This window comes from Erinaceus europaeus, chromosome 11, assembly GCF_950295315.1.
Source record: "Erinaceus europaeus chromosome 11, mEriEur2.1, whole genome shotgun sequence".
Taxonomy (NCBI): domain Eukaryota; kingdom Metazoa; phylum Chordata; class Mammalia; order Eulipotyphla; family Erinaceidae; genus Erinaceus; species Erinaceus europaeus.
The window spans coordinates 118,785,573-118,917,553 of record NC_080172.1 but is presented as its reverse complement, the minus strand read 5'-3'; the positions used below and the strand labels follow the sequence as shown (position 1 = coordinate 118,917,553).

At 46.6% G+C, this 131,981-nt stretch overlaps 3 protein-coding genes across 7 annotated transcripts; all 3 read left to right on the top strand.

Annotated features, from left to right (window-relative positions):
• The first annotated feature begins 37,358 nt into the window (after positions 1 to 37,358).
• LOC132541158 (phospholipase A2, membrane associated-like) lies at positions 37,359 to 43,101 on the top strand. The gene is made up of 5 exons (XM_060200936.1): positions 37,359 to 37,404; positions 38,655 to 38,836; positions 39,769 to 39,913; positions 40,162 to 40,268; positions 42,763 to 43,101. The coding sequence occupies exons 2-5, from the start codon at positions 38,791 to 38,793 to the stop codon at positions 42,963 to 42,965; spliced, it is 501 nt and encodes a 166-aa protein (XP_060056919.1). The 5' UTR covers positions 37,359 to 37,404; positions 38,655 to 38,790; the 3' UTR covers positions 42,966 to 43,101.
• Positions 43,102 to 64,058: 20,957 nt separating this feature from the next.
• LOC107523241 (phospholipase A2, membrane associated-like) lies at positions 64,059 to 108,223 on the top strand. 5 transcript variants are annotated; one of them, XM_060200938.1, is made up of 5 exons: positions 64,059 to 64,088; positions 64,710 to 64,756; positions 105,258 to 105,402; positions 105,613 to 105,719; positions 107,796 to 108,223. In XM_060200938.1, the coding sequence occupies exons 2-5, from the start codon at positions 64,720 to 64,722 to the stop codon at positions 107,960 to 107,962; spliced, it is 456 nt and encodes a 151-aa protein (XP_060056921.1). In that variant the 5' UTR covers positions 64,059 to 64,088; positions 64,710 to 64,719; the 3' UTR covers positions 107,963 to 108,223. The 5 variants fall into 5 exon arrangements, with proteins under 5 accessions (XP_060056921.1, XP_060056922.1, XP_016048761.1 ...); XM_060200939.1 differs by lacking the exon at positions 105,258 to 105,402 and adding an exon at positions 64,955 to 65,099 and having other exon boundaries at positions 64,069 to 64,088; XM_016193275.2 differs by lacking the exons at positions 64,059 to 64,088; positions 64,710 to 64,756 and adding exons at positions 104,136 to 104,379; positions 105,016 to 105,059.
• An 11,532-nt stretch (positions 108,224 to 119,755) lies between these two features.
• On the top strand, positions 119,756 to 123,539 carry LOC132541161 (phospholipase A2, membrane associated-like). Its single transcript, XM_060200947.1, has 4 exons — positions 119,756 to 119,844; positions 120,045 to 120,189; positions 120,402 to 120,508; positions 123,345 to 123,539. Exons 1-4 carry the CDS (start codon positions 119,808 to 119,810, stop codon positions 123,485 to 123,487), a joined length of 432 nt encoding a protein of 143 aa, XP_060056930.1. The 5' UTR covers positions 119,756 to 119,807; the 3' UTR covers positions 123,488 to 123,539.
• Positions 123,540 to 131,981: the final 8,442 nt, after the last annotated feature.

Here is a 131,981-nt window from a genome sequence, read left to right as displayed (position 1 = left end):
TCCAAGTCTCCCCTCAGCTAAAGGGAAAACCACCAGGCTTACTGTCCAGGCAGAGTCAACGCTAAGTGAGTTTGGTTGCTGTGTGAGCCCAAGCCAGTCGCCACAGGAAAATGTTAGCGTGATGGCTGTCTGCAGGCCCGGAGGCTTGTGGTGAGTAAGGGTTGTGCAAAGCAGGACTGGCAGGGAGGCATGCCTCCTAGATTAGCATGAAGACTCCATCCAGCTCTGCTGTGAGTCCTGGGTTCAAGTCCTGGGTCGGAAAGATATCATCTCGAGGCTAACAGGAGTGAGGAATAAGTGAGTCCTGCCTGAGGCTTCCAAGTCCTAGACTCAGTCCCCTTCATCACCATAAGCAAGAGCTGAGCGGTGCTCTGGCAGAGACTAGGGAAAGAAACAACCGACATGGCCTTCCACAGAAGACTGGAGAAAAATGTTATGGGGCAGATACTCAGCAGAGTAGTATGCAGCAACAAAAAAGGTGAGCTTGTACCCACTTTGGGATAAAGTGGACGGAACTGGAAAAGTTGATGCTCAGTGACGCCAGTTAAGGAGCTGAAGGGCACTGTAGACCATTCATGTGGCATGTACGGAATCCAGTATACGAGTGTGAAAAACAAAAACAAAGCCTCAGCCTATATTAAGACTGGGAGAACTACAGTGGTTATATGTGGAGTGGGGGTGGGGACACAGAGCTTTGGTGATGGGAGTGGTGAGAAAATAAATTAAAATAAAAAAAAGAAAATAGGAAAGAAAAAGAAAGGACAATGGCCAAATAATGCAATGACAGGTAACTTTCTAGAAGGTTTTTTTTTTCTTTTCCCCAGGGTTATCACTGGGGTTTGGTGCCTGGCCCTGTGACCCCACTGCTCCTAGAGGCCATTTTTTCCATTTGATTGAATAGGACAGAAAGAAACTGAGAGAGGAGGGGGAGGTAGAGAGGGAGAGAGACAGAGATGCCCCGTCTCTGACCCCACAGGTACAATTTTCGGTGAGTTTCCTTGTCTTCTGCCTTCTGATCTCCCTCTCCTCTTCCTCCCTTTCCTGGGACAGCTAGAGAAGCCGCTCTTTCCAGCCCTCACAGGCCCTCATTTCATTAAACTTGGCCATTAAGTCCCCTGAGGAGTCCCAGAAATTGAAATTATTATAAAAAGGGGGGCCAGGGAGAGAGACCCCTGCAGCCCTGCTTCACTGCTCGTGAAGCTCCCCCTCTGCAGGTGTGACAGAGGCTTGAACCCAGGTCCTTGTGCACTGTGATGTGTGCACTCAACCAGGTGTGCCACCACCTGGCCCCTGTCACTGCTGTCCTTTGCCCCGCCTGCCATCCATCTATTTTCTCCCTCCACTGTTTATTATGAATGTACAACGCCATACAAAAACAAGACCAAGAGAAGATTCCCGCCTTCGAGCTTGAGTCCTCATTTCTCCACACCTTGACCCATGAGGGGACACTGAGGACTCTGAGCAGAAAGCTCATCTCTTTTGAAACCTTGTGTTTCCGGCGCTGAGCTCAGAGCCTAGTCCACAGCACTGGCTCAGAAACTCCTGTGGAAGCCCAACAGGGCAGCCACCCAGGATGAGATGCCGAGGGGTGTTCTGGAGTGTGGTGACCCCTGAGGGCACTGAGCCTAGGAATGGGTGGGGGAGGTGAAGCCGCACAGCAGAACGGGGTCCTGGCCCGCTACTACGTGGCCCGGGTTCAAGTCAGGCTCACTGCATCAGAGACACACTTTGGCATTGCGGTTTCTTTCCTTCTTTATTCCTTTTCCTTTTTGGGGGGAGGGGAGAGGGAGAGATTTGGAGAATGTACATTTTATCAATTTATGATTCTCTGTCTTCTCTCCCTCCTCCTCTCAAACTATCTGTCTCTATCTAAAAAGAAAAGGGAGGGGGCAGATGGTTGAGTACTCAACTCAGTGCACATGCTACAGGTTCAAGCCCCCAGCCCCTACTTTCGGGGGGAAGTTTCATGAGTGGTAAAGCCATGCTGCAGGTCCCTCCCTCTCCCTCTCCCCCCCCCTATCTATCTATCTATCTATCTATCTATCTATCTATCTATCTATCTATCTATATATATATATATGCTGGGCTAGCGTGGAGGTGCCTCTTCCCGGGTGTGTGCTCTCTGGGTTGGAGAGAATGTGACTGGAGCCAGCCTGGGCTGCTACTCACTCAGCGACGTGGGAGAGATGACTCGAACTCGTGGCGGAGTGGCAATGCAATGTCTTTATTGATCAGAGAGCAAGGCTTTTAAAGGCCAGACCCGGAAGTGACAAGTCGGAAATGGAAATGGCTAGGAAAGGGGTGGAGAAAGGCAAAAGGGCGCTGGAAAGGTAGAAACTTCCTTAGCAACTGTTGCAAAGGTTTTAACTGATGGGATTAATGATACCCTGGAGGCAGGGAGGGTCTTGAAAGAAAGATCAAAGGAATGGAATGGGTGGGGATCTTTCAGGCAAAACAATGATTATGTAGATAGGCCATAGTATCAGGAATACAGGGGGAGCTGGTTTAACAATTTCCTGACTGTATATGTATATGTATATGTATATGTATATGTATATGTATATGTATATGTATATGTATATGTATATGTATATGTATATGCCTTCTTGATTTCTCTCTATCTTTATATAAAAAGGAAAAGAATAAAAATAATGTAATGGAGATATTCAGACCCCTTCTTATGCATTGTTGGTAGGAATGTACAAAGTTATAGCCAGTGTGAAAACGGTATTGTGATTTCTCAAAAACATTAAAAGTAGAATTATCAAATGACCCAGTGATTCAAGGGAGTATACACTAAAAAAAAAAAAAAAAAAAGCAATGTCTTTAAGAGACATCTGCAAACCCATGCCCAAAACAGCATTGTTTAGAATAGGCAAAATGCAGAAGGTAGTCAACTATGCACCAGCTGGTGTTGGGATAAGCAAGAGGTAAAGACAGCAGCAGCCATCAGCCTGACCAGGAAGGGCCTTGCACAGTCTACTGCAGCCAGAGAACCGTCACAGCTGTGACCCTTAGGGAAGCAAGCCAGGCACCAAAAGACAACTGCTGTGTCATTCTGCGGGCAGTGGCTACTAAGAATAGTCAAAAATCACAGACAGAGACAGGAAGTGGGAGGTGGCTTGCCAGGTTCTGGAGGGAGAGGGAATGGAGAGAGATTCCCTGGTGAGTAGAGACCAGCAGGTCTGCAGTTAGAGTGACAGAGATGAGTGCACATTGCGAAAGGTGTTTAGTATCGAAGTGAAAACTCAAAGAGGGGGAAAGGTAGATGGGAGCCCACCAGGACATGAACACCAAGGAAGACATTCTTGTTAGAGGAGATAGTCCAGGCAGAAATGGCTACACCTTGCTCACTGTGGGAACCCCACACCAGCGAGGCAGCCAGGACGCCAGACGGTGGATGTGAAGCAGACACTGTGACCCTTCTGGGACGCGGGTAGCTCTAGTAAGGGACATTTGTCCCTTTGTGCGGGGTAAGGGCTCCCAACACAGGCAGTGTGATTCTGTTGACTATTGTCATCATGTTGCCAGGCGCCACCTGGGAGGAGACCCACCGATTACTGCAGGTGACATGGGGGCCGGGCAGCTGCACATGCGGTGAAGGGCTCATAGCTCCATGCCCAAGGATCTGGGTTTGGTGTTGGCAAGTGGGCTCTCCACTTTAGGCCTCTCACTCCAAATTCCTGAAAGACTTTGAGGAGAAAAGAGAAAAGGCTTCACAGCTGATCCAGCAGCTCTGAGAGACAGAAACCAGCACCAGGCACTGAGAAGTCATGTTCTGACTTGAACTGAGCAAGCTTTTCTTCTTCTTCTCCTTCTCCTTAACTCCTTCTCCTTCTCCTTCTCCTTCTTCTTCTTCTTCTTCTCCTCCTCCTCTTCCTCCTCCTCCTCCTTCTCCTCCTCCTCCTCCTCTTCTTCTATATTCTTCTTCTTCTTTTCTTCTTCTTCTCCTCCTCCTCCTCCTCTTCCTCTTCCTCCTCCTCTTTCTCCTCCTCTTCCTCCTCTTCTCCTCTTCCTCCTCCTCTTCTTCTTATTCTTCTCTACTTCTTCTTCTTCTCTTCTTCTTCTCCTCCTCCTCCTCCTCTTCTTCTTCTCCTCTTCCTCCTCTTCTCCTCCTCCTCCTCCTCTTCCTCTTCCTCTTCTTCTTCTTCTCCTCTTCCTCCTCCTCCTCTTCTTCTTATTCTTCTCTACTTCTTCTTCTTATAATTATTCTCCTCCTCCTCCTCTTCCTCTTCTTATTCTTCTTATTCTCCTCCACCTCTTCCTCTTCTTCTTCTTCTCCTCTTCCTCCTCCTCCTCTTCTTATTCTTCTCTACTTCTTCTTCTTCTCTTCTTCTTCTCCTCCTCCTCCTCTTCTTCTCCTCCTCCTCCTCTTCTTCTTCTCCTCCTCCTCCTCTTCTTCTTCTTCTCCTCCTCCTCTTCTTCTTCTCCTCCTCCTCCTCCTCTTCTTCTCTACTTCTTCTTCTCCTCCTCCTCTTCCTCCTCCTCCTCTTTCTCCTCCTCTTCCTCCTCCTCCTCTTCTTCTTCTTCTTCTCTTTCTCCTCCTCCTCTTCTTATTCTTCTCTACTTCTTCTTCTCTTCTTCTTCTCTTCTTCTCCTTCTCCTCCTCCTCCTCCTCTTCCTCCTCTTCTTCTTCTTCTCCTCTTCCTCCTCCTCCTCTTCTTATTCTTCTTCTCTTCTTCTTCTCCTCCTCCTCCTCCTTCTCCTCCTTCCCCTTCCTCTTCTTTTCCTTCTCCTTCCTCCTCCTCCTCTTCTTTTCCTCTTCCTTCTTCTTCTCCTTCCTCTTCCCCTTCTTCCTCTTCCTCTCCTTCTTCCTTTTCCTCTTCTTCCTCCTCCTCTTCTTCCTCTTCCCTTTTCTCTTCTTCCTCTTCTTCTCCTCCTCCTTCCTCCTCCTCCTCCTTCTCTTCTTCCTCTTCTCCTCCTCCTCCTCCTTTCTCCCAGAGTTGTCTCACAGTGGAGATTCCTGACCCTGGAGATACTTTTTATTTTCCACTTAAAAGTAAAAACAGGAGTAAAGTGTGAAAGTGGAGACTGATGGGTGGAGCATGACCCCCCTGGACATCCTGGGAGAAGGAGCTTCCTGTTCAGTGCAGGGAGTAGGCTGAAGTGCCGACTCACAGGCCTGGGGAGGCTCAGGAACAAGACAGCATCTTCTCAGATAAGGAACAAAAGCAGAGAACATTCAGGAACCTTTCAGGTGTCCTGTGGTGCAGAAAACTGCTGAACATTCTGTGAGCTAGGAAAGACATCTCAGCCTGTGAGAGCACAGACTTTACCTGCCGGAGGTCCCAGAAGTCACAGGTTCAAACCCAGCACCAGCTGTGGCGCATCTGAGCAGAGCTGGGCACTCAGGCTTATCTCAGAATAAACGCCTCTTGGGCCAGTGGTGTAGCCTGCTGGGGCACTGTGCCCCTTTGTCCTGTGCCCTACCAGGTCCAAGCGTGATGCCCACTTCACTGCCGTGCTGTGCTCCCTTCCACGCTCTCTGCCTCTGTATCTTTTCTCTATATTGTTATATTTTTATTTATTTATTTGCCTCAGGTTCATCGCTGGGGCTCAGTGCCAGAACTGTGAATTCACTACTCCATTTTATTGGACAGGGAAGATAGAAATGGAGAGAGGAGGGGGAGACAGAGAGAGAGAGAGAGAGAAACACTTGCAGACCTGCTTCACCACTTGTGAAGTGACACCCCCCCTGCAGGTGGGGAGCTGGGGACTTGAATTCTTAGTCTCTATTAAAAAATCATATGTCAGTAGAGCTTTGAGGAATATTCTTTTCTCTGTCTTCAGGGGTCCTCACCCATATCCCACCCCACTAACACTATCTCTTGTTCAGGGATGTTATAAAGAGTGGCATCAAGGGTGGGATAGATAGCTTAATGGTTATGCAAACAGACTCAAGCCTGAGGCTCCGCGGTCCCAGGTTCAATCCCCCACCACCATAAGCCAAAGCTGAGAAGTGCTTTAGGGAGAAAAATCAGTTTAGCAGTTCACAGAATCGCTTTGTCTACTGAGTGGGGTTACCTCCAGGGAGAGCCTCCAGTGAGGGAGACTGGGCCCGGAGACAAGTGGTGGAGAGCCCCAGGTCAGCATTCTGAGGGAGACCGTGGCACATACTGTGCGGCTGTCGGTGGCATCTCCTGCATCGTGCTCCATGAGCACGTGGTGCTGTGTGGGCTCAAACAGCTGAGGAAGTTCTCAGTGTGCTACGTGCTGAAGAGCCCACCGGTAGCTGCCCCTGACCTTCTCCCAGGCTAGATTAGAGTAAGAGACTGTCAGACCAATAAGACAAATAATTACATAATTGGAGGGAGGATGCAAATTCATGGGTAAGTTTGTCAGAAAATGCTGTATAAACATGCCCCAATAAATGTGTTTGGCTGTTTCATTCCATTGCCTGAGTGGTTCTAAGGCTCTTTTTTTTTTCCCCAGAGCTGTGCTGTGAACATGTAACCCTAGTAGCCATAGTAACCATAGTGCGTCTGCATAGTGTGATAAAGACAGAGACGTATGTACACGTAGGATAAGACGTCAACCTGAACCTGACTGGCCGATGGAGATGTGACCTTAAACCCAGAGGCAAGCTGGTGTCAGTAGAGGCTCAGAAACCAGCCGGATGAAGTGCCTTCACCGTTACTGACTGGGACGCTGCCGGTGCCGCTAGAGACTCCAGCACACGCGGCTAGTGGCCAGGCTAAGTAGCCGCTTCCCCAACTCCCAGAGACCCTCGCTCATCTGGTCCCGCCAGCGGTTGAAGGACCATCAGCTCAGCGACACAGCGGCTGGTGACCACGTCGTGAGCCTTTCCTATAAACGGCTACTGAGTAAGGAGAGGGATCGGGTTGACTGTGTGCTGTGTGAATGGTGTGGTCCTTCTCCGGCATCTGAATAGGTAAAGAATTACTGCTTAACCCGACACGCTCTCCGAGTGAGTCCTTGCTCTTATATCTTGCTCGCGACACCTGCTCAGCGCTGGCTTCTGGTGGTGCAGGTGACTGAACCTGGGACTTTGGAGCCTCAGGCATGAGAGTCTGTTTGCAAACCCCTTATGCTGTCTGCCCCACCCAGGGTGCCAAGGTCCCTTGCCTGGTTGCTCCATTTCCCTCCCCCTAGTTGAATCCGTGTGGAGCTGGATTCCTGAGCTGCAGGTCTGACGCCCCGACAGTGCACAGTCCTGCACCGCCAGGTGCTGGAACATTCCAGGCTTTTCCAATGGACCAAATTATCAAGCACCTCAGTGCTCCCAGGTCTCATCTTCAATGACACCTCTGCCCAGAGGCCTTTCCCAACCATTCTTCTCAGCCAGCTCCTTCTCTGGCAGCTAATTTTTAATTTATTTATTGGGGAATTAATGTTTTCCATTCAACAGTAGATACAATAGTTTGTACATGCATAACATTTCCCAGTTTTCCACATAACAGCACACCCCCCACTAGGTCTTCTGTTATCCTTCTTGGACCTGTATTCTCCCCACCACCCACCCCAGAGTCTTTTACTTTGGTGCGATACGCCAATTCCAGTTCAGGGTCTACTTGTGTTTTCTCCTCTGATCTTGTTTTTCAGCTTCTGCCTGAGAGTGAGATCATCCCATATTCATCCTGTTTCTGACTTGTTTCACTCAACGTGATTTTTTTCAAGGTCCATCCAAGCTGGGCTGAAGACGGTGAAGTCGCCATCTTTATATGGCAGCTAACTTCTTAGCGCCATTCTCTCCCTCACTGCCCCAGTCATCCTCTTCCTGTCTTTTTACTTACAACTTCTAATTTCCACATCTTCCTCTAGAGAGCAGGAAGCTTGCCAACATTGCTGTTTATAATCTCGGTGGCAAGCGCAGAGCCTGAGGCACCCTACTTAGCTGCCAGGCTCAGGCAAAAACGACCCAAGTCACAGCCCCTTGAAACACACCTACAATAGACTTACTAGCTTCTTTCCACATGAAGACCCCTAACATCATCTGCTCTAGTACTGCTTTTTGGTTCCTATTTATTAAACCATCTGTTCTGCTTTATATCTTACCACCTTTTAGCCACCAAGCTGCAGCGCTACCATGACGCCATCCTGACCTCCCTGGACAGACACCCTCACCCGTGTGTCCTGGAGCCTCCCCTCTCCAGAGCCCTGCCCCACTAGGGACAGACAGACACAGGCTGGGGGTGTGGGTCCACCTGCCAACACCCATGTCCAGCGGAGAAGCAATGACAGAAGCCACATTCTGCTCCCCATAAAGGATTTTGTCCATGGGGGTGGGCAGTGGCACACCAGGTTAAGTACTCACAGTGATAAGTGCAAGGACCTGTGCAAGGATCGGGTTCAAGTCCCCAGCTCCCCACGTGCAGGTTCCCTTCACAAGTGGTGAAGCAGGCCTGAAGGTGTCTCTCTTCCTCTTTCCCTTTCTATCTCCCCAAATAAAATAGAATAAAAAGCCTCCAGGAGCAGTGGATTCATAGTGAAGCACTGAGCCCCAGCAATAACCCTGGAAGCAAAAGAAGGAGGAGGAGGAGGAGGAGGGGGAGGGGGAGGGGGAGGAGGAGGGGGAGGAGGAGGGGGAGGAGGAAATTAACTCTAGTGGTGGGAATTGTATCTGTCATCTTACAATCTTGTTAACTGCTATTAAGTAACTAATAAAATCTTAAACTTAAATATTTTTTAAAAGAACCTGATACATATTTGGTGGCCAAGACTCAGATCTAACAGTAACAGAATGGCTGGCTGGATGTGCTGACTGGGCTGAGAGGAAGCAGCTGCCTCCCTGGCCTCCCTGTCAGCTTCACCACACACAGGCTTATCCCACCTGGGTCCTGGGCCGCTAGCCATTGTTCAGTACAGACTCAAGTCCAACTTTCATCCGTGTCTGAAGAATGCCAATCCACGCACAACTTGATGGCAAGGATATAGTTTGTCCCTGAAGAATCGATCAAACTGTCCACTTCGAAGACACATATCCTGCAGCTGGAGAGGTGTGGCAATGGCTATGCCCAAGATGCTCCTGCCTGACACTGGGCTTCCCAGGGTCCAGGCTCAGCAGCATGAACATCACCCACATTAGAGGCGAGCAGCCTGCTAGTCACCCCCCTCCTCACCTTTCCCCTCTCCCTCCCTCCTTCCCACTCTCCCTCTCTCCTATTAGATAAATAAAATATGAAGAGAGAGAGAGAAAGAAATTACCTGAGCCAGCCTTCCTTTCTGCCTTCATGTCCTCTCTTCCCTCTACACACTGGGGCCGGGTGGTGGCGCACCAGGTTAAGCACACATAGTGCGAAGCAAAAGGACTGTCACAGGGATCCCAGTTCAAGCCCCTGGCCCCCACCTGCAGGGGGCCACTTCACAAGTGGTGAGGCAAGGCTGCAGGTGTCTCTCTGTCTCTCTCCCTCTCTGTCTCCCCTCCTCTCTGTCCTGTCCAAGAACAAAGACAGCAGTGGAAAAGACATGGCAGCCAGGAGCAGAGGGCTAATGGTGCAGGCACCGAGCCCCAGCGATGACCCTGGCGGCAAAAACAAACAAACAAAAACCACTAGAGCCAGCTTCATTTTCAAGGAGGGAGAGGCCTTAGGGCAGGCAGTTGCTCTGACTGGGAAGGGCAAGGTGGCAGCTAGACGCCCACAGTTCCAGGCCATTCCACTCATCTGTGGCCTCAGTCTCAGCCAGAAGCCATTTGCTGAGGAAGTCCCATGGGAAGATATCTGGACCGGCACCACGGGAGGCAGCCGAGAATCTTAGGCAGCCTATGGTGGTGCTTCGTAACTAATGGGGTTTATTCTGTTTATCCTCACAGGGAGTCTGTGGAGTGACACGGCCACCACATGCCGTTTGTAGACTAAGACAGGGAGGCTCAAAGGGGAAAGCCGTCGGCCCTCACTGCACACAGAAGCACCAGAGCGCTCAGTCGAACCCTGGGCCTTGTGGGTTCAAGTCCCTTCCAGAAGGCAGCAGGCGAAGGAGCGGGGGGGGGGGGGGGGGGGGAGGCCAGGAGGCTGGGAGGGGAGAGCGGAGGAAGGTCTCCCTATCAGTCAGCTAGCTGTCATCTCCAGGTGTCTTTCCACAGGAAGCCTGCTTTGAGTGGGTTCTCAGAAAGTGGCAAACATTAAGTCATCCTGTGATGATTTCTGCTTTCAAAGACACATATTTTCTTGGGGCTTGAGTTTAAAGGGAATTCAGGCTGGAGAAATAGGATCTGACCTCTGGCCAGCTACACCCCAATTCTGAGCAGGGAGTTTAAAGGGAATTCAGGCTGGAGAAACAGGTTCTGACCTCTGGCCAGCTGCACCCCAATTCTGAGCAGGGAGTTTAAAGGGAATTCAGGCTGGAGAAACAGGATCTGACCTCTGGCCAGCTGCACCCCAATTCTGAGCAGGGAGTTTAAAGGGAATTCAGGCTGGAGAAACAGGATCCGACCTCTGGCCAGCTGCACCCCAATTCTGAGCAGGGTCTGGGTGACACTGCCTTCGCCTGAGATGTGGCCCTGCCTCTCAGGGTCCAACATGGTAGGGTAATGGACCTCACAGCCCAGGAGACTCCCTCCAGCCTGGTCTGTGCCTGGCTGGCTCTCCCAGGGGCCCCTCTTAGCCTGCAGGGTCCACCCTCTCCAGTTCCTCCTGCTTCTGCCCCTTGAGTTTGCAGAGTCCCCAGGGCATAACTAATGGATCCCCGGCCTGAACAGCTGCAGCCTGAGGTCTGTCCTGACAGAGTAGAGCCCGGAGCCCCAACTCCTGCTGGCTCCACACCTCTAGCCACAATGTGGAGACACTGGACCCTGGAACTTTGTCCTGAGAATCCTGAATTCACGCAGAGGAGTGAGCACTCACTAGGCACAGGCCTGGTCCAGGGAAGGGAACCAGCCGGGCACTCCCTCCCCCTCCCCAGCCCTGCAGCCTCCCACATACCTACAGGGGTGCAGTGTGGGGGGTCCAACAAGTGCCCAGAGCCCGGGGCTGGCTCTCTTGTCACAGGTCCAGATATTTGCCCAGAAAGCCCAGAGGGAGGGAGTAGAGTCCTAGATTATTCAGGTCACAGCCTGATCTGGCTTCACAAGGCCTCTGCTAATCCCCCAGCCCAGAATCCCCCCCACCCCCGCTGGAGGAATCATGCTGAGGCAGGCCCCCACTCTCACGGAAGAACACACCTTGCTGAGACAGACTGTAGGGAGGTGCTGAGAATAAAAAGACCTCAGCCACACGGGAAGATGTACTCCTGCCTGCAGGGACACCTCCGACCAGAAACATCTCTGAAAGGGTCATTAATCTGTGGCCCTTGCCACCAGCCTTTTATAGACCTGGGCTTCGCAGCTCCCCGGCTACTCCAACTGGCTTCTCAAGAGCTTCTCGGCTGCCTTCATGAAGACCCAAGCCCCTTGGAATAAACCCCAAATAGACTTCCTAGCGTCTTCTAACACAGAGACCCCAGATCTCATCTGCTCTGTTCTTACTTTTAGGTTCTTGATTATCAAAAAAAAAATTTTTTCTTTATATCTTGATGCTTTTCAGCCAACAAGTTGCAGATGTTACCATGACGCCAGCCTGACTTCCCTGGGCAGACAACCCCACCCATGTGTCCCAGAGCCCCACCTCTGCAGTGGGCCATCTCACTGAAGCAGGAGACTCAGTGAGGCGCTGTTCAGATGGGGCGTCCCAGGGGCAGCCAGTGTCAGCTGGCCAGAGGCCCCCATGGTCATCATTTCTCCTTTGGCTAGTTCTGCTTCTGTTTCTATCTGTGTCACACCAGGTTTCCCTGCATTGCTTGACTCTGTGGTCTATTTACATAATCATTGTTTTGTTTGAGACCCACGTTGGTTTAATCCCCACTGGTTCAAGCTCTTTTTCCACTCCGCCCCCTATCCTACGTACTTCCTCTTCCAAACTGACACTTCCGCCTCAGGAGATATAAAGGACAGAATTTTCTAATGAAGGGAGATTAGATAGATTGCACTGCATCCCTGCTCATCAATAAGACTGAACTGCATTCCCAGCTCAGCCATGAGTCCCTGGTCATCTCTCAGCTGCCCGCGAAGCTAGCCTGACCCCCAGTCACAGGACTCTGCTCACCCAGACACCAGGCGGGTGGCAGTCCTTGATACCATCAAGACTGGGCACCTGTCTTCTCTGAATGAGATGGAGAAGGAGATGTTGATAAGCCCCGGAGATGTGTACATTCCTCTGCAGACCTGCTTCATACCTCACCCGAGGCCGTAACTGAGAAGAATCACTTACATGCTGTTAGGAAGGAGACTGAAGGGGCTGGGGCTCACTCACGCAGTGCGGCACAAACCCACTGAAGCTCGTAGAACAGTGGGACAACATTGTGGTGTTTCTTCTTCCTGCCACTAGTGTCTGTATCTCTCTCTGTCTGAGAGTAAAAAAAAAGAGACTTTTCCTGGACTGGTGGATTTGTGATACATGGGGCCCCAAGGAGAGAGAAAGGGTGAGAGGGGGAGAGAGAGAGAGAGAGACAGAGAGAGGGAGACAGAGAGGGAGAGAGGGACAGGGAGAGGGAGACAGGGAGAGAGAGAGGGAGAGAGAGAGGGAAGGAGAGAGAGAAGGACAGGGAGAGAGAGGGAAAAAGAGAGAGAGATAGAGGGGAAGGGGGAGAGGGAGAGGGAGAGGGCAAGAGAGAGGAAGAGAGAGAGAGATGCCAGGCTAGCGTGAGGGTGTTTCTTCCTGGGCACATGTTCTCTGGTTTGGAGAGAACTCTACCGGAGCCAACGTGGACTGCTGCCAACTCAGCGATGTGGGAGATGGGGTTAGTTATAACATGTCCTTATGCGATATAACATATTCTTGTGCGCTGTAACATGCCCTTGTGCGCTGTAACATGTCCTTGTGTGCTGTAACATGACCTTGTGCGCTGTAACATGCCCTTGTGTGCTGTAACATGCCGTTGTGCGCTGTAACATGTCCTTGTGTGCTGTAACATGTCCTTGTGCGCTGTAACATGTCCTTGTGTGCTGTAACATGCTTTTGTGTGCTGTAACATGTCCTTGTGCGCTGTAACATGCCATTGTGTGCTGTAACATGCCTTTGTGCGCTGTAACATGTCCTTGTGCGCTGTAACATGTCCTTGTGTGCTGTAACATGCCCTTGTGTGCTGTAACATGCCCTTGTGTGCTGTAACATGTCCTTGTGTGCTGTAACATGTCCTTGTGCGCTGTAACATGCCCTTGTGTGCTGTAACATGTCTTTGTGTGCTGTAACATGTCCTTGTGTGCTGTAACATGTCCTTGTGAGCTGTAACATGTCCTTGTGCTCTGTAACATGTCCTTTCTTCTTCTAGCATTTGCCCTTCTTCCGTAGCCAGTCAACAGTGTCAGGTTAAGCCTGATGTAAAGTTTCGAGACCTCCTTTGAATCTGGAGAGGTGGCAGTCATTGACTATGTGGGTCATAGTCTGTCTGGATTGCAGGGGCAGTTCAGGCTGTCTCTGGCTCCCCAGCGATGGAACATAGCGGCGCACCGGCCACGGCCTGTTCGATACCGATTGAGGAGGGCCCGATCATAACGTGCTAGGTCAAAGCCGGGTTGACGCTTGCAGGGGTCTGTGATGAGGTGTTTGTTCTTGACCTCAGCTGACTGCCAACTCTGTTTCCAAGAGTCTGGACAGAGAAGTTCAGTGTAGGTGTAGGGGACCAGACTGGGTGACGAGACATCAAGCGTTGGACAGGGTGGGCGAAGATATCCGCGTATATTGGCAGGTCCGGTCGAGCGTAGACGTGGGAAATGAACTTAGATGATGCTGCATCCCGGCGAATATCTGGCGGGGCGATGTTGCTAAGAACTGGCAGCCATGGAACTGGGGTGGAACGGATGGTTCCAGAAATTATCCTCATGGAGGAATATAATTTGGAATCAACCTTCAGGATGCATTGGATCGACCTTCCCGTGGTGCATCTCGTGAGTACCCATTCATTGGGGAAACTGATGATCCTTCCTAGCTGACTGAATCCATATGGATCCCAGTCACTTTCAAAGCCAGCAACAAGCAGCTCCTGACAGCTTTCAAGCTGTTGGTCCTGCTCTTCAAGTCCTCCAACTTAATGTTGAGGGGCTGTCCTTTGCCAAACGTAACATGTCCTTGTGTGCTGTAACATGCCCTTGTGCGCTATAACATTCCCTTGTGCGCTGTAACATGTCCTTGTGCGCTGTAACATGCCCTTGTGTGTTGTAACATGCCATTGTGTGCTGTAACATGCCCTTGTGTGCTGTAACATGACCTTGTGTGCTGTAACATGCCCTTGCGTGCTCTAACATGTTCTTGTGTGCTGTAACATGCCCTTGTGTGCTGTAACATGTCCTTGTGTGCTGTAACATACCCTTGTGTGCTGTAACATGCCCTTGTGTGCTGTAACATGACCTTGTGTGCTGTAACATGCCCTTGCGTGCTCTAACATGTCCTTGTGTGCTGTAACATGCCCTTGTGTGCTGTAACATGTCCTTGTGTGCTGTAACATACCCTTGTGTGCTGTAAATGTCCTTGTGCACTGTAACATGTACTTGTGCACTGTAACATGTCCTTGTGTGCTGTAACATGCCTTTGTGTGTTGTAACATGCCATTGTGTGCTGTAACATGCCCTTGTGTGCTGTAACATGCCCTTGTGTGCTGTAACATGTCCTTGTGTGCTGTAACATGTCCTTGTGCGCTGTAACATGTCCTTGTGTGCTGTAACATGTCCTTGTGCGCTGTAACATGTCCTTGTGTACTGTAACATGTCTTTATGTGCTGTAACATGTCCTTGTGCACTGTAACATGTCCTTGTGTACTGTAACATGTCCTTGTGCACTGTAACATGTCTTTATGTGCTGTAACATGTCCTTGTGCACTGTAACATGTCCTTGTTGCTGTAACATGTCCTTGTGTGCTGTAGCATGTCCTTGTGCACTGTAACATGTCCTTGTGCACTGTAACATGTCCTTGTTGCTGTAACATGTCCTTGTGCACTGTAACATGCCCTTGTGTGCTGTAACATGTCCTTGTGTGCTGTAACATGCCCTTGTGTATCTATTGGCTTAATCTAATCATGCAGAATTAATTTTATACTTAAACTTGTTCTTATTTCACAAATACTAATTTGTTGTAAAAGTGCTTCAGTAATCAGAACTTGGTCTAATCTCTATTGAAAAATCACTTATGAAGGAGTTAGGTGGTAGCGCAGTGGGTTAAGCACAGGTGGCACAAAGCGCAAGGACCAGTTAAATGATCCCAGTTCGAGCCCCCGGCTCCCCAACTGCAGGGGAGTCACTTCACAGGCAGTGAAGCAGGTCTGCAGGTGTCTCTCTTTCTCTCCCCCTCTCTGTCTTCCCCTCCTCTCTGTCTTATCCAACAATGACATCAATAACAACAACAATAATAACTACAACAATAAAAAAGGGCAACAAAAGGGAATAAATAAATAAAAAGAAAGGAAAAAAAGAAAAATCACTTATAAATAAATAACATTGTAATAACTGAGACAAAATGTATTGTTTAGGTCTTAGACCCAGACTGTTAATGATCATAATTGTGTCTCTTATTTAAGCAAAGGAAATATGAAAGAAAAGAAGGAATGAATTGAATGAGTTAATCCATTCGTTTCTACATGAGCTCAATAGTGGGTTACAGGATTGTAAGATCACAGGGTATAAGAGGTAGTTAGGGGCAGGGCTAGATAGCATAATGGTTATGCCAAGAGACTCTCATGCCTAGGGCTCAAAAGTCCCAGGTTCAATCCCCTGGACCACCATAAGCCAGAGCTGAGCAGTGCTCTGGTTAAAAAGAAAGAAAGAAAGAAAGAAAGAAAGAAAGAAAGAAAGAAAGAAAGAAAGAAAGAAAGAAAGAAAGAAAGAAGAGGTAGTTAGGTCTTCTCTTCAAAGGAGCATGAATAGAACAATCGTTTAGTACAAACAAAATTGCGGCCGGTAGTTCTGCATTCTTTAGGCCAGACAGTATTTCCTCGCAGCGATAATCCTCCAACAGAGACCCTCAGACTCTCCTCCTTTCCTTACTTAGACCACGGGGAGGCTGTGGCCTATGAAGCCCTGAAGCCCGGCCCGGGGGTGGAGGAGACAGCTCAGCGTCAGGTATAAAGAAGGGAGAAGGCGGAGGGGCAGGCTGCTGCCTGAGGCCGCTGTTGGCAACACACCCTTTTGCAAAAGGATAAAGGCCTTGCTTCAACTGCTTCTGCCTGGACAAGTGGCCTTCCTGGGTCGTCATTTACAAGGCAGGCTACTGTCCCACACCCACCCACCTCCAAAGTTCTGTGTCTCTACCCTCCCGTCTCCCAGAAAGAACCGCCAGAGTTCCCAGGAAGTCTTAGAAACAAAACAGTTTGCTCCTGGGGTTTTTCTTTCCTTTTGTCTTTTTGGAAATTCCTGTGATCTGTTCTCTGGATTCCACAGAGGAGAGAAACCATCCAGCAGCTGTCTTTCCTCTCTTTACTTCCATAATTCTCTAGGCATCATCACCTCCACTTCCATCCATCTGTCCCAGAGGACATCACATTGTCTGCTTCTTTATTGAAGAATAGCTTTCCATGGAGTATATATCCCATGATTTCCATATCCAGGAAGACTAGTATTTTATCTGTGTTCTTAAAGCCAAACTTTATCTGCTCCACAAAATGTGATCAATAGCTTAGCAGTCAGCCCTGGTTGAAGTGACTCAGCAGATGAACATGAGGCACTAGTTCCTGGCACATGCGCCACAGCCAAGCCCTGTAGGAACACGCACACGCACATGCACAAGCACACTCACTCACACAGATGCACACGCACACGCACACTCACACACACTCACACACATGCACACACACACTCACATACACTCACATGCACACACATGCACACACATGCACACACACGCGCACACACATGCACACACACTCACACACATGCACACACACGCACACTCACACACACTCACACGCATATGCACACACACACTCGCACACACACTCACACACACTCTCACACACTCAGACACACGCACACTCACACGCACTCACACACACATACGCACACAAACATTTGTGCACACACTCACACACACATGCACACTTACACACACTCACACACACATATGCACACTCACACACACACACACACACACACTCACACACACACCTCCCCTCCAAAAATAACACTTCCCTGTCCGCCCACTGTGACTAAGAATTCACAGTGATAACAGGAGAATTCCTCCTGTGGAAATAAATCCAGCAGGATGTAAGGCTGGGCTTTATGAAAAAGTATGCACTTCTATCTTGACAGTCAGGCAAGAAGAAAAAACATAAATGCCTGATTATTGCTAATAAGCATCAGTGCAACTCTACACAACTTCTTCTTCTTTTTAAATTTATTTTAATTTTATTTATAAAAAGGAAACACTGACAAAACCATAGGATAAGAGGGTATGATTCCACACTGTTCCCACCACCAGAACTCCATATCCCATCCCCTCTCCTGACAGCTTCCCTATTCTTTATCCTTCTGGGAGTATGGACCCAGGGTCACTGTGGGATGCAGAAGGTGGAAGGTCTGGCTTCTGTCATTGCTTCCCCGCTGAACATGGGTGTTGGCAGGTGGATCCATACTCCCAGCCTGCCTCTCTCTCTCCCTAGTGGGGCGGGGCTCTGGGGAAGCGGGGCTCCAGGACACATTGGTGGGGTTGTCTGTCCAGGGAAGTCTGGTTGGCATCATGCTGGCATCTGGAACCTGGTGGCTGAAAAGAGAGTTAACATATAAAGCCAAACAAGGATTCTTAAAAAGCCGTCACTGTTGTCATAAGCACTTCTGATGCTTCCATATACTCCTGATCCCAACACGGCCATGGTACTATGTTTTCATTAAATATTTATTTATTTATTTATTTATTTATTTATTTATTTATTTATTACTGGATAGAAACTGACACAACTTGAGAGGGGAAGGGAGACAGAGAGGGAGAGAGACAGAGAGATGCCTGAGCTCAACCAGGTGCACCACTAGCTGGCCCCAATGATAGAGGTTTTTATTCTTTTCTTGTTCGGACCGTATTTTGGCTTCAAAGGCAGTACTTGTCGCATCCTGCTGTGGTTATAAGTTACCTGCTGATCTTCTTAAGGTACAGATTCTAAAGATTTTGACCTACCAGTTTGGGCTGAGCTCTGAGATTTCTTTATTTCTGGCAAGTTCCCTTCTGAATCCTAAGACATTGGCATATGGTTCACATTGGACAACAGGAAATGCAAAAGGGAAGCAACAGGGCCAGAGAGGCCTCTGTGGTGTGGGTCTCCAACCCAAGTCCTCTGTTTTCAAAGGAAGCAAAACTAACTAATTTTATAATTATAAGCAATGTTTTATTTGTGGCTGTTATTTTAAAATTCATCTTTAAAAAATTATTTTTATTTGTTAAGTGAGGTCAGCCAGAAAGATAAGGGTGGATCTGGGATGGTCCCACTCACAGACACAGTTGAAAACTAAGAACTAAAGGGGAAACACAGAGCAGACCCTGGGCTGGAGTTGGTGGCCTGCACCAAAGTCAAGTCTGGGGTGCGGGGAGGGTTCAGGTCCTGGAACAGGATGGCAGAGGAGGGCCTAGAGGGGGTAGAGTGTGATGAGGAAACAGAGAGATTTAACCACGGACTAATGACAGTGTTTCACTGGTGAGTGTAGACCATTAATCTGCCCAAGAATAAAAGAAAGAACTGTTGTATTAGCTTTTTCATTTTTTCCCTACTTCAGTGTCATTCTCTTTGGTAGTTTTCTGTACGATGTTATCTTCCTGTCCAGTTACAATTATGATGACATTTCTATGTAGGTGTGTTGGTCTGCTTCTAAATTCTGCTTCTGAGACCCCTTCTGTTGCATTGCTTGTGGTCTATTTACATAATCATTGTTTTGCCCGCACGGCACTGGTCTAATCCTCACTGTTTTGCACACTTTTTCCTTCTCCCCACCCCCTATCCTACGTGCATCCTCTTCTGACCTGACACTTCTGCCTCAGGAGATATATAGGACAAGATTGTGATTAGAGACAGCTAGATCACACTGCATTCCTCATCAATAAAGATTGAACTGCGTCCCACTCAGCCATGAGTCCCTGGTCGTCTGTGTCCTGCCTGTGAAACTAGACCGGCATGGGTGCCTGTTTGTTTTGTATGGTTCTTGTCCTACCAGATTAAAAACTCCAGGGTGTCAAAAAGGAAGAAAGAGAGAAAGAAAGAGAAAATAAAAAGTGTTGCTGTGTTCTTCAGATGGGTATCTAGTAGGAGTGAAGTTTCTGGCATGTCTGGGAAACACGTCTTCAGCATTCTGAGGACATGCCAAACAAACACACCTCCTCAGCCAAGCTTGCAGGTTCCCGCCTCCTTGCCTCTCTGGCTCTTGCTTCAGGCTGTTGTCATAGGTATGGGTGTGAGGAGATGCCTTTCCCTGCAGGTGGCCAGGAGCAACCTTGCCGCCTGCTGGGCGTCTGTGCCCCTTCCAACCTGCCTTCTGCTGGACTCTGCTCGACTCCTTGTTGGTCTAGGTGAGCTCTTTATAGGTTTTGGCTTTAGACCTTTGTTAGATCTCTGTTGTGGGAATGACTGTTCATCCCACCAGGTAGGATATTTCTTAATTTACTGATGATTTTCTCTGCGGTACAGAAGCTTTTGAGCTTGATGTAATCACCTTTGTTTATTCTGGCTTTTGTCCCTTTCCGCTTGCCTCAGGTCACTGGCTCCTTTCCTGGAGTCTAAAGGATGCCCTGTGGCTGTTCTTGGGGGTCACTAGCTGTGTCCTGACACTTGCCCCATCCAATTGTTCTGTTTTCTTTTGTAATTCCTTTTTTTTAGTTGACTGTTCCCAGCTGCAGTTGTTATTCCAATGACTCAGCCTCCAGTTTCTAGCATCGCAATTCTTTTTATCATGCCCCGAAAGCTTTTCCCTTCCCCACACAGCTATATTCACAGCTGCAGGGCTTAGAACCTCTGCACCACAGTGCAGCCCTGCTCAGCAGCTGAAGCACAACGAATAGGGCCTTGGGGCTTCTGGGGGCAACACTGCCAGGTGCACAGCCTGGGGGCCTCCAGCTTGCTGACAGCCATCATGACCACCAGCCCCTGGTCTGAGGAGTGTTGGCACATAGGCCCTCCCTTTCCTTTTCTTTTCTTTTTCTTAATTCTCTTTTCTCTTCTCTTCTCTCCTCTCCTCTCCTCTCCTCTCCTCTCCTCTCCTTTCCTCTCCTCTCCTCTCCTCTCCTCTTCTCTTCTCTTCTCTTCTCTTCTTTTCCTTTCTCTTCTTTCCCTTTCTTTCTTTTTTATTTGTAATGAACAGTAGGCTACAAGAGTGTAAGGTTACCCGGTGCCCAGAAGTGGGGGGGATGTCAGCACCAGACCAGGCCACTTACTCTCTACTGCCACCTCCTGTAGGAACTGGGGTATAGCTGCTCATCACAACACAAAAAGAAAAAAAAGTTTTTTAGATCATCTCAGCTTCAGTCCCCAGCACCACCACTAGCCAGAGCTGAGCTCTATTAAAAAAAGAAATAAAGGAAAGAAGACAGGAAGGAAGAAGGGTTGAAGGAAGGGAGGAGGAAAGAACTCACTCAGATCAGCAACAAAATCACTGAGACAAAAAACCGTGAGAAAGGTTGTTGGCAGTCATCAAACCCAGAAAGTCAGAGGGCGACACTGGGTGTAAGGAGACACAAGGCGGAGGGCAGACGGAAGCGCCCGGGACAGAGCAGACCTTAACATTTTTATTATTTTTATTTGTTGTCACTAGACCCACACCCACCACCAGAGTTCTGCGTCCCCTCCCTGGGCCGCCCATAGGGCCACCAGAGTCATCGCAGGTCTTACAGTTTGCTGGCTTCTGTTGTGTCTGAAATTTTCACAAGTTCATGAGACTCAGATCTCCAGATTCCACATAGGAGTGAAACCACCTGGTAGGTGTCTTTCTGATTTCACGGAACATCAACACCAGAGTAGGTTTTTTTTTTTTTCAATTTATAAAACGGAAATGTTGACAAGACTATAGAATAAGAGGGGTACGTTTCCACACAATTTCCACTCCCAGAGCTGCATGTCACATTTCTTCCCTGGAAAGCTCTCCTGTTCTTTATCCCCCTGGGAGGATGGAACAAACGTCTTTATGGGGAGCAACAGGTGGGAGTTCTGCTTCTGTAAGGGCTTCCCCGCTGGCTGTGGGTGCTGGAAGGTGGGTCCACACCCCCAGCCTGTCTCTGTTTTGTTGTTTTGTTTAGAGTGTTTGCTGTCCTTTGCTTGCCTTTGTTTTGCCTCAGGACTATCGCTGCAACAATAAACCCAGTGCTCCCAGGGACCATTTCTTCCTTTTCTTTCTCTCTCTCTTTTTTTTTTCTTATTTGACAGGACAGACAGAAACTGAGAGGGTAGAGTAGACAAAGAGAGAGAGAGCAAAAGGCACCGACAGACCTGCTTCCACCGTAGGTGGGGACTGAGGGCTCAACCCTGGGTCCCTGCACGTGGTCAGAGGTGAGCTCCACCCTGTGTGCCACAGCCCAGGCCTCTTGTGTTTAGCTTTGAAGCAACTTCCTTGTGATTTTTACTTCCACTGGACTCAATATATGCAATAGTTGCAAGGGGGAACAGCACCTACTTTGACTAGAATGAAAAAGAGTTTAATAGTAACCATGGGGTAACCCTTGGAAAGGTAACATTCCCTAGGGGGTAGCTAGTTCTTTTTTTAAATTTTTATTTATAAAAAGGAAACATTGACAAAACTGTAGGATAAGAGGGGACACAGTGTTTGGTGGTGGGGATGGTGTTTATGTACACTCCTATTAATTTGTAGTCATATAAATCACTGTTTAAGCAATATGAGAGGGAAAAACTGAATGTCTCAAGCTTTTTAAAGCACAGACTGAGTATTTTTAATACATAGGCTGAATCTTTGATATGTTGACTCTCTCAAAAGCTTAGGCCAGGGAGAACAGAAGCAACCAGTGGGATGGCTCTATGCAAACAATGCCAAAGGACATAAAATATGGTGAGGGTGTGTATGATACAGCAAATCCTAACAAAGGAATTTTTCAAAGTTAACCCAACTGCCAAACAATGTGAATATTGAAATAACTATCTATTGTCTTCTTAAACCCTAAGATAACAGGAATCTCATGTTTCCTCAATAGAGCCTATGTTTCTCCCAATCCTGGAACCTCTGGGGTGGGGCTCACTTCCCTGATGCTTCTCTCAAGTCCGGCCAAATGATATTGCATCCGCCGATCCCAACCTAATCAATGCAAAGAGTACCATCTGAGCATGCTTCACTTCAGACTGTGTCCAGAGATGACAGGCATAGACTACTAACCCTTCAGCCTCATTACTCAGGTGAGACCTTTCTTTCATAGTATTCTCTAATTCCATTCCAGGAGGTTCACTTCCTAACAAAGTCTCAAAACCTAGATATAGACCATGTCCCATAAGATAGAGCATATGTTCACAGGCATCCATAAACTAGGGCAAAATGTATACCTGAAAGCAAAAATACACAATAGTCTGCAGTGAGTCAGTATCAAGTTCATAATGAAACAGTGTCTACTTAGACTTAGATACCCTCCTCACCTACTTCCTATTACAGTTCTCTCACTCACTCCAAAGCTAACCTTGGCAAAGCAAGGACTGCAAAAGCTGAATAAGGGCAAGAGACTCGCAGACTTTAGCGATGACTTTTTAGTCACTATCAGGCCACCCCATCAGCTGGGGCCCTATTCAGGGAGTCCTGAGATTCCCAAAAAGACATGATGGGCCTAGAACTCGAATAAATCCCTCTCTCCATTGTTACCAGTCATCTCTATCAGGAACAACAAAACAGACCCCTTTGTGGGCCCCCATAGAACCTTGCCCCCAACTTGGATCAATAATGGTAGAGAATGTTCCATCCTCTGAAGGGAGGCTGGACAATATACTCTATGCTCCACCTGAGGAAGATGGGTCCTGATATTGGGGCAGCTTGGAACGTTCCTACTCATGACCACAGGATGTGAGCTCAGATCTACAGGGATGCAGAGGCTACACAGGCTCCTAAGCTGAGTATGGGCCCCAGATCACATCAAATCAATGGGGTTTACAGTCAACAATATTTATATACCGTTCCCGTATTTGGGAGCTACTCTCTTCCCTGATCCAGCTTTCTGGTCCTTTTTCCAGCCATGACATCATCTCCCCAGACAATAATTAGGATCCACCTGCATATCAGATTTCAGGCTCAGGCAAAAATAAACAAACAAAAAAACAAAACCACTAGTATAGCTATAGGCTCTTTGAAATATAACTAAAATATGCCTACTAGCTATCTACAAAATGGAGGTTGTACTCCTATTATCCTATGGTTTTGTCAGTGTTTCCTTTTTATAAATAAAAAATTCAAAAAAATTAAAATGGCTTCAAGCCTTCACCAGAAAAAAAAGAGGGGCACAACTCCACACAATTCCCACCACCAGATCTCCGTATCCCATCCCCTCCCCTGATAGCTTTCCTATTCTCTGTCCCTCTGGGAGCATGGACCCAGGGTCACTGTGGGGAGCAGAAGGTGGAAGGTCTGGCTTCTGTAATTGCTTCCCTGCTGAAATGGGTGTTGGCAGGTGGATCCATACTCCCAGCCTGTCTCTCTCTTTCCCTAGTGGGGCAGGGCTCTGGGGAAGCAGGGCTCCAGGACACATTGGTGGGGTCGTCTGTCCAGTGTAGTCTGGTCGGCATCATGGTGGCTTCTGGAACCTGGTGGCTGAAAAGAGAGTTAACATACAAAGCCAAACAAATTGTTGACCAATCATGGACCTAAAGGCTGGAATAGTGCAGATGAAGAGTTGGGGGTCTTTTTTTTTATAGATAGATAGTAGGCCTGTTTTAGTTATACTCCAAAGGGCCCATGATTATACTACTGTCGTTTTGGTTTTTTTTTTCTGAGCCTGAAATCTGATATGCAGGTGGATCCTAATTATTGTCTGGGGAGATGATGTTATGGCTGGAAAAAGGACCAGAAAGCTGGATCAGGGAAGAGAGTAGCTCCCAAATATGGGAACGGTATATAAATATTGTTGACTGTAAACCCCATTGATTTGATGTGATCTGGGGCCCATACTCAGCTTAGGAGCCTGTGTAGCCTCTGCATCCCTGTAGATCTGAGCTCACATCCTGTGGTCATGAGTAGGAACATTCCAAGCTGCCCCAATATCAGGACCCATCTTCCTCAGGTGTAGCATAGAGCATATTACCCATTCTCCCTTCAGAGGATGGAATATTCTCTACCATTGTTGATCAAAGTTGAGGGCAAGGCCCTATGGCATCCCACAAAGGGGTCTATTTTGTTGTTCCTGATAGAAATGACCTGTAACAATGGAGAGAGGGATTTATTTGAGGTCTAGGCCCATCATGTCTGTGTGGGAATCTCAGGACTCCCCGATTAGGGCCCCAGCTGATGGAGTGGCCTGACAGTGACTAAAGAGTCATCATTAAAGTATGCCAGTCTCTTGCCCTTATTCAGCTTTTGCAGTCCTCATTTTAATAAAATTAGCTTTGAAGTAAGTGAGAGTAATGTAATAGGAAGTAGGTGAGGAGGGTATCTGTCTAAGTGGACACTATTTCATTAGGAACTTTATGGTGTCTTTTTAGGTCTTTCTTATTGCTTGCTGCCTATACTGATTCACGGCATACTATTGTGTATTTTTGCTTTCAGGTATATATTTTACCCTAATTTTTGCATACATGTGAACATATGCCCTATCTTATGGGACCTGGTCTGCATCTAGGTTTTGGGACTTTGTTAGGAAGTGAACCTCCCAGAATGGAATTAGAGAATACTATGAAAGGAAAGGTCTCACCTGAGTAATGAGGCTGAAAGGTTGACATTCCACACCTGACATCTCTGGACACAGTCTGAGGTGAAGCGTGCTAAGGTGGTGCTCGTGGCATATATTAGGTTGGCGTAGCTATTTCAATGGATTCTTCTAAAGGAGAAAGTCCTGTTATGACAGGAATCCAGCAGCCTGTCAGTGAGCAAAGTCCTTATCCTCTCTCCACAAACTGGCTTCTCCCTTGAGCCACACCTCCTCATCGCCTCTCACTGGCCTCTCCGACAAGCCTGCTGCCAATTTCCTGTCCTACTTGATTCGACAGCCTACAGACGTGGCCCAGGACACTCTGGTTGGGTGGAACTTGGACTCCATCAGCTCTGTGGAGCCATGAGGTGCTAACAGAGCGGCAGATCTTGGTGGCACAGACTCTCTTTCACCTGCCAGGCTGTGCCATGGAGAACCAGTCTCCCCCCAGACCAGCGCTGTTCCCGTGTCTGGTCATTTGCCCGCCACTGAGTCTCCTCCTGATACAGCACCTCACAGAAGCCGTTCCACCCCGGTTCCATGGCTGCCAGTTCTTAGCAACATCGCCCCGCCAGATATTCGTCAGGATGCGGCATCATCTAAGTTCATTTCCCACGTCTACACTCAACCAGACCTGCCATCTACGCGGATATCTTCACCTACCCTGTCCAACGCTTGACGTCTCGTCACCCAATCTGGTCCCCTATGCCTACACTGAACTTCTCTGTTCCAGACTCTTGGAAACAGAGCTGGCAGTCAGCTGAGGTCAAGAACAAACACCTCATCACAGACCCCTGCAAGCGTCAACCCGGCTTTGACCTAGCACGTTATGATTGGGCCCTCCTCCATCGCTATCGAACAGGCCATGGCCGGTGCGCCGCTATGTTCCATCGCTGGGGAGCCAGAGACGACCCGAACTGCCCCTGCGGCTCCAGACAGACTATGACCCACATAGTCAACGACTGCCACCTCTCCAGATTCAAAGGAGGTCTCGAAACTTGACATCAGGCTCAACCTGTCGCTGTTGACTGGCTACGGAAGAAGGGCAAATGCTAGAAGAAGAACAGAAGCTGAGACCCCACTCCAAATTCTGACTTCTGCCTCACAGTCAGTTCCAATGTATGGCTCCACAAGGGGTTCAGAGGTCAGCAGAGAGACACTCGGAGAGCAAGTACCAACGTGAGAAGCTTCCCATTTGAAAGACCCGCATGCAAGCAAGCCAATTGTAAGACTTGGGAGAACGCTGGTGGTTCTCTTTGGGAGGTAGAGGGTGGGGATGCAGAACTCTGGGGGTGGGTATGCTGGGGAACCGTACCCTGTCATCTCACAGTCTTATAACAAACTATTAGTAACAAATGACATTTAAAAAATTATATTTATTTTTCCCTTTTGTTGCCCTTGTTGTTTTATTGTTGCTGTTATTGTTGTCGTTGTTGTTGGATAGGACAGAGAGAAATGGAGAGAGGAGGGGAAGACAGAGAGGGGGAGAGAAAGACAGACACCCGCAGACCTGCTTCACCGCCTGTGAAGTGACCCCCCTACAGGTGGGGAGCCAGGGGCTCAAACCGGGATCCTTATGCCGGTCCTTGCACTTCGCATCACCTGCGCTTAACCCGCTGTGCCACAGCCCAACTCCCAACAAATTACAATTTTTTAAAATTTTTATTATCTTTATTTATTTATTGTATAGAGACATAAATTGAGAGGGAAGGGAGGGATAGAGAGGGTGAGAGACAGAGAGACACCTACAGCCCTGCTTCACCATTTGTGAAGCTTTCCCCCTGCAGGTGGGGGAAAAAACTGCAGGTTGGCTTGAACCTGGGTCCTTGCACATTATAATGTGTGCGCTCAACCAGGTGTGCCACCACTCGGCCCCTCAAATGACAATTTTTTAAAAAATTTATTTTATTTATTTATACCCTTTTGTTGCCCTTGTTGTTTTATTGTTGTAGTTATTATTGTTGCTATTGATGTTGTCATTGTTGGATAGGACAGAGAGAAATGGAGAGAGGAGGGGAAGACAGAGAAGGGGAGAGAAAGACAGACACCCGCAGACCTGCTTCACCGCCTGTGAAGCGACTCTCCTGCAGGTGGGGAGCCGGGGGCTCGAACTGGGATCCTTAAGCCGGTCCTTGCACTTTGCGCCACATGCGCTTAACCTGTGGTGCTACGGCCCAACTCCCCAAATGGCAATTTTTTTAAAAGCTTCTCATTTGAGATGGATCACCTCCCAGTCCTCCAGTCCCAGGATGAGGCTGAACTAAATATTCGCTTTCTCTCCTTTCTCCTAAGATGTAGGTCTCTCCCTCATGCCTCTGTTCAGACACCACTCACCAGCATGCAGCTTCAAGCCAGTGTCCTGACAGGCTGCATTCTTGACCACGTGGTGGGCGTTTGGCTGCCTGCAACTTGAGATAAGATCAGAGAAGAGCCCGTGCGAGCGTGTCAGACCAAAGAGACTACCATTTCCCCTGGGGACAAGTACCCAGCAACTCGGCTCACCAGCTGTCCTCACTTCATGGCCTCTCCACCGTCTCAGTCTCAACTGGAAACCCAAGAGCCTTTCCTCCCTTTAATGTCTTTTACAGTCTCCTTATGCCCCGGTTCAAGCAGTGTCCTCTGTGCTGAGTCAGAATCATCTGCTGGCTCTTTGCCGAGTATCTTTGGGTTCAGAAGCTGTGCGCTGGGGTCCGAGAGTCCACACTCTGTCATGTTGGTTGCCAGCTGCAGCTGGGAGGACCACATGGACCTTGCGTCCACGGCAAATCTCCGCCCAAGTCTGCCCGCCCACCTCTGTCATGCTGTTTCCAGTGGTTCCTGATAGACCAGAAACAAGCAGAAAAGAATGACACATAATCGGCACATCTCGACCAATTCTTCCTCCTTTAAGGTTTCCTGAAAAGACAGGCAGGTGAGAGGTGGTGAGAAAGGCATCCTAGGAAGGCACTTGGCAGGCTGGGTTCAAGTCCATGCTACCACCTACACAGCAATACTAAGGCACTGCAGTCTCCCCTGTCTCTCTCTCTCCCTCTCTCTCCCTCTCTCTGTGTCCACCCATGTGGGGAGCCACATGTGCCCTCAAGGTTGCTATTGGCATGACCATAGAGTCTTTGTTTACAGACTGGCCTTGCTTAAAAGGTAAGTTCCTGCTTCTTTACACCTCAGAGTCTTTGTTCACAGACAAGATAAGTTCCTGTCTCCCAATTCCACTTCCCCATGAATCACCCAGGACCTTCCAGATAACAGCTGATCACCATGACAACACACCACTTCAATCAACAGTCCCCAGCTGCTAACTCCCCCCTTACCCTGGCCTTAAAAACAGCATCTTTGGTGCTAATAAACAGACTTGATCAGAATCTTGACTTGTCTCATTTCTCTCGCGTGTCTTGTCCCCTTCCCTCTCCCTTCTTTCCTTGTCCTCACTCCCTCTCCTAGGTTAATCCACGTTGAAGGTCCCATGGGACGGGACAGATGGCGCTGCAACATGCCCCAAGGAATGAGGGACCCCCGTGAAGGACTTCATTAGAGAACTGCGGAAATTCCTAGCTAGCTGGCACAAAGGTGCTCCAAGAATATAAAGAGAAGGCTGATTTCAGTCCAGGACTCAGGCGGTGAGTATTAAGACACTTTCTTTCTCTCTCCACTTTGGCGATTCATGAAAAAATTGTCCTTGTCAGTGCAACTGACGGATTCTGGCCGGAGCTACTCTCCGGTGACTCCTGAAGGCCTGACTTGTGACATTTTAGTAGCGGTGGCCAGACAGGCAATTGCCCCCTCTTGACTGAATGAATGCCTCGTTATGAATGCTTGTATGCATGTTGTGTGCCTCGCGGTGGTCACTAGACTATGGGGCATAATTGGGCTCCCAACCTGCGTGTCTGTGGAGTCGTCTCAGCTCAGTGGAGATTCTCAAACCTGTTGAGACCGAGGCTGGGATTTATACGGCTACTCCTAAGCTAAGACTCCTTAAGGTCCTGCGAGGGGCCCGGCCAGGTGAGCACAGTTGATTGTCTGCCAGTTCTTTTTCAATATCCTTTCTCGTCTATCTTTTCTTCCTCCCCCACTAAGTAATATGGGACAAGATCTGAGTCAACATGAAAAATTTGTGGATGGGCTTAAGGATGCTTTAAAGACGTGAGGGACAAAAGTTAAAAAGAAAGATTTAATTAAGTTTTTTAAGTTTTTCTCTGATGTCTTCCCCAAGAGAGATCTATTGATGAAAAAAGGTGGAAAAGAGTAGGCGATGCAATAAAAGAGTACTATGACCTTTTGGGACCGGAAAAAGTCCCTGTTACTACCTTTTCTTATTGAAATCTTATAAATGAAGTAATTAGAGTCAGACCCCGACCCCAAGAGATTACAGAATTTATTAATAAGGGAGAAGTCCTTCTTTCTAAAGATCTTCCAGCTAAAGATATGGGCTTACCTCCTACTCCTTCACAGGGAGCCATAGAAAGTGTCCATAAACTTCCCAATGATCCCCACTGATTTAATTTCCTTATATAGTTAAGACGATTTGTCTGTTAAATCTAACACAAAACATATTTTAAAATCCCCTATTACTGAGGAGGCCTGGATTAATTCCAACCTCAATTCTGACATAAAAGCTAATCCTAAATATAAAAAAACCACCAAAGCCATTCCCCCTGCAACACCCACAAAAACTACCCGGCCCAGGACACGTAAAATCTACCATGTTAAATCAGATAGCAAACTCTCTGATGAGGACTGGGCAACACTAGATGATCAGGCAGTACGCTACCATAATCCTGACTGGCCACCTCTTCTAGAAACAAAAACCCGACCACCCCCTTATGTGCCGCCCCCTCCTTCAGCTCCCTCCCCTATTTCTCAACCCACCGATAACAACAAAGATTTATTGGCAAATGTAAATTTATTAAAAGAACAGATAAAATTAGAGACTGAACACCAAGAGTTAGTCACTCAGCTTAATAATCTTAAAACTAGCCAGCCAAAAAGATCCAGCTTTTTTCCTCTGCTCAGTGGCAACCTGAGCTCTTGGAGAGCGTTGAACCAGTTCTGAGTGAGATCTTATCTGGCTAGCAAGCTATTCTTTAAAGAAAGAAATCAGACAAGACATTCTTTCTAACTTAAAAGCTATTAATCAGAGAACCAGCACACACTTTTGATAGAAATTTAATGATTTGTTTCTTTAAAAATCTAAAATTTACCTTAACCCAGAAAAGAACTTGCAAAAATTTTTCTCCATGCACGGCAGTAAACTAAGCCCATCTGTTCCGTCCGTGCAGCCAATCATGGCATAGAGCTCCTGCTCTACAGATTGGCAAAGACTTCAATCATTCCCCATAGCCACACCCACCCCTCCTGGGTGCGGGGCGGGGGAGAGCTGCTGTGAGCCAAAAATCCAAAAACCGCTTTTCAAAGGGAAAATTTTCCTTTTCACCAATAATGTCTGTTTTAAGTCTGTGTGCTATCCTTGTTTTCATTAATGTGTGTTAACCCTAAGTAATTAAAGTTTGTTTTAAGTTTTAAATGAGATTTAGTTAAATTAAATGTGGTTTTAAAAATCCCAACTCAGAGTTGGCACACCTTTACCAGACTAGAATATAGGACAGTTTCGTTCTTCTGATAACTAATATCAGCATCAATTCATTAGTTAAAGATTTTCTGAGATCTCTAGGCATGGTAAGATGCCTCTGCAGTTTCTCTCACTCTTGTGAGAATTTTAAATCTTACCAACACCCCAATACCAACTGCCACTGTTTGTAACATATTCCACGTTTGGACTGGCTTTCTAATAACCCAGTCTGGGTATAGCAGTGGCCTTGCCAGGAAAAAAGGGTTAAACATGTTATTCCTGGCCTGATAAAATTTTTTATTTGGCAGATGCAATTCAACAAAATTATTTAGTGTAAAATGGTCATCTAAAAGAAATGTAATAGTAAAAAATTATTTTGAACATTTCAGCTATAAGGTTTATGTTAGCCTTTTAAGTTACCTATCCAAATCAAAGTGAAAGATTAAGTTGTGTACCCACCCTTGTTCATAGCTTCCCTAAGGGTGTGATAGCTTTGTGATAAGCAAAGATCCTAACAAACAAAGTTTAACATTTTACTTAAAATTGCTTAAGTGATTTCAAAAAAAAAAAAAAGAGAGAGAGAGTTTCCAACACAGTTCTTATGTGGTAACATAAAGGTAAAAATTCATTTGCTAAGGCAGCTAAAGATTTAAAGTAAAAGTCTTAAGTATTCTTCACCTCCAAATTGATATGCAAATTTTCTATGTATTTAGCTGAAAAAGTTCCGGGACATTATGGAGGGCCCCCATAATGTCCTATTTAGGCAGAAACTATTTCTGTGGAAATTAGTCCACAACAAAATTTGTTGTTTGTTTGGCACTATAAATCTTTTGAGAAACATTGTCACTAATGTGTGTTAACTCTCTAAGTAATTAGAGTTTGTTTAAAGTTTAAAGAAAAATTTAGTTAAACTAAATTTGGTTTAGAGATCCTGGTTATAGGAATTGCTACAGGAGGTTAAAAAGATAACTTTTAAATCTATGCTCTTTGAAATTCAAATAGAGCCTCTTTAAGTGTCACACACCGAAGATATGTCTTCTGTGTGGCAAATTGCAGAAAGGTTATTGATATGTAAAAAACTGGCCTGGGCTGTAGAGCTATATATCTAACCTTTTATTGCATTTTATTCAAAAAGAGTGCCCCTAGTTTCCCTGAGAAAGAACTCTAGATATTAAAACATAAGAGAGACTAGGTAAAAAGTTAAGAGAGTTTTATGTCTGATATAGACAAAAATGTTCCGGTTAAAACTTTTTACTTTAAAACTTGGTAAGAGATTTTTCTTTATCTTACTCATGAGTTAGTTACCTTCGCTTTTACAGTAACTTACTCCTTCTGATAAAGTTGTTACTTAGATAACTCCCCTATTTAGAAAGACTACAAAAATTATTATCAAATAATTGGCTTTTGAGAGTACAGATTCTACATGTCAAACTTTAATTAGTTCTTTTAGAGAGTAAAAAATTATCTAGTTTGTTTTAAGACACTGTCAGAGGTTTGTTCTTGATAAATTAAGTTAATACATGGTGTTTCTAGTCTGATAGACTTGTTTTGGCAAATCTTGATTTAACAAAATTATTATTTTGAGCATTTAAGCTATGAGGTCTTATTTTAGCCTTTTAAGTTGCCAAATTAAAGTTCTAAGAGCAAAAATCTATTAAGAGTTTCATATCTATGCTTACTCATGATAGCTTTGTGATGAGAAAAGATCTTAGTAAACTAAGTTATAATAGTGTGATTAAAATGTCTAAGCAGTTTAAAATAATGCTAAAAAATGGTAAACATTTTATCATATCAACACATTAGGTATTGACTTTCTATAACATACTGGTATATTTTAATAAAGAGCCTTCTAAAATCATATGAAAGAACTCAAGCCAATTCTAACCATTAGATCATCAATTATAAATGCACATGAAGAACTGACTGCTCATATGGTAAGATTTAAAACTAAACATTTTTCTTTTTTACTTATGGGTGCGTGATGACTCCTAAAGTCACTCATATCCTAAAATTTTTCTCATTTTTTTTACAGAGAGCACTTTACTGGCTCCTGCATTGTTTAATTAAGATCCTGCTATTCAAACTTTTAAGATAAAAGCCAATGCTCTCTAACAGATTGATGTAACTCACCTGCCCATGTTTAATAAACAAAAACTTTTTTTTTCTTTTCTCAATTGGTACTTTTTCTAAACTTATGTGGGCTCAAACAAGGAAAAGCTCAAAAACATGAGCCATATGCTCACCTGTTTTACTTCAATAGATATATCCATTCCATATATTTTTTTCCCTTTAAAACATAGAGTAATATTACAATATTCCCTATACTATAACCCTTAAGCTCAATTAATAAAAAAAGAAGGGGAATGCACCCCCCAATATTCAGTTGGCTAAAGTGTCAATGAAGCCTTCTCTTTCTGCTGACCTACCACTGCTGACTTCAATTCCTCTTTATACAAAAGCCATTGGCTCTGACTTCATCCTTACATGTTTATTGACCTCTCACTTTTCTCCCAATATTCCTCATGTACAAGGAACCTTACCTTGATTTCTAATGTGTATGCACCTCCTCTGTGTTTTGGTGCAACACCACCCTATATTTTCATGTCAATTCTTCTCTACCTGGTCCTTGCCTCCTAGTTTCGCTTGTTCCACAGCTGACCCTCTATGAAGAAGAAAAATTTCTTCAGTTGGCGCTGACAACCACCAGAGGACCAGAAGTGCTGTGTTTCTTCCCCTAGACATCACATCCACTGACTGCTTCCCTTAGACTTGAGATATGATCCTGCCTCTTCATACCAATGGATACATTCCCCCTTCCTTATCTGGCTACCCTCAGTTGTGGGACCTTTGCTTGTTTTACTTCTTCTGCTCACAGTAGGTCCTATAATTCTTAACAAGCTCATGGCCTTTTTGCGACAACAGATCGATGCCATAAAGATGCAACCTATACAAGTTCACTATCATAGGCTGGACATGGCAGAATATTGAGTTGCTGCGGAGGATTTGCCCCCCTCCTTCAGAACGTCCACCATGTAGAGGGCTGGCTAGCCAGTGATGGGTAAGGGGAAACTAGCGCCATCCAGTCAACCTAAGACAGGGCACCTGGTACTCCTGGGCAAAAAATGACCAGGTGTTCCAGTGACGGGTAAGACGGAAGGCTGATCCCCAACCTAAGACAGGCACAGTCCACCCTGCCACAAAATAAATTCCGCCAAACATCAGAACATGCACCCATATATATATATATATATATATCGGAGGGGGACATGTGGGGAGCCACATGTGCCCTCAAGGTAGCTATTGGCATGACCATAGAGTCTTTGTTCACAGACTGGCCTTGCTTAAAAGTTAAGTTCCTGCTTCTTTACACCTCAGAGTCTTTGTTCACAGATAAGTTCCTGTCTTCCAATTCCACTTTCCCATGAATCACCCAGGACCTTCCAGATAACAGCTGATCACCATGACAACACACCACTTCAATCAACAGTCCCCAGCTGCTAACTCCCCCCCTTTCCCTGGCCTTAAAAACAGCATCTTTGGTGCTAATAAACAGACTTGATCAGAATCGTGACTTGCCTCATTTCTCTCGCGTGTCTTGTCCCCTTCCCTCTCCCTTCTTTCCTTGTCCTCACTCCCTCTCCTAGGTTAACCCACATTGAAGGTCCCGTAGGACGGGACACACCCACACCCACTGACACACACAGACACACATACACACACACACACACACACACACACACACACACAGCAGTGAAACCCTAGCAAAGACATAATAAATAAATAAATAAATAAATAAATAAATAAATAAAATTTCTTTAAAACTGTGATCCCCAGATTTTGCTTAGTAAAGTGTTACAGATGCAATGCCGTAATTTCCTTCTAAGCCCTCCACCTGACAGAGCTCTGGCTCAGTCAGTCACCTCCACACGCTCTTCAGCTGTCAGGCTCCGTCCGCAGAGCAGCTGCTCTGAGACCTGAGCTGTGTGGGCAGCACCTGTGCAACCTCAGGCAAAGTCCCACCTCAGCTGTGCTTGTGTGTCTGAACGGAGGACCCTCTGTGTGTTGATGTGCCGAGAATCCTCACTGGCCAGCGGCATGCCTGGCCCGGACCCTCTGGGTGCCAGCCTCCCCTCTCCCCGTCGCAGCTGCAATGGCTAAATACATCTTGATATTTCCGGTGTCCTCTGGAGCCTGGCTCACCCCTGGCTGAGGACATGGGACACCATAGTCTGACCATCACCTTGATGCCCACTCACAACAATGGGAACAGAGAAGAGCTCTGTGTTTGGCTGAGAGGCCTTTGGGACTAAGATTTAGAATACACTCGCTTCTTAATTTATTTTTATATTATCTTTATTTATTGGATAGGGACATCCAGAAAAAGAGAGAGAAGAGGGAGAGAGAGAGAGATGCTTGCAACCTGTTTACCGCCCCTCTCAGGCCCCATGGGCCCAGCTCCTGCCGAGAACCCCTGTGCCCTCAGAACACATGAAAGGTGGAAGCCTGTGGGACAAGTCCACCCTGAAGGAGCACACACCGTGTCTGCTGTTCACTGTGGCAACTCACAGCTCACCATTCCACGGCTGTCATGTGACCATAGTCAGCGGTCAGGCACCTGGGAAGACCCAGCGGAAACTAAACAAATGTACTGGGCCCTCGCAGCCTCAGCTGCTGACACCTCTGGGCCCTGCGGACAGAGAAGGAGCAGCTGACCGTCCTTGGGTCCTGCCTGACATGTCAGAGAAAAGCCGTGGGAAGGAGGGAAATGTGTGGTGTGTGAGTATGTGTGTGAGTGTATGTGTTTGTGTGTGTGTGAATGTGTGTGTGTGAATGTGTGTGTGACTGTGTGTGAGTGTGTGTATGAGTTTGTGTGTGAGTGTGTGTGTATGTGTGAGTGTGTGAGTGTGAGTGTGTGTGTTTGTGTTAGTGTGTGTGAGTGTTTGTGTGTGAGTATGTGTGTGAGTGTCTGAGTGTGTAAGTGTGTGTGAGTGAGTTTAAGTGTGTGTGTGTTTGTGTGAGTGTGTGTGTGTTTGTGTGTGAATGTGCGAGTGAGTGTGTGTGTGCATGAGTGTGTAAGTGAGTGTGTGTGTGAGTGTGTGTCAGTGTATGTGACAGTGTGAGTGTGTGTGTATGTGAGTGTGTGTGTCAGTGAATGGTATGTGAGTGTGTGTGAGTGTGTGTGAGTGTGTGTGAGTGTGTGTTCATGAGTATGTGTCAGTGTATGTGTGTGTCAGTGTGAGTGTGTGTGTGAGTGTGTGTGAGTGTATGTGTGAGTGAGTGTGTGAGTGTGATTGTGTGTATGAGTGAGTGTGTGTGTGATTGTGTGTGTGAGTGTGTGAGTGTGTGTGATTGTGTGTGTGAGTGAGTGTGTGAGTGTGTGCAGACTTCCAGGAGAATAATGGTTCAGATAAGAGGAGAAGCAGCAATGAAAAAGCATGTAGTGAAGTGTGTCTGTGAAGAGGAGACAGCACAGACAGCCTCCCCAGTGTGACCTCCCAGTAGTTTCCCACTAGGGAGAGACAGAGTCAGGCTGGGGGTGTGGGTCCACCTGCCAACGCCCATGACCAACGAGAAGCAGTTATGGAAGCCAGACCTCCCACCTGCTGCTCCATACAGACCCTGGTCCAGGCTCCCAGAGGGATGAAGAGCAGGGAGCCTCCCGTGGAGGGAGGGACAGGAGCTCTGGTGCTGGGAGCTGTGTGGGTCGTGCTCCGTGATCCTGGCCTTCTCATCATCACAGACTCGCGATTAAAAAGAGCTGGATAGTCTGCTGGCCTGAGCGGGACCCATGCTGCTGACAGAGCCGCGGTGCGGGACGTGGTGGGCGTGTGAAGGGGCGTCTGGAAGCTGCTGGTGCGCGTCCCTGCCCCCCTCAGCTACTCGTCCAGCTCACTCTTCATGACCCGGGTCTCCTACTAGCGCCCTGCTGGATCTCCGTCCCCATCTCTGTCTTTGCTGCACTCATAGGGTCCTGGGAAGGAACCCAGAGGTTTCCTCATGCAAAGTGGCTTCTCAACCTCTGAGCCTTTGCCCTGCCTCTCACCTTCCCACTTTTAAAAGACATCAATAAATCGAGAAGTAAACATGAGGAGGGTAAAGAGGAAGTTATCCAGGGCCTTGGGGTCTTCAGTTTAAAGACACAGAGTCAGGAGGAGCATGGGCCCTGCCCCCCGTGTCACTCTGGGGCCTCCCATCCTGACAGACTTCACTGGCCTGTGTGTTTGAGCAGCTGCTCTCTGTGCTCAGCAGCCCAGTAAAAAGCAGTGACCTGTGTGCAGCCGTAACTCTGCATTTGCCGTGTTCCCGGCATGTTTGCTGTCACAGCACTTATTAAACCCTGTCTGCCGGACACCTGTGTCAACTGCTCTCTGGAGCCTTCGGGCCTCTGACTGCCGCTCAGGCTCCACTGAGACTGCACCTGGGCTTGTCTGCTCATCCCAAAGGGGACGCCTGTGATCTTGGACATTGCCCCCTGGTGACTCTGCATCCATGACCCAGAGTCCCCGTGTCCTAGAGGAGGCCACACCTGAGACCCTGGGAGTTCAGATTCAGCACAGGCTGTGACAGGCACAGTGTGTCTTCAGATGAAGCCTGATGATGCTTTCAGGCATCAGGGAGGAGGCTGTGCAGCTTCTGTACAAATAACTGGGCAGTTGTGTCTCTCACCCACGTGAAGACCTGGCAGACCTGCAGGCCTCTGCAGAGTAGGCCACACAGTCACCCTGTGACTCGGGACCCAGTGCTTTGCTCTAGGAACCCTGTGAGGGAAGAGTAGACAGGGCTGCTGCAGGTGGTCTCTCTCCTCCTTCCTGTGCTCACTCTCTCCCCCACTACTGCTCCCAGGTGGGCGAGTCCAGAGGCTGTGAGGGGCAGAGTGAGCTCCACAGGCAAGGCTGCCCAGTGTCTTGGAACCAGGACCGGGGAGTGCTTAAGTAAGAAGGAGGGAGGTGTGGTCTTGCAGTTACTAGGAGCAGTGAGGTGAATGACCAGTCACACAGTCCCTGAGGCTGCAGGGGAAAGAGCGGTAGATCAGAGGACAGTTCCTCAGCTGTGTCTCCAAGGAGGTGAGGCCTAGGGAGCAGAGGAGGCAGGGCTGTGCTCAGAGGAGGCCAGGGAGGTCAGCTCTGCCTTTGCCCAGGGCCAGACACTCTCAGGGGAAGGGGAGGAGGAGGAGAATCACACCATGAAATTCCCTCCCACTTCCCAGATGCCACATGTCCTAGCATAGAGCCCCCGGCCTCCCTCAGTCCAGGGCCCCAACACTGAGCAGAGCAGCCCACAGCCCACAGCCCACAGCAGCACGGGGGCCTGGCCTCTCCCCAGAGGGACAAAGACTCTCAGCTTCTTTCAGGAGTAGGAGTTCAGAGTCTAAAGGAAACTGGAGCCTCAACTTGACATTTATCTATTTATTATTTACTTTTGCCTCTCGGGTTATCCCTGGGGCTTGATAACCAGCACTAAGTAAGAATCCACTGCTCTTGGTGACCATTTTTCCGTTTTATTGGACAGGACAGAGAGTAGTTGAGAGGGAAGGGGGAGACAGAGAGGGAGAGACACATGCAGACCTGCTTCACCGCTTGTGAAGTGACCCCCTGCAGGTGGGGAACAGGGGCTTGAACCTGGGACCTTGCGCACTGTAGTGTGAGCTCTCAACCTGGTGTGTCACCATCTGGCCCAGTATTTTTATTTATTTGTTATTGGATAAGACAGAGAGAAATTGAGAGGGGAGGGAGGTAGAGAGACACCTGCAGACCTGCCTCACCGCTTGTGAGGTGACCCCTCTGCAGGTGGGGAGCCAGGGCTTGAACCCAAATCCTCAGGCAGGCCTGTGACTTAGTACTTGCTTAGCGGGGTGTGCCACCTCCCAGCCTCTCCACTTGGCGTTTCTGTGAAGGTAAATACCAAGCTCTTGGCTCCTTGGTGAGAGGAGGTAATGTCGCTTCTTGGTGTCTGGGTGGCTGCCCCTCCGTAGGCCCGTGACTGCAGCCGAGCCTGCACCAGGTCAGAGCGTGTGAGGTAATGGCAGAAGGTGCTCAGAACAGAGTCTGCCCTGGTGGGAGCTCAGGAGTGCTTCCGCCGCTTCTCTCGAGACTGTGCATACCCGGAGCAGGGAAAGCACAAAGAGCAGGTGCTGTGCTGAGTCTGTGATGGCACAGTATTCGGGTGGGAGCTCACGGGCACCGTGGCCCAGCACGACTGCCCCATGGAGCCGAACTCCCTCGACGGCTGCTCAGCTCTGACCTATGAGAACGTCTGTGAGCTGGGGTGGCCGGGAGTCTGCACACGTGCTCTTCTGTGTTCTCTGTGTCAGCAGGGTGACACCTTGGACACTGTCTGGGAGTGAGCCCCCTGCCTGTGCCCACCCTGGGACACCCCTTCCCCTGTGTGTCCCACGGGAGCAGGAGAGCCCCCGAGAGAAGAGTCCAGTGCTTCTGCGCAGAACTCTCACCATGAGGATCTCCCTGCAGCTGGCACTGATCATGGTTCTTTCCTTCGGTAAGAACTTACCCCGATAGGGCCACGCGGGCACACACAAGGTGAGGGCACACACTACAGTGCTCAAGGACCCAGGCTCAAGCCCCTGGTCCCCAGCTGCAGAGGGAAAGCTGCACAGGTGGTGAATCAGGGCTGCAGGTGTCTCCCTGTCTCTCTCCCACTCCCCTCTCAATTTCTCTCTGTCTCTATCCAATAATAAAGAAATTAAAAAAAAATTTTTTTAATGAAGACATTTAGTTCCTGTGGAGAACAGCACTCACAGTTAAGAAGTCAGGCCACAGGTCAGGTGGTGGCACACCTGGTTCAGCACACACATTACAGGGCACAAGGACCCGGGTTCAAGACCCTGGTTCCTACCTGCAGGGGGAAATCTTTGCAAGTAGTGAAGCAGGGCTGCAGGTGTCTCCCTGTCTCTCTCCCACTCCCCTCTCAATTTCTCTCTGTCTCTATCCAATAATAAAGAAATTAAAAAAAAATTTTTTTAATGAAGACATTTAGTTCCTGTGGAGAACAGCACTCACAGTTAAGAAGTCAGGCCACAGGTCAGGTGGTGGCACACCTGGTTCAGCACACACATTACAGGGCACAAGGACCCGGGTTCAAGACCCTGGTTCCTACCTGCAGGGGGAAATCTTTGCAAGTAGTGAAGCAGGGCTGCAGGTGTCTCTCTGTCTCCTTTCAATCTCCCACTCCCCTCTCAATTTCTCTCTGTCTCTATCCAATAATTAATTAATTAGTTAAGTTAAAATAAAAAAGAACTGACCCAGACTTAGGGGCAGTCCGTGGAGAGGACAGCTCCCGTCACCTGGTTATTTATCATCTCCCACCGCTGCAGGCTTCCCTCTTGCAGGAGAGCCCACCACAGTGGGGAGGCAGCAGGAAGATGGGGTGCGCGGGGTCCCCTGACACCATCCCTGGGGATTTCCTTCCAGACCTGCTGCATGCCTTTCGGATACCGTGGAATCTGTGGAAGATGGTCTTGAAGGAAACGGGAAGGGAATTTACAAACACTTACGCTTTCTATGGCTGCCACTGCGGCTGGGGAGGCAGAGGGCCCCCCCTGGATCAAACGGACAGGTGAGCCCCCTCCCCAAGTCCTCCTCCTCCTCACTGCTCCTGAGGGCCCCAGCCAGCCTGGGCTCTGCAGGGACAGACAGTGGCCGCCCCCCAGAGTCCAGGCGCCCAGCACAGAAGCCTCAGGCTCCGGGAAACCCACTCCTGGTCATTCCCGGCCACTGGATCCCCACCCTGGGATGAGTCCAAGGGATGGTGGGTCTGCTGGGTCCTGCTGATCCACACCCCAGCCACAGGATGTTTTCCTGCAGGTGCTGCTTCCACCACGTCTGCTGCTATTACCGTCTGCACAAGAAGGGGTGCAGGATAGAGCAGCTGGAGTATGTTATTGACTTCAAAGACAGACAGCTCATCTGTGGTAAGGAGGCAGCCTTCAGCTCCACCCTTTCATCCCTGCCTGTGCATGGAGTCTGTGTGTAGCTGGCACTGTGCTGAGACGCAGAGAGGGAGAGAGAGAGAGAGAGAGAGAGAGAGGAGGGAGGGAGAGAGAGAGAAGGGAGGGAAAGAGAGAGAAGGAGAGAGGGGGGAGAGAGGGAGGAAGAGGGAGGGAGAGAGAAAGAGAGGGAGGGGGAGAGAGAAAGAGGGAGGGAGAGAGAGAAGGAGAGAGAGGGAGAGAGAGAAATAGAGAGGGAGAAAGAGGGAGGGAGAGGGGGGAGAGAGAGACAGGACAGTGCCCCTCACATCCTCCAGGACAGTTCAAATACTAACTGGGAGACAGAATAGTGAGGATGTAAAGGACCCGGACCTGAGGCTCTGTGGTCCCAGGTTCGAGCCCCGGGACCACCACAAAAGCTTGATGGATGTGAAGCTCAGCTGGGGGAGTGCTTGTGTCAGCATGGAAGGGGCAGCTGAGCACTGACTGAGGAGATGCCAGGAAGAGGGAGCTGGGTGATGGATGAGGGGAGAAGCAGTCTGTTCAGAGGATGCTAAGTTGAAGAAGCCTCTGGACCCCAGGAGATGTGTAGCAGGCGGGGGTGCCGGCACCCAGCCCAGCGATCCCCCTGCAGGGAGGGGAGGGGGCTAGAACCCAGACTCCTGTGTGGGTCCTTGTGCTGAGGACATGTGTGCACAACTGGGAAGCCTTCGCCTGGCCCCCACTTCCCCTCTTCCTTATCCTCCTCACACGCTCACTCCAGCTCCTGGCCTTCAGTCCTGACCTTTCCAAAACAAAACCCCAAGGACACTCAGCCCCACAACCCTGTCCGACCCTCCTTGATGCTGTAAGGGGCTCATAGTGCTGGCACCAAACCCGGCGATGACCCTGGAGGCAAAAAAAAAAAATAGAGAAAGAAAGAAAAGAAAGCTAGGGAAGACAGAAAAGAGGAAGGAGTGTCCAGGAGTGCACTGATGGCAACGCTCTGGCTAGAGGCCTCAGTGCAGACCGAGAGGGCCGCTGAGACCCGAGGAGGGGCAGATAAGGGAGCACTGACCACTTAGCCACCCTGTGGGGGCCACTCCGTGAGGAGTGCGCTGTTTAGAGGCTGCTGGGAGTAACTGGGAAGCAGAGAATGTGGGTGTGGACAGAGCCCTGATAAAGTCAGGCCTGAGGGGGAGGAGAGCTGGGTGGTGTCTGAAGAGCTTGCTCAGGGGACCTGGGTAGCGGGCCCAGGAGCAGGGAAAGCCAGGCTCTCACCAAATACACTCGTTCTTTTCTTTCCTTTCTCTCTCTTTCTTTCTTTTCCTCTTTTCTTTCTTTTTTTTTGGGGGGGGTATTATATTTATTTATTGGATAGAGACAGCCAGAAATCTACAGAGGAGGGGGTGACAGAGAGGGAGAGAGACAGAGACACCTGCAGCCCTGCTTCACCACTTATGAAGCTTTCCCCCTGCAGGTGGAGACTGGGGGCTTGAACCCAGGTCCTTGTACACTGTAACTTGAATGTTCAATCAGGACCCAAACTGAGTTCCTTAAAATCAGACTGCATGTGTCCTTCATGTTCTTTCCCAGGGCTGGGCATCCAGCAACCTTCAGTGGAAGTAAATACCCAGAAGAGGCTGTGGATACAGAGAGGCCCAGTGATCTTTGGCAGAAGTGTGTGAGAAGGCAGGACCAGGGATGCAGGTGCCCTCACACTGACTCCTAGGACCAGGCAGGGCCAGGGATGCAGGTGCCCTCACGCTGACCCCTAGGACCAGGGATGCAGGTGCCCTCATGCTGACCCCTAGGACCAGGCAGGGCTGGGGATGCAGGTGCCCTCATGCTGACCCCTAGGACCAGGCCTCAGCACCTCCTGCTCCTACTGCTCATAGTATGTGTGCAATGCCAAGGATGACGCAGTTTTGCAAGTATGGTGACCTCGCATTTAAAAATGTCCCCTTGGCCATGTCTCTGCTTTGGAAAGTCATGTCCAGAAGCCTCCAGTAGACATACTGTAGAGCCCCTGGACAGAGTCATGTCACACAGTCCTGACCATAATGGAGGGGGCTGAGACGGGCTGCACAGTGATGACTTAGCCTGGTCCAGTGGGGTTGAGAGGGCTGCACAGTGATGACTCAGCCTGGTCCTGGTCCTGGTCCTGGTCCTGGTCCTGGTCCTGGTCCTGGGGGGCTGAGACGGGCTGCACAGTGATGACTTGGCCTGGCCCTGGGTCTCAGCGTTCTTGCACATCATCGTGACTGTTATCCAGGGCCGGACGGTGCTCTCAGGAAGGACTCTGATGGCTTAGCTGCTAAGCGTTGCTGTGAGAGCAGATGCCACATTTGTAGAGTCTGTCTCCATCAGTGGCACTGTCCACAGCACAGGGGCTGGCCCCACAGTGGGAGCTTTGGGTGGTCAGCGGTATGTCTTGAGTTCCCACAGAGGCCACAGAATTGACTGCCCGACTCTGGGGTGTATTTTCTTCTGATTTCAGCACAGCAAGAGTACTGCAGGGCACAGATGTGTGAGTGTGACCGGGCTGTGGCCCAGTGCCTCACAAGAAACATGAAAAGCTACAAGGAGAAGTACCATGACTACGTCAAATCCAAGTGTCATGGAACCACCCCCAAGTGTCCTGCGGCCCCCAGGACCCCAGGCACATCATCCCCCATGCTGAACCCCCGTTCCATGGCCTAGCCCTCTCCCCAAGATGAAGAGCCTCCCTCTGCTCAGTCTCTTCCAGCTCAAGGGAGGGAGAGGCCTCAAGCCAGGGGCATGACTGTCTGAGTCTTTCCCCTTAAACCCCCATGCCCACTCCTCTCCAAACCCCACTTCGTACTAGCCACAGCTGTGTGTTCCTTGGCTGGTCTTCTCAATAAAGCAATTCCTTGGAAAACTGTGTGAGTGTGTGTGTGTGTGTGTGTGTGTGTGTACGTGTGTGTACATGTGTGTAACTCTGTGTGGCTGTGTGTATATGTGTGAGTGTGTGACTGTATGTGTGTGACTGTGTGTAGCAGGGGCATCACATCCCTGCCTCCATCAACTGCTAGGAAGAGGGAATAAATGACACAGGAACTAGATGGGAAGGGACTAATATGGGTGGTACTGTCAGAGTCTGAGTCAACTCCCCAGTGTCTATTTTCTGTGATATGGTTAAACCATAGTGACAATTTCAGCTGAGTGAATCGGCAGAGTCCCCACAAGAAAGCGACTGTCACTGTATTTTGAGACCAAGTGATGGTTCCAGGAGGATTATGACTTTTGTCTTGTCGGGCTGAGCTTCATTGACGGGAGACAGATGTTGTTTTCGCCGGGCTGGCTTCACGGGCGGGTAACAGACGACCAGGGACTCATGGTTGAGCTGTACGCAGTATCTCTTTATTCATGCAGGATGCAGCACAATCTATACCAAGCTAAGCTAAACTTAAACTAAAACGAACAATGTTGTCTTTATATATACTTCCCAAGTAGGGTGGAAACAGGATGTGACATAGAGAGGGTGGAGAGAAAAGTGACTGGTGAAAATCAGAGTGTGACAAGGAGAGGATCAGGGTGTGACAAGGAGAGGGGGTGGAGCAGGTGAGAATTCTACCACTAAACCATCAATGCCCTGGAGGGAGTGTGGTGCTTTATGTAAATGTAAAAGTGATTTATGTAAATAGACCAAAGCTTTGAATGGGATCAAATCAATCCCTATATAGGCATATGGTTAAGCAGAAGGCAGGGGGAGCTGGCATACCACCTAACATTGTTTATTTTCTTTCTTTCTTTTTTTAGTTTCTTTATAGGGGGATTAATGGTTTACATTGTGTCTATTTTCTATGCGACTACAATTTTTATAGAAAAAAGTCAAAAGAGCAAACACATGAGAATGTGCTTTCTCTCTCCTCCTGGCTTTTGTCTTCTTCCATGTGATGGATGAAAAACTGGAGATCAGGAGTTCAGACTTGAATGCAGCAGGCTTCTTGCTGAGGGTTCACAGAGCTACTGCCAGGCAGGAGGTGGCCACGCTCAGCCTTTGGAGCCCTGTGCTGGCCTTGCTCACTCTGACTGCCAGAGCCCGTATCAAGCTTGGTTAACCAGTGGGAAAATTCCAACCTCCGCTTAACCATCTATACTGATATTTACTAATAATTTCCTCATCAGAAAAGTTGAAAAATGTTAAGCACAATATGTAAAACTCCTTTTGGATGGTTGTAATGGTGATTGGCAGACAGAGCTCTGTGCGCCTGTGTAGGAACAGGCCAGCAGCTTCCACATGTAGAGTGACTGATGCAGAGACATATCCTTGCCACTCCTCCTTTTTCTGTCTTTTTCATCCTTTTCTTTCTTTTTTTCCTCCCTAAAGTTACTTGCAGCTGCCTGAAAACTTCTTCCCATATTTTATTCCAAATGCCCAGGGTTTCTCATGTCTTCTTCCTTCTCCTCTTCTTCTGTACCTGTTTGTGCCAGAGGTAAGTAGCACATTGCACTTCCTGTAATCTACTACTGCCTGTCAACTTCACCTCAATTTGATTTCTACTGCTTCTGTGCTGCACCACAATTTTCTTCTTTTTCTCCCAAACATGTTGAGTTCAGTCCTGCACCTCTGCTCAGCCCACCTCCCTATCCTCTAGAAGGTTCATTCCGATCATGGAAATTCACACTTCACATGCTTCCTCCTCTGAAGCAGAGCAGCCTTCTTATTCTCTCTCTCTCTCTCAATCTTTCTCACACACACACACACACGCACACACACACACACACACACAAATATATGCACACACACACAGCCCCCTGAACTCTTGTTTGTGGATGTAGAGTGTGACCTGTCTCTACCGAATGGCTGTCAGTTTCAAGGAGTGGGACTGTAACTGTTTTATGTGTCTGATTCTTGTTGGATCCTGAGTCCTGGTTCTGCGTCTGCTGAAAGGACCAGTGCTCCTGAGAGTGGTGACCTTATGTCTTTGCCAAGATGAAGGAAAGCACTTCATTCATATACATTTCATGAAAGAGAAAGAAGAAAGAATGTAAGGAAAGAAGAATGGGTGGTAGGAAAGAAGGGTGAAGGAAGGAACAAAGGAACGAAGGAATGAAGGAAAAAAGGAAGGAAGGAAAGAAGGAAGGAAGGAAGGAAGGAAGGAAGGAGGGAAGGAAGGACGATCACTTCTCAGCTCTGACAAGTGTGGGATCCTCTTAGCTCATGGGCACTGCAGGAACTCCACTGAGCTCTGGGGTAGGACAGTGCCTGTCCAATCTGGGGTTGCTGAAGTCTTTGGTGGGCAAGTCCTAGGTTCTGATGACAAGCTCTCTCCCTGGCCCTAGAAAATAGACTGAAAATGATGGCAAAAGCCTGATGACATGTTTTCAGCAGGAGAAGTGTATTGCTGTGTGCATGGTAGAGGCTTAAGTCCAGCACCACTTGCTGGCACTGTGACAACAACAGCTTCAGTGTTGTGGTGTCAGTCACTCCCATTCTGCATTGGGAATTGAGAATCTGGTGTGTGACCTCTGTTATACCACATAAAAAAGGGTGGTGTGGGGGGTGGAGAGTGGGCTGGGAGGGTCTACACAGTGGAGCTCCTGGCTAAGTGCATGTGTCACCAGGCATAAGGAACTGAGTTCAAGCCCCCATCCCCATCTGCGGGGGGGGGGGTGACCTTCATGAGTGATGAAGCAGGGCTGCAGGTGTTTCTCTGTCTCGCTCTTTTCCTCTCTACCCTTCCCTCTTAATATCTCTCTGTCTTATTAAATAAAACACACAAGTAAATATTGGTTGGGCCTCCTCTTCCTTTAAGGCTTGTAACCTTTTCCTGAGTATTCTAACTGCTAAGATCATGATCTTTAACTCCATTTTTCCTTGAGACTGAACATCTGAGTCTTCTTACCCAAGAGACTTAACCAGGTAGTTCTGTGTTTTTCTTTTTTCTACTTTTTCAATTGTTTCTTTTTTATTGTATTTTTAACCACATGGTGATGGACCATCTCAGCCTACATGAGGACCACCAGGCCATGGACGTCATCTTGGTTTTGACCTTCAACCATGTGCTTGTTCCCAGGTGCCATGTTTGTTTACAGTTACCATGACTACTGACCACGTGGTCTCAGATGCCATGTTTGTCCGCCATATTGGAAAAATGTTTTCTTTTCTCTTGAGATTCAGAGCTCATGCAGAATGTCTAAGATTTACTGGCACAGTGTTCTATCACATTTTAAATCCATTCCTAGTCATTCCTAGAAATTTGTATTATTATTTTAAATTTTCTCACTTTTATTTTTATATTTTCATTTGGATAATATTACTATTGCATTTCTTTTCTTTCTTTGTCCCAGTTTTTCCTCTGGCCAAAGAAGCTCTTTTACTTTCTGTTCTAAGACTACATTAATAGATAATTACTAAAGAGAAAGTTTACATTACAACCCAGTTTTAAGAGCTAAGTGGAGAGTTTCATAGCACCTTTTGCCTCTCTGATTACTCATAACCTTGCTGGCAGGGCTCTAGAGTGCACACAGTCAGCCGACTATTTGGTTCACAGACGTGTGAACAAGGAAAATGCCAGGGGAACTAGGAAATGGAAATGTTCTAATTGTCCCCACTCAGGATGCTTCAACTCAGGATGTGTAGTGGCAGACATTGCAGACAGGAGAGATCTAGGTAACCCCGTGAGCGAACTCCCTACCAGAAGGCATGTCTTCTCATTCTTCTCACAAAAGGAAAGTTGTACCTCAGTACCTCAGGGATCTTGCCTGAATCTCCACTTTAAATCATTCTTAAAGATTTGAAAAGTTTGGGTACCTGGTGACAGAACCCAAGCACCTGATGCATTACTGTAATGCCATGTGGTCCAGGTACAAACTGGCTACAGGTGTAACATGGCCCAGTAATGGTCACAAATCTTATAATGTGATTCTTCAGCTAGATTTATATTGCCAGAAAGCAGGGAGGAAAAGATGAGCTAAAGCATGTAAAATTGTTCTTTGAACTGCTTCATGTTTCACAACTAACCAAGAAGATTTAACAATTATTACATATGCATATATATATATACCCAGTGAGGGTCCATCTAAATATATCAAATACTTACTGAAAGAACTACAAAAATACATCAATAATAATAATAACACAGTAGTAGGAGGAGACATTATACCCCACTCTCACACTTAGATCATCTATCCAGAGAATCAACAAAGAAGCAAGAGAATTGATCAAAGAGGTGGAGAGACTAGACCTCCTGGACATAGTCAGAGTTCTTCACCCCAAGAAATTGGAATACACATACTTTCCAAATCCACAGGGCACAGTCTCAAGGATAGATCACATGTTAAGCCACAACGACAGTATCAACAAATTCAAGAGCATTGAAATCATCCCAAGCATCTTCTCAGACCACAGTGGAGTAAATCTAACACTCAACAACAAACAGAAAATTACTAAAAATCACAAAACTTAGAAACTCAACAACAAACCTCTGGGTCAAAGAGGAACTCAAGCAAGAAATTCAAATATTTCTAGATTCAAAAGAAGAAGAAACCCTTGAGAAATATTCTTAACCTGTAAGCTGTCCAAACCTAGACAGTAGCTAGATCTGGCTGCCAGATCATAATTTCCCAATCACTGGTTTAGGCTATGCTGTGTCATCTCTGAGGATTAGTGTGTGTGTTAGGAAGAAGGTTTGCATATATTTCATGGTGCCAATTTTCTTCTCAAAAGGATATATATTTGTGGAACCCAAAATAAATCAAAACAATATAGACAACTATAATAAGAAATTTTCCAGTCACCCCACTTCCTGCCACCCCAGGTACCTGCGGGTAATCCAGTCAATTCTTCATCAAAGTCAGCGTAAGTTAAGACATTCTCCCAGTCCTGTTCCTCCCAGACTGGAAATCACCCTTTCTCCTCTCTTACACCTTGCTCTTATTGAAAAGGCCACTGCACCAGCTTCTTCCACAAGGTAACAGAGAAGGCTCCTCTTGTTAGGCAGGTGTAGCCTATTCCACCATGAGGCAGCCCCGCTTAGCACAACCCAGTTATCTCTACAGATACAGGTGTTCAGCCGACCCAGTCCAGAACTTTGTAGCGGCAGTCTGGGTAACAAAACAGCCTGTTTGTTCTTGGTGTCCACAGTGAGATGAGGTTCCCACTGCAAGACTCTTCTGAGTGGGCTATCAGAGACTTGCCCTCAGATCATCAGAGACTGTCCCAGAATGGCTCTGTAGGTAGGAATCCATTCTTTTCTTTTCCATTCTTCTCTCTCTCTCTCTCTCTCACACACACACACACACACACACACACACACACACACACACCACTATGCTTGTGCCTTTCTGGATCAACTTGTTCAGTAAAGCTAAAAGAGAGAGAGGGGGCAAGACCTCACAGCACCTGGTCACCCTCCCAGGGAAGCTATGATGCTGGCCCCTGTCTGGGCATCTTCCTTACCAGTCTTGATTTTGAGCCCCTCTCCAACTCCCTGTGACCCAGTTTGAGGCAACTGCTCTGTCCTCTCACCTGCCTCCAGCCACTGCTGGGAAGGGTGTGTGATTTCCTCTGAGCCAGAGACTGTCAGACAAGGACCTAATTCCTTGGGCTTGGAAGGGGAATCTCTTGGGAACTTGGAGCTGGGAGATAGTAGGCCTGTAGCTTCTTCTTCTTCTAGTGTTTGCCCTTCTTTCGTAGCCAGTCAACAGCGTCAGGTTGAGCCTGATGTCAAGTTTCGAGACCTCCTTTGAATCTGGAGAGGTGGCAGTCGTTGACTATGTGGGTCATAGTCTGTCTGTAGCTGCAGGGGCAGTTCGGGTCGTCTCTGGCTCCCCAGTGATGGAACATAGTGGCACACTGGCCATGGCCTGTTTGATTGCGATTGAGGAGGGCCCGATCATAACGTGCTAGGTCAAAGCCGGGTTGACGCTTGCAGGGGTCTGTGATGAGGTGTTTGTTCTTTACCTCAGCTGACTGCCAACTCTGTTTCCAAGAGTCTGGAACAGAGAAGTTCAGTGTAGGCACAGGGGACCAGATTGGGTGACGAGACGTCAAGCGTTGGACAGGGTAGGCAAAGATATCTGCGTATATTGGCAGGTCCGGTCAAGCGTAGACATGGGAAATGAACTTAGATGATGCCGCATCCCAACGAATACTCTGGCGGGGTGATGTTGCTAAGAACTGGCAGCCATGGAACCGGGGTGGAACAGATGGTTCCAGAAATTATCCTCATGGAGGAATATAATTTGGAATCGACCAAGTGGACATGGGGGCTATGGAACCATACTGGGGCACAGTATTCTGCAGTGGAATAGCATAATGCCAGAGATGATGATCGTAGTGTGGAAGCGCTCGCGCCCCATAAGGAGCAGGCCAGTCTTGCAATGATGTGATTCCTCGCGCCCACCTTTGCTGCAGTTTTTATGAGATGTTCGTGAAATGACAGAGTGTGATCGAGAGTAACGCCAAGATAGACTGGCTGGGCTTCATGCCGGATTCTCGTACCGCCAAGCTGCACATTAAGCTCACACGAGGCCGAGGCATGGTGTAGATGGAAAACAGATGATACCGTTTTTGCAGTGCTAGGGATTAGTCGCCATTTTTTACAGTAATCAGATATCAGAGACATGTCTTTCATGAGTGTTTCCTCGAGGATGTCGAACTTGGATGCCTGAGTTGCACAGCAGATGTCATCGGCGTAGATGAACATCCTTGAAGAAGTTTCTGGGAGGTCATTGATGTAAATATTGAATAGTGTAGGAGCCAGAACAGAGCCCTGGGGGAGGCCACTTGAGACAGGTCTCCATCTGCTAGACTTGTCACCCAGATGCACCCGGAATCTTCTGTTTTGGAGAAGAAACAATATAGTGTTGGCCACCCATGGAGGCAGGCATCTTGAGATCTTGACTAGGAGACCACGGTGCCATACCGTGTCATAGGCTGCTGTGAGATCAACAAAGACAGCACCCGTCTTTAAATTCTTCTGGAATCCATTCTCAATGTAAGTTGAGAGGGCCAGGGCTTATTCGCAGGTAGATCTTCCTGGGCGGAAACCAGCTTGGGCGGGTGATAGGAATTTCTCTGTAAGATGAGAAATACGTGACAGAAGCAGCCTCTCAAGGAGTTTGTAACACACGGAAAGGAGAGAAATTGGTCTATAGCTGGTGGCCAGTGTTGGGTCTTTCTTTGGTTTCAAAACCGCTATTATCTTCGCACGACGCCAAACTTTGGGCATAGACTCAGATTCCAAGATGTGGGACAGAAATGAAGCGAGCCACTTCTTTGCCACGGGACCCAGGTTAAGAATGAGTTCTGGGGTGATGTTATCATAGCCAGCAGCTGTTCCCGGTTTAACCCTCTTCAAAGCGTCTTCCAGTTCAGACAGTGTAAAGGGAGAGAGTTTTGGAGATGGACAAGATAACCGGAAGTGGGATGACCACTCGTGGGAAATTTCTCTTTTCCAGACTAGGTCGATCTTGGCACGTCCAACTTGAGTTAGGTGACTGGCCACGGAGTTTGGAGATACGGGAGGATGGGAGATGGGAGGGGGTTGGCTACAAGCACCCAGTCTGTGAAGAAGCTTCCAGGCCTTCCTACTTGAGTGGGTGAAGTTCAGACTTTCCGTGAGTTGTTGCCAGCGGGCTTGGCGTGCTGCATCCAGGGAGGCAATGAGGTGGTCAGCCACATCTGGCCTGTAGCTGCCAAAAGCCATCTCTTTACTGTGGTGGCCTGAGACAGAAACTCCAGGAAGCAGCAGTGCTGAGGACAGGGAGAGACAGGAGTGTAATCTGGAATCTTTGGCCATCACAGGCCCTGCTTTGCCCCCAGACATTCGAGTTGGATTTGCTGCCTTCACCTGCAACTGAAGGAGTCCTGAGTCAAGGATAGCATTCATGTGTAAGTGCTGGGGATGCCCGATGGCACGGAGGTCAGGAGCGTGGGAGGAGATCTCTAAGTGCTCATGAAGCTGCCTTTCCTGTGTCCACCACACCGGTTTAGTTCCCTATGATTTCATCCCTCCTGTGGTGGCATCTGTGTCTCTCCCTCCCACTTAAACACTCACTCCTCTAGGCTGCGCGTGGTGGAAGGCAGCTCAGTTGCACCTCACTTTCCGCCTTGAGTCTTTAGCAGCTGTGCCTTATAGAGCAAGTCACTTCTTTGAGCCTGGCTGTTCTTTCCAGTACATGACAGTGCATATGCATGGACTTTAGTGAGAATGACTTACAGCATTTCTCCTTGTGCCCTGCAGGAAGTGCTCGGGGAAGCAGCTGAAGGCATGGCTGCAGTGATGGCTATGGGGAAGGTGTCGCTTCAGAAGGGACACTGCAACAAAGAGCAGCACCTGCTTCCATGGACCATGCAGATGCAGACAGTGTCCAGCACTACACCGAGAGGGGCCTGATGGGCCGGAGGTAGAAGGGAGCCGAGAAGAGTGACACCTGCCTCCATGGCAGGCAGCACTGAGGAGGAGGGCAGTTCTGTGTGCACGATGTGGCAGCATTGGTGGGGGACCTCAGGTAACCTGAAGCGGCTTCCAGCAACACTAAGATCCTGGGAGAAGAACCCGGCCATGGAAACAGGACTGGGGCCTTCCATCAGGGTGGTTATGGAGTAACAGCTGTCTCACTTTGCTCTCCCTGATCAAGTAGGAAATCAACAAAAATCACCTGAAAACTCAACAAACTGCAACCAGGATTTCTCAGAAGAAACTCTCCAAGCCACAGGTGAGTGCTGACACTTCACATCAAAGATATGATCACTCATTCTATGGCTTTGTCAATGTTTCCTTCTAATAAATACATAAATAAGATATGTTCAGAGACTCAACCCCATGGGCACAGGAAATGAAACAAAAGTAAATAAATGAGATTACATGAAAAGAAAAAAACAGAAAAGAGCTTGTATACATCAAAAGCAAACTACACCCACAAAGGAGAGAAGAGAGTTGCACACACACACACACACACACACACACACACACACACACACACACACACACACACACATCAGACAAGCAACCGATACCAAATATCTATAGAGAACCAGTGCAGGTCTACAAAAGAAGTAAAGTTAACACAATAAAAAAAAGTCGGTCAAATAAGTAAACACACAATTTTTCTAAAGAAGAGACACACATGGCTCACAGACACATGAAGAAATGCTGCACTTCATTCGTCATTAGAATAATGCAAATTAAAACTACACTGAGGTCCTATCTCACACGTGAGAGAAGGGCTTCCATCAACAAAGGATGGGTGTTGGAGAGGTTGTGGAGCAAAGGGAACTCTGCCCCTCTGCTGGTGGGAATACAGACTGGGGCAGCCCCTCTGGAAGGCTGTGTGGAGAGTCTTTAAACAAATAAACAAGTGGAATCACCTTATGACTCAGCAATCCCACTCTTGGGCATTTGTCCAAAAGACACTGGACACTAGTTAGAAGAGACAGGCACCCCATGTTCATGGCTGCATTATTTACAACAGCCAAAGAGTGGAAGCAGCCTAAATTCCCATCATAAGATGACTGGCTAAAGAAGCTATTGGGTATATATTCCATGGAATACTACTCTGCAATCAAAAAAGATGATGCCCTGTCTTTTGGGACAAAATGGATGGAACTTGACGTGATGATGCTTAGCAAAATAAATAAAGAGATGAAAGAAAACTACCAGATGATTTCACTTCTATATGGAATCTAAAGACCTGATTGATACTCATAAACTTGGGGGGAGACAGAAGCAAACATACTATTTCTAAGACTTGTGTATCTTTGGGAGGTAGGAACATGGGGACACAGAAGTCTGATTTTGTAATCTCACAATCTTGTAACCTGCTATCAATCATAGATTAAAAAAATTTAGTGGGCCATGTGGTAGCAGACCCAATTAAGGCACATCACCAGGATCATGGATCTGGGTTCAAGCCCCTGCTCTTCCCCTGCAGAGGATCTGCTTCATGAGTGGTGAAGACGATCTGCAGGTGGCCATTGCTCTTTCTAGCTCCCTTTCCTTTATCTTTTCTTTTCTTTATTTTTTTAAGAAGCTATAACTTTATTAATGATAGAAGCAGTACAAATTTCAAACCACAAGTGACTCTAGTAACCCCTGTAACCTGCCAAAGACCCAGTTTGGACATAGCCTTTCATGCCTTCTTTTCACTCCAGCTCTGTTTTGTTTTACTGACTGGTCAATCATCGATTTCAGCTGCTGCTGACAGCTGAGCTTGTTGTGTGGTTGCTTGTGTGGAATCCTGTTCCTCAAGCTCTGGAACTGATTCCTCACTATCAGTTTCTGTTCCAGGCCCTGTCTCAGCCTGTGGCTGTGGTAACTCCTGCTCTGTAGCAGGGACGGTCTCTGTGGCTTCACCAAGCATTTTGTACGGGGAACACGGAACCAACATGGAGGCAGCTCCTTTCTGTTTTCTTTAAAGAAATTTTTATCTTTATTTTTTTGGATAGAGACAACCAGAAATTGAGAGGGTAAGGGGGAGAGAGAGGGAAAGAGACAGAGAAACACCTGCAACCCTGCTTCACCACTTGCAAGGCTTTACCGCCCTGCAGGAGGGGGCTGGGAGCTTGAACTGGGTCCTTATGCTTCATAACACTTGGGCTCAATGAGGTGCACCACCATGCAGCCCCCTCCCTGTCCTTTCTTAATTTCTGTCTTACTTAATAAAAGAAAAGTTAGAATGAATGGGAAGGGGAGTCGGGCTGTAGCGCAGCGGGCTAAGCGCAGGTGGCGCAAAGCACAAGGACTGGCATAAGGATCCCGGTTCAAACCCTGGCTCCCCACCTGCAGAGGAGTCGCTTCACAGGCGGTGAAGCAGGTCTGCAGGTGTCTATCTTTCTCTCCTCCTCTCTGTCTTCCCCTCATCTCTCCATTTCTCTCTGTCCTATCCAACAATGACAACAACAATAATAACTACAACAATAAAACAACAAGGGCAACAAAAGGGAATAAATAAAATAAAATAAGAGAAAAAAAGAATGAATGGGAAAAAGTGGGGGGATGGCTGTTAGGAGCAGTGGATTTGTGGTGCCAACGGTGAGCCCAGCAATAACACTGGTAGAAATTAAAATATATATATTTTAAAGAGAACAAGACATGTTCTGGGTACCCTCATAGTTGGACAGCTTGAGTGTGGTGGAAGATGACAGAGAAATAAAAACTTGTCCTAAGGGTCAAACACCCTTGGGAGAAATGGCAATGCTAGAGACTGTCTCATTGCTCACCAGGTCCTAATTCCAAGGGTGAATAGACATTATGTGAAAGAAAAAGGGGAAAAAATTTACTGCATGTGTGATTAAAAAAAAAAAAAAAAAAGGAATTTGAGTTGTATAAATTCCCCTGGATTAGCCAGGATGTGTAACACACTCACAAAGTGACCTTCACTATGAAAGCAAAGCAAACGGGACTGTGGCCCAGAATAAGAAGGCTGTCACAGAAGGAGACACATAGCTGCTGGATTAGATAAAAGGATCCACAAGGCAAGAATGCAGCCTCAAAACAGGAAGGCCAGGAAGCCAAGCCTCCCTCACAGCATCTCCAGACAACCAGGGTGAGCAGTGCCTGTCTACAGCAAGACTTATTTTGAATTTATATCCTTCCAGGCTCTAAGAAGTAAAGTGTGTTACTGGCAGCTGCCAACTCAGTGGTATTTTTGAAGTAGTCACAGTAAAGTGGGAAAGGAAAAGGGGAGAAAAGAAAGGAAAGGGGAGCTGTGGAGAGCCTGGGCCCAGGAAGGAGGTGGGATGACCATGTGTTTGATTGGCTGCTGGCAGTGGAGTTGGAGCAGGAGACACAGGGCAGAGCAAGCTCAAGTCTGGCTAGTCATCTCCCTGCAGGGCCAGCATGTCTCTGCCCTACTCCCAATGGGTTGGCAGCCCCAATCCTCCAGCAAGCTCAGTGCTGTGGTAAAACAGAGAGTCCAGGCTATCTAGAATTAGAACAAGGAGAATGAGCAGGAGGATGAATGGTTTGGCAGCTGGAAAACAGCTCTCATGGTTTTGGAAAGATGAGGAAAGGAAGAAGAGAAGGAAACCCTACTCACGGGTCAAGCCAGGCCATAGCTGTGTAGATCCAGGTAGAAGACAAGTCTGAACATTCTGTTTTCCGCTGAGTGCTGCCCAGGAAAACATGGATGAGGTCAGGCAGTGTTGATGCCTCGGGAACCTGTGGGTAGCAGCGCTGCCATCAGGAGGGTGGAGTGAGCACCCATCACCAACCACCTTGCTGCTGTGCAAAGCCACCTGCAAGCTGAGCCCACTCCCCTCACCCTTCCACTGTCACCAGTGCTCTCCTCTGGTGTTAAACAACATCAAGCTGAGTCCTTTGCCCATAGGACCAAGGTGAGACTTGCCGACCTGGATGAGACCAGGATCCTGATGACACTGAGTTTGTATCTGGGGACTATCAGCAAGAGACCAGTTGGTCCGTCTGCTCCTGTCACCCCCTGGGAGAGCCGGGGGCCATCCCTAGTCACAAGATAGAAACACGGAGGCTCCAGGGCCAGCAGGCAGTACAACTACAAACTGATGTCATACTACACAGTTGTCTAAATTGTTGCATCATACTTTTTTAAAAAATGATTTATTTCTTGAGAAAGAGAGAAGCTGAGAGAGAAACAGGGAAAAGAGGGAAAGAGAGAGAGCCACCTGAAGCATTGTCTGCTCATAGAGTTCACGCCCTGCAGATGGGAAGCAGCTTTAAGCAGATTCCTTGCATCTGCTAACCTGTGTGCTCTAATTGGTGGGCTACTGCCCACCCCACACCCCCATGTTCTGAGATCCTCAGATCTGACTAAAGGAGAATCAACAACAAACTACATTAGACTTCATGAATTTCATTTCACTTTGCAAGCAAAATTACAGGAGTGTGGTCCCTATTTATTTATTTATTTATTTATTTATTTATTTTGCCTCCAGAGTTATCACTGGGACTCTGTGTCTACACCGTGAGTCCACTGTTCCTGGAGGCTATTTTCCCCTTTTGTTGCCCTTATCATTATTGTTATTATTGTTGTTGTTATTTGCTAGGCTAGCTTCGCAGGCAGGAGAGAGATGACCAGAAACTCATGGCTGAGTGGGAATGAAATCCAATGTTTATTGATCAGAAAAGAATCTGCATTTATACTTTCCAGGAAGGAAGTGGCAGGGTGGAAAAAAGGAAGAGACTAGGAGAGGGGGCGGAGTGGAAAGAGTTCGAACCAGTGGGGATTAAACCAATGCCCTGCAGGTAGGGCGGGTCTCAAAAAACAATGATTATGTAAATAGACCACAGTGTTAAGCTATGCAGGGGAACCTGGTGTGATGACACGGATAGAAACAGAAGCAGAATTAGCCAAAGGAGAAATGATGACCAACATTTCCCCTTCTTTTTATCCAATGGCCATAGTATCAGGAATGTGGGGCACTTTGTGAGGCAGGGAGACTGATAGGAGGAGGCACACCTTTGGGGTTTTATTGTCCTTCCTTGCTCAACCTCTTGGTAGAGAGAGAGACTATCAGGATTGACACACCCCTCAGGGTCAAGCTCTTCCAAGCTCAACCACATCCTCACAATTTCCTAACATCTCCCTCTTACTTAATGGCCATATTTAAATGGATGAATGTCTGTAAAAGACTCCATTTCTGTCAGGGGATTAGCAGTGTAGGGGTGAACAGAAACCTATATCGTGCAGGCATTTTCAAAAGAACTAGCATAAGACATGGAGGAACAAATTGGAAAGCAGCAAGAGCCAGTTTGATGTCAAGGGAAGGCTTGGTAGGCAGAGAGAGGGGCATTTCTTGCCTCAAAGGGCATTTCCTGCCTCTGGGGACAGGGCCTGCAGGCGAAGGGGGTGTTTCCTGCCTCTGGGGACAGAGCCTATCAGGTGAAGGGGGTTGTTTCCTGTCTCTGGGGCAGGGCCTGCAGGCAGGGGGGCATGGCCTTAGAGTACCCAAGACAGCTGGCTGCAAAGTCCATGAAGTGCTGCTGTCAGTCTTTGAGAAACCCAGCAGCATAAAGGGAAGCTGCTGTAAAGTTGTGTAAAGTGTTCAAGAGGTGTACCGGTAAGTCCGGTGTAATGTCAGTCCAATGTCGATGATAAGGAGAAGAAATGTCAGGGGATGAAAGGCTGCATGTCTATCTCGATGGGTAAGGTCAATGATCGGAATTCTGCTTTTCTGTAGAGAATGAGCTTTGGAGTCTGTGAATCAGTTTCTTCAGGTCGTGCCAGGTCACATCACTGGTTTAAGGAGATGTGTTGTAGTCATGCCGTCTTGTGGGTGATGTCAGAGGACAGGGGTCCAAATGGATTTCTGGGGATTCTGTATGAGCAGATGCTTCTTCATGTGGAGGCTTGACATAGTTGTAATCACTTACTTGTGAAGAAAAAACTTGTAACAAATTAGAAGTTTACTAAATTGACAACTCGATTATTATAATTGGTTTAAGTACCTTTATAATTTTGGAAGTCCTTTATAGTATAATTTTAAGGTTTTTTAAACAGTTTAAGCTCAATGAAATGTGAAAAGGTAAACAGAAGAACCAAGGCTAGAAGCCTCAGGATGAGAATCATTAGCATAAACATTTTGCTATCTACCCCACCCACACTCATACAGTTTTCAATATTAAACATTTCACATTTATACCAAGGTGTAAAAAAACAAAAGAGAAAGAAAAACAGATTTCTTGGACTGTTTCTGGGCATCTCCAGAAATCATGGCTGCCTCCAGCATTTTTTTTATAAAGTCAATTAAGTTTCAGAATACTCAGAGCAAAATGGGTCGTTCAAAAATTCAGTCATTCAAATCACTTTCTTACAAAACACAACTGAAAGCACACAGCAAACTTAAGATATTCAGAGAGAGCAAGGTGGGGGAAGAGAAGCAGTAGGGAGTTTTTTTTTTAGCACCTTGAACCAGATTATTTAGATCCCGCTATGTCGCATTATAAGTTCCCAGAGGGCGTCCTAGTCCAAAAAGTGCCTGAAAATTCCAGCTAAGATGTTTCTGACTATTCCTGTGGGATTGCTGCAGGCACCCATTCCCAAAAATGTCTTCCCATAGAAGAAAGAATCGAGTCAGGAGGGTAGAACTAACCACGTGTCTCCATTCTTGGGGATTGCAAAGGTACTGGAGAAGGCTCTGCAAGTTAGAGTCATCCTTCTCCACGGGAACAATGCGAGAGGGAGTCCAGAAAGTCCCAGGGGAAATCTCCGTGCATCTCCCAAGCTCTACAATCACAGTCATAAGGAGCCAAAGTGTGTCCCAGAGCAAAAGTTCCAGAGACAGAGAAACTGTTCATGAAAAAAAGAGTAGAGGCTTAAGGAAACCTCTTCATACATAGAAAGGTAGCCCATGGCGGATGGGTAGCCAAACAGAGTATACTTATCTGGGGGATGGGCAGGTTAGGTCCCTGTTCAAGTGCCAATATGCCGGGATAGCTTTGCAGGTGGGAGAGATACGACCAGGAACTCATGGCTGAGCGGGAACACAATTCAATGTTTATTGATAAAAAAATAATCCGCATTTATACTTTCCAGGAAGGAAGTGGCAGGGTGAATAAAAGGAAGTGACTAGGAGAGGGGACCGAGTGGAAAATGAATGTGAACCAGTGGGGATTAAACCAATGCCCTGCAGGCAGGGCGGGTCTCAGACAAAACAATGTTTACATAAATAGACCACAGCATTAAGCAATTCAGGGGAACCTGGCATAATGACACAGAAAGAAACAGAAGCAGAATTAGCCAAAGGAGAAATGATGACCAACAATTATTGTCAGTGTTGTTGGATAGGACAGAGAAATTGAGTGAGATGGGGAAGATAAAGAGGGGGAGAGAAAGATAGACACCTGGACACCTACTTCACTGCTTGTGAAGGGGGCTTGAACCAGGATTCTTACACCAATCCTTGTGCTTTGTTCCATGTGCACTGAATCCGCTGTGCTACTGCCCAGACCCCCAAATTTATTTTTATTTATGCAATTCACCAATCCAGCCAAAAGGTTTCTGATCTCTTTGTCCTCTTCTATCTCTTCAGTCCCCTTCCACCCACCTAAGGACCCCTCTTTGCCTGCAGGACCCCACCCTCTCCAGGTCCTCCGATCCCATAGATTTTCCCCTGACATTCCCACAGTCCCCAGGACTAACTAACATCTCTTCCATGACATTTGCTTTTATTCTTGCAGTCAGTCCTCATGAGCTACAGGCTCCCCACCTCCAGCCAGAAAAAAGGCAGCCATGAACTAAGAGCTTCTCTTTCTGTATCCTCACGCTGTGACTGGGAGCCAAGATGAAGTCTGACCTGGGCCTGGAGAGGGGAGAAGTCTCCCTAAACCAGGTGGGTGTGTTACCCTCAGCCTCAACTGCCTATGTCTCCCTTCCCCACTGATGTCTCTTTGTCAATATCAAATGTATAGTCAATAAACAATAAAATATTAGAAATAAGCAAGGATAGGTATTGGGACAAAAATGGACACATGGACCAATGGAACAGGATAGAAAAACCACAAGCAAACACACACATAGAGGCATCTTATATATGGCAAAGGTCCCAAAACTGCCCAGTGGGGAAAAGAGGGCCTATCAAAAAAAACCATGCTGAGTGAACTGGACAGCAACATGTAGAGAAATGAAACTAGACCACCTAACACCGTGCACCAAAGTTAGCTCAAAATGGCTTAAATAGCCGGATTTTAGACCCAAAGCCATCAAACACAGAGAAGAGAATCATGAGAATCATTAACATAACCAAACAGACATGATGGGCCTAAAATCCCTCTCTCCATTGTTACCAGTCATTTCTATCAGGAACTGTTGGTCTGCTTCTAAATTCTGCTTCTAAGACCACTTCTGTTTCATTGGTTTAATCCCCCCTGCTTAACACTGTATTCTATATACATAACCACTGTTCACTAAGCACCACCCTGCCTCCAGGGTACTGGTTTAATCCTCAGTGTTTTGCACACTTTTTCCTTCTCCCCACCCCCTATCCTACGTACATCCTCTTCAAACCTGACACTTCCGCCTCAGGACATATAAGGACAGGATTGTGATTAGAGATAGTTTAGATTGTGCTGCATTCCACATGAATAAAGATGGAACTGCACACCACTCATCCATGAGTCTCTGGTCATTTCTCTCTCCTGCCCGTGAAGCAATCCCAGCAAAGAAAAACAAAACAAACCCCTTTGTGGGCCCCCATAGGACGTTCCCCTCAACTTGGCTCAACAATGTTAGAGGAGGTCCATCCTCCAAAGGGAGGCTCGACAACATACTCTATGCTCCACCTGAGGAAGATGGGTCAATATTGGGGCAGCATGGAATGTTCCTACTCATAACCACAGAATGTGAGATCAGACCTATTGGGATGCAGAGGTCACACGGGCTCCTAAGCTGATTATGGGTCCCAGATCACATCAAATCGATGGGGTTTATAGTCAACAATATTTATACCCCTTTCCAATATGAGGGAGCTATTCTCTTCCCTGATCCAGCTTTCTGGTTCTTTTTCCAGTCATGACATCACCTTCCCAGACAATAACTTAGATCAACTGGCATATCAGATTTCAGGCTCAGAGGCAAAAAGAAAAGGGAAAAAATAACTAGTCTAGCCACAGACCCTTTGGAATGTAACTAATATATGCCTACTAGCCATCTACAAAATGGAGGACCCCCTGCCAACTCTTCATCTGCACTATCCCAGCCCTTAGGTCCATGATTGGTCAACAATTTATTTGGCTTTGTATCTTAACTCTCTTTTAAGCCACCAGATTCCAGATGTCAGCATGATGCCGACCAGATTTCCCTAGACAGATAATCCCACCAATGTGTCCTTGAACTCTGATTCCCCAAAGACCTTCCACACTAGCGAAATAGAGAGGCAGGTTGAGAAAATGGATTGACCCGTCAACACCCATGTTCAGCGGGGAAGCAATTACAGAAGACAGACCTTCCACCTTCTGCATTCCACAATGACCCTGGGTCCATACTCCCAGAGTATTAAAGAATAGGGAAGCTATCAGGGAAGGGGATGGGACATGGAGTTCTGGTGGTGGGAACTGTGCAAAGTTATACCCCTCTTATCCTATGGTTTTGTCAATGTTTCCTTTTTATAAATTTTTTTTTTAAAAAAGAAGTAATAACATTGTCATCAAAACTGCTTGGTACTGGAACATGAACAGACACAATAACCAGTGGAATAGAATTGAGAGCCCAGAAATGAGGCCCCACACCTATGGACATCTAATCTTTGACAAAGGGGCCCAGACTATTACATGGGGAAAGCAGAGTCTCTTCAACAAATGGTGTTGGAAACAATGGGTTGAAACATGCAGAAGATTGAAACTGAATCACTGTATTTCACCAAATACAAAAGTAAATTCCAAGTGGATCAAGGACTTGGATGTTAGACCAGAAACTATCAGATACTTAGAGGAAAATATTGGCAGAACTTTTTTCCGCATAAATTTTAAAGACATTTTCAATGAAACGAATCAAATTACAAGGAAGACTAAGGCAAGTATAAACCTATGGGACTACATCAAATTAAAAAGCTTCTTCACAGCAAAAGAAACCACTACCCAAACCAAGAGACCCCTCACAGAATGGGAGAAGATCATTACATGCCATACATCAGATAAGAGTTTAATAACCAACATATATAAAGAGCTTGCCAGACTCAACAACAAGACAACAAATAACCCCATCCAAAAATGGGGGGAGGACTTGGACAGAATATTCACCACAGAAGAGATCCAAAAGGCTGAGAAATACATGAAAAAATGCTCCAAGTCTCTGATTGTCAGAGAAATGCAAATCAAGACAACAATGAGATATCACTTCACTCCTGTGAGAATGTCATACATCAGTAAAGGTAACAGCAGCAAATGCTGGAGAGGGTGTGGGATCAAAGGAACCCTCCTGCACTGCTGGTGGGAATGTCAATGGGTCCAACCTCTGTGGAGAACAGTCTGGAGAACTCTCAGAAGGCTAGAAATGGACCTACCCTATGACCCTGCAATTCCCCTCCTGGGGATATATCCTAAGGAACCCAACACATCCATCCAAAAAGATCTGTGTACACATATGTTCTTGGCAGCACAATTTGTAATAGCCAAAACCTGGAAGCAACCCAGGTGTCCAACAACAGATGAGTGGCTGAACAAGTTGTGGTATATATACACAATGGAATACTACTCAGCTGTAAAAAATGGTGACTTCACCGTTTTCAGCCGATCTTGGATGGACCTTGAAAAAATCATGTTGAGCGAAATAAGTCAGAAACAGAAGGATGAATATGGGATGATCTCACTCTCAGGCCGAAGTTGAAAAACAAGATTAGAAAAGAAACACAAGTCGAACCTGGAATGGAATTGGCGTATCGCACCAAAGTAAAAGACTCTGGGGTGGGTGGGTGGGTGGGGAGAATACAGGTCCATGAAGGATGATGAATGACATAGTGGGGGTTGTATTGTTAAATGGGAATCTGGGGAGTGTTATGCATGTACAAACTATTGTATTTACTGTTGAATGTAAAACATTAATTCCCCAATAAAGAAATAAATTATTAAAAAAAATAAAAAATAAAAAAAGAAGTAATAAAGAAGAAAGAAGTAGAGAACCATGAGTGGAAGAAGCTAAGAATGTATCTGAGGAATTTTCCTAAATGTATATGTCTTTATGATTTTTGTTTGAGTTTGATATCTAACATGTGGGTGAAGAAGAAATACTGTCTGGGAAGATGGTGTCAGAGTGGAACATAGGATTGGGTCAGAAAGTTGCTCACAGACTTAAAGGAAATATGTAAATACAACTAACTGTTATCCACAATGCTATAACCCATGACCCATATCTACTACATTTAGCACTGGAGCCTGTACAACATCTGAATCCCTTCCAGACTGAGCTTGCAGTCCATGTTCACAGCTGCCAGTATTCTAGGTTGCACACAGTTCATGACCAGTTTTCCATAAGTGGCAGAGTAGGCTGACCCAACATCCCTTCAGAGAGTGGGCAGTCCCTACCACTGCTGCTCTACAGAGAGGGCAAGGTCCTGGAAAGGCCCACAAGAGAGGTTATGATGACGTTCCTGATGTAAGTGACAAGTGATGGTGGAGAGAGGGGTCTGTTAGAGTCCTCAGGTATATTATCTATGGGAAAATCCAAAGGTTCCACCATGTCTAGGACTCAGAGTGAGAAAAACAATTTGCTTTCTGAAATAGAGCTAATATGATAACATACCCAAGACTGCAGGAGAAAGAGCGGTAGATCAGAGGACAGTTTCTCAGCTGTGTCACCAAGAAGACGAGGCCCAGGGTGAAGCAGAGGCATGACTGTGTGCAGAGGAGGCCAGTCATGTCAGCTCTGCCTTTGCCCAGGGCCAGACAGGGAAGGGGAGGAGGAGGAGAATCACAACATGAAATTCCCTCCCATTTCCCAGATGCCACATGTCAGCATAGAGCCCCCGGACTTCCTCAGTCTGTGGACCCAACACTGTGCAGAATATCCCATATCCCACAGCATCATGGGGGCCTGGCCTCTCCTGGGAGCAGCGTCCAGGAGATGTATGGTGGTCACTCCCAGAACTGCTTCAGGGAATGACTGTCAGGAGCCAGGCCCAAAGAAAGATTACACAACAGGACCGGTTTTGGGTAGCAACTAATGGCAGCAGAATTTCCTGCCTCACCTCTGGCCATTGGTGATTAGGGACACTGAAGGGATACCCAGGGCCACTGGCAGGCCAAAGGCTGTCCATCACAGACCACACCCCACCACTTCACAAAACCTAGCAAGTCTCAGCTCCCCGTGGCAGCAGTTATTTAAGGACTCGGACTGCAAGTAAAGAAGGAAAGACTGGAGGCATTGGCTCAGCATTCTCTGAAGGTTTGTGCCCATAATTAACACCTTTGTGTGTGCATATGACTTCCTATGGTTTGAAAACAGAGAGAGAGGAAAAGTGACGGGGATACTTGCTTGTTCGGACAAGGTCATGCTTATGTGATTCTGCTTTTACCAGAGGTCGTCTATGTGGTGAGGAGTGAAGTCTGCACTGGGGGTTGAACTCCAGAGTGTGTCTGCAGGATAACTGGGCATGTGTATATATGTCAGGTCCTGCAATGCTTCTCAAGGAAGGCTACTGTGTGACCTGTGACAAAAAAATACTGCGGGTGACAGTTCAGGGTGAATTTTCTACACATGATTGCAATGTGGGAACAAGCAAGAGCTGTCAAGAGGTAGATCAAGAAATTTCCAAAATCAGTATTTCCAAATCTGGGAAAAGACCAGTTTGAAAGTGTGCTGGGGCTGGGGTGTTCCAGAGGGTCTCCACAGGCTCTCACCATGTGTCCTCTGTGTGAGCTGAGGGGGTCACCTGCACACAGTCTGGGAGTGGGGCTCCTGCCTGCCTGTCCCCTGGAGTCTCCTAAGGGACAGCAAGACTCAGAGCAGATGCCATCTCCACCTGAGAGAAGAGTCGGGCTAATCAGCATGTGATTCTGCCCCCAGAAGGCTCAGCATGAAGGTCTTGCTGTTGGCAGCGATCGTGGCCTTTGGTAAGAGCAGATCCTGCCCTAGGGCGCAGGGGGCAGCCCATGGAAAGAAACAGGCCTTCATCAGGACCTTCCTGTCTGTTGTGGCTGCAGGCCTTTCTCCTGCAGGAAGAGTCCTCTGTGGGAGGGGGCAGGAGAGACTATGGAAGTTATGAAGGACTCAGTCCCCATCACCCTCATTATGGGACAATTTCCTGCCAGGTCTGCTGAGGGCCGATGGGGCCTTGTGGAATTTTGAGAAAATGCTATGGAAGATAACTGGAAAGGAAGGGGTGTCTGCTTACGGCTTCTATGGCTGCCACTGTGGCTGGGGAGGAAGAGGAGCCCCCCTGGATGCAACAGACTGGTGAGGTCCCAGCCACCCTCTCCAGTGCTCATGCAGATCCTGCAGGACTGAGCACAGCACTGATCCCAGGAAAGCCCAGAAGAAAGGCTGCAAGCATGGGGGAGACTCTACTCTAGGTCATGTCACAGACACAGGGTCACTTCCTAGAGCCAAGGGGAAGAACTTGTGACCTCAGGTTGATGGGAATCCTGATAGGGGCTGTGCCAACAGGTGCTGTGTTGTTCATGACTGCTGTTATAAACGTCTGAGAAAACTTGGATGCTGGCCCAAATTTCTAAACTACAATGCTGAATACTTGGAGAACGATGTCCTCTGTGGTAAGGATGAGTTTCCCTGCTGCTCCTATTTCCCCATCTGTGTGTAGAGTCCAGTGTAGTGGACAATGTGCTGAGACAGAGAGAGAGACAGAAGACAGTGGTCTCACATGCTCTTAGCTAAGTTGGAACTGAAAATCTGTATATATATGGCCTGGAGAGTTAGCATGATGGTCACAGAAAAACTCTGAGCTCCAGGTTACATGTCCATCACAATAATAAGACACAACTGAGCGGGCCTTGGTTCTGGCTCTTTTTAAATAAAGATATATTTCTGAACAGACAGTACAAATAGTATATAAATAAAGACTAAGGAATCCAGTCTCATATATAGTACATATTGTGCCTAAATGGGGGGGATGGTAAAAATGTTATGGAAGGAGACTCATAGCTGTGAACTAAAGCCAGAGCTAAGCAGTGCTCTGTAAAAAAAAAAAAAAAAAAGAGGGATCTTCACAGGGCCTCAGTTCAAGAAAACTTCCTGAAGGTCATGAAGTCTAAGTTTTGGAAGCTTCCCTAGGACAGGAGAGGAGGGGAGAGCAGTTGAAGGTTGTTTTCAGACAGGACATGCTGGCTTCACCAGCAGGAGAGACAGCTATCCAGGAACTGCAAGGAAACAGAAGTGAACAAAGAACTGGACACAGGGGAGGATGCCAAGGAAAGCAAATCCCAGGGATGCTGGAGGAGTGTAGACTGTGCCCAGGGAGGGGCCTGACATTCCTCTTATAGAGGTGAAGCCTTGAGCCACTCAGACTGGAGGACCTCACCCAGGTCACAGGGCAGATGGTCAACACAGAGGGAAGGGAGCAGTGGGAAGCTTTTAGCAAGCCAAAGACTGATGGGGCTTATTAATTCAAGTTGGACCAAATTCTAGCAGGGTAGCAGTGAGGAGAGCAGTCATGGAGTCCTGATGCCTGTGAGGTCAACCACCCCAGCTGGGCAGCGCATGTCTCAGCATTAAAGAGGGATGGCTGAGGAACATGTGACTGTGTGGGATGGATAACTGAGGAATTCCCCAGGAGGAGGGGTGCCGCAGAGAGGATATGAGGGGAAGGACTGAACTGACCCCACGGGAAAACCTGAGAACAGTCTGCAACACCCAGTGGGGTGGGACCTGGCAACATAAGGGAGGGTCTGGATGGGGCTGTGGGGCTCAGAGTGCTCAGATTTCTGATCTGTAAGGGTCTGCACTGAAGACCTAGGAAAGATTATCAGGGAAGGAAAGGAGAAGGAGGAACGGAAGAGTAGAGGAGTGATGGGAAGGGATCTGACAGGCTTCTCAGGGAGCCCCAATAGCCAGCCCCACACTGGGAAGCCTGGGATCATAGGGCTCCTCTCAGAGGGCCGTGTGTCTTAAGCAGCTTCAGTGAAAGAAATAAGATGTGTCACCAGCTGAGGTGGGGTGGGTGGTGGGGTGGGTGGGAGATATTTCGCTGAGAGGAGGCAGAAATGTGGCCCCAGAAGTGGGGGCCAGGGCCTCAGGCCTGTCCTCAGACAGCAGACCTCAGCCACCCTCTGCTCTGCCATGTTGGCAGCAGTTGTATTGTGGTACCCAAGATGAGGCAGCATCACCCAGTATGGGCCTCATAGTTACACATGCTGCCCCATGGATGTGTCTCTGCCTCGAGATAGGATATGAGCCAGAGCTTTCCAGTACATTCCACTTGGGAGCTCATTGGCCAAAGTCAGCTCACATAGGCACAGAGATTAGTCAGTGCAAAGAGAATGGTATGGCTGTCATAATCTGCACAATAATGACATGTCCCCTGGACTCAGGGCCTTTGCCCATGAACATAACAGTCATCAAGGCAACAACAGTGCTCTTACAAGGAACTCCATGCTTAGCTGCTACTGTCCTCAGAAGCAGGATCTCAGATTCCCAAAGGCACAGAATATGTCTCCATTCAACAGAACTACCTAGACTGAGGTGTTGGGATAGGGATTGCCCACCATAGAAGCTTCTGGAAATCAGAGGTATTTCTTAACCACTGGGATCCCACAAGAAGCCATATATAATTAACAATTTCCCCACCCTCTGTTTCCTTCTCTTACAATTTCAGGGAGCAAAGATGACTGTAAGACTCAAGTGTGTGAATGTGATAGAGCTGTGGCCTACTGCTTTGCAAGAAATCAGAACACTTACAATACGACATATCAATTCTATGGCGACTGGAAATGCCATGGAAAGACGCCAAAGTGCTCAGACCTCAACCCTCGTCGCATTCTGATGGGTTAGCTAAACTTGCACCCCCATCCCATGCCCCAGCCCCTTCCCTGGAATGAAGAACCACCCCCTCTCTGCTCAGAGTCCCTTATAGCTCCAGTCAGGAGCCTGCAGCCCAGGGCAGGTGTGTCTGATCTCCTCCCCACTTGCTCTTAGGCAGCAGCAAATTCCCCCTTTCCCACTCCTCTGCACCAAGTCCTACTCTCTCCTCAGAAAGGAGGAGCTGCATTCCTTGGATTGTCTTCTCAATAAAACAGCTTTATCTGGCTTGGTGTCTCTTCCCAATGTCTCAACTCTATGTGAATGATCCAACTGGCCCAAAATTGAGTTATATTATATGCAAGAGCATTGTATCATACACACAATTATGCATACATACATGATTACAAACATACACACATCATACATGCCTAGAAGCTACCTGCAAATTAAGTATCAAGTTGAGAACTGAGTCAGTTGGTGATGAGGATGATGATGGTGGTGATGATGTTTTCCCTCTTCATGCTCATCTGCATGGAGCTCAAGTCCACATGTTGCCAGTTGAAAGGTGGGAATGTCTTCCCACAATGTTTATGTGGTCCCTTACTGCTGCATGAAGGGCTGGCTGTGGTGTGTTTCCCTCAGGGAACAGAATTCCTCCATGATTTTGTCCTTGTGAAAGCCCTGGGAAATATTTGGCTAAATTTGGGAAGCAGAGATGGTGTGGATTTCACACCCAACATTGTCAGAGACATAAAAGCCTCATCAAGAGCCTGGAATTCTAATAGATCCCTCTCCACCACCTCTGGTCATGTCCATTAGGAACAGCATAGTGGAACTTCCTGTGGGCCTTCACAGGGTATTGCCTTCAGTGTCGATCAACAATCTAGGGGCTGCTCCATTTTCCGGAGTGAGGCTGGGTCAACATACCCTCCACTTGGGAAGACAAGTCCTGAAACAAGGACAGCCTAGAATGTTCCCAGCTGTGACCATGGATTTTGAGCTCAGACTGACAGGGATACAGAGTTTACACAGGCTCCTGTGCTCATATCCAGCCCAGATCAGATGAGTGGGGTTTATAGTTAACAGTATTTATGCCTTTCCCATATTTGGGAGCCACTCTGTCCCCTGATACAGCTTTCTACTCCTATTTCCAACTCTGACACCATCTAGCCAGACAACACATTTAGCCCACCTGCATGTTGGCTGTAAGGCTCAAGAAAAAATTAGTAAAGTCATGAGCCCCTTGGAATGTACATAAAATAGACCTACTAGCTTTTTCCTTAATAGAGACCTCAAGTCTCATGTAATATATTCTTAACTTTAGGTTCCTGATGGATTACTAAACAACTTGTTCTGCTTTATATCTTAATGCTTTTTAAGCCATCAAGTTGCAGATGCTTCCATGGGGTCAACATGAATTCCCTGGGAAGATAATCTCAACAATGGGTCCTGGAAACCCACCTCCCCAGAGCCCTGCCCCACTAGGAAAAGACAGAAACAGGCTGGCAGTGTGGATCTACCTGCCAACGCCCATGTCTAGTAGAGAGTCAATTACAGAAGCCAGGACTCCCACACTCTGCCCCCCATAAAGAATTTTGGTGCAAGCTCCCAGAGGGATAAAGAATAGGAAAGCTTCCAATGGAGGCGACTGGACATGGAGCTCTGGTGGTGGGAACTGTGTGGCAATGTAGATCTCTTATTCAACAGTATTGTCCATCATTATTAAATAAATAAATAAAAATAGATAAAAAACCCTCATCTCTTTCCTTACACAAGAAAAGCCCTGTGTGCGGTATTACAAATGTGTTGGAGGAAAGTGAAAGAAAAGGAAGGAGTCCTCTTGCTGAATATTTGATCTTTCCTAGAAAAGCCTCTTCACTGGGAAAATTATTTGCTCTGAGATCCCATTTCCTGAGTAGAGACATCTTAGACCTTTGTGGCCAGAGTCCTAGAACTTTGAGTACCCAGAGCCCAACTCCTCCTCTGGACTGTAATCTGGTGCCAGTGTCTGAAATTTCCTATCTGGTGACCTTTGTCACTTCCAAGACCTTGTAGGTGTCTCCACAGCTATACTGCCAGGAGCCATTTCTCTGCTTGATAGATGATAATCTTTGAAACAATGGAATCCCTCGAGACAAGTGTTAATTCCCCCCTGGGCAGGCCATTTCCCCTCAGGTAAACCATTTATCAGTAATCAAGTGAGTCAACACACAGTTTGGTTTCCGCCATTTGTTGCAAGGAACATTCCGCTTTGAAGTTTGCTCCCCCTCCCCCTCCTCCAGCATTCCCTCTCCTTCCCCAAAGCCTCATAATGCCTGTGAACACAATAAAATTTTTCAGCTTGATCAGAAACTTGTCTTGCTGTTGTTCTTTCATGTCTTGTGTCCCTTTCATTCCAGATCTTTTAGGTTCCTAGCCCCTGTTCACCGCCCTGCTGGTCGGGGCATTCTGGTTCCTGGATGTGGGGCGAAGAAGCCTTCTGGACCTAGGAACTCCGCTGATCGAGAGGGTAGGCCTACCCGAATTCACCGAGTCATCGCGGCCGAGTGGGTAATGCAAAGACTCGCATAGATCACCACAGAGATACCCGACCGTGAGTCGCATCTGGAGGAGAGTGTCACAGCGGCTGAGGTAAGCAAAACCATGGGACATGAATTTAGCAAACAAGATTTATTCATTAAAGGACTCAAGGAGTCACTCAAGACACGAGGAACTAGATTAAAAAGAAAGACTTAAAGAAGTTTTTAGATTATATTGGAAATATTTGCCCCTGGTTCCCCCAGGAAGGCACTATAGATGAGAAGCGTTGGAGAAGAATTGGTGACTGTCTTAATGATCACTATCAGTCTTTTGGTCCTAAACGTGTACCTGTTTCTGCCTTTTGTTACTGGAATTTAATTAATGATATCTTAAAAATTTATAATAATCACCCTGATATTAAAAACCTTATTACAGAGGGTGAAACGGCAACTTTCTAGTCCACCATCCAGGACAAAGTCCCCATCCCCATGCCCTTCTGTGATTATTGATCTTGATCCCCCAGTACCCAGTCAAAATAAAAGCCTCCCAGCACACGATGAAAGTAAAAGCCCTGTTCCCATCCCTACAGGTCCCACCACACTTACTAAAGTTCCCTTTATTGACCCTCCTATTGATAATTCACATAAGAATGAAACCCAGCATTCTTTCCCCCACCTCTATCCAGTTTTACAAAACCCTCCCTCTCCTGAAGCACTTCCCGCGGAGGATGAGGCTTTGCTAGAAAAAGAGGCTGCCAAATACCACAATCCAGATTGGTGTCCTCCTCCCTTTAATCTCTCTCCCAAAACTTATGCCCCTGCTCTCCAGCCTGACCCTCTTCTTGACAATCCCTCCATCAGGCGGGCTTGCTTAGGAGCCCTTACAGGAATTTCCACCCTCCTCAAGGTCCTTGCTGACTGGAGAGAGCAGCTTCAATTAATGAAAGAAATAGCTGCAGTTACAGAAGAACTTACATTTTTAGTCTCACCAAAAAACCCAATCCCTAAAAGTAAAACTAAACCATCCAAATCAAAACTGGTTTTGGCTTTCCCTGTTACTCGGAGCCAGGCTCAAACTGGCTAACCCTAACCCCTAAGCTCTTCCTTGTCCAGACTGCCTCCCTACACCACCGCCCCTCCGTTTTGTGCTCTGGTCCTTGATTTGGCCAATAATACTGATTAGACCACCAAGGCTAAAACTCAACTAGCACAAAAAACAGCTTCTCTTAGAAAATTAGTAAAAAAAAAAAAAAAGAGAACATTTACAATTAGTTAAAACAAGACGTTCTCTTTAACTTAAAAGTTATTAATCAGAAAACCAGTACACACTTTTGATAAAAATTTAATGATTTGTTTCTTTAAAACTGTAAAATGTACCTTAGCCTAGAAAAAAAAGAATTTCAAAGATTTTTCTCTGCGCGGCGGTAAACTGAACCTGCCTGTTCCACCCGCACAGCCAGTCACGGCACAGAGCTCCTGCTCCACAGATTGGCAAAGACTGCAGTCAATCATTCCCTAGCCACAAACGCCCCTCCTGGGTAGATAGTCTGTGAGTTAGGAATCCAAAAACCAAAGCGGTTTTTCAAAGGGAAAATTTTTCTCTTCACCAAGAATGTCTGTTTTAAGTCTGTGCTAACCTTGTTTCCATTAATGTGTGTTAACCCCTAAGTAACTAAAGTTTGTTTTAAGTTTTAAATAAAATTTAGTTAAGCTAAATGTGGTTTTAAAGATCCTGACTCATAGAGTTGGCACACCTTTACCAAAGTAAAATATAGGACAGTTTCATCCTTCTGCTAGCTAATATCAGCATCAATTCATTAGTTAAAAGATTTTCTGAGATATCTAGGCATGGTAAAATGCCTCTACAGTCTCTCTCACTCTTGTTAGAATTGTAAATCTTACCAGCACCCCAATACCAACTGCCACTGTTTGTTAATTTGTTAATTCCATCCTTGAACTGGCTTTCTAATAACCCAGTCAGTGTAGAGCAGTGGCCTTGCCAGGAAAAAAAGGGTTAAACATATTCCTGGCCTGATAAAAAATTTTTATTCAACAGATGTGACTCAACAAAATTATTTAGTGTAAAATGGTCATCTAGGAGAAATTTTAACAGTAAAAATTTATTTTAACATTTCAGCTATAAGGTTTATTTTAGCTTTTTAAGTTACCTATCCAAATCAAAGTGAAAGATCAATTAAGTTGTGTACCTACCCTTGTTCATAGCTGCCCTAAGGGTGTGATAGCTTTGTGATAAACAAAGATCCTAACAAACAAAGTTTAACATTTTACTTAAAATTGTTTTAAAGACTGGCTTGGGTTAGTAAAAGATAACACAATGGTTATGTTAATTATTTACATGCCAGAGGCTTTTGCGCTGGTTTTCTTCTTTATATCTTTCTGCTTTTAAAAATTATCTGGTTTTTTTTAAGACGGTGTCAGAGATTTATTCTTGGCAAATGGTGTTTTTGGTCTGATAGAAGATTTGTTTTGGCAAATCCTGATTTAACAAAATTATTATTTTGAACATTTAAACTATGAGGTTTTATTTTAGCCTTTTAAGTTGCCATATTAGAGTTCTAAAGAGTAAAATCTATTAAGAGTTTTATATCTATGCTTACTCATGATAGCCTTGTGATGAGTAAAGATCTTAGTAAACTTAAGTTATAATAGTGTGCTTAAACTGTCTAATCAGTTTAAAATAATGCTAAAAAATGGTAAACATTTTATCATGTCAACACATTAGGTACTAACTTTCTATAACATATTGGTATATTCTAGTAAAGAGCCTTCTAAAATCATATGAAAGAACTCAAGCCAATTCTAACCATTAGATCATCAATTAACTTGGTACAAGTTCTCTCCCTAAGTAAATAATTATAGGTACATCTGCACATGAAGAACTGACTGCTCATATGATAAGATTTAAAACTAAACATTTTTAATTTTTTATTTATGGGTGTGTGATGACTCCTAAAGTCACTCATATCCTAAAATTTTTCTCATTTTTTTACAGGCCTCTTAAAAATTGTAACGCTTGACCTGCCATAGTGAGAGCACTTTACTGGCTCCTGCATTGTTTAATTAAGATCCTGCTATTCAGACTTTTAAGATTAATCTCCATTGATAAAAGCCAATGCTCTCCGACAGATTGATGTAATTCACCTGCCCATGTTTAGTAAACAAAAACTTTTTTTTCTCAGTTGGTATTTTTTCTAAATTTATGTGGGCTACAGCTCAAACAAGAAAAACTAAAACCCTTAAGCTTAATTTAAAAAAAAAGGAGAGTGCACCCCCCAGTATTCAGTTGGCTAAAGTGTCAATGAAGTAACATACTAAACCTTTTTAATATTTACAAAAATTCAAATTGTCCATTTATTGTATCTCATTGACAAAGCCACCCACCTTTCCAGTTAGAGACATATTTCCTTTTTCTCTTTTTCAACACTGGATGTCCATGTTTGTTTTCCTTTTATTATGGTGGATGACATTATTGCTCTTGCAAAATCCACAGAGTCCCTGTTGGCAAGTCCTTACCACAAAGGACGCCATGGCAGTATATACTCCAGCTAACCTCACCAGCATATCCAAGTCTTCTCTTTCTGCTGACCTACCACTGCTGACTTCATCTTTGCATGTTTATTGACTGCTCACTTTTCTCAAAATATTCCTCGATGTTCAAGGAACCTCACCTTGACTTCTAATGCGTATGTACCTCCTCTGTGCTTTGGTACAACACCATCCTATATTTTCATGTCAATTCTTCTCTACCTGGTCCTTGCCTCCTAGTTTTGCTTGTTCCACAGCTGACCCTCTATGAAGAAGAAAAATTTCATCAGTTGGTGCTGACCAGACCAGACGTGCTGTTTCTTCCCCTGGACATCACATCCACTGACTGCTTCCCTTAGACTTGCTGGTGACACGCTAGGACACTCTATATATTCCTCCCATGAATTTTCTGACAAAATACAACAGGTTATAGACTCCACCACAAATAGTCTTGAATCACTACAGAGCCTCTTATGGGACCCTTATTAGTCTTTTGTTAATGATTACCTTAGGACCCTTTATTTTAAATAAGATTGCTGATTTTATAAAATGGCAGATTGACTCCTTGGCATCAAAACCTTTGCAAATACATTATCACAGACTTGATTTGGCTGATAGAGGCCTGGCTGAACCTGAGGGTGACAGACCTCCTTTTTGGATGGCATAAAACTCAGAATTATGGACATCCAACCTTGGCAGGGCAAGGACACCGGTAAGGGGTGCAAGGCAAAGCACTGCAGGGGGAGGACCCTATCATCTGCCTCTGAGTCCCTGGTGAAGCAAACCTGATTTGCATGGAGGCTGGTGTCAGCAACAAAAATTGTTTCCCTAGAAATTGTGGCTCTGCCTCCCCTCCCCAAAAAGACACCGAGAGCCTTATAAGATGTGGGAAGATTGGTTTTGCACTCACCCTGCAGGAGGAATCGGGTCAATACTTCCCTCCTCTGGTTATGCCCTCCAAACCTGCTGTTAGGGTCTCCGCTCCTCACCCCCAATTGCCTGCCTCAATTTAAAATTATAACAAAGGGAGGATATGCCAGGAGCCATTTCTCTGCTTGATAGATGATAATCTTTGAAACAATGGAATCCCTCGAGACAAGTGTTAATTCCCCCCTGGGCAGGCCATTTCCCCTCAGGTAAACCATTTATCAGTAATCAAGTGAGTCAACACACAGTTTGGTTTCCACCATTTGTTGCAAGGAACATTCTGCTTTGAAGTTTGCTCCCCCTCCCCCTCCTCCAGCATTCCCTCTCCTTCCCCAAAGCCTCATAATGCCTGTGAACACAATAAAAATTTTCAGCTTGATCAGAAACTTGTCTTGCTGTTGTTCTTTCATGTCTCGTGTCCCTTTCATTCCAGGTCTTTTAGGTTCCTAGCCCCTGTTCACCGCCCTGCTGGTCGGGGCACTATACCTTTGTGAGTAAGTGAGATTGTGTCACATGAAATAGGAAATGACGGTCAGGCCATGGTGCTCAGGTTGAGCAGAGATCTTACAATGTGTGAGGATCCAGGTTCAAGCCCTGGTGCCCTCCTGCAGCAAGGAAAGCTCACAGGTAGGGCAGCTGTGTCACAGGTGTCTCTCACTCTTCTATTTCCTCCTTCGCTCTTGATTTCTCTCAGTCTTTTCCCAATAAAGAACAAGGACATTAAAACTTGAAAAAGAAGAAATGAAACAGAGAGCTGATGTGGATGAGGAAACATGAAGTGGGATGGAAGGAAGGAGGGGTGAATTCACTCTGGCTGAAGAACAAAGGTTGAGGGCAGCAGGGCAAGGGACTCCCAGTCACCAGGAAGGGTCGCTACAAACCAAGGAAAACACATGATCAGATGGCTGGTTTGTCAGCCCAGCCCAAATCCTGATGTGTGAACAATGTACAGGGACTATGGCCACCCCCAAGAAACACTAACCAGTACACTGTGACCAGAATAACCAGAAAAGGGCCAGAAAGGCCATCATGAAACATTGCCTAAACTCTCAATGATCACCTGACCAACCCAACCTTTCTTTGCTCTGGTGTGGGAGAGGCAGCATAATGGTTATGCAAAACGGCTCTCATGCATGAGGCTCCAAAAACCAACACTGGCCAGGACTGACTGGCACTGTGGTAAAAGAAAAGGAAGAAATAAAGAGAGAAAGAAAGAAAGAGAGAGAGAAAGAAATAAAGGAAGGAAAAATGGAAGGAAGGAAGGAAAGAAGGAAGGAAGAAAGGAAGGAAGGAAGGAAGGAAGGAAGGAAGAATTTTTATGACAAATAAGAAAAGCTCTTCTTGAGATCTCTATATCACTCCTTTGGTGACTTATGTGTTTCTTTTTATGTAACTTATTGTATTGTATTATCTTTATTTATTCACTGGACAGCAGCAGCTAGAAATCAAGAGATGATAGAGAGAGAGACAGAGAGACACCTGCATGGTAAGAGGTGAACTCAGCCAGTTGTGCCACCACCCAGTCCCAAAACATGTTTCTGTGTTCATGTCTTTTCTTTATCTTCCCTTCTGCTCCTCATCCTTAGACCCAGTGTGTGTCCATGCACACACTTTCTTTTGCTTTCCTGCTCCTACAATACGTTCACAACCTGTCTGAACAAGGCAGTGTCTGAGGTTCTTCCTCTGATCTCCTGTCTGTTGGGAAAAGACAAGAGCACCACCTTCTGCAAGGAGTGTGTAAGAATGTCTATTGAATTTCCTGGCTACTGTTGCGGGTGTTTCTTCCCAGACACGTGTTCTTTGGGTTGGAGAGAACTCAACCAGAGCCAACCTGGGCTGCTGCTTACTCAGTGAAGAGGGAGAGAGAAGAGACCAGGAACTTATGGTGGAGCGGGAACGCAATGCAATCCCTTTATTGGTCAGAGACAATGTTTTTTTAATCTCAGAAACCAGAAGTGGCAAGTGGGAAATGGAAATGGCTAGGAAAGGGGGTGGAGAGAGGCAAAAGGAATGATGGGAAGGTGGAAGCGTCCTTAGCAACTGTTGAGATGGTTTAACTGAATTAGCAACACCCTGAGGGGATAACATGGTGGGGATCTTTCAGGCAAAACAATGATTATGCAAATAGACCATAGTTTCAGCAATGGAGCAGAACAGGGGGGTGGGGCGCTGGCTTTAAGGTCTTCTGACATTGAAGAATCCAACATGTTAAAGAATTCTCTAATTACCAGGAGGTAAGCACCAAGTCTTTAATCTCTGGACCTAACTTGGAAATACAACCAAGGGCTGCCTGTAAGTGTCAGCATCCCAGATTACAATGAGGGGCTGACAGAGGTAGCTGGAATTAAGTTGCTTTGCTAAGGCTGTAGACCCTGAGAGTCAGAGATAGGCGAAAGCAAGTGAAACCCAGCATCACAGTCCTGGAGGGAGTGAGCAAGGTGCTGGCCTGGTTGACTCCTCACCAGAATTCAGGGTGATGCTGCCCAGGCATCTCCCCAGCCTCTGCTAGAATCCTGGATGACTTCAACTTGAATTGACTCCTGCAAACACCCAGTGGGGATGTTTGGGTCCTGACACATCCCAGACTCATCTTCACATGGAGCTGTCCTGGTGGGTGTCCACATACTGGCTGCTTAACCTCATACAGCAGAGGGAAGCCAGTGTCTCCCCACCTTTACTTATTTTTATTTGTGTGTTGTGTTTGTTACTCTTCATTTTATTTTCTCATTGGGGAATTGATAGTTCACAGTACATACATACAGTGTTGGTACATGTGAAAATTTCTCAGTTTCAAAATCACTCTCACCCTTGGTCTAGTGTGTCCTCCTCCAACATCAGGCACCAGGACCTGAAAGCTCCCTGCCCCAGAGACCTTTACTTCGGTGCAATACACCAAACCCAGTCCATGTTCTGCTTTGTGTTTCCCCTTCTGATCTCAGTTCTCAACTTCTTTGTATGAGTGGGATCAAACCATATTCATCCTTCTCTTTCTGGATGATCTCAATTTACATAATTCCTTCAATCTCCATCCAAGGAGAAATGAAGAAGGTGAATGCACCATTTTTAATAGCTGTGTAGTATTTCGTGCTGTATATAGACCACAGCTTCCTCAGCCACTCATCTCTTTCTGGGTACCTGGGTTGCTTCCAAGTTTGGGCTGTTACAAATTGTGCTGCTATGAGCATTTGTGTACACAGATCTTTTTGGCTGGGTGTTCTTGGAACCAAAGCTCAGCTCAAGTCTAGGTTATGGTGATACAGATGATTGAACCAGAGACCTTGGAATCTCAGGCATAAAAGTCTGTTTACATAACTACCAGGTTATCTCTCCCACCCTCACATGTTCTTTTCAGCGGGTTTACCTGCAATGGAGAGAGACAGAGACAGAGAGAAGGGGGCAGAGATCCACCATCTCTGTGTTTGCTGCACTCACATGGTCCTGAGGAAGAAACCCAGAGCCTGTCCCATGCAAAATACCTTCTCAACTCCTAAGACACTGCCCTGCCCCTCACCTTACCACTTTTTTTGCCTCCAGGATTATCACTGGGGCTGGGGGCCTACACTCTGAATCAACTGCTCCTAGTGGCCATTTTCCCCATTTTTTACCTTTGTTATAGTTGCTACTGTTTTTTTATTGTTTATTTATACAAAGAAAAATTGACTAAACCATAGGATAAGAGTGGCACAACTCCACACAATTCCCACCACCAGAACTCTGTATCCCTTCTCCTCCCCTGATAGCTTTCCTATTCTTATTTATTTATTTTTTGGGGGAGGGTATCTTTCCTATTCTTTAACCCTCTGGGAGTATGAACCCAAGGTCACTGTGGGATGCAGAAGGTGGAAGGTCTGGCTTCTGTAATTGCTTCCCTGTTGAACATGGACATTGACACATCAATTGATACTCCCAGCCTGTCTCTCTCTTTCCCTAATGGGGCATGGCTCTGGGGAAGCAGAGCTCCAGGACACATGGTGGGGTTGTCTGTCCAGGGAAGTCTGGTTGACATCATGGTAGCATCTGGAAACTGGTGGCTGAAAAGAGAGTTAACATATAAAGCCAAACAAATTGTTGACCAATCATGGACTTAAAAGCTAGAATAGTGCAGATGAAGAGTTGGAGGAGGGGCTCCATTTTGTAGATAGCTAGTAGGCATATTTTAGTTATATTCCAAAGGGCCTGTGGCTACACTAGTTTTTTTTTTTTTCCTTTTTATTTTTTCCCCTGAGCCTGAAATCTGATATGCCAGTGGATCCAAGTTATTGTCTGGAGAGATGATGTCATGGCTGGAAAAATGACCAGAAATTTGGATCAGGGTAGAGAGTAGCTCCAAAATATGGGAAAGATGTATAAATATTGTTGACTGTAAACCCCATCGATTTGATGTGATGGGTCACCCTGAGTACCACCTTATTCAGCCTGCTGTTTCCATTATGTCTGCTGTTATTACCATCTGCACAAGAAGGGGCGCAGGATAGAGCAGCTGGACTTCAAAAACAGACAGCTAGTCTGTGGTAAGGAGTCAACTTTCAGCGCCACCCGTTTCATCCCTTTCTGTGTGGAGTCCATTGTGGCTGGCATTATGCTGAGATGCAGAGAGGAAGAGAGAGAGAGATAGAGAGAGAGAGAGAAGGATAGAGAGAGGGATAAAAGGGTAGGAGAGAGAGAAGGAGAGAAAGAAAGAGAGGGGTGGGAGAGAGAGAAAGAGGGAGGGAGAGAGGAGAGAGAGGGAGAGACAGAGCGGGGAAAGAGAAAGAAAGAGTGAGAGAGGGAGGGAGAGATAAAAAAGGGAGGGAGAGAGAAGGAGACAGACAGGGAGAAAGAGCGGGAGGAATAGAGAGAGTGAGAGAGAGAAGAGAGGGGGAGAGACAGAGGGAGGTAAAGAGAGAGGGAGAGAGAGGAAGAGAGAGAGCAAGGGTAGTAGAGAAAGAGAGAAAGGAAGAGAGGAAGAGAGGAAGAGGGAGAGAGGGGAGGAGATAGAGAGGCAGAGAGAGGGAGAAAGTGAAAGAGACAGAGACAGGACAGTGCCCCTCACATCCTCCAGGACAGTTCAAATACTAACTGGGAGACAGAATAGTGAGGATGAAAAGGACCCGGACCTGAGGCTCTGTGGTCCCAGGTTCGAGCCCCGGGACCACCACAAAAGCTTGATGGATGTGAAGCCCAGCTGGGGGAGTGCTTGTGTCAGCATGGAAGGGGCAGCTGAGCACTGACTGAGGAGATGCCAGGAAGAGGGAGCTGGGTGATGGATGAGGGGAGAAGCAGTCTGTTCAGAGGATGTTAAGTTGAAGAGGCCTCTGGACCCCAGGAGATGTGTAGCAGGCGGGGGTGCCGGCACCCAGCCCAGCGACCCCCCTGCAGGGAGGGGAGGGGGCTAGAACCCAGACCCCTGTGTGGGTCCTTGTGCTGAGGACATGTGTGCACAACTGGGAAGCCTTCGCCTGGCCCCCACTTCCCCTCTTCCTTATCCTCCTCACACGCTCACTCCAGCTCCTGGCCTTCAGTCCTGACCTTTCCAAAACAAAACCCTGAGGACACTCAGCTCCATAGTCCCATCCGACCCTCCTTGATGCTGTAAGGGGCTCATAGTGCTGGCACTGAACCCAGCCATGACCCTGGAGGCAAAAAAAAAAAATAGAGAAAGAAAGAAAAGAAAGCTAGGGAAGACAGAAAAGAGGAAGGAGTGTCCAGGAGTGCACTGATGGCAACGCTCTGGCTAGAGGCCTCAGTGCAGACCGAGAGGGCCGCTGAGACCCGAGGAGGGGCAGATAAGGGAGCACTGACCACTTAGCCACCCTGTGGGGGCCACTCCGTGAGGAGTGCGCTGTTTAGAGGCTGCTGGGAGTAACTGGGAAGCAGAGAATGTGGGTGTGGACAGAGCCCTGATAAAGTCAGGCCTGAGGGGGAGGAGAGCTGGGTGGTGTCTGAAGAGCTTGCTCAGGGGACCTGGGTAGCGGGCCCAGGAGCAGGGAAAGCCAGGCTCTCACCAAATACACTCACTCTTTTCTTTCCTTTCTCTCTCTTTCTCTCTCTCTTTCTTTCTATTTTTTTGGGGGGGTATTATATTTATTTATTGGATAGAGACAGCCAGAAATCTACAGGGGACTGGGTGACAGTGATGGAGAGAGACAGAGACACCTGCAGACCTGCTTCACCACTTGTGAAGCTTTCCCCCTGCAGGTGGGGACTGGGGCTTGAACCCGGGTCCTTGTGCACTGTAACTTGAATGTTCAATCAGGACCCAAACTGAGTTCCTTAAAATCAGACTGCATGTGTCCTTCATGTTCTTTCCCAGGGATGGGCAGCCTTCAGTGAAAGTAAATACCCAATAAGAAAAGGCTGTGGAGACAGAGAGGCCCAGTGCTCTTTGGCAGAAATGTGTGAGAAGGCAGGACCAGGGATGCAGGTGCCCTCACGCTGACCCCTAGAACCAGACAGGGCCAGGGCTTCAGGTGACCTCAAGCTGACGTCTAGGACAATGCAAGGCCAGGGCTGCAGGTGCCCTCACGCTGACCCCTGGGAACAGGCCTTAGCACCTCCTGCTCTGCTGGGGCTCACACGGGGTGGCTCCAGCCAGGAGGTAAGCTCACGAATTCTCCCTCTTTGGCTCTAAGGGGTTCAAAGATTTAGACAAGAGACAATGGGGAACATTCTGGTACAAACACTCATTTATTGGGGGGTGGGCTCAGGTTTATATAGAGATTTAAACAAAGAACATTCTTCAAATATGTCATAAATTACAGGTTTCTTAAAGGTCAGCTTGCCCCCTATCATAGGGGTTTGGTATGACAAGAGTTGATGTGATACATAAAGGTCAAAACAATTAGTCTCCTGATGCAGGCATTTAATTATCCAAAGGTATTTGAGAGAATAATAGGGGTTGAACCAGTAAGGTGAGATAGAGAAGGAAGAACAAGGCTTGAAGTAAACTAAGGACATCAAAGGGCACCAGGAAATAAGATTTTGGGGGGCTTTTCAGTGTGTTACAGGATGTTTTATTCCTTTGTGATCAAAAGGTGAAGTGGAATGTGTGAACTTTGAGTGAGTGAACCCTAAAGCAGGCAACCATTTGGCTGACAGCAGGGGGAGCTAAGTGAGAGAGGGTTCATGTTTTTGTGAGCTTGAGAGTCTAACAAGGGAAAACTGAGTCTGGAAAACTTTTCCTCTTGGCTCATCTCTATAATGAGAGAGGCTAACAAGAGGGGTGTCTTTCCAGACCTCCATCTGAGGATGGGGGGAGCTTCCCTAAGCTCTACCAAGCTTTCACATAATCCTACACAGCTTCTCCCTGCTTGTAGTACGTGTGCAATGCCAAGGATCATGCAGTTTTGCAAGTATGGTGACCTCACATTTTAAAATGTCCCTTTGTCCATGTCTCTGCTTTGAAAAGGGAGTAAGTCATGTTCAGAAGCCTCTAGTAGACATGCCTTAGAAGCCACTGGACAGAGTCATGTCACACAGTACTGACCATAATCAGTGGGGGGAGGGGCGCTGAAATGGGCTGCACAGTGACGACTCAGCCTGGTCCTGGTCCTGGGGACTGAGACAGGCTGCACAATAATGACTCAGCCTGGTCCTGGTGAGTTGACCCAATTCTTTATTCTAGGGGAAGATTTTTTGGGGAATGGATGTCTGAAGCACTCCCACAGGAACAGTCAGAAGCATCATAGCTAGAATTTTGAGGCCTTTTTTGAAGTATGACGCCCTCCAGAGACTCATAATGTGACATAGCGGGATCTAAATAATCTGGTTCAAGGTGAAAAGAACAAAAACTACCTACTGCTTTTCTCTCACTTCCCCACTCGTTGTTCTCTCTGAATATCTTAAGTTTACTGTCTGCTTTCAGTTGCATTTCATAAGAGAGTGATTTGAATGACTGAATTTTTGTATGACCCATTTTTCTCTGAGTATTCTGAAATTTAATTGACTTTACAAAAAAAATGCTGGATGCAGCCATGATTTCTAAAGACATCCAGAAACAGTCCAAAAAATCGTGTTTTTTTTTTCTCTTTTGATGTTTTTTTATGTCTTGGTGTAAATGTTAAACGTTTAATCTTGAAAACTGTATGAGTATGTGTTGGGGAGATAGTGCAATGGTTATACTAATGATTCTCATGCCTGAGGCTTCTAACGATGGTTCTTCTATTGAGCTTATACTGTTTAAACAACCTTGAAATAATAGTAGAAAGGACTTCCAAAATTATAAAGGTACTTAAACCAATAGTAAACTTCTAATCTGCTACAAGTTTGTTTCACAAGTAAGTGAATTACAGCTGTCAAATTTTCACATGAAAAAGCATCTGTTCATATAAAATCCCTGGAAATCCATTTGGACCCCTGTTCTCTGACATCGCCCACAAGATGGCATGACTACAGCAGCCCCCACCGAAACCAATGATGTGATCTGGCACGACCCAAAGAAACTGATTCACAGACTCCAAAGCTCACTCTCTACAGAAAAGCGGAATTACAGTTTTACAGAAATTACAGAATTATTATTACCTTCCCCATCGAGACAGACATGCAGCATTTCATCCCCTGGCATTTCTTCCGTGGTCATCTGCTTTGGACTGACACTTCTATCGGACTTGCTGGTACACCTTTGGACACTCCCTTTACACTGCTGGACATCTTGAGGACTGACTGTAGCAGTCCATGGACCTTTCCACCAGCTGTCTTGGGACTCTAAGGCTATGCCCCTCCTCCTCCAGGCCCTGCCCCCAGAGGCAGAAAATGTCCCTCCCCTTTGCCGGTCCCATTTCTGGACGCCAGATGCTGGTCTAGCTTCACAGGCAGGAGAGAGATGACCAGGGACTCATGGCTGAGCTGGGAACGCAGTTCAATCTTTATTGATGAGTGGGGATGCAGTGCAAGCTAGCTATCTCTAATCACAATCCTGTCCTATATATATATCTCCTTAGGCAGAAGTGCCAGGTCAGAAGAGGATGTACGTAGGATAGGGGGTGGGGAGAAGGAAAAAGTGCATGAACCAGTGGGGATTAAACCAATGAAAACAATGATTATGTAAATAGACCACAAAGTTAAGCAATACAAGGGAACCTAATGTAATGATCAAAACAGGTCTTATACACAGAATTTAGAAGCATACCAACACCCCTATGCCTGATAGGCCTTTTCTCCAGAGGCAGGAAATGATTCCTTTGACTGCAGGCCCTGCTCCCAGAGGCAGAAACGCCCCAGAAGGAGATAATGTCCCCAGGGGCAGGAAACACCCTTTGAGGCAAGAAATGTTCCTTCACTCAGAAAGCCTTCCCTTGACATTAAGCTGGTTCTTGCTGCTCTCTTATTTCTTTCTCCCTGTCTTGTGCCAGTTCTTTTGAAAATGCATGCATGATAAGGTTTCTGTTCACCCCACACTCCTGATACTGTCGCCATTAGTTAAAAAGAAAGGGGGAAATGTTCGTCTGCTTCTAATTCTGCTTATAAGACCCCTTCTGTTTTGATTATCATGTTAGGTTCACTTGCATGTGGTCTATTTACATATTCATTGTTTTGTTATAGACCCACACTGGTTTAATCCCCACTGGTTCGTGCTCTTTTTCCACTCTGCCCCTTCTCCTAGTCACATCCTGTTTTCCACAGTTTAATAACCACTGATTCCGGCACTTTTTTCCTTCTCCCCACCTCCTATCCTATGTACTTCGTCTTTCTGACACTTCTGCCTCAGGAGATATAAAGGACTGGATTTTATAATTAAGGGAAATTAGATTGACTTCACTGCATTCCTGCTCATCAATAAAGATTGAACTGCGTTCCCAGCTCAGCCATGAGTTCCTAGTCATCTGTCTCCCACCCACGGAGCTAGCCTGGCATTCTCTTCTGATTTCAGTACAGCAAGAGTACTGCAGGGCACAGATGTGCGAGTGTGACCAGGCTGTGGCCCAGTGCCTTGCAATAAACATGAAAAGCTACAAGAAGTACCACGACTATGTCAAATCCAAGTGCCACAGAACCACCCCCAAGTGTCCTGTGGCCCCCAGTACCCCAGGCATGCTGTCCCTCACACTGAACCCCCGTTCCATGGCCTAGCCCTCTCCCCAGGATGAAGAGCCTCCTGCTGCTCAGTCTCTTCCAGCTCAAGGGAGGGAGGGGCCTCAAGACAGGGTCATGTGTGTCTGAGTCTTTCCCCTTAATGCCCCATGTCCACTGCTCTCCAGTCCCTACTTCCTAATAACCACAGATGTGTGTTCCTTGGCTGGTCTTCTCAATAAAGAAATTCCTTGGAAAACAGTGTGAGTGTGTGTGTGTACGTGTGTGTAACTCTGTGTGGTTGTGTGTACATGTGTGAGTGTGTGACTGTATGTGAGTGACTGTGTGTAGCTGGGACATCACACCCCTGCCTCAATCAACTGCTAGGAAGAGGGAATAAATGACATAGGAACTAGACAGGAAGGGACTAAAATGGGTGGTGCTGTCAGAGTCTGAGTCAACTCCCCAGTGGCCCCACAGGAAGTCTAGCCTAGTTCCCTGGTCTGAATGGAGATGCTTGGGCACCAGCTGTGTGGGCTTGTTGGAAAAATTGAAGAGGCCAGGGAGCAGTGAGGGGTATAGCTCAGTGCTAGAGTACTGGACCTCAGAAGAGGCCAGTAACTGTTGGTCATCATTTCCCCTTTGGCTAATTCTGCTCCTAAAGACCCCCTTCTGTTTCTATTCTTGTTGGTCATTACACCAGGTTCCCCTGTATGGCTTAACACTGTGGTCTATTTACATAATCATTGTTTTGCCTGAGACCCGCTCTGCCGGCAGGGTATTGGTTTAATCCCCACTGGTTAGATGGAAACTTGTTACCTCCATGCTTTATTTTTGCTCCACCCCCTTTCCTAGTCATTTCCATTTACCACTTGCCACTTCCCCTTCAGAAAGTATAAAAGCCATTTTTCTCTGGTCAATAAACATTGGATTGAATTCTCCCTCAGCCGTGAGTTCCTGGTCGTCTCTCTCCCACCAGCGAAGCTAGCCCAGCATATTAGCTCACCAACGTGGGACCTAACCCGCCCATCCCCCAAATAAGTATATGCCACTTGGCTACCCGTCTGCCATGGGCTACCTTCTTCCTTGTGAAGAGGTTTTCCAAACCCTAAACTCTTTTTTCATGAAGCAGTTTCTGTGTCTCTCGAACATTTTCCTCTGGGCCACACCTTGGTTCTTCATGACCGTGATTGTAGAGCTTGGAAGATGTGCGGAGATTTCCCCTGGGACTTTCTGGACTCCCTCTCCTGTGTTTCCTGTGGAGAAGGATGACTCCAACTTGCAAAACCTTCTCCAGTACCTTGGCAGTCCCCAAGAATAGAGACACGCGGTTAGTTCTACCTTCCTGATTCAATTCTTTCTTCTATGGGAAGACGTTTTTGGGGATGAGTGCCTGCAGAAATCCCACAGGAACAGTCAGAACCATCCTAGCTGGAATTTGCAGGCGCTTTTTGGAGTAGGACACACTCTGGGAACTTATAATGCAACATAGCAGGATCTAAATAATCTGGTTCAAGGTGCCAAAAAAAAAAAACCTCCCTACTGCTTCTCTCCACCCCACATCGCTGTCTCTGAATATCTTAAGTTTGCTGTCTGCTTTCAGTTGTGTTTTGTAAGACAGTGATTTGAATGACTGAATTTTTGTATGACCCATTTTTGCTCTGAGTATTCTGAAACTTAATTGACTTCATGAGAAAAAAAATGCTGGATGCAGCCATGATTTCTGGAGACATCCAGAAACAGTCCAAAAAATCAGTTTTTTTCTCTTTTGATTTTTTTTATGACTTGGTATAAATGTGAAACGTTTAATCTTGAAAACTATGAGTATGGGCAGGGTAGATAGCACAATGGTTATGCTAATGATTCTCATGCCTGGGGCTTCTAACCATGGTTCTTCTTTTTACCTTTCCACATTTTATTGAGCTTAAACTGTTTAAACACCCTTAAAACCATACTATAAAGGACTCCCAAAATTATAAAGATACTTAAACCAATTATAACTGACTTATCAATTATAGTAAACTAATCTGCTACAAGTTATGTTTCACAAGTAAGTGAATTACAGCCATCAAGTCTTCACATGAAAAAGCATCTGCTCATATGGAATCCCTGGAAATCCATTTGGACCCCTGTCCTCTGACATCGCCCCCCTCCAAACCCATGATGTGACCAGGCACAACCTGTAGAAACTAATTCACAGACTCCAAAGCTCACTCTCTACAGAAAAGTGGAATTCCAGTGGCTGACCTTCCCCGTCAAGATAGATGTGCAGTGTTTCATCCCCTGGCATTTCTTCCCCTGGTCTTTGTTATTGGACTGACACTTCTGTTGGACTTACCAGTACACCTTTTGGACACTTTACACAGCTTTACAGCAGCTTCCCTTTACACTGCTGGGTTTCTCAGACTGACCGCAGCAGACCATGGACTTTGTAGCTTGTTGTCTTGGGACTCTAAGGCCATGCCCCTGCCTGCAGGCCCTGCAACCAGAAGCAGGAAAAACCCCTCTCCTTAACCTTATAGGCCCTGTCCCCAGAGGCAGGAAATGCCCCCAGAGGCAAGAAACGTTCCTTCACCCACCAAGCCTTCCCTTGACATCACACTGCCTCTTGCTGCTCTCCTACTTGTTTCTCCCTTGTTTCAGGTCTTTTGAAAAACGCCTGCATGATATAGGTTTCTGTTCACCCCTACACTGCTATTCCCATGACAGAAATGGAGTCTTTTACAGACATTCACCCATTTAAATATGGCCATTTAGAATGAAGGAAATGTTGGAAAATTGTGAGGATATAGTTGAGCTTGGCAGGGCTTGAACTTGAGGGGTGTGGCAATCCTGTTAGTCTCTCTTGCTACTGAGAGGTAGAGCAAGTTGGGACAGTAGAACCCCAAAGGTGTGCCTCCTCCTATCAGTCTCTCTGCCTCACAAAGTGCCCCGCATTCCTGATACTATGGCCATTAGATAAAAAGAAAGGGGGAAATGTTGGTCATCATTTCTCCTTTGGCTAATTGTGCTTCTAAAGACCCCCTTCTGTTTCTATTTGTGTTGATAATCACGCCAGGTTCCCCAGTATGGCTTAACGCTGTGGTCTATTTACATAATCATTGTTTTGCCTGAGACCCGCTCTGCCTGCAGGGTATTGGTTTAATCCCCACTGGTTAGAAGGAAGCTTGTTACTTCCATGCTCTTTTTTGCTCCACCCCCTTTCCTAGTCATTTCCCTTTACCACTTGCCACTTCCCCTTCAGAAAGTATAAAAGCCATTTTTCTCTGGTCAATAAACATTGGATTGCATTCCCCCTCAGCCATGAGTTCCTGGTTGTATCTCTCCTGTCCATGAAGCTAGCCCGGCAACAAGCAAATCTGGGATTGTCAGGTCTCTCCCCATTACTATTGTCATGACAAGAGACAACCAGAGAGCCAGTCCTGCCTCCTTGACAGAGAAGCTTCAAGGGGAATGAAGAGTGTTGGCTTAATGGCTTGGCAGCTGGAGTCCATACCTTCTGCATGGCGTGTGCTCATGGGCCTCTAGCCTGGGGAAGGTGGGTCCACCTATGCAGGCCAAGGCAGAGAAGCAGACCCCCAACACCTGGACCTTGGGCTTCTAGCCTCCTGAAAGTGGGAAATCCTGGGGGTTGAGCACCCAGACTGTAGTGCTTTGCTATGGTGGTCCAGACAAACTAACAGAACCAGACAGACACTGCCTGGGAAGGACATAAATAACTCTATGGAGATGGAGAAGTTCTCTCGTGGGATGAGATATGGTCGGCATGGCTGTAGCTACTTATGGAAACATCTCCCGCTCAGACCGTGCATGTCAGCATACTGCTGTGTCTATTTTCTGTGACATGGTTAAACCATAGTGACAATTTCAGCTGAGTGAAATTGCAGGGTTCACACAAGAAAGCGAATGTCACTGTATTTTCAGACCAAGTGATGGTTTCAGTAGGATTATGACTTTTGTCTATTTTCTTTCTTCTTTTTTTTTTTTTTAGTTTCTTTATAGGGGGATTAATGGTTTACATTGTGTCTATTTTCTATGCGACAATATTTATACAAAAAAGTGAAAAAGGCAAACACATGAGAATGTGCTTTCTCTCTCCTCCTGGCTTTTGTCTTCTTCCACGTGATGGATGAAAAACTGGAGATCAGGAGTTCAGACTTGAATGCGGCAGGCTTCTTGCTGAGGGTTCACAGAGCTACTGCCAGGCAGGAGGTGGCCACACTCAGCCTTTGGAGCCCTGTGCTGGCCTTGCTCACTCTGACTGCCAAAGCCCGTATCAAGCTTGGTTAACCAGTGGGAAAATTCCAACTTCTGCTTAACCATCTATACTGATATTTACCAATAATTTCCTCATCGGGAAAGTTGAAAAATGTTAAGCACGATATGTAAAACTCCTTTTGGATGGTTGTAATGGTGATTGGCAGACAGAGCTCTGTGCGCCTGTGTAGGAACAGGCCAGCAGCTTCCACATGTGGAGTGACTTGATGCAGAGACATATCCTTGCCACTCCTCCTTTTTCCGTCTTTTTCATCCTTTTCTTTCTTTTTTTTCCCTCCCTAAAGTTACTTGCAGCTGCCTGAAAACTTCTTCCCATATTTTATTCCAGATGCCCAGGGTTTCTCATGTCTTCTTCCTTCTCCTCTTCTTCTGTACCTGTTTGTACCAGAGGTAAGTATCACATTGCACTTCCTGTAATCTACTACTGCCTGTCAACTTCACCTCAATTTGATTTCTACTGCTTCTGCGTTGCACCACAATTTTCTTCTTTTTCTCCCAAACATGTTGAGTTCAGTCCTGTTGTGTGTCCTTCCTGAGTCATTCACCTCTGCTCAGCCCACCTCCCTGTCCTCTAGAAGGTTCATTCCTATCACGGAAGTTCACACTTCACATGCTTCCTCCTCTGAAGCAGAGCAGCCTTCCTATTCTCTCTCTCTCTCTCTCACACACACACACACACACACACATATATATGCACACACACACACAGCCCCCAGAACTCTTGTTTGTGGATGTAGAGTATGACCTGTCTCTACCGAATGGCTGTCAGTGTCAAGGAGCGGGACTGTAACTGTTTTATGTGTCTGATTCTTGTTGGATCCTGAGTCCTGGTTCTGCGTCTGCTGAAAGGACCAGTGCACCTGAGAGTGGTGACCTTATGTCTTTGCCAAGATGAAGGAAAGCACTTCATTCATATACATTTCATGAAAGAGAAAGAAGAAAGAATGTAAGGAAAGAAGAATGGGAGGTAGGAATGAAGGGTGAAGGAAGGAAGGAAGGAAGGAAGGAAGGAAGGAAAGAAGGAATGAAGGTGATGCTGAGGAATTATTCTGATGCAGTCTCCGCCCCCTGGTTTTACCACACCTCGCGAAATCCTAGCAGTGCCCCCTTCAACCAATCCTGGCCCCACACGTCACCCCTGGTTGTTGCCCAATCAAAGCCCCCTCACCCCCCCATGTTCTCTCTGGGCTCTCGGCTCCCTCCCCTCGGCTCCTTCGGCTCTCTCTCAGATCTCTCTCACCTCTCTTGCCCCATGGTCAGGCAGTGGGGATGACCATTGTTGGCTGACTCCATGTGGCCTGAGCCACACCCCATCCTATAATAAAGATTTATGTACCCCACTTGCTCTGGACTTCCTCTCTCTTCTCCGTGGTGCAGCCCGACATCTGATCACCACCACAACAACATCTGGCACCCATCGTGTTCCGCACACACGCCCCGCTGGGTAGCCCAGCCTGAGGTCCCTGAAAGCCACCCAGACACAGGTAAGTGGCATCCGCCGACCTCTGTGGCCCCGCGTTTCCCTCCACCATGGGAAAATTTTCATTTTATGAGGAGGTGTCCCAGTCACTATCTCCTTCTCTCCTGGGACAGATTCGCGCTCTCAGAGACAGTTTAGTTTTCACTACACCATGGGTTCTCATAGCTATAATCGCGACTTAGAAGATATCTACAATGTGGTCTGCCTTGAGGATACGCGACCTTGATGCGGAGATACATGAGTTAAAGCACATGTGCTTAAGACTTGGATGCCCTAAGCGATCAGCGGCTAGACCCAAAAATTCCATTCCCACAGACATGTACATGTGTTTGGAAGCTCCTCATCTGACCCCGCCCCCTGCTGCCTCGAGTTCAGCTTCTCCTGAGGCTTCCTCTTCTCTGGCCCCACCCCCTGCCGCCCCAGGTTCAGCTTCTCCTGAGGCTTCTGGTTCTCTGACCCTGCCCCCTGCTGATATATCATCATTAAGAGACCTAGTGACTGAGATACGAGATTTAAAGGATATTTTTCCAGCATTTAAGGACCTTAAACTATGTGCAGTCTGCCCCGAGAGCTCCGTCCCTGTAGACACGTGTTCGGTTTCCCCTGAGGCCACTACAGCAGTTTCCACGGCACCTTCCACTTCTGTAGCTCCCTCTCCCACACGCCATTGAACCAAATCCACACCTTCCCAGTAAATGTGGCCCCCTCTAAACAAAACCCTCAGCCGTGGCAGCCATACACCTCTAAAACTCTTGGACAACTCAGACAAGTGGTCAGGGAGGACGGTGTTCATGCTCCATGGACTAAGTCCATTTTAAGGAGTTTTTACCAGCATCTTAACACCCCCCAGGACTGGAAAGACCTGGCTCATGCTGCACTCCCAGAGCCACTCTATCTTCAGTGGAAAGCGTGCTTCCGCGATGAGTGCTCTAGACAATCACAGGAAAATAGTAACAAACAGGTAGAATGGAATTTTGATGCTTTGTTTGGAGCAGGAGCTTATGAATCTGGAGCTCAGCAGGCAGAAGCCAGGTTTCGAACTTGTTATTTTGAACAGGTACGCATCTGCGCAACACAAGCAAGGGAAAGAAAGGGTTACCCCACCCGATGTAGATTCGTCAGTTCCCATTAACTCTCTTCACAAAGGCACTGATGAATCATTAGCGAGCTTCATCTCAAGGGTGAAGACAAGCTTAGAGAGAAAGGTTTATAATCCTGACGTCTGCTCACTATTCCTGTGCTCTATTGTCTGGGAAGGCATGATACCACAATTCCGTCAGGCATGCCTTAACCATAAACACCTACACCCAAATAATTGGATTTTAGTGACACAGGAACTTACATCGGGCAATTATGGGGCATCCGCTATGACACAGGTTTATGCAGTTACCCCACGTAATCAAAACGGGGCCTGCTTTCAGTGTGGTCGCCAAGGATATTGGCGTAACCAATGTCCTGATAAGCCGTGACCACGCCTCCAGTCAGGGAAGCCCCGCCTCCAGTTAGAGTGACCATGCCTCCAGTCAGAGCAACCCTGCTTTCAGTTAGGGAGCCAGAAGCCACGTACTGTGTGTCCTAGATGTCATAAAGGGTTTTACTGGAAGAGAGATTGTTGGTCCAAATTTCATAAAGACGGCATGCCCCTGAATGGCACAAATTCGGGGCCTGAGATTTTGTGGACCACTCCTGTTTTAGAATGCGGTCACCCTTCTATGACAGTAAAGATTGGCAATATTCCTTTTAAATTTTTGATTGACATGGGGGCAGCAAAGACGATTTTAAGGCAAAAAGAGGTTCCCCAAGATTGGGAACTTATCCCTGGACCCAGTATACATGGAGTAGGAGGGGTGACCCAATCATTTCGCACATGAGACTCGTTCATGTAGGAATACCCGGAAGGTTCTACCAGACACTTCCGCCCTTTGGTAGCTGATATTACCACCAATACTGGGCAGGGATATTCTGGAATGTCTTTATGTTAGGATATCCACAGATGCCTCTGCAGAGCTTAACATTCGCTCCCGTGAGACCAGATCTAATCAGCACCCCCAATACTAAACGCCACTGTTCGTAGCCAAACACCCCATTAAGCTGGCTTTCTAATGAGCCTGTCTGGGTGGAACAGTGGCCTTTACCTACGGATAAGCTAGAAATTTTAAAAGAACTCGTCCAAGAGAAGTTGTCCTTGGGACACATTCGTCATTCTCGAAGCCCATGGAATACTCCTGTCTTTGTGATTAAAAAGCGGTCAGGAAAATGGTGCCTCCTTCAAGATCTCCATGTGGTAAATAATACCATGCAGGTCTGGGGCTCCCCCCAAAGGGGTTTGCCTCTTGCTTCTGCAATTTTCACGGGAATTCCAATCATAGATATTGATATACAAGATTGTTTTTTCTCTATTCCCTTGCATCCGCAAGATTGTAAACGTTTTGCCTTCTCTGTTCCTTCTATTAATAACACCAGCCCTGCTGAAAGATTTCAATGGGTGGTGCTGCCCCAGGGTATAGCCAATAGTCCTACAATTTGTCAGGAGGCTGTTAAATCTGCCCTTGTCCCATATATTCATAAGGGCCTTCATGTTTTTCATTATACAGATTTTAATATGGGGAAAATCAGATACTGATCTCTATGCCTTACGTGATTTTCTCATTCCTGCATTAAAGAAAAGCGGCCTTAATGTAGCTCCTGAGATGATACAGCTAATCCCTCCAATATCCTTCCTAGGTTCAGAGATTTCTTTAACACAAATTCATCCCTTAAAACCTAATGTCACCTTTCCTTCTAACCTTACTCTTGCTTCTTTACAAAGTTTTCTTGGAAATTTAAATTGGCTTAGGCAGTATCTCTATCTGCCTACAAGCTGCCTCCAACCATTGTTTAACCTGTTAAAAGGAAACAAACAGCCCTCCTCAAAACATAAGTTAACTCCCGAGGCCTCCTTGGCACTGAAAAGGGTTAACCAGACCCTCCAGGACATGCACCTTGTTCGATTCTCCCCCTCCTCTCCGGTAAACCTTCTAATCTTCAACTCCACCCCCACAGTAGTAGGGGCATTGGGGCAAGACCATGGGGTTCTCAAGTGGCTTCATACGCCAGTAGGAGGAGCTCCAAGACTCCTCAGTGAGACAGACCCATTAGCATTCATGGTTTGCCAAGGGAGAAATAGGTCTGTGCAGGTCATAGGGAAAGAACTGGATTTAATTATTCTGCCCTTTTCTCTCACAGATACAGAGTGACTTATATGCCATCATTCCCGCTTTGCCATAAGCTTTGTGGGGTTTCCAGGACAAATAGATAACCATTTCCCTCCTAATAAATTGATAGCTACTTTACCTCTTCTGCCTCTACTAGCACCTAAACTTTTCTCTCGGGATCCTATTCCCTCTGCTCCTACAATCTTTACTGATGGTGGAAAAAAGGGAGCTGCTGCCCTTATATATTACCCAGACAAACAATCTCCTAAACCTCTCTTTACTGAGCTTCCTGAGAATTCCCCTCAGTACAAAGAACTTTATGCTGTCTTCCTTGCATTAAAAGCTGTACCAGAATCCCTCAACCTTTTTTCTGACCGTGTGTATACTGTTAACTTACTTCCATGGCTTGCTCATTCTTATGTGAAAATTGATGACAACCCACTTTCCCCTCTCTTGATTCAAATCGCCTCTATGCTCTCTTCTCGAACCCAACCACTGTATATTCAACACTTTCATTCCCACAGCCCTCTTCCTGGTTCCCTGTCAGAATGGAATGCCGCAGTTGACCGCCTTGCCTCCACAGGAACTTTCCCAGTCTCTGTCTCTGATCCTGCTGACTTTCATTCTCTAACCCATGTTAATCTTAAAGGCCATCGAGCTCGATTCCCTGATGTTCCTGTACCACAGTTAAAACATATCCTTGCTACATGCTCTTCTTGTGCAAGTCTCATAAAGACACCTGCTATCCAGACCCTTGGGGTTAACCCCCGAGGTTTAAAAGCTATTGCTATTTGGCAAATTGATGTCACCCACATACCAAACTTTGACAAACAAAAATATGTGTCTCAATTGATACCTTTTCTAAATTTATGTGGGCTACAGCTCAGACAGAAGAAAGCTATAAAATGCTTAAAAGCCATATGCTCTCCTGTTTTGCTGTGATGGGCTTACCTCTTCAACTGAAAACTGACCATGGACCGACGTTTACCAGCAAAAAATTTAAAGATTTTTGTTCCCTCTGGAACATTACTCATACCACAGGCATTACCTATAATCCACAGGGAAAAGGCATTGTCGAGAGGGCCCATCAAACCCTTAAGGCTCAATTAAATAAAATTAAAGGAGGAATGTACCCCCCGAATATCCAGCTAGCAAAAGCCTTAACTACATTAAATCTCTTTAATATTTACAATAACTCGGACCTACCTCCTATCATTCTTCACTGGCAAACACCATCTACCCTACCATCCATTAAGATCAAATGGAGAGACCCACTCGATAACATTTGTAAAGGGCCTGACCCACTATTGACCATGGGAAGGAGTTTCACATGCGTTTTCCCTCAAAATTTCTCTAAACCTGTCTGGTTTCCTGCCCACCATGTCCGACAATACCCACTGGATGGCGCTGTCATCCCTGAAGTACAAGAAATACTACAAGAGGACCAGATGCAGGATACATCCCAGGACCCGTAATATGACATGGCAGTACCTACAAAATCTGGCTCACAGAGACCTCTCTCCTACCCTTTCCCTGAATGTCTTATGTCATAACTGGCCAGTTGTGTTTTGTGAGTGAGTGTTTTGAATGACAAATTTTTTTTGCATGACCCATCTGCTTGGAATACTCTAAAAGGTAATTGGCTTTATATAAAAATGCTGGACACAGCCAAAGTTTCTGGAGACATCCAGAAACATTCCAAAATTTTTGTTTTTCTCCCTCTTTTGATTTTTATATATAGTTTTTGGTATATATTTAAGTGTTTAGTCTTAAACTGTGTGACTAATGACAGATATACATTTGTTTTTAAAATGATATGTTTTTATAACAAAAGTTCTTTTTCCTCCAGTGTGTTATAACTAAATGTTTATGGGTATGTCTCAAGTTTGGTAACACCCAAAAGTGTAACCCTACAGCTACATTATTACCAGACAAGGTAAAAATTAATTTGCTAAGGTAACTATTTATGGTAAAAGTCTAACTGTTTAACGTGACTATACATTCCCCAAACTAAAATATATAAATTTTATATACAGGACACCCTTGGAGGGCCCCCAAAGGTGCCCTGTAAACTATCTTGTGCAAATTAATCCACAAAAGATCTGGCATCAATCTGGCACTGTAAACGTTAAAATCATTGTCACAAAAATGCGTTAACTCTCTAAGCAATTTGAGTTTGTTTAAAATACATATTTTAACTAAAATTGGTCTCACGATCCTGCGATAGAGACTGCTACAGGAGGTCACATTAGATGACCTTTAAATAAAATCATAAAGATATTTAAAGCAATTATAATCATCAAGGTATCAACTATAATAAACCTCTAACTTGTTACAAGTTCAAATTAGCTACGAGAAGCAGATTGTTTGTGTTTCTTTCACAGGAATCCCGGAAAAACCATCTAAACCCCTGCACACCCTGACTTCACCCACTAGATGGCATGACTACAGTGGCACACCTTCTGAAACCCTATATGTCACTTAACGCAATCTGAAGAACCTGATACACAGACTCCAAGGACAGAACTTTCTCAATGCCTGCTTGTCGTTCCTGCTTCTGACTTGCCTGTCACGTGTTGGTGGCTCCAGCTGGCTATCTACAGAAAAGCAGAATTCCAGCGGCTGACCTCCCTCATGCAGCATCTCATCCCCTGCTAATTCTTCCCCTGGCCATCTACTTTGGACTGAGACTTGTATCGGACTTTCTGGCATACCCTATAGACATTTTACACAATTTTAAAGCAGCTTATTTCCTTTCACGCTGCTGGTTTTTCATAGACTGATCCTGAGTAATTCATAGACTTTACAGACTGTTGCCTTGAGGACTATACAATGCCAAATAGCCTCTCTGTTGGATGGGTCATGCCCTCCCACCTCCCCCTCATTATGTACCCTTGCCCCTCCCCCCCAAGCAGGGAACATTCCTTTACACACCAATCCTTCCCTTCACTTCACACTGGCTTTTACTACTCCCCTACTTGTCCCTTCCTGTTTTGTTATATCATTTAGGTTTATGCCCAAAATGTTTCTGCTCCATGATAGTCTTTTACTGACTTTGGACCATCTTATGCTATTACTAGATAGAAAGATAGAAAAGATGTAGAGATATTGTGAGGAGATGGTTGAGCAGGCTGCACTTAAACATATGAGATGAGTCCCTCCAGGTAAGTCTCTCTCTCTAAAGAGGGGTTGAGCACAGGAGGAGGCATAAATCTCACAAGGTTGGCAGCCATTTAAGCCTTCCCTCCTCCACAGAAATTCCTACATCTTCCCACCTGAGCACGGCACTCTTTAATAACATTTAAGCCTGCTCCGTTCCATTTTTCTTTATTGTGTCCATTTAGATATAAAGGGAAAGGAGGAGATGACGCTGAGGAATTATTCTGATGCAGTCTCCACCTCCAGGTTTTACCACGCCCTGCGAAATCCTAGCAGTGCCCCCTTCAACCAATCCTGGCCCCACACGTCACCCCTGGTTGTTGCCCAATAAAAGCCCCCTCACCCCCACTCATTCTCTCTGGGCTCTTGGCTCCCCCTCTTTCTCTCTCGGCTCCTTTGGCTCTCTCTCAGATCTCTCTCTCTTCTCTCGCCCCATGGTCAGGTAGTGGGGACGGCCATTGTCGGCTGACTCCACGTGGCCTGAGCCACCCCCCCCATCCTATAATAAAGATTTGTGTACCCCACTTGCTCTGGACTTCCTCTCTCTTCTCCGCAGTGCAGCCCGACACCTGACCACAACAACAACACTTGACACGGTATCAGCTTCACAGGAAGTTCAGCACAGCTGGACTCTCCACACCAAACTGAAACCATCTTGCCTTTTGCCATGTATAGGGCTTTGGATTAAGCTCTGTGTGGTCTTAATAATATTTACCTATGGCCACACTCAGAGTCTGAATAATAACAAAAATAATGACAAAACCTGTACTGCACTCTGTAGGTTGATCATAATGGAACAAGCAATACCAGCAATGCAAACTTTCTCATGAGACTCCAAGATGAAGAAATGTTTTCCCCTTTATCTACACCACCTCCTTTAGTATTCCCCCTAAAATACAGAGAAAGATTGGTGGTTCCTGCAGTGGAGGGGCCACCTTACATAGTATAATGAATTAATGGAAAGTTATGGTACCTGCCTAGATACAATGGGCCTTTTAATCTACCACCCACCACTATGCTCCCACTTCCTTATGCAGGAATAGTATACAAGAACCTAGGTCATACAGTGAGCATACACAGAATATGGATTCCATCTAGAGAGTTCAACTTCATGGAAAGGCTGGCCAAGTTAGCACTACCTTGGTGCCTTCTCAGTAAGGAACAAAACAAAACTCCTTGATCAAACAATGGAACTGATTTTATTAAAAATTGCCTGCTCAATTTGTTTAAGGCCACCTAGAAACATAACAAGCTTGAATTTTCTTTAAACCACAGCTCTGATCCATAGGGGCAAGAGAATGGCATAAACATACAGGTGGAATATTAATCTTAATCAATAGGACATCTGCCTAGCCCACAGGTACAGGAATAACAAAAGACATAGAAACTGTGATGTGATCTCAGAACAAGAGCAGTTGGTTTCAGTTTAACGGCTGTAGCAGCTATAACGGCTGTAACAAGGAACTGTTAGTTTCAATGTAAAAGTCTCTAACAAGTAACAGTTGGTTTAAGTGTAATAGTCTCTAAGAAGTAACAGTTTTTAATCTCTACATTCTAATCTCCACAATTTTCTTATCTTTGGTTACTTCTGACTGATTTGGAGTTTCTTCTTCTTGATTCATTGTGGTAGCAGTTTTATTTGTTCTTGATTTAATCATTTTTTTATTGATGTGTTTTTAAATTTTCTGTTCTGTCATTCTTCAGTTGTTGTGTTTTGAGTACAAGCCACACTATACTAAATACCTTTATGACAAATGCAGTCATCATCCTCAGAAATTACAACAATAGTAACTGAAGCAAGGATTGATGCAGTTTAACTGATACCAATTAGCCAAACAACACCTTGTCAAATAAAAATAACAACCAAATCCAAATGAAAGAGAAACAGAAAGAAAAAAAGGGAAAACAAGAGTAGACAATTATTCAAATCTATTGTACACTGTAAATTCTAGGAATAGCAAGAAGAGAAGGGAAAGTAGAGAAGAGAGATACAAATAGAGAGTCCACTCTGAGTGAGATTTCTTCCCCAAAATAATTCATAAACGAATATCAGTGAATTCAGAAAGCAGGAGGAAGGAAGAAAAGAAGACAAGAACAAGAAAAAAAAGAGCAGTAAAATGAAAGAGCTTTCTTTTTTTCAACTAGCTGGAGGAGAGAAAAAGGGAAGAGTGGATGGAGGAGGCAGAGTGAAACAAGTTCCTATCACAGTGGATAAAACACCCAGTCAACTAGCAATAACAATAATAAAACAATAACAGTTCATTTTGGTCAACCTAAAGAAGGAGGGGGAAAAGGGGTCACACACATATATAATAGTAATAACAAAATAGAATAGAATAAAAAACCCTAGTAGTCAGTCTGCACCTTGGACAGCTCCAGATTGGCTCAGGCAGCCTGAGCAAAGACAGTCAGTTGTAAGAAGTATCCAAAAAGTAAATCAAAACAAACAAAAACCTCCAGGTAGTCTTTCCCAGGAAGGGTTGAGGCTCTGATTGGTCAGATATTTTGTCACAAGCTCTAGCCATGTAGAGAGAGAGAGAGAGAGAGAGAGAGAGAGAGAGAGAGAAGGAGATTAAAAAGGGAAAGGATTGGAATGGCCCACCTGGTGAGCCAGGAATCTTGGTAAAGAAAAAAATTCAGTGGGAAGCCTGCTAGGAGAGTCTCTCCAGCCCCTGAGATCTGGTTCTGAGGTGTGGGGGAGGGATGAGATTCAGAAATAATCAAAAGATTTCCATTCTTTTTCCTCCATTTTCTAACCCAAGAGTGAACTATAGAACCCCTCCTTGGTGTCACACTTAGGACCCCATATTCACCCTCCTGCTGACCCCTCACAGAATGGGAGAAGATCTCCACATGCCATACATCAGACAAGGTACTAATAACTGAAATATACAAAGAGCTCAGCAAAATTAGCAACAAAAATGCAAATGATCCCATCCAAAAATAGGCAGAGGATATGAACAAAACATTCACTACAGAGGAGATCCAAAAGGCTAAAAAATACATGAAAAATTGCTCCAGGTCACTGATTGTTAGAGAAATGCAAATAAAGACAACACTGATATACCACCTTATGCCTGTGAGAATGGCATACATCAAAAAGGACAGCAGAAACAAATGCTGGAGAGGCTGTGGGGACAGAGGAACCCATCTTGCACTGCTGGTGGGAATGTAAATTGGTCTAACCTCTGTGGAGAACACTCACAAGGCTAGACACAGACCTTCCATATGACCCAGTAATTCATCTCCTGGGGATATACCCCAAGGACTACATAACACCCAACCAAAAAGATATGTGTGCACCTATGTTCATAGCAGCACAATTCATAATAACTAAAACCTGGAAGCAACCTTGGTGCCCAACAACAGATGAGTGGCGGAGAAATTTGTGGTATATATACACAATGGAATACTATGCAGCTATTACTAACAATGAACCCACCTTCTCTGACCCATCTTGGACAGAGCTAGAAGGAATTATGTTAAGTGAGCTAAGTCAGAAAGATAAAGATGAGTATGGGATGATCCCACTCATTAACAGAAGTTGAGAAAGAAGAACAGAAAGGGAAACTAAAAGCAGGAATTGACTAAATTTGGAGTAGGGCACCAAAGTAAAAACCCAGGGTGGAGGGTGAAGGTGAGGGTGGATGTTCAGTTTCATGGGGTGGTGGGGAGGTGATGGGACACAGTATTTTGGTGGTGGTAATGATGTTTATAATAATTTGTAGCCATATAAATCACTATTTAAGTAATATGAGAGGGGAAAACTGATTGAATCTCATGCTAGGCTAGCTTCGCAGGCAGGAGAGAGAGATGACCAGGGACTCATGGCTGAGTGGTACACAGTTCAGTCTTTATTCATGTGGAACAGTGCAATCTAAGCTATCTCTAATCACAATCCTGTCCTTATATATCCTGAGGCGGAAGTGTCAGGTCCAAAGAGGATGTGCATAGGATAAGGAGTGGGGAGAAGGAAAAAGTGTGCAAAATAGTGAGGATTAAACCAATGCCCTGGAGGCATGGTTGTGCTTAGTGAGCAGTGGTTTATGTAAATAGAATACAGTGTTAAGCAGGGGGGGATTAAACCAATGAAACAGAAAGGGTCTTAGAAGCAGAATTTAGAAGCATACCAACAATATCTCAAACTTTTAAAAGCACAGACTGAGTCTTTCTAATACATAGGCTGAGTCTTTGATATGTTAAAAATTTAGTCCAGGGAGAACAGACTATATAGCTATATGCAAATAGTGTCAAAGGAGTCAAATTATGGTGACATTGTGTATGATACAGCAAATCCTAACAAAGGGATTTTTCAAAGTTAACCCAATTGCCAAACAATGTGATTATACCAATAACTATTCTCTTCTTAAACCATAAGACAGCAGGAACCTCCCACTTCCTCTGTAGAGCCTATATTCTCCCAGTCCTGGAACCTCTGGGGTGGGGCTCACTTCCCTGCATGCTTCTCTCAAATCAGACCAAATGATATTGCATCCGTCGATCCCAACCTAATCAATGCAATGTGTACCATCTCAGGATGCTTCACTTCAGACTGTGACCAGAGACATCAGGCATGGAATGTCAACCCTTCAGCCTCATTACTAGGGTGAGACCTTTCCTTGCATAGTATTCTATAATTCCATTCCAAGAGGTTCACTTCCTAATAAAGTTCCAAAATCTAGATATAGACCAGGTCCCATGAGAAAGAGCATATGTTCACATGTATCCATAAACTAGGGAAAAATATATACCTGAAAGCAAAAATACACAATAGTCTGCAGTGAGTCAGTATCAAGTTCATAATGAAATAGTGTCTACTTAAACTTAGATACCCTCCTCACCCACTTCCTATTACAGTTCTCTCACTCACTCCAAAGCAAACCTTAGCAAAGCAAGGACTGCAAAAGCTGAATAAGGGCAAGAGGCTGGCATACTTTAACAATGACTCTTTAGTCACTATAAGGCTACCCCTTCAGCTTGGGCCCTATTCAGGGAATCCTGAGATTCCCAAATAGACTTCATCAGTCTAGTACTCAAATAAATCCTTCTCTCTTTCCATTGTTACTGGTCATTTCTATCAGGAACAACAAAATAAACCCCCCTGTTGTCCCCCATAGGACCTTGCCATCAAATTGGATAAACAACGGTAGAGAATGTTCCATCCTTCAAAGGGAGGCTAGACAACATACTCTATGCTATACCTGAGGAAGATGGGTACTAATATTGGGGAAGCTTGGAATGTTCCTACTCATGAACATAGAATGAGAGCTCAGATCTACAGGGATGCAGAGGTCACACAGGCTCCTAAGCTAATTAAGGGCCCCAGGTACTAATATTGGGGAAGCTTGGAATGTTCCTACTCATGAACATAGAATGAGAGCTCAGATCTACAGGGATGCAGAGGTCACACAGGCTCCTAAGCTAATTAAGGGCCCCAGATCACATCAAATCTGTGGTGTTTACAGTCAACAATATTTATACCCCTTTCCCATATTAGGGAGCTACTCTCTTCCCTGATCCAGCTTTCTGGTTCTTTTTCCAGTCATGACACCATCTCCCCAGACAATAACTTAGATCAACTGGCATATAAGATTTCAGGCTCAGAGGCAAAAAGAAAAGGGAAAAAATAACTAGTATAGCCACAGACCCTTTGGAATGTAACTAATATATGCCTACTAGCCATCTACAAAATGGAGGACCCCCTGCCAACTCTTTATCTGCACTATTCCAGCCCTTAGGTCCATGATTGGTCAACAATTTGTTTGGCTTTGTATCTTAACTCTTTTAAGCCACCAGGTTCCAGATGCCAGCATGACGCCGACCAGACTTCCCTAGACAGACAACCCCACCAATGTGTCCTTGAGCTCAGCTTCGCCAAATCCCTTCCCCGTGAGGGAAAGAGACAGGCTGGGAGTATGGATCAACCAGTCAACACCCATGTTCAGAGGGGTAGCAATTACAGAAGCCAGACCTTCCACCTTCTGCATCCCATAATGACCTTGGGTCCATACTCCCAGAGGGATAAAGAATGGGAAATTTATCAGGGGAGGGAATGGGATACAGAGTTCTGGTGGTGGGAATTGTGCAAAGTTATACCCCTCTTATCCTTTGGTTTTGTCAGTGTTTCCTTTTTATAAATAATTATTTTTTTTTTAAAAGAAGGAATAGAAGAGAAAAAAGAGAGAACAAGGAGTGGAAGAAGCTAAGAATGTATCTGAGGAATTTTCCTAAGAGTATATGTCTTTATAATTCTTGCTTGAGTTTGATATCTAAAATGGGGGTGGAGCAGAAATACTGCCTGGGAAATGTTGTCAGAGTGGAGGTAGGATTAGGGCAGAAAGTTGCTCAGAGACTTAACAGAAATATGTAAATACAATTAACTGTTATCCACAATGCTATAACCCATGGCCTATATCTATTATATTTAGCACTGGAGCCTGTACAACATCGGAGTCCCTGCCAGACTAAGCCTGCAGTCCACGGTCACAGCTGCCAACATTTTATTTTATTTTTTTAAATAATTTATTTCTTTATTGGGGAATTAATGTTTTACATTCAACAGTAAATACAATAGTTTGTACATGCATAACATTCCCCAGATTCCCATTTAACAATACAACCCCCACTATGTCATTCATCATCTTTTATGGACCTGTATTCTCCCCATCCACCCACCCACCCCAGAGTCTTTTACTTTGGTGTAATACTGCCAACATTTTAGGTTGCACACAGTTCACAACCAGTTTTCCATAAGTGGTGGAGTAGACTGACCCAACATCCCATCATAGAGTGGGCTGTCCCTACCACTGCTGCTCCACAGAGAGGGCAAGGTCCTGGAAAGGCCCACAAGAGAGGTTATGATGACGTTCCTGATGTAAGTGACAAGTGATGGTGGAGAGAGGGGTGTGTTAGAGGCCTCAGGTATATTACCTATGGGAAAATCCAAAGGTTCCACCATGTCTAGGACTCAGAGTGAGAAAAACAATTTGCTTTCTGAAATAGAGCTAATGTGATAACATACCCAAGACTGCAGGAGAAAGAGTGGTAGATCAGAGGACAGTTCCTCAGCTGTGTCTCCAAGGAGATGAGTCCTGGGGTGAGGAGGAGGCAGGGCTGTGCACAGAGGAGGCCAGGCAGGTCAGCTCTGCCTTTGCCCAGGGCCAGACACTCTCAGGGAAAGGGGAGGAGGAGGAGAATCACAACATAAACTTCCAACTGTTTCCCAGATGCCACATGTCGCATCTCCAAGAGCCTCCCTGCCTCCCTCAGTCCATGGTCCCAACACTGGGCAGAGCAGCCCACGGCCCACAGCATCATGGGGGCCTGGCCTCTCCTGGGAGCAGCATCCAGGAAATGAAGGTTGGTCCCTCCCAGAGCTGCTTCGGGGAATGACTATGTCCGGAGCCAGGCCCAAAGAAAGATTACACAACAGGACCAGTTTTGGGTAGCAACTAAGGGCAGCAGGTTTCCTGCCTCACCTCTGGCTAGTGGTGATTAGGGACACTGAAGGGATTACCCAGGGCCACTGGCAGGCCAAAGGCTGTCCATCACAGACCACACCCCACGACTTCACAAAACCCAGCAAGTCTCAGCTCCCTGAGGAGCAGTTATTTAAGGAGTCGGACTGTAAGAAGGAAAGACTGGAGGCATCGTCTCAGCATTCTCTGAAGGTTTGTGTCCAGAATTGACACTTTTTGTGTTCATATAACTTCCTATGCTTTGAAAACAGAGAGAGAGGAAAAGAAAGAGAGAGTGTGTATGTATGGGTGTGGGGGGGCTTGCTTGTTCTGACAAGGTTGCACTCATGTGATCTGCTTTTACCAGGAGTGAAGTATGCACTGGGGATTGAACTCAAGAGTGTGTCTGCAGGCATATATCTGGGCATGTGTATATGTGTCAGGTCTTTTACAGTTTTTCAAAGAAGGCTGCTGGGTGACATCTGAAAAAAAAAAAATACAGGGGTGACAGCTCAGAGGTGACTTTTCCACACATAATTGCAATGTGGGAACAAGCAAGAGTTGTCAAGAGGTAGATCAACAAATTTCTAAAATCAGTATTTCCAAATCTGGGAAAGGACCAGTTTGAAAAAGCTCTGGCTTGGGGTGGTCCAGGGGGTCTCCACGGGCTGTCGCCTTGTGTTCTCTGTGTGAGATGAGGGGGTCACCTGCACACAGTCTGGGGGTGGGGCTCCTGCCTGCCTGTTCCCTGGAGTCTCCTGAGGGACAGCAGGACACAGAGCAGATGCCATCTCCATCTCCACCTGGGAGAGGAGTCAGGCTAACCAGCATGTGATTCTCCTCCAGAAGGCTCAGCATGAAGGTCTTGCTGTTGGCAGCGATCTCAGCCTTTGGTAAGAACAGGCCCTGCCCTAGGGTGCAGGGGGCAGCCCATGGAAAGAAACAGGCCTTCATCAGGACCTTCCTGTCTGTTGTGGCTGCAGGCCTTTCTCCTGCAGGAAGAGTCCTCTGTGGGAGGGGGCAGGAGAGACTATGGAAGTTATGAGGGACTCAGTCCCCCTCACCCTCATCATGGGACAATTTCCTGCCAGGTCTGCTGAGGGCCGATGGGGCCTTGTGGAATTTTGAAGAAATGATCTGGAAGATAACTGGAAAGGAAGCAGCATCTGCTTATGGCTTCTATGGCTGCCACTGTGGCTGGGGAGGAAGAGGAGCCCCCCTGGATGCAACAGACTGGTAAGGCCCTGGCCGCCCTTGCCAGTGCTCATGCGGACCCTGCAGGACTGAGCACAGCACTGATCCCAGGAGGGCCCAGAAGAAAGGCTGCAAGCATGGGGGAGACTCTACTCTAGGTCATGTCACAGACACAGGGTCACTTCCTAGAGCCAAGGGGAAGAACTTGTGACCTCAGGTTGATGGGAATCCTGATAGGGGCTATGCCAACAGGTGCTGTGCTATTCATGACTGCTGTTATGATCGTCTGGAAAAACTTGGATGCTGGCCCAAACTTCAAGACTATGATGCTGAATACTTTGATAAATATATCATCTGTGGTAAGGATGAGTTCCCCTGATGCCCTGTTTCCCCGTCTGTGTGTAGAGTCCAGTGTAGTGGACAATGTGCTGAGACAGAGAGAGAGACAGAAGACAGTGGTCTCACATGCTCTTAGCTAAGTTGGAACTGAAAATCTGTATATATATGGCCTGGAGAGTTAGCATGATAACCACAGAAAAATTCTGAGGCTCCAGGTTACATGTCCATCACAATAATAAGACACAACTGAGCGGGCCTTGGTTCTGGCTCTTTCTTAATAAAGATATATTTCTGAACAGACAGTACAAATAATATATAAATAAAGACTAAGGAATCCAGTCTCATATGTAGTACATATTGTGCCTAAATGGGGGGGATGGTAAAAATGTTATGGAAGGAGACTCATAGCTGTGAACTAAAGCCAGAGCTAAGCAGTGCTCTGTAAAAAAAAAAAAAAAAAAAAAAAAAAAGGTTATCAGCCAGGAAATAAGAAGAGAGGGATCTTCACAGGGCCTTAGTTCAAGGCACTTCCTGAAGGTCATGAAGTCTAAGTTTTGGAAGCTTCCCTAGGACAGGAGAGGAGGGGAGAGCAGTTGAAGGTTGTTTTCAGACAGGACATGCTGGCTTCACCAGCGGGAGAGACAGCCATCCAGGAACTGCAAGGAAACAGAAGTGCACAAGGAACTGAGCAGAGGGGAAGTTGTCAAGGGAAGCAGAGCCTAGGGATGTTGGAGGAGTGTAGACTGTGCCTATGGAGGGGCCCGACATTCCTCCTTTAGCGGTGAAGCCGAAGCCACGAACCACTCAGACTGGAGGACCTCACCCAGGTCACGGGGCAGATTGTTAACACAGAGGGAAGGGAGTAGGGGGAAGCTTTTAGCAACCCAAAGACTGATGGGGCTTATTAATTCAAGTTGGACCAAATTCTAGCAGGGTAGCTGTGAGGAGAGCAGTCATGGAGTCCTGATGCCTGTGAGGTCAACCACCCCAGCTGGGCAGCGCTTGTCTCAGCATGGAAGAGGGATGGCTAAGGAACATGTGACTGTGTGAGATGGAAAACTGAGGAATTCCCCCAGGAGGAGGGGTTCAGGAGAGGGGATATGAGGTGACGGACTGAACTAACCCCATGGGAAATCCCGAGGACACTCTGAAACACCCAGTGGGTGGAACCTCACAACATAAGGGAGGGGTCTGGAAGGGGTTGTAGGGCTCAAAGTGCTCAAGCTTCTGATCTGTAAAGTTCTGCACTGAAGACCTAGGAAAGGTCATCATATAAGGAGGAATGGAAGAGTGGAGGAGTTATGGGAAGGGATCTGACAGGCTGCTCAGGGTGCCCCAAGAGCCAGCCCCACACTGGAAAGCCTGGGCTCACAGGCTCCTCTCAGTGGGCCATGTGTCTTCAGCAGCTTCAGTGAAAGAAACAGGATGTGGCACCAGCTGATGTGGGGTGGAAGGGAGATCTCTCACTGAGAGGAGGCAGAAATGTGGCCCCAGAAGTGGGGTCCAGGGCCTCAGGCCTGTCCTCAGACAGCAGACTTCAGCAGCCCTCTGCTCTGCCATGTTGGCAGTAGCTGTATTGTGGTACCCAAGCTGAGGCAGCGTCACCCAGTATGGAGCTCAGAGTTACACATGCTGCCCCATGGACATGTCTCTGCCTGGAGAAAGGATACAAGTCACTACCAGAGCTTTCCAGTACATTCCACTGAGGAGCTCACTGACAATGTCAATTCACACAAGCTTCAGAGATCAGTCAGTGCAAAGAGAATGGTATGGCTGTCATAATCTGCACAATAATGACATGTCCCCTGGACTGAGGGCCTTCGTCCATGAACATAAGTTAGCAAGGCAACAACAGTGCTCTTACAATGAACTCCATGCTTAGCTGCTACTGTCCTCAGAAGCAGGGTCTCAGATTCCTGAAAGCGCAGAATATGTCATCATTCAACAGAACTACCTAGACTGAGGTGTTGGGATAGGGTTGCCTACCACAGAAGCTTCTGGAAGTCAGAGGTATTTGTTGACCACTGGGATCCCACAAGAAGCCATATATAATTAACAATTTCCCCACCCTCTTGTTCCTTCTCTTACAATTTCAGGGAACCAAGATGACTGTGAGACTCAAGTCTGTGAATGCGATAGAGCTGTGGCCTACTGCTTTGCAAGAAATCAGAAAACTTACAATACGAAATATCTATTCTATGGCAAGAGGAAATGCCATGGAAAGTCCCCAAAGTGCTCAGAGCTCAACTATCATCGCATTTGACTGGGTTAGCTAAACTTGCACCCCCATCCCATGCCCCCGCCCCTACCCTGAGATGAAGAACAAACCCCCCTCTGCTCAGAGTCCCTTCTAGCTCCAGATAGGAGCCTGCAACCTAGGGCAGGTGTATCTGATCTCCCCCTTTCTCCTAAGCAGCAGGAAATTTCCCCATTCCCACTCTTCTTAACCAAGTCCTACTCTCTCCTTAGAATGTAGAAGCAGCATTCCTTGGATTGTCTTCTCAATAAAGCAGCTTTAACTGGCTTGGTGTCTCTTCCCAATGTCTCAGCTCCTTGTGAATCATCCTATTAGCCCAAAATTCAGTTTTATCATATGCAAGACCATTCTATTATACATATATATATATGCATACATACATGCTTACAAACATGCACACATCATACATGCCTAGAAGCTACCTGAAAATTAAGTATCAAGTTGAGAACTGAGTCTGTTGGTAATGAGGATGGTGATGGTGGTAATTACGATTTCCCTCCTCATTCTTCTCTGCATGGGGCTCAAGTCCACACATTTCTAGTTGAAAAATGGAAAAGTCTTCCCACAGTGTTTCTGTGATCACTACCTGCTACATGAAGGGTTTGGTGTGGTATGTTTACCCCAGGAAATAGAATTCCTCCATGGTTTTGTCCTTGTGAAAGTCCTGGGAAAGATTTCACTAAATTTGTGAAGCATAGATGGTGTGGATTTCACAACCAACATTGTCAGAGACAAATAAAAGCCTCATCAAGGGCCTGGGAAAGATATGACTAAATTTGGGGAGCAGAGATGGTGTTTATTTCATACTCAACATTGTCAGAGACAAATACAAGCCACATCAAGGGCCTGGAATTCGAATACACCCCCCTCTCCGCCACCTCTGGTCATGTCTGTCAGGAACAGCACAGTGGAACTTCCTGTGGGCCTTCACAGGGCATTGCACTCAGTGTCGATCAACAATGCTAGGGGCTGCTCCACTTTCTGGAGGGAGGCTGAGTCAACATATTCTGCCACTTGGGGAAGACATGTCCTGAAACAAGGACAGCCTAGAATGTTCCCAGCTGTGACCATGGACTTTGAGCTCAGACTGACAGGGATGCAGAGTTTACACAGGTTCCTGTGCTGAATATGGGCCCCAGATCAGATGAGTGGGGTTTATAGTTAACAGTATTTATATGCCTTTCCCATATTTGGGAGCCACTCTCTCCCCTGATACAGCTTTCTACTCCTATTTCCAACTCTGATGCCATCTAGCCAGACAACACCTTTATCTCACCTGCATGTTGGCTGTCAGGCTCAGGAAAAAATTAGTAAAGTCATGGACCCCTTGGAATGTACCTAAAATTGACATACTAGCTTTTTCCTTAATGGAGACCCCAAGTCTCATCTAATATATTCTTCCCTTTAGGTTCCTCACTGATTACTAAAGAACTTGTTCTGTGTTGGGCAGTACGCCAGCTCCCCTTTGCTCCATTGCTTAAGGCTGTGGTCTATTCCTCAAGATGATGTCTGGCTGGCTCTTAAAGATGAGCTCTCAGTACCCAACCTTCTTCCAGCATACACTGACTTCCCCAATAAGTAGCATCATGTGCTGAATGACTCTCTACATGTAACACATTTTATATGCCAAGTGTTTTCCTGTTCACCAAGCCAGGAAGGTCTTATCTTCTCATTAGCACTGCTTTCCTTTCTTTATTAAAATTACTTCAAGGTCTGAGTAATAGCCCAGCTAATAGGGTATGTGTTTTTCCATGCATGCTGCCTGGATCCCACCCCAGCCTGGCTCCACATGGAAGAGTCATCACATTGCTAGTCTGCTCTAACACTATTATGTCCTTCTGCTTCTCTCTCTCTCTCTCTCTGCTGGGCTAGATTCACAGGTGAGAGAGAGAGAGAGAGAGATGACCAGGAACTCATGGATGAGTGTGAATGCAATTCAATATTTACTGATCAGAAAAGAATATGCATTTATAATTTCCAGGAAGGAAATGTCAGGGTGGGAAAAAGGAAGTGACTAGGAGAGGGGGCAGAGCAAAAAGAGAGTGCGAACCAGTGGGGATTAAATGGTGGAAAACAGGATGTGACTAGGAGAGGGGGCAGAGCAAAAAGAGAGTGAGAACCAATGAGTATTAAACCAATGGGGATCTAACCAGTGGGGATTAAACCAATGCCCTTCAGGCAGGACGGGTCTCAGGTAAAACAGTGATTATGTAAATAGAACACAGCATTAAGCAATGGAGCAGGGGGGAGCTGGCATACTGCCCAACAGTTCTGCTTCATATCTTAATGCTTTTTAAGCCACCAAATTGCAGGTGCTACCATGAGGCTAACATGAATTCCCTGGGCAGAGAATCTCAACAATTAGTCCTGGAACCACACAACTGCAGAGTCCTGCCCCACTAGGGAAAAACAGAAACATGCTGGGAGTGTGGATCTACCTGCCGACACCCATGTCCAGTAGAGAATCAATTACAGAAGCCAGAACACACAGCTTCTGCTCTCCATAAGAATTATGATGCAAATTCCCAGAGAGGTAAATAACAGAAAAGCTCCAATGGAGGGGAGGGGATATGGAACTCTGGTGGTGGGAACTGTGTGGAATTGTATCTCTCTTATTCAACAATCTTGTCCATAATTATTAAATCAATCAATAAAAATAGATTTAAAAGCCTCATCTCTTTCCTTGCACAAGAAAAGCCCTGTGAATGGTATTACAGATATGTTGGAGGGAAGTGAAAGAAAAAGAAAGAACTCCTCTTGCTGAAGATTTTATCTTTCCTGGAAAAGCCTCTTCACTGGGAAAATTATTTTCTCTGAGATTCCATTTCCTGAGTAGAGACATCTTAGACCTTTGTGGCCAGAGTCCTAGAATTCTGAGCATCCCAGAGCCCAGCTCCTCCTCTGGACCGTGATCTGCTGCCAGTGTCTGAAATTTCCTGTCTGGTGACCTTTATCACTTCCAAGATCTTGTAGGTGTCTCCCCAGCTGTATCTTTGTGAGTAAGTGAGATTGAGTCACATGAAATAGGAAGTGATGGTCAGGCCATGGCGCTCAGGTTGAACAGAGAGCTTACAATGTGCGAGGATCCAGGTTCAAGCCCTGGTGCCCACCTGCAGCAGGGAAAGCTCACAAGTAGAGCAGCTGTACCACAGGTTTCTCTCCCTCTTCTATTTCCTCCTTCACTCTTGATTTCTCTGTATTTATCCAATAAAGAACAAGGACATTAAAAATTGAAAAGGAGAAAATGAAATAGAGAACTGATGTGGATGAGGAAACATGAAGTGGGATGGTAGGAAGGAGGGGGTGAATTCATTCTGGCTGAAGAACAGCAGGGCAAGCAGGTCAAGGGACTCCTAGTCACCAGGAAGGGTCGCTACAAACCAAGGAAAACACATGATTGGATGGCTGCTTGATCAGCCCGAATCCTGATGTGTGAACAATGTACAGGGACAATGGCCACCCCCAAAACACTGACCAGAACAAACGGCAAAGGGCCAGAAAGGCCATCATGAAACATTGCCCAACCTCTCACTGATCACTGACCAACCCAACCTTTCTTTGCTCTGGTGTGGGAGAGGCAGCATAATGGTTATGCAAAAAGCCTCTCAAGCCTGAGGCTCCAATAGCCAACACTGGCCAGGGCTGACAGGCACTGTGGTAAAAGGAAAGAAAGAAGTAGACAAATTAATGAACAAATATAGAAACTTTATGACAAAGAAGAAAAGCTCTCCTTGAGATCTCTATATCACTCCTTTGGTAACTTATGTGTTTCTTTTTATGTAATTTATTGTATTATCTTTATTTATTCATTGGACAGCAGCAGCTAGAAATCAAGAGATGATAGTCAGGGAGAGAGACAGAGAGACACCTGCAGCCCTGATTCACCACTCACAAACCTTTCCCCATGCAGTTGGGGACTGAGGGCTAGGGACTGAAGCTGGGTCCTCCTGCATGGTCAGAGGTGAGCTCAGCCAGGTGTGCCACCACCCAGTCCCTCTATGTTTTCTGTGTTCAAGTCTTTTCTTAATCTTCCCTTCTGCTCCTCATCCTTAGACCCAGTGTGTGACCATGCACACACTTTCCTTTGCTTTCCTGCTCTTAAAATATGTTCTTAACCTATCTGAACAAGGCAGTGTCTGAGGCCCTTCCTCTGATCTGTCTGTTGGGAAAAGACAAGAGCACCACCTTCTGCAAGGAGTGTGAAAGAATGTCTACTGAAGTGCCAGGCTAGCGTTGCTGGTGTGTCTTTTGGGGCACATGCTGTCTGAGTTGGAGAGAACTCAACTGGAGCCAACCTCTGCTGCTCCTTATTCTGCAACGCAGGAGAGAGAAGAGACCAGGAACTCGAGGCAGGGCAAGAACGCAATGCAATCCCTTTATATATCAGAGACAATGCTTTTTATATCTTAGAAACCAGAAGTGGCAAATGGCTAGGAAATGGCTAGGAAATGGGGTGGAGAGAGGCAAAAGGCATGGTGGGAAGGGGGAACTGTCTTTATCAACTGTTGCAATGAGTTAACTGAATTAGCAACACCCTGAGGAGATAACGTGGTGGGGATCTTTTAGGCAAAACAATGATTATGTAAATAGACCACAGTGTCAGTAATGGAGCATGGAGGTGGGGGAGAAGGGGCTGGCTCTAAGGCCCGACATTGAAGAATCCAACATGTTAAAGAATTCTCTAATTACCAGGAGGCAAACACCGAGTCTTTAATTTCTGGACCTGTCTTGGAGGTACAACCAAGGGCTGCCTGTAAGTGTCAACATTCCAGTTTAAAATGAGGGGCTTACAGAAGTGGCTGGAGTTCAGTTGCTTTGCTAGGGCTGTAGACCCTGAGAGAGTGTCAGAAAGAAGTGAAAGCAAGTGAAACCCAGCATCACAGTCCTAGAGAGAGTGAGCAAGGTGCTGGCCTGGTTGCCTCCTCACCAGAATTCAGGGTGATGCTGCCCAGGCATCTCTCCAGCCTCACTAGAATCCTGGACAACTTCAACTTGAATTGACTCCTGCAAACACCCAGTGGGGATGTTTGGGTCCTGACACATCCCAGACTCATCTTCACATGGAGCTGTCCTGGTGGGTGTCTGTGTCCACATACTGGCTGCTTAACCTCATACAGCAGAGGGAAACCAGTGTCTCCCCACCTTTATTTATTTTTATTTGTGTGTTGTGTTTGTTACTCCTTATTTTCTTTTCTCACTGGGGAATTAATAGTTCACAGTATATATAGTGTTGGTACATGTGAAAATTTCTCAGTTTCAAAATAACTCTCATCCTCAGTCTAGTGTGTCCTCCTCCAACATCAGGCACCAGGACCCGAAAGCTCCCTGCCCCAGAGACCTTTACTTCGGTGCAATACACCGAACCCAGTCCATGTTCTGCTTTGTGTTTCCCTTTCTGATCTCAGTTCTCAACTTCTTTGTATGAGTGGGATCAAACCATATTCATCCTTCTCTTTCTGGATGATCTCAATTTACATAATTCCTTCAATCTCCATCCAAGGAGAAATGAAGAAGGTGAATGCACCATTTTTAATAGCTGTGTAGTATTCCATGCTGTATATAGACCAATGTTGGATAGTATACCAGCTCCCCTGGCTTAAAGCTTCTGTCTCTAATCCTGCTTAACTAAGCACCGGCATGCCTGCAGGGCATTGGTTTAATCCCACTTAAAACTGGTCTATTTACATAAACTACTGTTAACTAAGCACCACCCTCCCTCCAGGACATTGGTGGTTCAGTGGTAGAATTCTCGCCTGCTCTGCCCCCTCTATTAGTCACACCCTGTTTACACCCTACTTGGCTAGTATATATGCAAGTTGCTTTTTTGAGTAAAAACATTTGGAATTCCTTTCTGGCTCCGAGAGTTCCAGAGTGTATCTCCTGTGACATTAGCTTGGCATGAGTTCCTGATCCCTCTCCCACATAGCAGCCTAGATTGGCTCCAGTTGAGTTCTCTCCAACCCAGAGAGCACTTGCTCAGGAGGAAGCACCCTCAGGCTATCCTGGCAGACCACAACTTCCTCAGCCACTCATCTATTGGTGGGTACCTGGGTTGCTTCCAGGTTTGGGCTGTTACAAATTGTGCTGCTATGAACATCTGTGTACACAGATCTTTTTGGCTGGGTGTTCTTGAAACCAAAGATCAGCTTAAGTCTAGGTTATGGTCATACAAGGGATTGAACTAGGGACTGTGGAATCTCAGGCACAAAAGTCTGTTTACATACCTACCAGGGTATCTCTCCTACCCTCACATGTTCTTTTCAGCAGGTTTGCCTTCAGATGCAGAGATAGAGAGAGAGAGACAGAGACATAGACAGAGAGAGAGAGAAAGAGAGTAGGAGGGGGGCACGGCTCCACCATCTCTACCTTTGCTGCACTCACATGGTCCTGAGGAAGGAAGCCAGAGCCTCTCTCATGAAAAATGCTTTCTCAACTCCTGAGACACAGCCCTGCCCCTCACCTTACCACATTTTTTTTTGCCTCTAGGATTATCACTGGGGCTGAGGGCCTGCACTATGAATCAACTGCTCCTAGTGGCCATCTTTGCATTTGTTTTTGCCCTTGTTATAGTTGTTATTGTTTAATTTTTTATTTATAAAAAGCAAACATTGACTAAACCATAGGATAAGAGGGGCACAACTTCACACAATTCCCACCACCAGACCTCAGTATCCCTTCCCCTCCCCTGATAGCTTTCCTATTCTTTTTTTATTTATTTTTTTGGGGGGGTAGCTTTCCTATTCTTTAAGCCGCTGGTAGTATGGACAAAAGGTCACTGTGGGATACAGAAGGTGGAGGGTCTGGCTTCTGTAATTGCTTGATCACTGAACATGGACATTGACAAGTCAATTGATACTCCCAGTCTGCCTCTATCTTTCCCTAGTGGGGCGGGGCTCTGGGGAAGCAGAGCTCCAGAACACATGGGTGGGGTTGTCTGTCCAGGGAAGTTTGGTTGACATCATGTTAACATCTGGAACCTGGTGGCTGAAAAGAGAGTTAAAAGATAAAGCCAAACAAATTATTGACCAATCATTGACCTAAAGGCTGGAATAGGGCAGATGAAGAGTTGGAGGAGGGGCTCCATTTTGTAGATAGCTAGTCAGTATATTTCAGTTATATTCCAACGGGCCTGTGGCTACACTAGGTTTTTTTTTTTTTTTCCTTTTTCTATTTTCCCTTGAGCGTGAAATCTGATATGCCAGTGGATCCAAGTTATTGTCTGGGGAGATGATGTCATGGCTGGAAAAAGGACCAGAAATATGGATCAGGGAAGAGAGTAGCTCCCAAATATGGGAAAGAGGTATAAATACTGTTGACTGTAGACCCCATGGATTTGAGGTGATGGTGTCGACCTGAGTACCCTCTTATTTACCCTCCTGCTGACAGCCCAGTATCCTACCCTATCCAGAGAATCCCAGGTCACAAGCTGCTGCTTGCTTGAACTCACACCAGCTTCTGCTTCCAAGTCACCATCTTGGCCCCGCCCCCTTCAGTTATTGTTATTATAGCTGTTGTTATTGTTGTTGGACAGGACAGAGAAATCAAGAGAGGAGGGGACAACAGAGAGGAGAGAAAGATACCTGCAGACCTGTTTCACCGCTTGTGAAGCGACTCCCCTGAAGGTCGATGGGGGGGTCAAACCTGGATCTTTACACTGGCCCTTGTGCTTTGTAACATGTGTGTGTGACTTGCTGCACTATGCTCAGGCCTCATCTTCCCACTTTTTAAAGGTGTCAACAAACTGAGAAATAAACATGAGGAGGGGAAAGACAAAGTTATCCAGGGCCTTGGGGTCTTCATTTTAAAGACACAGAGTCAGGAGGAGCATGAGCCCTGCCCCCTGCATCACTCTGGGGCCTCTCATCCTGACAGACTTCACAGGATTGTGTGTTTGAGCAGCTGCTCTCCGTGCTCAGCAGCCCAGTAAAAAGCAGTGACCTGTGTGCAGCCGTAACTCTGCATTTGCCGTGTTCCCGGCATGTTTGCTGTCACAGCACTTATTAAACCCTGTCCGCTGGACACCTGTGTCAACTGCTCTCTGGAGCCTTTAGGCCTCTGACTGCCACTCAGGCTCCGGCAAGACCCCACCTCGGCTTGTCTGCTCATCCCAAAGGGGACGCCTGTGATCTTGGATGCTGCCCCCTGGTGACTCTGCCTTCATGACCCAGAGTCCCCGTGTCCTAGCGGAGGCCACACCTGAGACCCTGGGAGTTCATATTCAGCACAGGGCTGTGACAGGGCACAGTGTATCTTCAGATGAAGCCTGCTGACGGCTTTCAGGCAGCAGGGAGGAGGCTGTACTGCCTCCACTACAAAACCATGATCAGAGCATCAAAAAAGTGCAGTCTTTTTTTTTCATTTTCTTAGTGATTTAATAATGATTAACAAGACTGTAAGATAACAGCTGTACAATTCCACGCTGTTCCCCCCACCAGATTTCTATATCTCATCCCCTCCATTGGAAGATTCCCTGTCTTTTGTCCCTCTGGGAGTAGGAACCAAAATTCCAAAACCAGAAGGTGGTAGTTCTGGCATCTGTAATTGCTTCTTAACTGTGAATGGACATTGGCAGGTGGAGCAATACACCCAGCCTTTCTGTCTTTCCCTTGTGTGGTAGGGCTTTGGAGAGGTGAGGTCCAGGACATATTGGTGAGGTCATCTCTCCAGCAAAGTGAGGACAGCAAAGTCCTGGCTACTTTGGAAACTTGGTGGCTAAAGGTGGTAAGATACAAAACAGGACAGATTGGTCAATAAACAGAAACCCAAATGGAGGAATGCATTTAGGGTTCTTCATGTGGGAAGAAGCTAGGAAGTCTATTTTAGGAATGTTCCAAAGGAACCATGAGTTTAGTTATTTTTACCTGAGCCTGACAGCTAACATGCAAATGGACTAAAAATTTAGTCTGGGAAGATGGTGGCAGAGTTGAGAATAGGGCAGAGAGTAGCCCCTGAACTTTAAGAAAATATATAAAGGTCATTCAGAGTTTACCCTATGATCTGACCCAGGGCTGAGGTCTACTCATATTTAGCACAGGAGCCTGTGTGACCTCAATTCCCTATCACTCTGAGCTCACAGTCCATAGTCACAGCTTGAATATTACAGACTGCACTCATGTCAGGACCCATCTTCCTAAAGGGGCAGAGCAGGCTGACCAGCTTCCCTTTAGAGAGTGAGGAGTCCCCACCATTGTTGCTCTGCAGTAAAGATAGGTCCTGGAGAGGCCCACAGGAGGGCTTGTGCTGATGTTCCTTATGGAAATGGCCAGTGAGGGCAGAGAGAGGGGTCTGTTACAAGTTAGGCCCATCATGTCTGTGTGGAAATCCAAGGATTCCCTAAAAAGCCCTAGATGATAGGGTGACAAAACAAGACAATTCTATCTTATCCTCACACTAAGATCTGTGAGACCAGTGGGCCTCTGCAGAGTAGGCCATAGTCACCCTGTGACTCAGAACCCAGTGCTTGGCTCTAGGAACTCCGTGAGGGAAGAGTAGACAGGGCTGCTTGCAGGTTTTCTCTCTCCTCCTTGCATCTGCTGAAACCCCCTGCAGGGGTTCTCACTCTCTGCCCCCCTCTCTTATCCCTTGAAGTAGGTCTGGGGGGTGGAAGGGGTAGAGTCAGCTGCACAGGCAAGGCTGTTCAGTGCCTTGGAACTGAGACTGGAAAGGGGCAATATAAATATATCTAAAACAGAATTCCAAGTTTCCTGCAACATGAAGACCACAGTCTTATCTGCAGTCCACTTACATTTATATTCTTAATGATTAAATCATTGACTCTACATTATACCTTACACTTTTCACCCAGCCACTCACAGATGCTACCCTGATGTCAACCTGACTTCCCTGGGCAGACAATATCACCCCTGTGTCCTGGAGTCTCACCTCCCCACAGCCCTACCCCAGTAGGGAAAATCAGAAACGGGCTGGGAGTGTGGATTCAATGCCAACACCCATGTCCAGCAGAGAAGAAGCTGGAGAAGCCAGACCTTCTACCATCTGCACCCATAAAGATTCTGGTCCAGACTCCCAGAGGGATAAAGAATAGGGAAGCTTCCAGTGGAGGGGAGGGGACAGGGAACTCTGGTTGTAGAAATTACATGGACTTGTACCACTGTTATCCCACAATCATGTTAAAGATTATTAAGTCACTATAAAATAAACTTTAAAAGACAGAGGGAGGTGTGTTTTTTCACTTTTTAAAGAGCTTTGCTATGACTGATCACAGTCACACAGTCCTTGAGGCTGCAGGGGAAAGAGCGGTAGATCAGAGGATATTTCCTCAGCTGTGTTTCCAAGTAGGTGAGGCCTGGGATGAGGAGGAGGCAGGGCTGTGCACAGAGGAGACCAGGCAGGTCAGCTCTGTCTTTGCCCAGGGCCAGACACTCTCAGGGGAAGGAGAGGAGGAGGAGAATCACAACATGAAATTCCCTCCCACTTCCCAAATGCCACATGTCCCAGCATAGAGACTCCCGGCCTCCATCAGTCTGTGGCCCCAACACCGTGCAGAGCAGCCCACAGCCCACAGCAGCATGGGGGCCTGGCCTATCCTGGGAGCAACATCCAGGAGATGTAGGGTGGTCACTCCCAGAGATGCTTCAGGGAATGACTGTCAAGATCCAGGCCAAAAGAAAGATTACACAACAGGACCAGTTTTTGATAGCAATTAACAGCAAACAGGGTTTCCTGCCTCACCTCTGGCCATTGGTGATTAGGGACACTGAAGGGATTACCCAGGGCCACTGGCAGGCCAAAGGCTGTCCATCACAGACCACACCCCACGACTTCACAAAACCCAGCAAGTCTCAGCTCCCCATAGGAGCAGTTATTTAAGGACTCGGACTGCAAGTAAAGAGGGAAGGACTGGAGGCATCGTCTCAGCATTCTCTGAAGGTTTGTGCCCAGAATTTATACCTTTGTTTGTGCATATGACTTCCTAGACTTATGTAAAGAGAGAGAGAGAGAGAGAGAGAGAGAGAGAGAGAGAGATTGAGAGGGAGCCTGATTGTGCAGACAAGGTTGCAAGTGTGTGGTACTGCTTTTAGAAGTGGTCGTCTACATGTTAAGCTTTGAAGTCTATGCTGGTTGTTGAACTTGAGTGTTTTCAAGCTAACAGAACTTCAAGAGCATATTGAACTCTTCAGAACAACTCTATGCATGTGTATATGTGTCAGGACTTGCAAAGATATTGAAAGAAGGTGGTTGTGTGCTTTTGAGAAAAAATATTAGGGATCAGAATTAATGCTACTTAATTATTTTTATTTACTACTTAATTATTTTTATTTACTTATTATTGGATAGGGAAATTAAGAGAGAAGGAGGATATACAGAGGAGAGAGACAGAGAGACACATAGCCTACTGCTTCACCACTCAGGAAGCTTCCCACCAGCAGGTTTGGACCAGGGATGTGAACCTGCATCCTTATGAACTGTAATGTCTGCACGCGAGCAGGTGCACCAGGCCTGGCTACCATTTTTCTATTTGTTTGTTGTGTGAATAATTTTTTCACACATGACTGCAATGTGGGGACAAGCAAGAGCTGTCAAGTGGTAGATCACCCCAAATCTGAGAAAGGGCCAATTTGAAAAATTTCTGGGTTGGGGTGGTCCAGGATGAGTCCCAGGTTGTCTGTCTCCTGCCCGCGAAGCTAGGCCGGCAGGTCTCCACGGGCTCTTGCCTTGTGTCCTCTGTTTGAGTTGAGGGGGTCAGCTCCACACAGTCTGGGGGTGGGGCTCCTGCCTACCTGTGCCCTGGAGTCTCCTGAGGGACAGCAGGACAGAGAGCAGATATAATCTCCACCTAGGAAGGGAGTCAGGCTAACCAGAGTGTGATTTTCCACCCAGAAGGCTCGGCATGAAGGTCTTGCTGTTGGCAGCGATCATGGCCTTTGGTAAGAGCAGACCCTGCCCTGGGGTGCCGGGGGTAGCCCATGGAAAGAAACAAGCCTTCATCAGGGCCTTCCTGTCTGCTGTGGCTGCAGGCCTTTCTCCTGCAGGAAGAGTCCCCTGGGGGAGGGGGTGGCAGAGAGACAAAGGGAGCTACAGGAGGATCTGTTCCCCTCACCCTCATCATGGGACAATTTCCTCCCAGGTCTGCTGGGGACTGATGGGGCTAAGTGGAATTTGGACAGAATGATCTTGAAGGCAGTTGGAAGGGAAGCTGCCTCTGCTTTTGGTGACTATGGCTGCAACTGTGGCTACAGACAAAAAGGAGCTCCAGTGGATGCTACAGACAGGTGAGGCCCCCAGTACTCCCTCCGCTGTGTTCATATGGACCCTGCAGGCCTGAAGACAGCAAAGACCCCAGGAAGGCCCAGCAAAAGGGCTTCAGGTATGAAGGAGACTCTGGTATAGGTCATGTCACAGACAAAGGGTGATTCCCTAGAGCCAAGGGGAAGACTCTGTGACCAAAGGTTGATGGCAATCCTGACAGGAGATGTGCCAACAGGTGCTGTGCTGCACATAACTGTTGCTATCGCCGTGCAGCGAATGTTGGATGCAAGACCAAGGAAACATTATACAAGATTGACTACCACTGGAAAGATATCAAATGTTGTAAGCACAACTCCTCCGATTATATCTTCTTCTCTGTGTGTGGATGCCCACTGGGGTGGGCACTGTACTGAGACAGAGAGAGAAAGAGAGAAGAAAGGAGATCCTCTATAGGACATGCTCTTAGTGAGAGGAAGTCACCACAGTTCCAGTGTGGAATGGGAAGAGAGCATGATGACCCAAGAAGGCTCCCATGCCTGAGTATTGGGTACAGAACCACCATAAGTCAGTGCTGAACAGGAGTTGGGTGTCTATCTCATTCAAATTGAAGTAAGGGAAATACTATGGAAATAATAAATATTTTGTGGGAAAGGACTCAGGCCCTCAACCAGAGACATGACACTAAAGTGGTAAACACGGGGAAGGAAGGAAAGAGGTATCCTCTCCTGGCCTCAGACCAAGGTGCTTCCTGAGTCTCAGGACATATACCCTCAGAAGCTTCCCTAGGAGAGGAGGAGAGGGCAGCTGAAGATTGTTTTCAGACAGGACATGCTGGCTTCACCAGCAGGAGAGACAGGAACTGCAAGGAAACAGAAGTGCACAAAGAACTGGGCAGAGAGGAGGCTGCCAAGGAAAGCAGAGCCCAGGGATGCTGGAGGAGTGTAGAATGTGCCCAGGGAGGGGCCTGACATTCCTCGTTTAGAGGTGAAGCAGTGAACCACCCAGACTGGAGGACCTCACCCAGGTCACAGGGCGGATGGTCAGCACAGAGGGAAGACAGCAGGGAGAAGCTTTTAGAAACCCAAAGACTGATGGGGCTTATTAATTCAAGTTGGACCAAATTCTATCAGGGTAGCGGTGAGGATAGCAGTCATGGAGTCCTGATGCCTGTGAGGTCAACCACCCCAACTGGGCAGCACTTGTCTCAGTGTGGATGAGGGGTGGCTGAGGAACACGTGACATTGAGGAATGGATAACTGAGGAATTCCCCAGGAGGAGGGGTGCAGGAGAGGGGATATTAGGGGAAGGACTGAACTGACCACATAGGAAAGCCTGAGAACAGTCTGAAACACCCAGTGGGATAGGACCTGGCAACATAAGAGGGGTCTGGACGGGGCTGTGAGGCTCAAAGTGCTCAGGCTCCTGATGTGTAAGGGTCTGCACTGAATACCTAGGAGAGGTTGTCAGAGAAGGAAAGGAGAAGGAGGAGCGGAAGAGTGGAGCAGTGCTGGGAAGGAATCTGAAAGGCTGCTCAGGGTGCCCCAAGAGCCAGCCCCACACTGGAAAGCCTGGGCTCACAGGGCTCCTCTCAGAGGGCCATGTGTGTCTTCAGCAGCTTTAGTGAAAGAAACATGACGTTCCACCAGCTGGGGAACTCTCACTGTAGGCTGGTAGGTCTCTCACTGAAAGAAGGGAGAAAAGGGGCCCCTGAACTGGGGGAAAGGGTCTTGGGCCTGTCCTCAGAGACCAGACATCGGCCACCCTCTGGGGCTCTACTGCTGGAGCTAATGTGGGGTGGCTTTCCTGGCTAGCTCAAGGGTTTAGAGATACAGAAATGAGACACCGGGAATCTTCTGATACAAACACTCGTTTTATTTGAGGGTATGCTTGGGTTTATACAGAAAGTTAAACAAAGAACATTTTTCAAATACGTCAGAAATTACAGGTTTCTTGAAAGTCAGCTTGCCCCTATGGTAGGGGGCTGGTATGTCAGGAATTGATGCGATACATAAAGGTCAAGACAATTATTCACCATGATGCAGGCAAGTTATTTATCAAAGGCATTTGAGAGAAGCATAGGGGATAAACCAGTAAGGTGAGATAGAGAGAAGATAAACAAGGCGTGATGTAAATCATAGATATCAAAAAAAATAAGGAAATAGAAGTGTTGGCGTTTCTCTTTCCGGGGTTTGAGGTGTATGACAGAGAGTGTTCTCCTTTACGATCAAAAGGTGAAGTGGATGTGTGAACTTTGAGTGACTATGTGAACTTTGGGTGAACCTTAAACCTGGTAGCCATGTGGTCTGCTAGCAGGGAGAAACTAAGTGGGAGAGGCCTGTAGGATTTCTGTGAGCTTGAGAGTCTAACAAGGAGAAACTGAGTCTGGGAGACTTTTCCTCTTGGCTAATCTCTATAACGAGAGAGGCTAACAAGAGGAGTGTCTTTACAGACCTCCTTCCAAGAATGGGAGAGCTTCCCTAAGCTCTACCAAGATTTCACATGGTCCTACAACCTGCCATGTTGGCAGTAGCTTTATTGTGGTACCCAAGCTGAGGCAGCACCACCCAGTACGGGGCTCATAGTTACACATGCTGCCACAAGGACATATCTCTGCCTGGAGAAAAGATACAAGGCATTGCCAGAGCTTTCCAGTACATTCCAATCGGGAGCTCACTGGCAACCTCAATTCACACACGCATCAGAGATCAGTCACACAAAGAGAATGGTATGGCTGTGATGATCTGCACAGTAATGACATGTCCCCTGGACCCAAGACGAAGAGACTTTGCCCATGAACATGAAGAGGGATAAGTCAGTCAAGAAATATGAAGGAAGGCAGTAAGATGGGTGGTGCTGTCAGAGACTGAATCACCTCCCCAATGGCCCCACAGGAAGTCTAACCTAGTTCCCTGGTATTAACGGAGAGGGCAAGGCTCTCAGGAAGGATTCCCATGGCTTAGCTGCTACTGTCCTCAGGGAACAGGGTTCCAGAGGTCTGAAGGCACAGAGTATGTCTCCATGCAACAGAACAATCTAGATTGAGAAACTGGGACATGGGATTGCCCCACCATAGAAGATCCTGGAGGTCAGAGGTGTGTCATGCTTCCAGGGTTCCCAAAAGAAGCCATATAAAAATTAACAACTTCCCCATCTCGGGTTCCTTCTCTTACAATTTCAGCACCTCAAGACTACTGTCCAGCTCAAGTTTGTGAATGTGATAAAGCTTTGGCCCACTGTTTCGCAGTACATAAAAGTTCTTACAATAGGAAATATCAATACTATAGTGAAAGGAACTGCCGTGGAGTGTCCCCAAAGTGCTGAGAGCCCATGGACACTCAACCTTCAACAACTCCTGCTGAGTTTTTTTCTCTTGCACGCCCATCCCATGCCACAGCCCCTGTCCTGTAGTGAATAACACCCCTTTTCTGCTCAGAGTCCCTTCTAGCTCCGGTGAGGAGCCTGCAGACCAGTGCAGGTGTGTCTGATTTCTGCCCCACTTGCTCTTAGGCAGCAGGAAATTCCTCCAGTCCAACTCTTCTGCACCAAGTCCTAATCTCCTTAGAATGTAGGAGCTGCATTCCTTTCATACTCTTCTCAATAAAGCAACTGACTGGAACACTGTGTCTGACTGTGTGTAGCAGGGGCATCACACCCCTGCCTCCATCAACTGCTAGAAAGAGGGAATAAATGATACAGGAATTAGATGGGAAGGGACTAAGAGGGATGGTGCTGTCAGAGTCTGAGTCAACTCCCCAATGGCCCCACCGGAAGTCTAGCCTAGTTCCCTGGTCTAAGTGGAGAGGCTTGGGCACCAGATATGTGGACTTGTTGGAGAAACTGAAGAGGCCAGGGAGAGGTGAGGGGAATAGTTCAGAGTTAGAGCTCTCAACCTCAAAACAGGCCAGGAATACAAAGCCTGGATTGGCAGGTCTCTCCCCATCACCACTGTCATTACAAGAGACACCCAGAGAGCCAGCCCTACCTCCCTGACAGAGAAGCTTCAAGAAGGAAGAGTGTTGGTTTAATGGCTTGGCAGCTGAAGTCCATACTTTCTGCATGGCGTGTGCTCAGGCGATTCAGCCTGGGGAATCTGGGTGCACCCAGTTGTGTCCAACATCCGGGGCCGTCAGTTTATCCATCTCTGTCGGCCTGTCAGGGCACGTGAGGCCTCTTGTGGGAATTTCAGGGTGTCCACACAGCTAAAATTCTGCTACATCCCTTCTCAACTTCTTACTAGCCTAGCATCCTGGACTTTATTTGCAGGAGAACAGAAGGTGATGAGGTTGGGCCTGCCCACTCCTGAAGGTTACTTCCCACCCATCATTTAGGGATCTTCTGGGCCAGTTGGAGTGCCACTTGCTGCTAAGTCATTGTCACCTGGGTGACTGTGTGTGCCCCTGCATAGGTCCTGCTCAGGGCCCAGGTGTGATGGACTTTAGCTAGTGCATATGCCAAGGTTTGCATCAACTAAAGGCTGCTGTCTTTCCCTAAGACATCTTGTGCACAGAGGTGGATTTCATAAAGATGGAGAGTGTTAGCTGATATTCCTCTTAAGGAGTCTTCGCTATGCAGCCCCTAAAGATGGTAGGGCAGGAAGAGACAGAAGAACACCTGCAGCACTGTTCCACCACTTGTGACATGAATCATCCTCCCTTGCTGAAGGGGGACTCCAGTGTACAGTGTGGTTACATAAAGCCTGAATGGGATAAGGAGCTCAGAGACCAGGGAGGTTTCCTGGACTGCCATCAGTATATTACAGGCTCAGGTCCCACAGTGTTGGTCATTATGCCAGGTCCTGTGCATTGCTTGATGCTGTGGTCTATTTACATAATAATTGTTTTTCCTGAGACCTGCCCTGCCTGCATGGTATTGGTTTAATCACCACTGGTTAGATGGAAGTAGCTACCTTCACACTCTTTCTTTCCACCCCCCTCTCCTAGCCATTTCCTTTTCTGACCTGCCACTTCTGTTTCAAAAGATATAAATGCATTCTGTCTGATCAGTATATGAAATTGCATTGTGTTCCTGCTCAGCCACGTGTTACAGAGTCTCTCTGGCAGCACTAGCCAAGCATATTGTTATACCGACTTGGGACCTACCCCACCCAGCCCCCAGATAAGTATACGCCGCTTGGCTCTCTGCAGTCTCATGTTTAACGAAGGCACTGCAGTTCCTTTTTTCCCTTTATTATTTTTCTGAGACCCCTTTGCCATGGGTGACCCTCCTCTTTATGAAGAGGTTTCCCAAAACCTCTACCTTTTTTGATGAGACAATTTCTCTGTCTCTGGAAAATTTTGCTCTGGGCCACACCTTGGTTCCTCATGACCGTGATTGTCAAGCTTGAGTGATGCTTGGAGATTTCCCCTGTTACTTCCTGGACTCCCTCTATTGTGTCTCCCATGGAGAAGGGCTACTCTAGCATGCAGAACCTTCTCCAAAACCTTGGCAGTCCCCATAAATGGAGACACATGGTTAGTTCTACCCTTCTGACTCAATTCTTTCTTCTATGGGAAGACATTTTTGGGAATGCGTGCCTGCGGCAATCCCACAGGAACAGTCAGTACCAGCCTAGTTGGAATTTTGAGGCTCTTTTTGGAGTAGGACACCCTCCGGGGACATATAATGCGACAGATGGGATCTAAATAATCTGGTTCAAAGTGCCAAAATAAAACCCAAAAAACCTTTCTACCATTTCTCTACCCCATATGCAAGACCCTTATTTTGTGTACAATTACACACATACATAAATACATGCATACAAACATACCTAGAAGCTACCTGTATATTAACTGGCATTTGAGAATTGCTGCTCATGATGATGAAGATGGTGATGATGGTAAAGGTGCTGCATCTCTCATACTTTCCTTCCCATGCTCCTCTGCATGGGGTTCAAATCCACACGTTTCCAGTTGAAAGGTGGGAAGGTCTTCCCACAATGTTTCTGTGGTCCCTTCCTGCTGCATAAAGGGTGGGGTGGGGTGTGTTTCCCTCAGGGAATAGAATTCCTCCAGGGTTTTGTCCTTGAGAAAGTCCAGGGAAATATTTTGCTAAATTTGAGAAGCAGAGATGTTATGGATTTCACAAGCTACATTGTCAGAGACAAATAAAAGCCACATCAAGGACCTAGAATTCTAATAGATCCCTCTTCACCACCTCTGGTCATCTCTGTGGGGTTAATTTTGAAGGCTTGGTAAGAGCATTGGGGAACTCCCATCATAAAGCTGAAGGTCTGAAAAGGTACCCCACATGTCTGCCTCCCCCTTCCAGGGGTCCAGCATGCAAGGAAAAGATTTCCTGACTAAGTTTCCCCTTGTCAGTCATCCAAGCATCACAGGAACCTACACCCATTAACACTTAACTCATTTCCTTGTTATAAACTGAATGGGTTGCTTGCTTAAAGTTCACTATAGTTCACCTGCTGTGATCACACATACTCCACATATCAGCACCATTCTGCCTTGACCAAAAGTCTCTTCCTTCCTATTTCCTTAAACCCCCTCCTCCAATTTCATCTAACTCCTCTATCTTCCTTCAAGGCTCCTCCCTGTCTACTGATCCCTTGTTGAGATAATGTGTCCTTCTAAACACCTTCATCTAACTGACGCTCTTACCCAATTGCCACTAATCATTATGGAACTTTCCCCTGTACTACTAACAATTCTTTTGAACCTTCATCATGGAGGTTCTGACCTTCCAAAGCCCAAACTTACTTCCACATGTGAAAAATGTCCTTTGTTCCCTTCTGCTATTTAAACCCTGCCTTCTGTACAATAGATAGATCATTTGTGACTAAATGGTCTCCTGGTCTTTTCCTGTTGTTAGCCACTAGAGTTAACACAAGAGGCCAGTAGCATGGCTTACTTCTGCTGTGTGGCCCCCCACATGAGTACCAGCAATCTCCATCAGAAACAGCACAGTGGAACTTCCTGTGGGCCTTCACAGGGCATTGCACTCAGTGTCGATCAACAATGCTAGGGGCTGATCCACTTTCTGGAGGGAGGCTGGGTCAACATATTCTGCCACTTGGGGAAGACAGGTCCTGAAACAAAGACAGCCTAGAATGTTCCCAGCTGTGACCATGGACTTTGAGCTCAGACTGACAGGGATGCAGAGTTTACACAGGCTCCTGTGCTAAATATGGGCCCCAAATCAGATGAGTGGGGTTTATAGTTAACAGTATTTATATGCCTTTCCCATATTTGGGAGCCACTCTCTCCCCTGATACAGCTTCCTACTCCTACTTCAAACTCTGACACCATCTAGCCAGACAACACTTTAGCCCACCTGCATGTTGGCTGTCAGGCTCAGGAAAAAATTAGTAAAGTCATGGACCCCTTGGAATGTACCTAAAATAGACCTACTAGCTTTTTCCTTAATGGAGATCCCAAGTCTCATCTAATATATTCTTACCTTTAGGTTCCTGATGGATTACTAAACAACTTGCTCTGCTTTATATCTGAAGGCTTTTTAAGCCACCAAGTTGCAGATGGTTCCATGAGGCCAACATGAATTCCCTGGGCAGACAATCTCAACAGTGGGTCATGGAACCCCAAAACCTTGCCCCACTAGGGAAGACAGAAACAGGCTGTGGATATGGATTCACCTGCCAATGCCCATGTCCAGAGGAGAAGCAATTAGAGAATCCAGATATCTCACCTTATGAACCCCATAAAATTTTTGGTGCAAGCTCCTAGAGGTATAAAGGTTTGGGAAGCTCCAATGGAGGGGATGGGACATGGAATTCTGGTGGTGGGAACTGTGTGGAAATGTAGCTCTCTTATTCAACAGTCTTGTCCATCATTATTAAATAAATCAATGAAAATAAATTTAAAAGCCTCATCTCTTTCCTTGCACAAGAAAAGTCCTGTGTGTGGCATTACAAATATATTAGAGGAAAGTGAAAGAAAAAGAAAGAGTCATCTTGCTGAAAATTTGATCTTTCCTGGAAAAGCCTCTTCACTGGGAAAATTATTTGCTCTGAGATCCAACATCCTGAGTAGAGACATCTTAGAACTTTTTGGCCAGAGCCTTTGATTTCTGAGCATCCTAAAGCCCTACTCTTCCTCTGGACCGTGATCTGGTACCAGTGTCTGAAATTTCCTATCTGGTGACCTCTATCACTTCCAAGATCTTGTAGGTGTCTCCCCAGCTGTATCTTTGTGAGGACGTGTGTTACATAAATTAGGAAATGATGGTCAGGCCGTGGTGTGCAGGTTGAGCAGATAGCTTACAATGTGCGAGGATCCAGGTTCAAGCCCTGGTTCCCACCTGCAGCAGGGAAAGCTCACAAGTAGGGCAGTTGTGTCACAGGTGTCTCTCCCTCTTCTGTTTCCTCCTTCACTCTTGATCCTCTCAGTTTTTATCCAATAAAGAACAAGGACATTAAAAATTGAAAAAGAAGAAATGAAACAAAGAGCTGATGTGATGAGGAAAAATAAAGTAGGATGGTAGGAAGGAGGGGGTGAATTTATTCTGGCTGAAGAACAAAGGTTGAGGGCTGCAGGGCAAGGGGCTCCCAGCCACCTGGAATGGTTGCTACAAACCAAGAAAAACACATGATCGGATGGCTGGTTGATCAGCCCAAATCCTAATGCTTGTATAATGTACAGGGACTATGGCCATCCCCAAGAAACATCAACCAGAACACTGTGACCATAATAAACAGCAAAGGGCCAGAAAGGTCATCACGAAACATTGCCCAAACTCTCACTGATCACTGACCAACCCAACCTTTCTTTGCTCTGGTGTGGGAGAGGCATCATAATGGTTATGCAAAACACTTCTCATGCCTGAATCTCCACAGTCCCCAAAAAAACACGGGCCAGGACTGACTGGCACTGTGGTAAAGGAAAAGAAAGAAGTAGACAAATTAATAAACAAATATAGAAACTTTATGACATAGAAGAAAAGCTCTCCTTGAGATCTCTATATCACTCCTTTGGTGACTTATGTGTTGCCGGGATAGCCTGAGGGTGCTTCTTCCCGAGCTAGTGCTCTCTGGGTTGGAGAGAACTCAACTGGAGCCGATCTAGGCTGCTGCATGGGAGAGGAATCAAGAACTCGTGCCGCACTAACTTCGCAGGAGATACACTCTGGAACTCTCAGAGCCGGAAAGCAATTTCCAAGTGTCTTTAATCAGAAGAGCAGCTGTATTTATACTCTCCAAGTAGGGTGGAAACAGGATGTGACATAGAGAGGGTGGAGAGAAAAGTGACTGGTGGAAGATCAGAGTGTGACAAGGAGAGGGGGCTGAGCAGGTGAGAATTCTACCACTGAACCACCAATGCCCTGGAGGGAAGGTGGTGCTTTATGTAAATGTAAGTGATTTATGTAAATAGACCACAGCTTTGAATGGGATCAAACTAATCTCATACAGACATACTGGTGTTTAAGCTGGGGGGGGCTGGCATACTATCCAACAATGTGTTTCTTTTTATGTAACTTATTGTATTATCTTTATTTTTTCATTGGACAGTGGCAGCTAGAAATAAAGAGATGATAGGGAGAGAGACAGAGAGACACCTGCAGCCCTGATTCACCACTCACAAACCTTTCCCCATGCAGTTGGGGACTGAGGGCTGTGGACTGAAGCTGGGTCCTCCTGCATGGTTAGAGGTGAGCTCAGCCAGGTGTGCCACCACCCAGTCCCTCTATGTTTTCTGTGTTCAAGTCTTTTCTTAATCTTCCCTTCTGCTCCTCATCCTTAGACCCAGTGTGTGACCATGCACACACTTTCCTTTGCTTTCCTGCTCTTACAATATGTTCTCAACGTATCTGAACAAGGCATTGTCTGTGGCTCTTTCTCTGATCTCCTGTCTTTTGGGAAAAGACAAGAGCACCACCTTCTGCAAGGAGCATGCAAGAATGTCTGTTGAAATGCTGGGCTAGGATTGCGGGTGTTTCTTCCCAGGCACATGCTCTCTGGGTTGGAGAGAACTCGACTAGAGCCAACCCGGGCTGCTCCTTACTCAGTGACGCAGGAGAAAGAAGAGACCAGGAACTCGTGGTTGAGCGGGAACACAATTCAATGGCTTTATTGATCAGAGACAATGCTTTTTATATCTTAGAAACTGGAAGTGGCAAGTCGGAAAAGGAAATGTTCAGGAGAGGTGGTGGAGAGAGGCAAGTGGCATAATGGGAAGGGGGAACTGTCCTTAGCAACTGTTGCAATCGTTCAACTGAATTAGCAATACCCTGAGGGATAACATGGTGGGGATCTTTCAGGCAAAACAATAAGTATGTAAATAGACCATAGTTTCAGCAATGGAGTTTGGAGCAGGGCGGAGGACTGGCTTTAAGGACTGACATTGAAGAATCCAACATGTTAAAGAATTCTCTAATTACCAGGAGGCAAACACCGAGTCTTTAATTTCTGGACCTGTCTTGGAGGTACAACCAAGGGCTGCTTGTAAGTGTCAACATTCCAGTTTAAAATGAGGGGCTTATAGAAGTGGCTGGAGTTCAGTTGCTTTGCTAGGGCTGTAGACCCTGAGAGAGAGTCAGAAAGAAGTGAAAGCAAGTGAAACCCAGTGTCACAATCCTGGAGGGAGTGAGCAAGGTGTTGGCCTGGTTGGCTCCTCACCAGAATTCAGGGTGATGCTGCCCAGGCATCTCCCCAGCCTCTGCTGAAATCCTGGATAACTTCAACTTGAATTGACTCCTGCAAACACCTAGTGGGGATGTTTGGGTCCTCCTGACACATCCCAGACTCAACATGGAGCTGTTGGTATGCTTCACTTTGATTTGGTCTCACTCACCCTGCCTCTGGGAGATTGTGGTTTAGTCTTTGCCTTTTTGTGCTTCTCCTTCTCCACGCCCCCTATCCTATGTACTTCCTGAGTTCCTGCCACTGCCGGGGAGAAGAAAGATGGAGGAGCACATTGTGTGTTGATTAGGTGTTGGACTGTTTGCTCGCTCGTGAATAAAGATTAAACTGCATTCTCAGCTCAGCCACGAGTTTCTGGTCATCTGTTACCCCTCTGTGAAGCCAGCCTGGTGAAAATGATATAAAGGCGCACCAGTGTGGGACCTGACCTGCCCATCCCCCAGATAAGTGAAGATTTGGCTACCTATCCACTATGGGCTGCTTTTCTGCTTGTGAAGAGGTCTCCAAAGGCCTCTGCCCTTTCTTCGTGAGACTGTTTCTCTGTTTCTAGGACATTTCTCTCTGGGCCACACTGTGGTTTCCGCCGAACACCCACCCACAGGAGCTGGCTCGCCACTGCGTGATGCAGGGCATTGGGCGTGGGCTCCCTCCATGCTGCTTGGCCTCCAGGAGCAGGGCAGCAGACATGGCTGCACCTTCTGCACTGCCGGCCCACCCACCCTCCTGCTATGAAGTCTGGGCAGATCCCAGACCACCTGGAGACCATGGGCTCCCTGCCAGGACTGGGCCCCCTGGCTGAGATCCCCAGCTTGGCTGTGAAGGCAGAGGAGCTAGAATACGCAGAGATCCCTGCAGAGATCGCTACCTGAAATTCCTGGAGATGAAGTTGGGCAAGAAGCCACCACCGGACAATGCACTCCCCATATGGCTAAGACAGTACAGATCTAAACTCATGTTTAAAATGACATGTCTTCGTAACAAAAGTTTTTCTCCTTGTGTATTGAAGACCATGTTTATGTGTGTGTTTGAAGTTTGGTAAACATTAACTTTAAGTCAGTTAATTGCAGCTGTCAAGTTCTCTACAGAAGAACAGAATTCCAGCGGCTGACCTTCCTCATGCAACAATTCACCCACCGGCAATTCTTCAGTGGACATCTGCTTTGAACTGGAACTTCTATCGGACTTACTGGTACACAACCCTACAGTAGC

Bases quoted from the DNA above. Each gene is read 5' to 3' on its own strand.
- LOC132541158 (XM_060200936.1), top strand. From the start codon at position 38,791: ATGAGGATCTCCCTGCAGCTGGCACTGATCATGGTTCTTTCCTTCG. The intron at 38,837-39,768 runs GTAAGAACTTAC...ATTTCCTTCCAG, and splicing joins GATCATGGTTCTTTCCTTCG to ACCTGCTGCATGCCTTTCGG. The intron at 40,269-42,762 runs GTAAGGAGGCAG...TTCTGATTTCAG, and splicing joins AGACAGACAGCTCATCTGTG to CACAGCAAGAGTACTGCAGG.
- LOC107523241 (XM_060200938.1), top strand. From the start codon at position 64,720: ATGAAGGTCTTGCTGTTGGCAGCGATCGTGGCCTTTG. The intron at 105,403-105,612 runs GTAAGGCCCTGG...CTATGCCAACAG, and splicing joins CCCCTGGATGCAACAGACTG to GTGCTGTGCTATTCATGACT. The intron at 105,720-107,795 runs GTAAGGATGAGT...TTACAATTTCAG, and splicing joins TGATAAATATATCATCTGTG to GGAACCAAGATGACTGTGAG.
- LOC132541161 (XM_060200947.1), top strand. From the start codon at position 119,808: ATGAAGGTCTTGCTGTTGGCAGCGATCATGGCCTTTG. The intron at 119,845-120,044 runs GTAAGAGCAGAC...ATTTCCTCCCAG, and splicing joins GGCAGCGATCATGGCCTTTG to GTCTGCTGGGGACTGATGGG. The intron at 120,509-123,344 runs GTAAGCACAACT...TTACAATTTCAG, and splicing joins CTGGAAAGATATCAAATGTT to CACCTCAAGACTACTGTCCA.